The sequence below is a fragment of the Sminthopsis crassicaudata genome, chromosome 5 (genome assembly GCF_048593235.1).
Source record: "Sminthopsis crassicaudata isolate SCR6 chromosome 5, ASM4859323v1, whole genome shotgun sequence".
NCBI lineage: Eukaryota > Metazoa > Chordata > Mammalia > Dasyuromorphia > Dasyuridae > Sminthopsis > Sminthopsis crassicaudata.
The window spans coordinates 230,111,859-230,221,500 of NC_133621.1; the positions used below are offsets into that span (position 1 = coordinate 230,111,859).

General features: G+C 36.6%; 2 protein-coding genes across 2 annotated transcripts; both read left to right on the top strand.

Annotated features, from left to right (window-relative positions):
* Positions 1–923: 923 nt before the first annotated feature.
* Positions 924–29,662, top strand: POU6F1 (POU class 6 homeobox 1). The gene is made up of 13 exons (XM_074270364.1): positions 924–1,348; positions 3,592–3,750; positions 5,045–5,211; positions 6,937–7,035; positions 13,733–13,928; positions 16,813–16,930; positions 18,362–18,591; positions 19,199–19,443; positions 20,050–20,178; positions 20,482–20,682; positions 21,905–22,046; positions 22,607–22,775; positions 23,983–29,662. Exons 3-13 carry the CDS (start codon positions 5,113–5,115, stop codon positions 24,326–24,328), a joined length of 1,974 nt encoding a protein of 657 aa, XP_074126465.1. The 5' UTR covers positions 924–1,348; positions 3,592–3,750; positions 5,045–5,112; the 3' UTR covers positions 24,329–29,662.
* Positions 29,663–41,103: 11,441 nt separating this feature from the next.
* TFCP2 (transcription factor CP2) lies at positions 41,104–107,006 on the top strand. The gene is made up of 15 exons (XM_074270370.1): positions 41,104–41,462; positions 69,611–69,762; positions 70,197–70,273; positions 71,707–71,812; positions 82,254–82,360; positions 83,051–83,203; positions 84,645–84,755; positions 85,266–85,354; positions 87,643–87,691; positions 87,890–87,983; positions 99,779–99,869; positions 101,319–101,461; positions 102,092–102,234; positions 104,631–104,682; positions 105,109–107,006. Exons 1-15 carry the CDS (start codon positions 41,341–41,343, stop codon positions 105,144–105,146), a joined length of 1,527 nt encoding a protein of 508 aa, XP_074126471.1. The 5' UTR covers positions 41,104–41,340; the 3' UTR covers positions 105,147–107,006.
* The last annotated feature ends 2,636 nt before the right edge of the window (positions 107,007–109,642 follow it).

Here is a 109,642-nt window from a genome sequence, read left to right on the forward strand (position 1 = left end):
CAATCCAGAATCCATCCCTGTACACCTTAGGCAATGATCAAAAATGTCAGCGCTGTCAAAGCCCTCCCTCTCCTCCCAGCTGCATCAATGCACCGGATCCTTCACTTTAATTCTGGGGATTCGACAGCACAAAATAAATATCTGCGAGCTATAGAAAGCACAATTGGTGGGTTTCTTTTTGTCTTAAAATATGTGCACTTAGAAAGTGTAATGTTAAAAAGTGCAAGTCCTTTCATTTCTCTTTGTTGTCACCCATCTCTCTTCCATCCCGACGGCTGCCTGCTTTGCCCAGGGCGGCTCTGTCCCGGACCATCGGCGGCTTAATAATAGAGACTGCAAGGTTGAAGGTCCACAAAATATCCTGTTGAGTCAAGCATGCTTTGGGCATTTCCCCAGGGTCCCTGGCAAGACCCTTCACTGGAGAAAAGGTGACCTTGAGTCTCATTGGGCAGGGAAGTTGGCCAATATTTTCAGGGCACGGGGGGTGTGAAATGGAGCAAGGTCGCAATCTTTAATCTCTCTCTTCTCCCCCCCTCCCCACCGCCCGCCCCTTCCCAAAACCAACGATTCCTTCCTTAGAGTTGTATGATCGAGACTAAATAGAAAGCGGCATTAGTTCTGGGTCCAGAAGCTATCCAGATTCGCATCTTTAATGCAAATGAAGCAACTCTACCTAGAACTCCACAGCTTGGGGCGGGAGGGAAGGGGAGGAGGTTAATTTGGAAGAGAGATGTTTTCATTGCCTTGAGGTCAGAGCCCAGGCTTTTCCTCCCTCCCATAACCTACACTCCCCACTAAGCAGACCTTCTCCCCCTCCTAAGACCCAACCCATCCCACCGCCCCCTGGCGTCCAGCTGGAGCGGTACAGGATGCGGCAAAGCTCTTTGCATAAATTATGTTCATGACGCAGCAGCAAAAAAAATTCCCAAGTAGCAGGAGGGAAAAAAGACGAGGGGAAAAACGGGGGGAAGGGGGAGAGAGAAAGGTTTTTAAAAAAAAGAAAAGAAAAATTTCTATCCGACTGTCCCCTTCTTTTCCTTGCTGCTCCCCAGCCGCGCCCCTCTTGCCCCCCCCCCCGCCCTTGACAGCCCTCGGAGTTCCCCACTTTCACTTGCCCTCCCACTCCCACCCAGCGCTGGCCGGGGGTCTCGGGACTAGTGGGCTGGCGGCGGGTCCGGGCCGGCTCCGCGGCCGAGCCTAGCCCAGGAGAGCCGGACCGCGCTGGCTCCTTTGTCTGCAGGCGGCCCCGGCCCCCGGGCCCCCGGGCCCCGAGGCCCGGACTGTGAGATGAATCCCTAATAGGGGGGCGCCGAGCATCGGGGGCGAGGCAGCGGCGGCTCCGGCTCCGGTGAGTAGCGGGGTCCGAGGCGGGGAGGGGTTTGCAAAGGGGGGAGGGGGGCTGGGCAGGGGAGGTTTCGGGTTTGGTTAATATGCAATGCCCGTAATTAGCATAATTTATATATTTATGATAAAGAGAGAGAGGGAAAAAAAGGCGAGGGCCGGGGCGACGAGTAGCTCAGGGACCAGGCGACTGAGGGAGCTGGGGCAGCGCATCGCTCCTTGCCGACTTGGGGGGCCTTGAGCCCGGGGGGCCGCGTCCGCTCCAGCCCGCCCGCCGCCCCGGATGAGAGTGGCAAAGCGCCCAGAGGAGAGATCTGGGCTGTGTCCTCCACCTTCTGCCCCTCCCCCATCTCAGCTGGGGTAGAAACAGCAGTGGAAGTCTTGCGCCCCCACCTTGCGGGGACTGCGAGTGAGCCCATGGAAAACCTGGACGCCTGGGTTCTTGGAGCTTTAGGGACAATCTGATCCCCTTACAGTGGTTGAGCCTCAGTTTCCTTCCTTATCCCTCCTCCTCCTGACTGAGCGGGTAGAAATCTCGAGGCAGGGGGTAGTGGTGGTGGTGGTCGGGACCTCGGGAGTAACTGGAAGGGTAGGGAGTGGGAGGGCCACTGGAACTGAATAGGACATGGGTGTTTCATAAATATTTAATCACGATAATGATTATTAATAAATAATCATAATAATCGGGCTGATGTGCTCCATCTCTACCACAGAGAATGGAGCCCTGAGGGAGGCGTCTCCTTCGGCCCCCTCCCCACTTTGGATCGTCGGCAAACAGGATTTAACACAAAGTGGCAGCTCAGCTGCCGCGACAGCAGTCTGAGTCTGGACAGGTTCAAGGGTCTTACCTGGGCAGCAGAAAACAAAGGCACTTTAATAGAATTAGCCCTAGCCACTTTTCCTAACTCCGTTTTCCAAAAATATATTGCCACTCCCCTTCTTCCAATGTCACCAGTGTCGAAAGAGAAAGAAAGAGAGACAGAGACAGAGACAGAGATAGAGAGAGACAGAGAGAAGAGAGAGAGAAAGAGAGAGAGAGACAGAGACAGAGAGGGAGAGAGAGAGAAGCTCTTTGCCTTTCTTGAATTAGTGTGAGTTAGGGAAGCTTTGTTCATGTAAACTTAAGAGATCAGGGGATCAACAATGTCAGAAATTCTACTTTAAAGGAAATCCTGACCCAAAGCCTGATTTCTTTCAGACACAGGGGGCTATAGTCTTATTCCTGCCTTAAAATTAAATTAATTTCCTGCCCTACCCCAGCCTAAGTGACCGATACAATGAAATGACTGAGGAATATTTGTATTTATTATTATCTAGGACCTACTGCTAAAACTTTACTTGCCAAGCCCCTATAAAGTCTAGGATGCTGACCATATGCTGAAGGGTTGCAAATGGAAAGATGAAGGGGATAGTGAAACAGAAATGGTACCTAGGGTAGGCACATAATGAAGAGTTGTATGCAGCTTGGAAACATGCCAAGGAGAATTGAGAGGTAGCTATGAATGATTTTATGGGATTTGAGTTACCCTGTCTCTTAGGACAGTAGAATTAGTAAGGACACCATAGATGGTGTCCTACAACCATACAACCTACAACTATAGATGGAATATCTAAGGAACTAGGTAAATGAGTGGGGAGCTTGAGGTTTTATGAGCATGGGCAGATTTGGATTTTTTGTTGCTTGTTTTCTTTTTTTGCTTTTTAGCTTACCACTTATTTCCTTGAAAACATTTTCAAGTCACCCTAACCCTGAAGAGAAGAGCTGAATATCAAATGTAGAAAAGCTAAAGGTTGAAGGTAGTTTCCAGGAATATATATCTTGCATAGGCTCAAAGTATCTTGAAATCTAGTAAGGGGGCTGATGCTTTTGTCCTCTTCTTTCTTCTCATGACATGATTCAGGATGGAACAGGGCAGTAATGAGAAGAGACAACAAATGTATATAATCTTTTATTAGCTCAGTCGATATTGTTTGCCTGGCACTGTGTTGGATGGTGAATGTCAGGCTATGAAAATATCCCTCACTTCATTCACTTTCCCTAATTGGGACTGCAATTTCTTATATTGTGGCCAGTTCTTCCTAGTAAGCTGTGCAAAGTCTCTTCCAGTTTTTAATCTTCATTTTGCAATCTGGAGTCCAAGGTAAATTAAGACTCTTTGAAATAATTTAAACTTGAAGCCTTTTGATCTGTTTTGGTCCTTAGGTCCCAAAATCATTAGTTAGTTAGCCTCGTTCTTGATTTTTCCACAGATGGAAATCCTGAACCTGGGGTGAGACTAAGGATGTACCATATTGGTCTTTGCCATGAACCATTGAACTGGAGTATTTTTTAAACTGTAGAGCAGAAGCCTCTTTCACTCTAAAGAAAGACTTTTTTAAAAGTCTCAAGACAAGGAACTTAATATCAAGGTATAAGTATTTCTAATCCTAGTCCCAGAGATTTAATTGACAGTAGAGCTATTGATATTTACAACTCTGACCTCTTTCTCATGTCTAAACCTATATATTCTACTGCCTATAGGATATCTTTTCCTGAATATATTCCATCCCTACCTCAAGTTCTGTTCAAAACAGAACTTAATTTCTTTTCTTCCAAATCTGCTCTTCTGTCTATGATATTGCTTTTGACCTTTCTCTTGCCTTTATCCCCCAAATTTGGCCATTTAATACTGTTGCTCTTATCTCCAAAACATCTTTCATGTTTGTTTTCTTCTCTCTATTTCCACTTCCACCATGATAGTATGAGGTCATTACTCTCCACCATGCTATTAGAATAACCTAAATAGTGTCTTTGTCTCCATCTTCTCCTGACCTACAGTCCATCCTTCAATATAATTGTCAAATGCTGTAGAATAGTCATTAACCATCCTTGTACACAGGTTTGTTTATGTTGTTCCTCCATATGAAAGACTTCTTTGGCCACCTATTACCAGAATTATGAAGTTCTAAGTCCTTTTAGCCAAACATTAAAGGTAACCCTGCAATTTTCTAGCATCATATCATTTATTTTTTAGTTGCAAATGTACTTTCCGGGGCAGCTAGGTGGCGCAGTGGACAGAGCACCAGCCTTGAATTCAGGAGGACCCGAGTTCAAATTTGATCTCAGACACTTACACTTTCTAGTTGTGTGACCCTGGGCAAGTCACTTAACCCCAGCCTCAGGGGGAAAAATGTACTTTTTATGTTTTTTTGGGTCCAATATTAAAAATAGATTAATTTCCTTGAGCACATATATGCTGTTGATAATCCCCCCAAAAATAATGATGAGTGAAAGATATAATGCCAAACTAGGAATAAAAATTACTGGTAATGTCACAGCCAACAAAACTGACTATAAGTCTCTCATTTGGTAAAGTGAGTTATTCATGGAACTGAATTAAGTTATGTGAATGGCCAACAAAATATATTTATTTATTTATTTATTTTTATTTATTTAGAATTTTTTTTCACAGTATATATGCATGAGTAATTTTTTAATAATATTATCCCTTGTATTCATTTTTCCAAATTAGTCCCCCTCCCTCCATTCCCTCCCCCCGATGACAGGCAATCCCATACATTTTACATGTGTTACAGTATAACCTAGATACAATATATGTGTGTAAATACCATTTTCTTGTTGCACATTAAGTATTAGATTCCGAAGGTATAAGTAACCTGGGTAGATAGACAGTAGTGCTAACAATTTACATTTACTTCCCAGTGTTCCTTCTCTGGGTGTAGTTATTTCTGTCCATCATTGATCAACTGGAAGTGAGTTGGATCTTCTTTATGTTGAAGATATCCACTTCCATCAGAATACATCTTCATACAACATTGAAGTGTACAGCGATCTTCTGGTTCTGTTCATTTCACTCAGCATCAGTTGATGTAAGTCTCTCCAAGCCTCTCTGTATTCCTCCTGCTGGTCATTTCTTACAGAGCAATAATATTCCATAACCTTCATATACCACAATTTACCCAACCATTCTCCAATTGATGGACATCCATTCATCTTCCAGTTTCTAGCTACAACAAAAAGAGCTGCCACAAACATTTTGGCACATACAGGTCCCTTTCCCCTCCTCAGTATTTCTTTGGGATATAAGCCCAGTAGTAGCACTGCTGGATCAAAGGGTATGCACAATTTGATAACTTTTTGGGCATAGTTCCAAATTGCTCTCCAGAATGGCTGGATTCTTTCACAACTCCACCAACAATGTATTAGTGTCCCAGTTTTCCCACATCCCCTCCAACATTCATCATTATTTGTTCCTGTCATCTTAGCCAATCTGACAGGTATGTAGTGGTATCTCAGAGTTGTCTTAATTTGCATTTCTCTGATCAGTAGTGATTTGGAACACTCTTTCATATGAGTGGAAATAGTTTCAATTTCATCATCTGAGAATTGTCTGTTCATATCCTTTGACCATTTATCAATTGGAGAATGGTTTGATTTCTTATAAATTAGGGTCAGTTCTCTATATATTTTGGAAATGAGACCTGGCCAACAAAATTTAAAGAATGCCAGCCACATTGACATGAACTAAACGATGTCAGATCACAAAGTGAGAATGTGATCTTATCATTTACTCAGCTCTTCTTCTCCTGGTAGTAGTAACCTAGGCAAGCTATGCCCCAGCTTATCCCAGTTCCTAACATCTTCTGCCTAATCAGTAACCTCCTCAGCATCAGCCTGGAAGTATTGGAGGGTCTCTTTTCACAATGGGATCTTGTGTCTTTCCATAATCTCTCCCAATGAACTTGTCCCAAACAATTGATTTATGAGACATCTCATTCTGCTTATCCCAGTCCTTGAGGATAGCTTGCTTTTATGCTATCTGATATGAGATTTTGCTGCTTGAGGTCAATACTTTGCAAATAGTATTCCTTTATTCCTTCTTAAGTGTTTTTCCCAAAGGAACTGTCATGGCTACAGACCCAGTTTCCCAGGAGGGAGACCAAGTCACATTGTCTGAAAATAATAATTGAGCACTTTGGAGAAGATTCAGACAGTTTTGAAGACAGAGACTTTCCTGCTTGATTGTGTGTGTGTGTGTGTGTGTGTGTGTGTGTGTGTGTGTGTGTGTGTGTGTGTGTGAGAGAGAGAGAGAGAGAGAGAGAGAGAGAGAGAGAGAGAGAGAGAGAGAGAGAGACTTCTTTGTGCCTTATGTTTTAAATTTATAGTCAATTCATTCTCTGTCCCAATGAAGTGGAGTCATATCATAAATTTAAAAATGAAAAATACAGCAGATTACATAATATATATTTCTCTTTGCCTTTAGAAATATGTTTTATCCATATGTATGAATATGGATGTATTTTATGATCTGAAAATTCTCAAAATTTTTTTAGCTGAATAATAGAATCTACACTGAAAAGATTTGCTCCATGAGGACTGGAAAACTGTTCAGTTTCCCTCTTTCTAGTACTGGTGTCTCCAATTTTCTGTAGAAACCTTCACCTTCATGTATATTGAAGGAATCACAGATTTTCCCCTATCCTCCTCCAGTCCATTGGTCCAGTTTCCCATGCATTTGTCCTTTTCCATTTTATGGACTGTGTCTCAAAGGACTATATGGCTGCAATACATCATCCTTTGCTCTTTTATTGCAGGATGTTCTGCTTGGTGAGCTTGCCCCACCACCATACCCACTCCGAGTGACCATGGATCCTGGAGCAGGGACTGACACATCTCTGACTGTCAATGAACAGGTAATAAAAATAGCTCCCAGTTCTGTAGCATTCTAATTTTCCTGAAAAAGAAAAGGCTTCAAAAAATCCAAAAGGTAGCAAGTATTTTTCTTAATTTTCCCAATGAGGAAACTAAGGCTTGAAGTTTAAGGATTTCAGATTACCAGTCAATTCTTTCCACTACCCCAAGCTCCTTCTTTTTCAGATATTAAAAGGGAAGGAGGGAGGCATACAGAAACAAATATACAATAATAATTCACTCATTTCTATAATTTATAACACTTTTCTGTGCAACAGCCCTGTATAAGTATTATTATATGCATTTTAAAGAGGAAACAGACTGAAAAAGACTTAACCTTTGGCCAACAAATGGAAATACAGAATGTCTCAAAAATCTTAGTCCAGTTTTAAGTGTTAGTAGTTTTTGGTTTTGTTTTTGCTGAAGCAATTGGGGTTAAGTGACTTGCCCAGGGTCACACAGCTAGGAAGTGTAAAGTGTCTGAGGTCAGATTTGAACTCAGGTCCTCTGGACTTCAAAGCTAGTGCTCTACCCACTATGCCATCTAGATGCCCTAGTGTTAGTAGTTTTAATAGCTTAAAACTTCACTAAGAATTGTGGGACAACCTTGTGATTGCATTAGACTGCAGATATAAGGAGGATTTGAAAGAAAGTTTGATGTAAAATGTATGGGATTGCCTGTCATCTAGGGGAGGGAGTAGAAGGAGGGAGGGGAAAATCTGAAAAAATGAATACAAGGGATAATGCTATAAAATTATTCATGCATATATACTGTTTAAAATTTATAATTATAAAATTAATTTAAAAAAAAGAAAGAAAGAAAGTTTGGAGTTCTTATCCCCATCCAGAGTCCAATTCTGACACAGGTTTACCTCTAGCTCCTGAAACCTTAATGGATAGCATTGGTCTTTTTCCCTCACTCTTTGTTTCTATCCTAATTAGAGCACCTGACTATCCTAAGTAGTTTCCATTTATGGAAACTTCAACCCTTGGTACTGATATCCTACAGGAGAGGATAAAGGTGGTTTTTTTAAAATTAATTTTATAATTATAAAATTTTTTTTGATAGAACATATGCATGAGTAATTTTTTTATAACATTATCCCTTGTATTCATCTTTCCAAATTTTCCCCTCCCTCCTTCTACTCCCTCCCTTAGATGACAGGCAATCCCATACATATTACATGTGTTACAGTATAACCTAGATACAATATATGTGTGTAAATACCATTTTCTTGTTGCACATTAAGTATTAGATTCCGAAGGTATAAGTAACCTAGGTAGAAAGACAGTAGTGCTAACAGTTTACATTCAATTCCCAGTGTTCCTTCTCTGGGTTTAGTTGTTTCTGTCCATCATTGATCAACTGGAAGTGAGTGGATCTTCTTTATGTTGAAGATATCCACTACCATCAGAATATATCTTCATGCAGTATTGTTGATCTTCTGGTTCTGCTCATTTCACTCAGCATCAATTCATGTAAGTCTCTCCAAACCTCTCTGTATTCATCCTGGTGGTCATTTCTTACAGAGCAATAATATTCCATAACATTCATATATCATAATTTACCCAACCATTCTCCAACTGATGGACATCCATTCATCTTCCAGTTTCTAGCCACTATGAAAAGAGTTGCCACAAACATTTTGGCACATACAGGTCCCTTTCTGCTCTTTAGTATTTCTTTGGGATATAAGCCCAATAACAGCACTGCTGGGTCAAAGGGTATGCACAGTTTGATAACTTTTTGGGCATAGTTCCAAATTGCTCTCCAGAATGGTTGGATTCTTTCACAACTCCACCAACAATGCATCAGTGTCCCAGTTTTCCCACATCCCCTTCAACATAGGATGAAGTTTGATGATTTAAAACATGATTTTATAAATGTTAAAAGAAGGTTGAGTCTAGGTCTAGGATCAACTTTTTGAGCTGATAATCATTCCTCTTAAGTCCCTATTCTTCTGGGACCCTGTGTCTTCTGTCATCATAACATATAGCTAGAACTAGTTTTCAAGTCCAGACCAGAGAGACAAGATTGTGGCTAAATGTTTGCTTAGTGTGGTTCCAGACATGACTAATATGCAGAGCAAGAGTGGCTGACCAAAAGCTTTCAAAGTGTTCAAGTGTCTATTCTAGGTCTTCATCAACTCAGTTTGATTACTTTTTCAATTGTGCCTAGGTTTGGAGCAAAAGCTTTCCAAGTGCTAGGGTAGAAAAACTGAAGTCTACAACAGCTTCTAAGAAGTTTTTGACCATTCCAGGAGTGTGAGATCCCTTGAAACCTGAGAGTTCCCTTAGGCAATTACATTGCAAGGAGATATAGATTTGCAGGCCTCAACCAATCAATCAAGAGGCATTTAATAAGTGCCTACTATATGCCAGTCACTGTGTTAAACACTTGGGGTAAAAAAAAACCAACAACAAAAGACACTCCCTGCCCTCAACAAGCTCCTGATCTAATGGGGGATACCACTCAAAGACTGCTTTGTACAAACAATCTGTAAAACAGAATAAATAGGAAATAGTTAATGGAGGGATAGCACTAGAATTAAGAGAGGTTAGGGAAGATTTTTTTTTTTTTTAATAGAAGAGGGCATTTTAGTTGGGTTGTAAAAGAACTCAGAAAAATCAGGAAGTGTATTTGAGGAGGGAGAGAATTCAAAAAAATGGTCACTAGCCAGAGAAAATTCTTTGAACTAAGAGACAGAGTGGAGTATCTGCTCTTAGAACAACAAAAAAGCCCATGTCACTGAGTTGAAGAGTCTATGGCAGGGAATAAGGTATAAGAATACTGGAAAGGTAAGAAAGAGCTAAGTTATGAAGGGTTTTGAATGCCAAACAGAACATTTTGGATTTAATTCTCAAAATGGTAGGGAGCCACTGGAGTTTATTGAGTAGCTCAGACCTGTGTTTCAGGAAAATCTCTTTGGTGGATTAATGGAGGATGGGGCATGGGGAAAAACTTGAGGCAGGAAAACCTCACAGCAGACTATTGTGGTATTCTAGTCATGAGATATGATGACTTACACTAGAGTGGGGGTAATGTCAGAAAAGAGAAGTTATTCCAGTGATGTTTCAAAAGTAAAATCTACAGGTCTTGGCTACAGATTAGATGGGGATGATGTGGGGAGAAGGGTAAGAAATAGTGAGGCACCAAGCATGACTCCTAAATCGTGAGCTGGAGGGATTTGGAGCATGGTATTGCACTCTACAGTAATAGGGATGGGAGGAGAAAAGTAAGGGTGAGTTTAGGGGGAAATATAAAGGGTACTGTACTGACATGTTTTTTTTAAGATATCTATTGGACATCTAGTTCCAATTGTCTGAAAGCAATTCAAGATTGAGATTGCATGTCAGCAGAAAGCACTGGTTTTGACAACTAAAATCATTGGTAATTTTAGAGAGAGCAGTTTCAATGAAGTGATTAGGTCAGAAGCTGGATTATAGGAGTTAAGAAGAGAGTAGGAAGAGAGAAGGTGGAGGTACTTATTGCAGACAGCCTTTACAAGAAATTTAACTACCAAAAAACCCAGAAGATATATAGGATGATAGTGGAGAAGAAAGGATCAAGTAAGAATTTTTTTTCAGGATGGTTGAAGACACAAGAACATTTGTAGACAGTAGGAAATGAGCTAGTAGAGGGGGAGAGATTGAAAGTAAGTGACAGAGTGGAGATGACAGAAGGGACAATCTGTTGGAGGAGATGGAATGGAATGGGATCACTTGAGCAGGTAGAGGAGTTACCCTGAGTTACTTAAATAGTAAAGCCACTTTACCATGTGAAACAAGGGTGAAAGAAGAGAGAGTGGCAGAAAGCACCGAATGATAAGAGATGAGGAAGAGGAGAAAAGAAGGAGTTCACAAGGAATAGCCTCAATTTTTTTCTATAAAATATGAATCAGGTTCTCATATAAGAGATTAGGAGGTTTGAGAAGAAATGAAAAGATTTGGAAGAGCCACTGTGGAAAATGAGATGGTGAGTCGATAAGGAAGTCATAGAAGGATTGTTTAGCAGCAGTAGGGGAATGGTTGAGATTCACTGTAGTGAATCCAGTAAGAATGGTTGGGTGATTTGTGAACTGCCCACCAGTATGAGGCAGCTATGTAATATAACACCAAAAATTCTATCTTGGGCTCCATTTAAGAGACACCTTGTTTCCAGAAATAAGGAAATTAAAGTTCCATGAGTCTCTTGTCAGATCTTTCAGAGTATTCTGTTGAGTTTGGGGTGCCTAACTTAAGAACATTGATAAACTGGAGAAAAATCTAAAGTGGAGCAACCAGGAATTGTAGAAGGGCCCCAGTCCCATAGCATCTGAACATTGTTTAAAGAAACGGAAATTTAACCTAGAGAAGACTCAAGACTCATGATAGCAGCCTTCAAATATTTGAAAAGCTATATCTCCTTTGAAAGAATGATTAGATTTGTGCAGTTTGGCCCCAGAGAGCACTATCAGGAAAAAGTTATAAAAGGATGAAAATTTAGGCTTATTGTCAAGGAAAAAAAAAAGTCCTAATAGTTACAGCTGTTCCAAAGTCATGTGAGTTGCCTTGAAAGGTAGCAGATTTACATTCCATAAAGATAAACCTTATAGGGTTTATTGGGAATGAATTCCTTTAAGGTATAACTTGGACTAGATAGCTTTAAGGTCCTTTTCAGCTTTAAAATTTTGAGATTCTGTGAAATGATGGGGATACTATCTAAGTTACATTTACAGACTAGAGTATTTAATGAGCAGCTTTGTAACCATGTTTCAGGAATATAAATTGCAAGGAAACTCTAGTTGTTCTTTCATACCAGATTGTGTTAGGGAGGAAAAAGAGCTTTGTAGGTTCTTGAACTCCCAAATCCCAACTACAGGGTTGGACATGGCCATTCATACTGCATGAACTCTGAGGATCTCCATGTCTTTCCAACTCACAACCTCCAAGTATTGCTATCTGACCTACCTTCACTTTCTAAGGATCTCTGAGATTTATCATGGTTTCTATTGCTGCATTCTAAGGACTACCAGGCCTTTCCATCTGCCCTTCAGTTGAACCTTCTTATACATGTTTCTCTTATTTAAAATGTAGGCTCTTTGTAAGCAGGCAGGGGTCTTATTTTTTTCTAGATGTATCCCAAATGTTTACTGTGTATTTGGCACATAGATCATGAAGCTTACTTTAGAGGTCATGGAAACACCACAAAATCTGTCCCTTCTCCCCAAATATGCAATGGCACATAATAAGGATTTGAATGCTTTTTTCGTCATTCATACATTCCTTAGTGAAACAATTCTTTATCCCTTTTTTTAAAAAAATGCTTTGCTTGTTATTTTTATAACAATAATATTCCATCAGAATCATAATCTACAACTTATTCAGCCATTCCTCAGTCAATTGGCATGCATTCAATTTCCAATTCTTTTTTTCCAGTTTATTTTATTTTTTAAGGTACTTTTTTATTATAACATTTTTTGACAATACATATATATGGGTAATTTTTTACAACATTATCTCTTGTACTCACTTCTGAATTTTTCCTTCCCTCTCTCCCCCCTCCTCCCTAGATGGCAGGCAGTCTTATACATGTAAAATATGTTATAGTATATCCTAGATACAATATATGTGTGCAGAACCGAATTTCTTGTTGCACAGGAAGAATTGGATTCAGAAGGTAAAAATAATCTGAGAAGAAAAACAAAAATGCAAACAGTTTACACTCATTTCCCAGTGTTCCTTCTCTGGGTATAGCTGATTGTGTCCATCATTGATCAATTGGAACTGAATTGGATCTTCTCTTTGTCGAAGATGTCCACTTCCATCAGAATACATCCTCATACAGTATCATTGTTGAAGTGTATAATTATCTCCTGGTTCTGCTCATTTCACTTAGCATCAGTTCCTGCAAGTCTCTCCAAGCCTCTCTGTATTCATCCTGTTGGTCATTTCTTACAGAACTATAATATTCCATAACATTCATATACCACAATTTACCCAACCATTCTCCAATTGATGGGCATTGACAATTCTTTATCCTTAGGAAAATTTCTTATTGGGAACTAAGGGAATTCCCTGACCTAGCTTATGCAGTGAATTCTGTGCTTAGGGGCCTTCACAGGTCTTCCATATCTCTAGAGATATTCATACACTGTTAGAAATAGGACATTTCCCATTGTGCTTGAGTGGTACCCTGAACTTTTTGTACTTTATAAATCCAACAGAGGGAGCAAGTGAACATTGGAATTGTAGAAGTGCTCTCAGAGTTGAAAAAGACCTAAGGATCTCATAGATTAGTACAAAAATCTACCTGAGTACAAGTCATTCTTAACAAAATTCCAATATGTGATCATTCATCTTTCTCTTAAAGACATCCAGTGGCCTGGCAAGTTAATATTTTCCAAAGCAGCTCATTGTACTGTACCAGCAAATATTTAAACCTAACAGCAAGGCAATGCAGGAATTTACTTGATCTTCTTGCTAAAGGTTATCCTGCCATATAACAGGATATAGGGGCAACATCTTCTTTGGAATTATATCTTGGGGAAGTTGCAGCTGGGATTTCTGCCCACTGAAATCACTTGGGTGTAAGGCTTTCATTCGTAAATCCTGATTTCCCTTGCTCTTTCTTACCCCCACTGAGTATGGAGCTTTAGACCCCAAGGGCTACAGCTCCCTCTATCTCTCCTGTCAACTGTCCCCACCCTTTTCTTGCAGGTCATCGTGATGTCTGGTCATGAGACAATCCGAGTACTAGAAGTTGGAGTGGATGCCCCGCTCCCAGCTGAAGATGAAGGCAAAGTCCTGGAGAGTCTGGCGGCTGACACCTCCCAGAGTGGTGTCCCCACCGAGGCAGACAAATCCATCCAAGAAACAGGGCCAGAAAATCCAGCCCCTTCTGCAGAGGCAACTGGTACAAAGCCATTCTTCATATCCCATTGCTCCTTGACTTCTTCCCTATCTCCTATGCCACATTGCCCCAAGGATAAATATTAACTTCTGGGCCCCAGTTTACATCAGAATCTTGTTGACCACTTGTATATTACTATTTTCTGACCACAGTTCGATATTTATATTCGAGATATATATATATATATATATATATATATATATATATATATTCAAAATATGTGATCAGAGGAGCTAGTTGACAAAATAGGGAGGAGAAATCCCAGTTTTACTATCTTGAGTTAGTCTGGTGATATTTCTCAGTCTAGGTAACTTGTTGGGGTACATAATTGTTCTTCTCTTTTCTTCCTTACAATGAGACCTGAATTTGTGATGATATAGTCAGCTCCCTCAGCTAGATATTTTTGTGATTAATGGTATACATCGTGAGAATGTAAATGCTTAATGGTGCATAGTACAAGGTTAGGGAGATCACAGAACAGAAAAACAAAAAGCTAACTTATTTATGTGGGATTCAGATCTATGATCTTGACTGTCCAAATACAATATGTTTAACAGCTCCTTCCAGAAGAACCTAGGACCCTTTTTAGTTCCACAAGAAATTGCCTTCCAGTCCACACAAAATATCCCCAGAACAATGGTGCATATGTTCTCCCTTATGTCTGTTAAAAAACATTCATCAGATCAAAAACTTCACTACTACTACTACCATCACCATTACACTGTGTCCAGTACTGGACATCTGCAAATGGGCAAGGGAACATAAGAAAAGGCAAGAAAAGATACATCTCCTCCAAGAAGGAACAGCAACATTTTAACCAAGCATTTGCCTGGATACAAAACTGTATGCAAACATATATTTGAAACATTGAAAATGGAAACATATTTGTGGTTCTCCCTTCTTTGGCTTCTCCCCATGTCAACTGTCCCTCTCTTTTCCCTCTTACTGAATTTGGAAATTAAAATGCATGAATCATATCTTTTCCATTACTATCCAGTATTCCATGGATCAAAATGGAATCCCCCTCCCCCCCTACATTGGCCCTGCCTGAGGAAGATAAGACTATTGCACCCAATAATCCTTTTCTTCTTAATATAGCTGGTGGAGCCTAGCTTCTGAACTAAATTATCAGCAAAATTGTGAAATGTGTATTTAACACCTCCCACTTTCCCCATTCTATGCTCATGTGCTTTTTTGTGGCTCCCAGTCTTGAGGTATCCAGTGCCCTTTTACCTACCATCCAAACCTGCTCCAAAGAAGTGAGCAAAATACTTTTATTTAATCTGTTACCTTTCCCAGGGGCATTTTCCTTTTTATTCATCATTATAGGCTTTGTCCCCAGCTAAGGAATTCTGTCATAATTGAGATAATGAGGGAAAAATTTGTATAAATCAGCTCTCACAGGCAGCTTCTTCCTCATATATTTGTATCTGATCAATATTCTTGCGTATCTATTGTGCAAATAGATTTTTCAGCAGGTGACTCTCAAACTCCTGGATAGATTAGGGAGGTTGGTGAAAACTTTTGTCTAAAGCAAGTCCTTTAGAACATCCTTTAGAAAACCACCGAGGCTAATTGTTCAATGGCCTTGATAGCAAGGAGAGTTCATGATATGGCTGACAGTGACTCAGTGGAAGCATCCCAATAAAAACAAACAAACAAACAAACAAACAAACAAACCACAAAAAATATCAGTGGAAAGAGAAGAGTGGTATTGGCATCCTTTCCAACCCTAGTAGAAATTTAAAGATTTGTCAGCCCACAGTAGAGGAAAACCAATGTCACCTTTCAGATGGTGTCAAATGGTGGATCTTTTTTTTCCCCCTTCTCCCCAAATCTTGCCAATAGCCTTTGGTGCACCCTAGTGAACAAAGTTTCGGGTATAAAATGAGCAGATTTTATTCTCTAGATCCCTGTCTCAAAGCTAAACAGTGATCCTGTTATCTGGTTTCTAGGGTACCTTAAGAAAGCTTTCCCTTTCCCCTTGTTAAGTCCTTATCCCTCCTTCCATTCTCTCTCTTTAAAGCCATAGTTTTCAAAGTATGATCTGGGGATCCTTAAGAGTTTCCCCTCTTAAGGGGTCCTCAAATCTATTTTCAAAATAATATTAAATTTAACTTCTCATACAGTAAATATAGATAACCAATAGCCCATATAAACGAAATCTTTTTGAGGTCCTTGATAATTTTTAATAGTGTACAGGGGTACTGAGATCAAAAAGATTGAGAATTACTGCTTTAAAGGATCCAAGACCTTATTTTTTTTTTCTGCTGGCTATATTCTTCCATTTGTTCTCTTTCACTTTAAAAACATGAAGCCTGCGCATTGAAGGGACCATGCAAATCCTTATAAATATATTTGCAAAATTATAGGTAATAATAACAGCCACAACCAGGTTTTCTTATGGTTCATCAGAAGATGGAGTATAACACTTAAATTGTTGTACCCTGTAAATCCAGGAATAGTATCAATCTATGCTCCAATTATCTGGGATACTAGTGTCCTAAGCTATGGATGCCAATGTAGACAGAGAGAGAGAGAGAGAGAGAGAGAGAGAGGACCCTGTTCTGTCATTCCCCAAAATCTGTACTTTATTTAGCTTAAGAAATGGTGACTTTAACTTACTGTATTTACTATAAGCAAATGGGCTCTGGCAATTTCTCTTTTGTTTTCCAGGAATAGTTGGAGAACCTCTCTTTCCTACCAACCCACATTCCGTTTGTTTATCTAGGGAAACATGACAAAACAGTGGTCAACAATTAATTCCAAGATCCTATAGTCAGTCACTGGGGGGAGAAAGGAGTTGCACTTTTAGCTAATGAGTTTCTACTGACTACCTTTTTCTGACTCACTACCATTCCCTTTTCTCTCTTGTTCCCATGTAAAGTAAAATCACTGACCGGGATCACACCCAGCCCTGTGCCCACTGCTGCCACTTTTAACCAAGTACCTAATCAGCCTCCAGCACCACAGACCCTGACGCCATTAGCTGTACAAGCCACTTCCAGGTAAGAACCATCTAGGGATCTGAATATTGGGCAGAGAAGGGGAAGCTAATATAAAGGGGAAGAAATAGTTACTGGAATGAAGTTGTTTTGCTAGCCTGCATTGGAATGAGTTATGGGTTTGGGGAGGGAGTAGCCCCTGAGAAAAACAATTTTCCCCACCCCCACCCCCATCTTCCCTACTCCAACATACACATAATATATACACACTTTTTGCTGTCCTGGTCTATGACCTGCCCTTACAGGGCACCTAGAACCTTTGTCTCTCTGCCATAGACACAGGCAAGGGAGACTGGGCCTGAATTTGTCATTGAAAACTATACATTGGACTAAATATTCCCCCATTCCACTCTGCTCATGAGTCAATCCCTTGGAAAAAGCAAAGTTTTTTGAAAGTTGCATTATTATTATTATTATTATTAGGTTACTAGGGTATTTGTTAGTCCATTAACTGAGAATCTTTCTAAATTATTCACTGAGTAGGATCCTATTAGGACTTTACTGGAACCCCAAATAGTTAACAAAATAACCAAACCAATCTCATCTGGATCCTGGGAGTCACTTAGATTTATCCAGAACCTGACTCTTTGGGACCTTTGATCATTTACAAAAGCATAATAAATCTGGGGTCTTAAAATAGTAAGTCCTGCACCTCTTTAGTAGTTTGATGAAGCCCATGAACCCCTTCTCAAAAGAATGTTTTTAAATGCATAAAATAAAGATTTTACATTACAAAGAAAAACATATATATGGCAATAGTTAATTTTTAAAAATTTAAATTCATAGATCACAGGCTAAGAACATAACCTCAGAGCCCAGTTTACTGAATATAGGCATTCTCCTTAATCCTAGAGCTCCTCTGAGATTTTATGTGGCCTTGGCCGCATTTCACCTTTTAAACCCTGCTCTATTGGTATATTTTGAAGAGCCTCCAAACCAAGAAGCCCAGGTCAGATATGTTTAGGAAGTGTAGGAGATCTGTGATCATTGTAGGAAAGAGGAGCTTATAGTCCAGGCTTATAACCTTAAGCAAGCCTTATGGGAGCCATGCCTCTTTTGCTACATTTTAAAGCTATTGCCTTAAAGACCTAGCCAGGGAAGGAGATTGGGGCACTGTTCCTTTGTGACCCTTCTCTGTCTTTCTTTTCAGATGGGAGTGGGGAGGGGGAAGGCTCTGGTCTGTCAAAGCCCTACTCCCCTCAACTAAATCTAGGGTGCCATTGGCCTTGAAAGCCTTAGTTCTTCCCTTAACCCCTCTGACCCTTTCCTCTTGCCCCTGTCCCCCAAATGCATTGTTTATGCTTCCCCTTCCTCTTTCCCCCTATCCCCCCAAATGCATTGTTTATGCTTCCCCAGGTCTGGCAGGCCTGGTGCTTTTGGCTGTCAACGTTGATTTTTTTCTCTTTTCTTTTTGAAATCTCGTTTGCTTTTGCAGGTCTTGACTCAGGAAAACTTAGCAACAGTTCTGACAGGAGTAATGGTTCCAGCAGGAGCTGTTACTCAACCTCTTCTTATCCCCATCAGTATTGCAGGTCAAGTGGCAGGTCAGCAGGGGCTGGCCGTGTGGACAATTCCTACAGCAACCGTGGCTGCCCTCCCAGGACTGACCGCTGCTTCTCCCACGGGGGGGATTTTCAAACCACCTTTAGCTGGTTTGCAAGGTAATGGCACCACCCCCAGGACAGCACCAAGGCCACTCTTTCTCTGCCCCACTTCGTCTTCCCTTTCTGTGCATCCTCCATGCCAAGCTCAGAACCAGAAGCCAAACCTTGGGAAGACAATCCTAAAAACTGGAGCATACAGCCCAGAAACTCAGCCACGGAGGCCTCTGCACATCACAAGATTGGGGCTACAGCATCACATGGGGGCCAAAGAGGCCTCTGGGCCACAACCACAATTGTCTGTGACTGTTGCCTTATCATTTGTCAGACTTTAAGAGGTCACCAGGTGACCAGCATCCTCAGAAGGACTTGAAGAAGAGTCAAGATCTGGTTTTAAAACCTACAAGTGTCTCAACCTGATGGGAGGGGGTGGTTCTGGCAGATGGGTGAGAGATATTGGCATGTGACCCCTTGCCTCCAAGGAGAGAAAGGCAGGGCAGCCGCCCTTCATGCCTCCATCTCTCTACTGGGCTTTGTCTCCCATTCCCCTCTGGTCCCTTTCCTCCTGCCTGCCTGATGCCCTGTCTATACCAGTGCCTATGGGAATGGAACCAATCCGGAGTGCAGCAAGACATTTCAGCGCCCCTGTCTCTGCCTTGCTCCTTAGCGGCTGCTGTCCTGAACACCGCTCTACCAGCTCCTGTGCAGCCTGCACCACCCCTGCAGGTTTCCCCGCCTGTCCAGTCCCGGCCTTCCGCTGCCCAGTCCCAGGCGCTGTTCCAGCCCCAGACACTGCTGCAGACCCCACCTGCCATCCTGCCACAGCCTGCTGCCACCCCCACCCCCAAGCCAGCAGACACTCCTACGCAGATCACAGTCCAGCCTGCAGGCTTCGCATTTAACCCAGGAATCGTAAGCTACCTCCCATATCCTCAGCTAACTGGGTCTGCCAGTCTTGAGGCTTAGGCAAAAGATTGTCCCTAAAGGGGAAGGGAAATCCCTTCCTACCTCCCTCAGTTCAGGAACTTTGAGCCATGTCATCCCAAAGCACACCCAGCATCATCCAGAAACTGGCTCTCTTAAAAAGCACTACTAACTCATCCCAAAGACCACTGAATTCTGCCCTGAAAACAAGGTGAATTTTCCAGATGCCAAATGGTTTGGGTGGGACTTTTGAGGACTGAAGAGATTTAGTGAGATGTTTCTAGGATAGGATACAGATAGGATTCAGATTAAGATCAATGCCTAGAAGTCTTATGCCTGAATAATGAGATCAATTAGATCTAACAATCAGGCCAAGAGGATGTCAGTTGCTACCCCTCTTGTCCTTTTCATCCTGCTTCCTTGCCAACCAGCTGAGTCTAAACACTCAGCCCCAAGTCTATAGTCAGATTGATTAATAAAGGCTACATCTTCTACATAGCCCCTCTAACTTCTCTTTTCCCTCTTCCTTCAAGTTTTTGTTTTCCTAGCCCTATCATTTGGGTTCTTATTCTTAGCCATTTCCTTCCCCTACAGATCAGTGCTGCCTCCCTTGGGGGACAGACCCAGATCTTGGGCTCATTGACCACCACCCCAGTGATCGCCAATGCCATTCCCAGTGTGCCTGGGATCACGAGTCAGATCTTGACCAACGCACAAGGGCAGGCAAGTGGATGAGTCCAGAGACACAGGTTGAGTCATGGAAGGGGATTGGGAGGTGGCATTCTAGTTGAGGGTCAGAAGCAAAGAGGATTCAGAAAGATTCTCTGGATAGAATGGAGACGTAAGGGAATACCACTGAACATCAGAGTTGGAAGGGAATTTAGAAATTTTCCTCCTTCATTTTACAGTGGAAGCCCTCATAAGACATTATTGTCTGTCCCCATATAAATCTGGAATTGCAGAGAATAATAGTAAAATTCAATGTCTGTCTTTAATCACAGGTCCACTTTTCTTTTCCCCTTTCAGGTCATTGGAACTCTTCCATGGGTGGTAAACTCAGCCAGCATAGCAGCCCCAGCTCCAGCACAGAATCTGCAGGTCCAAGCTGTGACCCCCCAGCTACTACTGAATGCCCAGGGCCAAGTGATTGCTACACTGGCCAGTAGCCCTCTTCCCTCTGCAGCTGTCCGGAAACCCAGTACCCCAGAGTCACCTGCCAAGAGTGAGGTGAGTGTTCTCTGGGAATTAGCCTGGGCCTGCAGGGTAAGGAAGTTACCTTGGCAGTTAGTCAATAAGCATTTATTAAGTGCCTCCCACACATCAGGCTCTGTACTAAGCAACAAGGATACAAAAAAAAAAAAAAAAAAAAAAAAAAAAAAAAAAGACAATAGATTGCCCCTGCCCTCAAAGATCTCTCTGTTTAATGGGGAAAACTACATGAAAACAACTATGTGCAAACAAGATGAGATAAACTGAATATAGTTAATAGACTGAGCTATGGCTGAACTCGCACACAATTTCGATTAGGATAATCCTTTATAAACCATCGATTCATGATGCTGGAGCTCTCCTTGAAGTAAGCCTGAAACAGGCTTAATGAAAGTGCCTTTCAGACTGGATATTGGTACTTAGAGTCAAGCTGGAGAGACCCACAAATTGTGGTGGTTATTGTCATCGATGACAACGATGATGAGCAAGAGCTTACTTTGTATAACACTTTGATACAGAACACATTCCCTGGAAGAATCTTGAAAGGCAGATAGATTAATATGACAACAGAAGCAGTATGATTCTAGGTCATTCAGGGTTTAAAAGGAACTAAATTCTTGAGCTTTTAGCATCGTGTATGATTTATTTCAGAGTTAATCAGGGAGAACTAATCTGGAATTTAGGGCTCTTCTTGGGGAGACCTGAACTCTCTAGAAATCCCTTAAAATAGGTTTCAGTCAACTTGCATTTGTTAAGTGCCTACTGTGTACCACTATATATACAGTATATGGTGTACTATATACACTAAGATTTGGGCACTTTAATTGTGAATGTCAAAACAAAATGTCATTTCTTACTGTTATCATATTCATTCATGTTATAAGAAATTGAAACATTAACTCCTAGTCAAATCCATGTTGATTTATAGAATTTTTAAATAAAATATGCATTACTTATACAAGCAAAAGTATGAAAATCTCCACAACTCTGTATTTCTTTTACTCATTGACAAATTATAATAAAAATGGAGAATTCTAACTTATTAAAAGAAGAATAAGAAGCATGTTTGATCTGCCCCTCTGGTAGCCTCTTACTCCATGTGGGTGCTATACTGCCTCATAGTATGGCATTGTTTCACTGTTAATTCAAAGAAAGGGGCCTCCGGAAACATGAGATGAGGTAAGCATCCCCCTGAGGCTAGACCTTTTGGCAGCAGAAAGTGGGTTTGCTATCTCCTTAGGTGCAACCCATCCAGCCCACACCAGCCATGTCCCAGCCAGCTGTGGTCATCACCAGCTCAGCCCCAGTGGCCAAACCTTCTGCTTCTGCTCCTATCCCTATTACCTGTTCAGAGACTCCTACTGTCAGTCAGCTGGTGTCTAGTAAGTATACTTGGCTGCAGGTGGGGCTGGGGAAAAAAATTGGAGAGTAAAGGACTTCTGTCAGGAATTCCTTTTTCCTCCAATGGCTAGTCTCCTTAAATTTCTGAAGACAATATCGATGGAGTAGATGGTGGGAGAGAGTGGGTAGGGTAGAGGGCAAATTCCCAGGACTGGCTTCCCTTTCTCCCATTCCTGTTAGTCTAGATTTTGGGCATGATGGTGCAGACTAGTTGCCTTGTCCTTCCCCACTGAACTCTGGCCCAGTATTTGAGGAACGTAGCATTTGGGATGAACTGCTTAGAGAAGGGGAAATATAGAACTATCCATAAAGAGAATGGGGGAGGGCCCATGGTCAGAAGCAGAAGCATGTGAAACAGCCTTTTTAGTTTGCCTGACTATGAATACTCTTCCCCCTCCTCCCAGTCTGAGCTTAAAATTGGGATCATTGGTGTCTGAAGGATGCATGAGCCTTTTGCTAAACACCATGGTCTCTTACTACTACTATCTGTGATAGTCTCATTTTACACATCCCACCTGTGTGGTTCCTTCCTCTGGCCTAGAGCCCCAAGCCCCAAGTCTGGATGAAGATGGGATAAACTTAGAAGAGATCCGGGAGTTTGCTAAGAACTTTAAGATCCGGCGGCTCTCCCTGGGCCTCACCCAAACTCAGGTGGGCCAGGCTTTGACTGCCACAGAAGGACCTGCCTATAGCCAATCAGCAATATGCCGGTGAGTTATAGGTAGGGTCTTCAACAGAGTAGGGGGAACGGGTAGGACTTGCTGCCTGTATCAGAGTTCATAGGCACCTATATATCCTGTCTTTTCCCCTATACTCCTCACACCTGGCTTTTCCAAGATGAGGGAAGGTATTCTAAGGGTAGGATTTGAATTTCTAGAGAACTCTGTACTGTTAGGATTCCTTTTGATTCATTTCATGAAGTCTGAATTCTCTTAAGGATAGAGAGCTAGGCCTCTTGAACAACAACAAAAATTAAAAAAAAAAAAAAACCAAAAAACAAAGGCACTTTAGGTACTTCAATACTTAGCCGCAAAGCTGAGGGCCTTAGTCTAAGTTCCTCCCTTGATTATGGCCCTGCACAATGAACTTAATCCACTTTTGCTTCCATCTCTTCCTCAGTTCAACTCAACAATCAGTTATTATGTACCTGCTGTGTTTAAGGCACTAGATGCTGGGAATATAGAGACAAAAATGAAAGCAAGTTACTGTGCTTGTGGAGAGGAGGACTAGGAGTGGAGACAGGGCATAGAGCATCTCTGTGCAAAGTATGATGAACAAGCAGTGGGACTGATTTTTCTTATCTCTTCCATAAGTAGGCCCCCCCAGAGTTCTGTGAAAGGAGTTCTAAAAATGTTGTGAGTGAACCTCTTTGTAGTCTGCCAAAGTGACTATTTTTTGAAGGAGACTAAGTATAAGTACTGATACATTTATTTAAAATCATTTTAGTCATGTTTTGTGTGTGTGTTGAGGGAGGGGAATGTATTCATTGCTGTGATCTTAGAATCTAGGAGAGTCTGAAGATTCTGGAAGTTCATTTTCAGGAAAGAATGAGGGCGAGATATGAGGTAGTAAATCCTATCCTATCCCAGGTGAGGGGAACACCTGAATTGAAGGAAGTCAGCATGGTAAAATGGAAAGAATATTGGACTAGCTGTCAAAGGATTTGAACTCTATCATGTGCTAATTGTGTAACTTTAAGGAGGTAATTTTAACCTCTATGGGTCTCACTTTAGTTACCTTTAAAATGAGGGGGTGGGAGTTGATGGTTTCTAGAGTTCTTCCCGGCTCTTAAGTCCTAAGTGTTATGCCTTCCAAAATGAAGAGTTCTAATCAGCAAGGAGGGGGTGGGGGGATTTGGATGGGTCCAGACTACCTCAGCCTTCCATCTCTGCTTCCCTGGGGCTGGGTCACCTACAGGTTTGAGAAGTTAGACATCACTCCTAAGAGTGCCCAAAAGCTGAAACCTGTGCTGGAGAAGTGGCTGAACGAGGCAGAGCTTCGAAATCAGGAGGGCCAGCAGAACCTGATGGAGTTTGTAGGTGGAGAGCCCTCCAAGAAACGGAAACGACGCACGTCTTTCACCCCGCAAGCCATTGAGGCCCTTAATTCCTACTTCGAAAAGAATCCCCTACCCACCGGTCAGGAAATCACGGAGATTGCTAAGGAGCTCAACTATGACCGAGAAGTTGTGAGGGTCTGGTTCTGCAATCGTCGCCAGACACTTAAGAACACCAGCAAGCTGAATGTCTTTCAGATTCCCTAGGGGCTCCGTGGAAAGGACCAACCCCCTCCCCCAATGGCCTGCGTTTTAGCACTTTGTATTCCTCCCCTGTCACCCAGCTGGCAACTGCCACTCCTCTACTGCAATCAGCCCTTCACTTGGTGTAACTGCATTAATCTTGGGTCATGGTACCCAGCAGGGGGCTGCATGCATGTCTGATGCCCAGCTCCTCCCTCCACCTGTGTCCCATGGCAGGGAGAGGGAAGAGAGGCAGTTCTGAGAGCCTAAGGTTCTTGGTGGAGGAGCCAAGCCAGAGGAGCTAATGATCTCTGGAGAAAAGCACTTTGCAAAAGTGGTTTTAAGGGGGGGGAATCCTAATTGGGAACCCAAATGCCTACTCCTATAAGGAGTTAGCAAGTCCGAAGGGACACTAACCATTACATTCTTGTTTTCTATAACATGCTCTGTCCAACTCCCACTTCTTTGTGGTTGTGTACAGAGGAGGCACAGCCTCATTCATTTTCCTGACCTTGTCAGGTACCCTGTCCCTTTTCAAGGACCCACAAGGGCAGAAATAAATGAAGTTTGAGGTGCTGTTCAGAGCACATGTCCCTGAATGCTGAGCCCCTTTGTCACATGTCTGCTACCACTCCTTTATCCTTTCCATTCCTGTCCTTGTTCCTTTGGGAACAAATTGCACTAACGCAGATTCCTTCATTCCATGGTTCTAATGGGAGGAAAAAAATAATGATTGCTAGACCCCTAGCTATCAATGCCTTCAGTGGAACAGAGATCCTAGATCATTCTAGGGACCAACCAACCTCCCAGACTTGTATATAATGTCAACTTTCCTTCATTCCTTCCAGCCCCAACATCTAAGGAGAGAATTATGCTTAGGAGGGGTGTATTCCGGAAAACCCCACTGCCCAAGCAGTAAACCTTGGAGAAAAAGGAGAAAAAGAATGTTGTCTGTCTTCCCCCCTGTTAAGCACAGCACTGGGACCTCCCCAAAAGAGCAAATTAAATTAAAAAAACAAACCCAGACAACTAGGCCTGCCTTAGAAAAAGGAGCAAAACTCAGCAGGAGCTGATACTTCTCCCCCTGACATTATTCCTTCTTTCTATCCCTCCCACCAAAAGATTGAACTTTTAACTTTCTCAGTTAACTTCTTGGCTTAGACCCTAGAGATGAGATTCACTTTGTTCAGAGGCTCAGCCCAAGTCTGTACATGTAAGTTCACCCTGTTAATACTCCTGAATCATTTCATATATGCTTAAGAAACAAAACACTGGCCTGTTTCCTCCTCCAAAATATTACTCAGTTTTCTTTAACTTAACTATTATAGCATAGATTCAGCTGTGTGATTTCAAAAGGTCAGACTGGACTTGTTTCCTTAGATAAACTTGATTTTGTTTACACAATTTGCCACTCTCTCCATCTCCCGATCTCACTGAGTCAGATCCCTAATGAAATGAAAGAGTAACACTGTAGGGTTAGCCCATTCCCAAGTCACTACATGTTCTTCCCATGGTTAGAACAGACTCCTATCTCTCAAGAGGAGAATGTCCATTGCCCAGCTTACCCAAAACTTGGCATACACGTCATGCCCTGATCTTGTAGTACACGTTGCAGTTATAAGATCCTCTTCCTGCCCCAGATTCCACTGGCATGCTCTACTTTTTCTTCCTTATTTCTAACTCCTAGAACTGAGTTCTCCCAACTGAGACCTTCCAACCCCCTGCACTGTCAACATTTCTTAATAGCTCTGTATCCCTGCCAGTGATCAAAGAATAGGCATGTTCAGGGTTATTCTTCCTCATTCAGACCAAATCATTTGAAAAATCACATTGAAAAAGAAAAGTGTGATGGTGGTGAGGAGAGACCCGGATTCCCCTTCATATTACTTAAAGAAAAATATGAATATAAGGGAAGGAGAGAGGGGCCATAGAGGATTATGAGTTGACATCAAAGAGAACATAGGGAGGCATCTAGGGATTCGCATAGACGAGGTTTCAATTTATGTCTCATTTTAGTCTACATAAGCACTTTCAGAATTAGGTTAGATCCTAAACACTCACTGATGACCAGGACTCATATAAATGATGCTTAAGATCTGTGAATCGCCTTGAACCCCAGTGGCATAGGTGAGACATCACCTGACTAGCCTTCAGGAGTGGGAAATGTGATGTCACGAATAGTGGAATAAAAATAGACTTCTTATCTTCTATTACTCCCCTGGAAAAATAAATAGACCAATGAGAAAATAATTGCTAACATTCATATAGTGCTTTAAAAAGCAAAGCACTCATTATCTATTACTAGCTTATTACCTCATTTGATCATTACAAAATGCCTCACTGCTCTTTGAGGTAACTCTGTCAGTGGGAGTTACAGGTCTCCTTGAATTGTCTGATTGATTGATTGTCTCCTTGAGATCTTTTTCATTGTCAGACACTGAGAGCAATTGGACTGAATTTTGGAGCCACTTGGAGAGTGGCTGCTAACTGCATCATAGGGAAGGGAAGAGGAAGAGAAATGATTGGCTTTCTCTTTTTTTTTTTTTTTTCTCTTTAAGAAGAAAGCCTAACTAACTTTAAGGGGCTGATCTTTGGCAACCCTATGCTGGACACAAGAATATGATATTCCATTTCAGAAAAGAATAGAATATTGGTTCCCAAGACCTAACCATGATTTCTTGGTCATAAGCTTGAGTGACATGCCAAACAAATAGGATCTAGATAGACCAGACAACACAATCAGGACTAAGTGTAGAAGGCTGTATCATTTCTTTAGATCATCTTTGCCAAATTCATTTCTGTCTCTCCTTATCTGTCTGTCATGGGGCAAGGTCAGACCCTATGGAGTCACGTGGCCATCTTTTTTTTTTTTTCTTTTTGTGGGATGGGAAAAGGAACATTTGATGTAGTTGTGTGAAATAAACAGTATTTTTTTTCTTTTTGTATCAATCTAGTTGCTTTTTATTCACTCAGTGCAAAAATTCTAGGGAAATCAGTATCTGAGTCCAAACTTTTCTAGAACAGCAATAGTAAATAAGATCTTTACTTGACTTTGGGATTTTCCTTAGTGGAAAAAATGGAGAACTGACACTTAATGGATAAACAGAACCTCATTTCTTAATTGTATATCTGTTAGGAATTTGGAATCTTTATGTTACTTTTCTGTTAACATCTACTTAGCCTTGGATGGTATAAAGCGAGCTTCACCATTCCCTTTTCTCCTCCCATCCAATAGCATCCCCCAAATGATCAGATAACTGAGAAAAAGCCCTTAAAATCCTTTCAAGGTCTTGAGATCAAAAGAATCCTAGAAGCATTGCTCATTAAAAATTATTGATATATTATTTTTATGTCACCTATATTTCCCAATATTTTCAAGAGAGAAAAGCAATTTAACAAAACTAATCAACTTATCAAAACAGTGCTGTCCTCTCAAAGTCCCTAACCTCTGATATTCTGATATCACTTCTTTGGGAGCAAATTTGGATAATTCAGTTTTGATTGTTTTGTTATTATTTCCATTTATTGTAGTGATTGAGTCTATTGTTTTCCTAGTTCTACTAACTTTCCTTTGCATCAGTTCATGTAAGTCTTCCCATATGTCTCTGTATTCAGCCTATTCACATTTTATTCTATTCATGTACCACCGCTTGTCTTGCTATTCCCTAATCAGTGAGCATCTATTTCATTTCCAGTTTAAGATAGGAAGGTGATACAATGGATAGACTGCTGGATGTGGAATAAGGAAGACCTAAATTCAAGTCTGGCCTCAGACATTTACTGGAGTGTGTGACTCTAAGCAAGTCATTTAACCTTTAGCTACCTGAGTTATCTCATTTACAAAACAGGGATAATAAAAATACCTATTTCCCATATATTGTTATAAAAATAAAATGAGATAATATATGTAATGCACTTTGTAACTCTCAAAATGCTATATGAATGCTTGCTGTTATTATTCTTTGCTACTAAAAAAGAGTTGCTACAAATATTTGGTGTATATGGAGATAATAATTTAGTCTTAAAATTGGAAGCAACTTAAGAAGTTATCATTTCCAATTCTCTCTCCAGCATCCTGACAGGAGCTGTACATTGACCTGATATTGTGTAGGTAAATATCTAGTGAGATGATAGAGCATTTATATAATGCCACATAGTGTCCAAAGCAATTTCCTTACCCTTTTAGTTATCTCCATTTGGAAGGTGAAGAAACTGAGGCTTAGAGAGAGAGAATGACTTGTTCACATAACTATTTCATGATGGCATTTTGATTGATGTTCTGTTTACTATACCACAATGCCTTCAAACTAGATCATGCCATAGCATAGGTCAGTTCATCCCACTGAAATCAGAACTTCTTCCAGTTTGTATCATCCTTACTTCCACCAAACCCTCTTGACTCCCATCTCTCTATCAATTGAATAACAAAAGATGGGCTCTTAACTTCATGCTACTACGTATAGGAGACCCCCACTTAGTTGTGCACTGATAAAATGGAATAACAAAATATGCAGAAGAGTAATCTAAGTTCTAAATGACCCAGAGAAGAAAGACATAGATGAGCAGCTCCTATAAGTGAAGAGAGACAAAACTACTTTTTCTAGCCAATTAGCATAATGTAATTCTCAGCCAATATAAGAAATTGCCCTTAATAATATCTAGCTATAAAGGAAGGGGCAATATTACTTCCTAACATGGTAGAAATCCTTTCTAGTCATATATATAGGAAGGGAAAGTAGCTTTTAACACTTCAGAGGAATGCTTCTTGATTGAAACAGAAAATCAAAAAAGAGAACAGATTGGAAAAGGGAGAGAAGCTTAAGCCTTTTGAAGCTGTCAAGTCTTCCAGATCACTGAAACTTCTCTTGGTGTGCTCTTTTATCAGCTCTGAACTAAAAGAGTTCTGCAAAGTACCTCAGTAGATACAATGGTCATTTCTCTTGAACTTCTGAAATGGATGCTGGTTTAAACAATGATGGATAAATTTGAACATAGAAATGTTTATGAAACTGAGAAAAGGTAAGGAGAAAGCAAAGGCTGGCTAGGGATATTTAAGCCCTTAGACTCTAAAGAGTTCTATTCAAGACACTGTGACTCTTTCCCCCACCGCTATCTATCATCCTATTCATTTTCAAAAAGAAATTGTTTGTCTTTTTGTCTTTTTAAAAGTTTTTTTTTTTTTTTAAGATTGCAAACCTGAGTATCAATGCCACTTGATTGTTCCACATTTTGAAGATCCAGAGGAGGGGAGTGAAAATTAAATGTCTTATTGATACTTTTTGTCTTTATTTCATAGTTCTGCCTTCAAATTGAACTTAACCTTTGTAACAAATAAAAAAATATTCAAACAAAAAAAAATCTGCTACAGACAATGTATCCAATATTCTATCTTATTTGTCCCACATCCTTCTATTGTGAGAAAAGAGGTATGCTTTGTTATCTCTTTTCTGGGACCTTCACTGAATTTTCTATCACACAATTGAACTTCCTATAGTGACATTTTTATTTGCATTGTTGTAGTTATTGTGTATACTGTTCTCCTGATTTTTTTTTATCAGTTCATCAAGTCTTCTTATGTTTCTCCACATTGTCCATATACATCATTTTTTAATTATCAGTTTTGTTCAGTCATCTCCCAATGTGTAGGAATTTACTGTTTCTAGTTCTTTGCTACCATGAAAACTGGTATTTCATATTTAGGTATATGATAGATGTTTTTTTCTTATCCCTGCCTCACTTTGGCTCTCTGTCCAGTATTGGAATAGCTGGACCAAAGATTGGGAATAGCTTAGTCACTTTTCTTACATAATTCTAAACTGAAATCTAGACTGGTTGGATCTTTTGACAGCTTTACCAAATTGTTCATGAGTATGCTATTCTACCTGTAGTATCTCTAACATTGTTCCTAACTTGAAACCAAGTTATTTCATTTAATGTAAATTGGGGCTGAGAAATTTGATGAGTTACATAATCAACCTGAGGAGATTACAATGCTTTTGTTAATCAACTGGCATTCATTAAGTGCCCCTTAAGTGCTAGGTACCATTCAGTTTTTTAAATACAGATACAGATTTTTAAAAAGAAATAATTCCTGTTCTCAAGGAGCTTATATTACATCCACACTATAATGTTCTAGGATTGAAGAGGTAAAGAAATATATGCATATGTAAGTATATAGAGAATAATTATAAGGTAATCAGTTCAAAGTAGATAGGAAGGGTTCCTAAAGAATTTGAGAAACATGGGAAAATTTGTAATGAATTGATGTAGAATTAAATAAAGAGAATCATCAGTATTTGAAGAGATCAGCAAAGGCTTTTGTATAAAAGGTGGTGCTTGAGCTTGGTCTTGAAGAATAAAAGGATTCGATGAGAAAGAAGTGAGGAGAGAGTATGCTTGAGTCATCGGAGATGGCCAGTGGAAAGACACAGAAATGGGAGACAGTGTCATGTGTAGAACAGAGAGAATGCCAGTATAATGTAGGAAAGAGAGTAATATATGATGAGGTTGGAAAGATAGTTTGGAGTCAGGCTTAAAGGACCTCAAGAGCCAAAGAAAGGATTTTATATTTTATCCTAGATATATTAGAATTTACTAAATGGAGCAGGATGGGAAGACAGGAGGGTGGTGACATATCCATATGTAAGGAAAATAACTTTGGTAGTTACAGAGGCTGGATTGTGTTGGAGAGAGGTGAATCAGAGAGACCTAGGAAGAATGTAAGGAGGTCTTCAACTAAATTGGTGGTTTTGTAAGTAAAGGAAAGGATTCAACATGTGACATATTGAAGAGATAGAAATGACAAGACTTGACAATTATTTGGATATGTGGGGTGAGAGAAGATGAAGAATTGAGGATAACATTGAGATTATAAACCTGGGAAATTGGAAGGGTGATAGTGCCTTTGAAGGAAATAGGAAAATTTTATAGATTTCACCTTTTAGTTTAGACATGTTTTAAACTATCTCTGGATCATCAATTTGAAACATCTGATAATTAATTGATGAAAAGATTGTCTAGAGTCATCTGAAGAGTATAGCCCATGACATGAAATGAGCATTTCTGATGCTTACTTGCTAAGAAGACACATGAAACTATTCTGACTTACCTGAAAGTTGGGGAAGACAGACTCTTTTTAAAAAATATATTTTAATAGTTTTTTTTATTTTTCCAAATACATGCAAAGATAGTTTTTAGCATCAACCTTTGCAAAACCTGGTGTTTCAAATTTTTCTCCTTCTGTTCTCCTTTCCTCTCTCCCCAGACAAGAAGCAATCTGATATAGGTTAAACATGTGCAACTGTTCTAAACATATTTCCATATTCATCATGCTGTGCAAGAAAAATTAGATCAAAAAGTGGGGAAAATGAGAAATAAACAAAAAAAACAAGCAAACAACAACAACAAAAAAGATGAAAATACTGTACTTTGATCCATATTCAATCTCCATAGTTGTCCCTTGAATGTGGATGGCTCTTTTCATCACAAATATATTGATATTTCTTTGAATCACCTCTTTGTTGAAAAGAACCAAGGAGAGACAGACTCTTGTCAGAAGAAGTGCCCTTTTTCTGAGATCCATGAAATCAAGCTATGAAATAGCTTGGACATTTTCTTCTCCTGAATTTTCTCTCTTTTGAATTAACAAGGGAGAAGAATTAAAGGAAGAAATTTCTTCCTTTTTCCTTTCCCCTAAGAATGAAAAATGAAGATCTGACAGGACAAGCAACTTGTCTTTACATAGGAGAAAGTAAGAAGATAGTTCCTGGATATCTTCTGCTTTTCTGTTTTCTTTACTGAGTACAGGTCAGAGATCAGAAGCTGTACCCGTATGTACTGCTCCTTAAACCTGACTTAAAGGGATCTTTATATCTTTTTTGACTCTTTGCCCCCATTCTAGAGTTTTACTCTGGGGAAATGTAAATAAAGGTTAAGTATATAGCTTATGTCAAGTAGATAACAGTCTGGATTATATAGGGAATAGAGTATTGAATTTAGAGGAAGGAAGACCTGTGACCATTTGTAAAATGACAGGGCTGGACTAGATCATCTCTAAGGCCCTATGAGGTTTAAATTTGTTATCAATCCCCAATGAAAATCTAGTAGAGGACAACCTGTGCTTTACCCATCATAGAAAATACATAGAACACAAAATCTTATAGGAGCCCATGAAGAAAGACAGGAAAATAAAGCATTTGAATGGTTTGTTGACTTGATCTCAAATGGTAAAGATAGTTTGAGGAACACATAAAGGAATACTTTCCATTCATCTGAATACCTAAGCAACTTAGAGCAATAGCATAGTTAGCAAGAACATGATAAATTTATTCAACCATTCTACAGTTAATGGGAAACCACTTTTTTTTCTAAATGTGTACTGCAAAAAAAAGTGGAGCTATAAATATTTCTGTACATATGAATCCTTTCTTTCTATCTTTGATCTTTCTGAGCTATATTCCTAGTAATGGTATCAGGGTTGATGAGTATCCAAAAATCAATGTTGAAGAATATGAATAAGACCCTCAAAAAGTTATCAATGCTCTCAATTATCAAATCTAATGCTCTTTTATTTGATATGGTCAAATGCCTTCTTTTCTAGATTATCTCTCACCGCAGAGTTTTTCATTTGAACAATGATTTTTCTAAATCATGTCCCCTTGTTTTGAGTGTTCCCCAAGGCTCTCTCCTAAGCCCTCCTATCTTCTTTTTTTTTGGTTTTGTTTGCTTTTTTGTTTTTTTGTTTATTTATCTGCCTCTCTATTCGTATAGGTCTGGCTCTCTGTCTCTGTATCTTTTCTCTCTGACTTCCTCAATTTCCACTAGTTATTTCTTTGCTAATTACTAACAGATCTAAAATATCTAGCCCTAGTCTTTCCTTGAACTTCAGTTCTGCAATATTTACTAAACTACCTAATGGATATTTCAGGGCCTGGAAATCCCTCATGGTCAACATGTACAAAACAGAATTCATTATTAGTCCAAAGTAGTTTTGCTGCTGTAGGACTGTGATCTCCTGATTGGTGAGAGTTTGCCATATCTAACTGGTCCCAGATCCTACCACAGCCATGACTACCCCCATTTGACTTCCTTATATATACTATTAAGACAGATAGTAAATAGCCTTTCCCCTTTCCTCCCCCTCATACACTTTCACTTCTTGCTGGGGAACAGTAAGCAAATCAATGCTAGTATTCTTGAACAATGGCTTTCAATTGCTTGCCTTTTAACTCTGCTTCCCATCCCAGTAACTAACTTTCCAGAATGAAACATCCCTCTCCAGCCACTACTCTCCTATATGTGATCTTTGAAGACAGGGCTATCTTGCTTTTTGTATTTTTTTCCCTAGAATTTAGAACAGGGATTGGCACATGATAAACACTAAATAATAATTTTTCTATTCATCTATTCATTCATACTGCTTTATAATTTTGCCTGCAAGATTTGGTAAAGCTAAGATTATTTGTAAGAGCTTTGACTTTATTATCTTCTTCTGAGTATGTTTTAATCTTCTTATAATCATTTTTTTTTTCTTTTCTTTTCTTTCCTTTTTTTTTTTTTTTTTTTTTTTTTCCTTGCAGCGGCAATTGAGGTTAAGTGACCTGCCCAGGGTCACACAGCTAGGAAGTGTTAAGTGTCTGAGATCACATTTGAATTCAGGTCCTCTTGACTTCAGGGCTGGTGCTCTATCCACTGTGGCACCTAGCTGCCCCTCATAATAATTTTCTATGGTCAGAATTTTTTTCTCTTCTTTGCTCATTTTCCCAGCCCATTACTTGACTTTTAACTCCTTATTAAAGTAGGGTTTTGCTTCCTGAGATGAAGGTGCCCTGTCCCAAGTTTCATGGGGCTTGTTAGCTATTTTTAGAGATTTTCTAAGGACCTGTAAGTTTTCAGTTCTTCCAAGCTGGTATGATCTAAGGAGAGGTGTGTTTACTACTCTTCTAGTCTGTGCTCTGGTTTGTAAGTGATCACAAGTATTCTTTTCTGCCTTGGAATTGTGAGGAGTTTCATTCCATTCCACTCTATCCCATTTCACTGTGGCTACAAGCTCTGATGTGCCATGCTCCTCCTTATTCTGGGACTGCCATCCAGGACTGGGACCCAAATCTGAGTTTGAGCAAAGCAATAGAGTCTTGCTTCAGTGTTAGCAAAGAGACCCCTGTACTGTTCTTCTGACTAATTGTTCTACCCCCTTACCATCTCTGGGCTGAAATGCTCTTGAAGCAGCTGCTGCCATTGTTGATTCAGTGGTTACTAAGACTTGTACCTGGGGCCAGAGATATGCTAGATATATGAGATATATGAGTCCTTTGAACTTTATCATAATTAGGGGTCATAGAAGGAAGACCTGGGAGTGATTCTGTTAGGATTTGATAATCTTAAGGAAAGAATAGAAAAAGGAATCCTCTGGAGGAAGCAAAATAAACTCTAAAAATGTATAGCAATATTTATAACTCCTTTTAAGGTGACAAATGACAATATAGGAGAGTGCACAAATTGGAAAACAGATGAATAAGCTATGACATATGTGATAGAAAACTATTGTGCTACAGTGATGGTTTTAGAGAAAGCTGGAAAGACTTTCATGAATTGATACAAAGTGAATGGGCAATTAGGAGATGTAATGTATAGAGTGCTGGGTCTGGAATCATGAAGATCCAAGTTCAAATTTTACCTCAAACACTTACTAGCTGTGTGATCCTAGGCAAGTCACTTAATCCTGTTTGCCTCAATTTCCTCATCTGCAAAAAAAAAAAAAGTTGGAGAAGGAGATAACAAACCACTTCAATGTTTTTGCCAAGAAAACTCCAAATGGGGTCATGAAGAGTGCACTTCTGAAACATTTGAACAACAATAAAGTGAATGAAACAATTTATATGTTGAATGACTTAGGAAACATCATGATGTACTACTAGTCTAGAGGATCAATAGATGAAATCTATTACCCACTATCTGATAGAAAAGTGAAGAATGACATATATAGTTGGGGAGGAGAATTGAAGTGGGAACATAGCCAATGTGGAAATCTGTTTTAATTGACTCTACATGTTTGTGGGGTTTGTGGTACTCAGTTGGGAGGGTTTGGGAGTGGGAGGAAGAGAAAAAAGATTTTTGCTTATTGAAAAAAATACAGAGTATTTTTAAAAAGAAAGTAATGTTGATTTTATTATATATTTAGTCAAGTCAACAAGCATTTCTTAAATTTCTACAACATATCAGGTTGGAAATAATTTAGTTTAATTTCTACAATTAAGCCTTTTTAGTTTGTAGAGAGCTTAACTTAATAAGGCTTATCTGTCCTCAACCTATCACTTATCTTTCTTAGGGGCATTTCCTAACGGTCTAAAAAGAGAAAAATATCATTTCTTAATATTTTTAGCAAAACTAAAAAAGAGGCTCCTAATTTATTTCCATATCAGATTAAAGTTTTAACCTGAGAAGAGAAATGGAATATTACTCTGAAATATGAAAATATTAATATGGCTCTTTTGGTGCCCCAATCTTTATCCTCTATTTGGAAAATCTCTAATTCTTCATCAACTATCTTGATTTTTAGTGGCCACATGATTTTTAAAATGAAGTAAAGTGAATGATAATAATACACTTTTTTGCAGAGCAAAAGTATAAGAAAGCTATTCTATCCAATCATCTTTCCCACCTCCACCCCCATGTCTACTTCCCACAACCTCCTCCTAAAATGGTTGAAAGGCCAAAGAATAAATTTTGTATTTGGAATTCATTAAAATCAGTTCTGCAAACAAATGAAGAAAATGGTAATAACCACCAGGACTCATGACAGCTGTAAGTCTGATTTCAAAACACTGGTTTCCCACAGCAAGGCTGGTCTCTCACCAACACAATGATTAGTCTCATATAGCATTGATCTGTGACCACAACAATGCCTCGGTCTGTCTAGTCTCTGTTCTAATTTTTTATTTCTACTACTACAAATCTCCAAAATCTGACCTAGCTTATCTTTCACCATGTTCACCTTAAGTTATATCAGCAAAGACTGCAGTAGGAGCACCCCACCCAGAACTTTTTTTTTTTAATAGTATTTCATTTTTTCATATGTGTGCAAAGATAATTTTCAACATTCATGTTTGCAAAAACCTTGTTTTCCAAATTTTTCTCCCTCTCTTCCTTCCCCAAGACACCAAGCAATCTGATATGTTGAACATATGCATTTCTTCTAAACATATTTCCATATTCATCATGCTATGCAAGAAGAATCAGAAGTGAAAAAAACACAAGAAAGAAAAAACAAACAAACAACAAAATCATCTAGAACTCTTAATTTTGTTGGTCTTGGTAAGTTCTTGATCACATGAAAAGAAGGACATGGAATAGTAGACCATAGCAAAAAATCTAATATCATGCAATAGGGGAGAATCAAGTGACAAAACCACATGCAACATCTTGTCCCATTTCTCAACTTTTACTTTCATCCTTGTCACAAACTTATTTGAGGACAATACTACTTTTTAGATCCTTAGGATATCAAATATGAGAATTATGAAAATATCAATATGGCTCTTTTGGTGGCTCCATCTTTTTCCTCCATTTGGGCAACCTCTAACTCTGCATCAATTATCCTGACTTTTAGTGGCCCCCTGATTTTTTTTTTTTAGTTTGATGAGTAAAAGCATTTATTTGTTATTTTAAAAATATTGATAATGATAGATATTAATGAATCAATGAATTATTATTAAACTCTACCCAGGGTAAAAAGGAAGTAATTAACCAAGAGGAGGCATTTGAATTAGGAAGGATTGGGAAAGGCTTCATATAAAAAGATATTTTAATAATAGCTAATAATAATGGCTCACATTTCTATAGCACTTAATATGTGCCATACACTGAGATAAGAACTTCATAATTATTATCTTAGTTGATATTCATAACAATCCTGGGAGGTGGGTGCTATTATTGGCCCCATTTTTACAGATTAAGAAACTGAGACAAACAAGGACCTTTAGGACTTGCTCAGGGTCACACAACTAATAAGTGTCTGAGCAAGTCTCCACAACTTTCAAGCCCAATAATCTATCCTTTTTTACCATGTAGCTGATAAATATTAAGTTAAATAAATAACAATTCTCTGGGTTCATGCCTTAAAGAAATATGCTTTGTATATCTAATTCTTAAACCTAAACCAGAGAAGCACAACCATTATATATGGGAAGGACTGAAATACCATCCCCATCAACTGTCCCAGAAATAATCTAGCTTAATATAGGAAAGCTCCTCCTCAGCAATTTATCATTTCAGCTGGTTTATATACATATGCCCCTGATTTTTAAAATGAAATAAAGTGAATGACAATAATATACTTGAGGGAATACTTTTAGCAGTTGGTGACTCCTCAGACTTTCATAAGGTGAAAATTTGAAAGTCAAGTTATACAGGGAAAGTATTTCATCTGACATATTTTTCATAGACATGATTTTTTAGGATATAGCATCCTGATTAAAGGATAAAAAGTCCAGAAAATTAAGTTGAAATTGTCTTCCCAAAGCCCAGCATGTCACTTCTATATCAACTTCTTAGATCTAGGTAAAGCCTGAAAATAGGGAGTATCCTCTCTACTGTTTCAAGATTACAATCCTTGGAAATACTACTGAACAGAAATAGAATTTTGTCTTCAAAATCCTAATAGGATGGAAGGAATAGGAAGCTGATTATTTTGGTTATAGATTTCTAAAAAGAAGGAAAGAAACAAGCATTTATTAAGTGACTACTGTATGCCAGGCATTGCACTAATCACTTTACAAATATCTTATTAGGGATTTTTGCTTTCCTCCCTTCTTTCCTTCTCTCCTTTTCTCCCTCTTTTCTTCCTTCCTCTGTTTTTCCTTTCCTTTCCTTTCCTTTCCCTTCCTTCCTTCCTTCGTTTTTTTGTTTGTTTGTTTTGTGAGGCTATTGGGAGTAAGTCATTTGCTCAGGGTAACACAGGGAGTAAGTGTTAAGTGCTGGATTTAAACTCAGATCCTCCTATCTTTAGGGTCAGTGCTCTACCCACTGCCAGCTAGTTGCCCTTGATTTATTTCCTTCTTAACCATTCTGTGTAGTTCTAAACACCATAAATAGATAGTAGTAACTTCCCATTGTTCAAGTGAGGCTATACTACTGACCTAAACTATGTCATCTATACATTAAAAAAACTTTTTAAAAGATTTCTAGATAACAATCATTTTCACTTCTTTTTATGCATAAAGAAAAAAAATGCTCTTTTCACATCATACTAGTTTCTGAAAGGTTTTGAGATCTCAGTTCTTCTCACTGTAGGAAGCTTAATTCATTCTTTAAAGATCCCCTACTTTAAAGGCTCAATTATAAAATCTTAAAATTGGAAGGAACTTTCAGAGATCATCTAGCTCAGGCTTCTTTATTTTTTCTGTGATCTCTTTAGCACTCTGGTGAAGTCTATGGACTCAGAAGAATGCTTTTAAATGCATAAAAATAAAATACAGAATTATAAATGAAAGCAATTATATTTCAACTTATAAAAACATTAAAAATGGAAACAAGTTCATAGATCTCTACTTAAGAATCTGCAGATCTACTGCAACGTTCTTATTTTGTAGATGAAGAAACTGAGACACAGAGAGGCTTACGGGATATCCACACTGAAAATAGTAAAAAAGGAAGAAACCCACATCTTGTAATTTGGATAATAAGAGTCAAGGCACTTAAGTCCAAATTTTTCTTTTATGGTGTAACTAGGAAAGACATTCAACCTTTCTAGGTTTCCTTGATTTGTCATTCTGATCATGCTATCCCACCATATCTCCACTTTCTCTAATTGTAGAGCTACTTTCCTTTGGAAGTTTCAAAGTTGGGAGAATAAACAGTATATAAAGATACGTTCTTAGCTTTTTTGTATCATGTTGCTTTGGCAGTCTGGTGAAGCCTGTGGACTCTTTCACATAATATTTGAAAATACACAAAATATGTACTGATTCAGTCATTCTGGAGAACAATATGTTCTGGGCTTATGTCCCAAAGAGATAAAAAAAAAAAAAAAAAAAAAAAAAAAAAAAAAAGGACTCATGTGTGCAAAAATGTAGCAGTCCTTTTTATAGAGGCAAGGAACTGAGCATTAAGTGGATGTCTATCAGCTGGGGAATGGCTGAATAAGCTAGTATATGAATGTTATGGAATATTATTGTTCTATATGAAACAATCAGCAGGATGATTTCAGAGAGGCCTGGAGAGACTCACATGAACTGATGCTGAGTGAAGTGAGTGGAATCAAGAGAACTTTGTACACAGCCACAAGGTTATATGATCAATTCTAATGGACTCGGCTCTTTTCAACAATAAGGTGATTCAGGCCAATTCCAAAAAACTTGTGATGAAGAGAGCCACCTGCATCCAGAGAGAGGACTGTGGGGACAGAGTGTGGACCACAACAGAGTTTTCACCTTTTTTTGTTGTTTGTTTGCCTTTTTTTTTTCTTTCTCACATTTAAATTTTTTTTCATCTGTTTTTTCTTGTGCAGCATGACAAACATGGAAATATAGTTAGAATTGCCCAGTTTAACCTATATTGCATTACTTGCTGTCTAGGGGATTGGGGGAAGGGGAAGGGAAAGAGAAAAATGTGGAACAAGGTTTTGCAAGGGTGAATGTTGAAAACTATCTTTGCATGTATTTGGAAAAATAAAAAAATATTTAATAAAGAAATAAAAAAATAAAAATACACACAATAAAATACATAGGATCACAGAAGAAATCTAGGGTTGAGCAGGCTGTCTCACTTGGTCCTCACAGCAACCCAATAAGGTGAGTGCTACCCTAACACTTTTTTACAGAAGAGGAAATTGAGGCTGAAGGAAGTCAAGTGACTTTCCTGGGGTCACATAGCTAGTAAATGTGTGAGGCAGGTGAAACCCCGTAGACTCCAAGTCTAGCATTCAAGTCATTGAGTAACTTCGGTGCCTAATTATAAAAATATTTATTTTAAAAAGAAAAAGTGCATGAGTTCCTAGGTTAAGAATGCTGACGGTCAGGACGGGGAGGTCACGTGACCGGACACGTGACCCCGTATACAGCCCGTCTTCAGTCTAAGCCATAGGCAGAAAATAATAACATTAGCGGAACTGCCGTGCAGAAGAGCACGAGAGACGGAGCGGTACCCAAACTCAGCGCTGGCTGCTCCAGTTCCCCCTTAGTTCCGCCCCTCGAGGAGGAGAGTTGTGCAGAAACTGCCAATCTCCTCTGCAGAGAATGGGAGCCACGCCCATCATGGGGGGGAGAGGGAGAACCGTCTGGGGAGTTTAGGCGGTCTCGACCCTCTAGAGGACGCACTGGAATTGGTTGGCCTGGCCGCGGCGGGTGACTAGGCGGTGTTATGATTGGCGGGCGAGGGGCTACGAGCAGGCGGAGGGTGGAGCAGGGCTTCTGTAGGCTGGAGTTTTGAGGCAGGCATTGGGCGCCCTTCTCCGCGCTTTGTGGCTGCCTTGGGGGAGGGCTTTAGGGTTTGGGGGAGTGGGGGTGGGGATGTTGAGTGAGTTGGGACGACTCCCAGGAAAGTTGCTTTAGCTTTAGTTCTAAGGGGACGGGCGGGTTGGGGAGGAGTGACCGGAAACAAGACTAAGATTGACCGGAAGTGAGGCCTGTGCTGGGGAGGAGTAGAGCGCAGGCCCCGAGGGGTGGGATACTTGTGGGGAGGGTTGGGGGTGGGGTGGGGTGGGTGGGAAGCTAGGAGACCCGAAGCTTGCGCTACGAGGAGGGAGGCAGGGCCGGGGCGGAGTGGGGGGGGGGCGAGCGGAGAGATCCGGGATTTGTGTTTCTTCACTGGAAGAGCCCTCAGGAGCGTCGCCGCTTCTCCGGAGCCAGCAGCCAGACGGGGAGGGGCAGCCCGGGGTAGAAGGCCGAGGGTGGGGGTCGGGGTGGGCGTGGGCGGACTTTCCTCTAAGCTTGGTCCGACGGAGCGGAACTACATCCCGCCACCGCGGTCGGACCTCGCGGAGTCCCTGCCTAGCGCAAGAAAGGCCAGTGTCTGCAGGGCGCTCTGTGGAAGAAGGCGGGATGGCTTGGGCCCTGAAGCTGCCGCTGGCCGACGAGGTGATCGAGTCCGGGCTGGTGCAGGACTTCGACTCCAGTCTGTCTGGGATCGGCCAGGAGCTAGGCGCGGGGGCCTACAGCATGAGGTGAGCGATGTGGCCCGGGGGCCGGACTTCGGTGGGCACAAAAGGCCTCCTGGAGAAAGTGTCTGAGCGTGGAGGGGATGTTCCGGACGGAGATGTGAGGCTCCGACCGAAGCCGAGCGCGCGCTCTCCCTCCGCTCTCTCGCTTTTATTTTCTTTCTTTTTCTTCTCTGCTTCCCTCCCTCTCTCCCTTTCTTTTCCCTCCTTTTGTCCCTCTCCTTCCCTTTTCTTCTCTATTCCTGTTTTTTCTTCCTTATCTTTCCTCTTTCACTGCTTTCCTTTATCCCCGTTTCTCTCCTTTTCCTTTTCTCATCTTTTCCCCGTTTTCTTTCCTCTCCCCTCCTCTCTCGCCCTTTTCTCCACACTGAGGCTGTTTGGGAGCTTCACGAGAAAATCCAGCGTAGCGGGGTTGTGGCCAGTGCGTGTGTGCTTTGGTTAGAAGAGCTGGGATTGGGTTTGTGTGCAGGTGCTGCTGCTGGGAGTTAGACACATTGTAACCACTTAGTAAATACTTGTTGAAAGGAAATGAAAGTTCTACTACGCCTTAATAGAAAGCAGATCCACTCACTATTTACACGGCGTAGGCAAATTGTGTTAAATGTGTGATTTTAAAAACTCCTGGTTTTTTTTTTGGTTTTTATTTGTTTTTATTATCACTGAAACTTCCTACTGTGTATCTTCTCCAAACCTTCCCAGAGCAACATACCTTGTAACAAAAGTTCAACAAAACTAGCTAATGTGACCCCCCCCCCCCAAGTCTAGCATTATATGTCGTATTGCATACTCTTAATCCCTCCTACCTTTGTAAAAAATCAGAGGAAGGTATTTTTTTATCCCGTCTTTGGGATCAATTTTGGTCATTATAAATTTATATAATTGTGTCAATGACTTATAATTCAGTTTCGGTTGTTGTTTCCATTTTCATTGTTGTGGTTATAGATATGGTTTTCCGGGTTTAATTTCACTTTTCATCATTTCATATTTCTTTCCGATACTTCTTTGTATTTATCATCTTTGCCATTTCTTACAGCACAGTGATATTCCATCACATTGTATTTCATTTTGCATGAGCTCATGGAAGTTTTTTAGGTTTTCTGAGAGCATCCTGCTCATCATTTCTTATAGCTCAATAGTATTCCATCATAATTCGATACCACAGTTTATTCAGTCATTTCCCAATTGATAGGTATCTTCTCAATTAACAATTCTTTGCCCCCAGAAAAGAGTTGCTGTAAATATTTTTTGTATCTATAAATCTTTTTCCTCCTTGTTTTTTCTCTCTTTTGGGATATAGACCTAGCAGTGGCCTTGCTAGGTCAAAGGGTATGCATGATATTATAGCTCTTTAGGCATAGTTCCAAATTGCTCTACAAAATGGTTGAATCAGTTCACAGTTCCAACAGTGCATTAATATCTCATTTGTCCCACACCCTCTCCAACATTTGTCACTTGTAATGAAATTTTTTTTTACTTATTTGTTTCTCAACCAAGTAAGCATTATATTGTGATTACTCTATGCCAGGCACTGAGGATAAGAAAACAGAAACAAAGTATTTCCTTTACTCAGGAGGCTTATAAAGCAGGGGTAGGGAACATTTTGTCCTCATAAGGCCTGTGAAATAATTTACTAAGGCAATCACAGTCCTCAAAACTATGTACAACAATCTCCCACTGCTTGAGTTCTGTAAGTTGATAATTATGTGATCTATGAATGATGTTATAAATATCCAAATGGACTTTGGCAGCAAAAAAAAAAAAAAAAAGTTCCCCATCCCTGTTATAAAGGGAGAAATAACAGGGATACATTCAAATAATTTTGGGAAGAATGCATTAACAGCTGGGAGGATGAGGAAGATTCTTGAACTAGAGATCCTTAGAGACCAGGATTGTCTATGTCAAGCCTAAAAAGGCCAAGGTCTCCCACAGCATCCAGGAACATCTACAGTTGTGCTAATTTGTATTTTACAATTGGGCCCAAATGGTTCTGGAAAAGAGAAAGCTGGCGACATTGCACAGCCCTCCCTTAAGTATAACTTACTTGCATGTCATGGCATCCCCTCCCTGATGTCATGGGCCTCTTTGAGAACAAAGAACAAACAACAATTTGCAAAGAATCTTAAGGTAAGGAGAACATTTCAGGCATGTGAGCAGTCAGTGCAAAGGCATTGTGATGAGAAATGAAGTGTCACGTATGACAAATGTACAAAAATGTACAAACCAATTAAATTGTGGCAGCAAAAGCAAGAGATGATGAGAGTTTGAACTAGGTGATTGCTGTGTAGATGGGGGGGGGTGCCAGAGATATTGTGGAAGTAGACTAGGAGTCATCTGCATAAAGAGGTAATGCTTAAACCCATAGGATTTTGGAGATTACCAAATAAAAGTAGAGAAGATGGTATAGGACAGACTTGGCACAATTTAAGACAGTGAGGTAGATAATTATATCATTAGATATTGATATTGAATAAGACATTAAATAGCTACATTCAGGCAGATAAGAAAACCAAAAGAGAGGTTTGTTACATAAAAAATCCAGAGAAAAATTGAAGACAAAAGAATATTTAAGTATCAAATGTTGCAGAGATCAAGAGGGATGAAGATTAAGACTATCAATTTTGATTTAAAAGGTCATTGATAATTTAGAAGAGAACAATTTCAATTGATGAGTTCAAACCAAAGCTAGATTGTAGAGAGGAGCGGAGAAGCAGAAACAAGAAGAATAGATAGCTTTTTCTACTAAATTTGGCTTGAAAAAGGAAGATAATAGCAAGATAATTTGAGGAGTTAGTAGGATCTAGTGAGATTTATTTTTTCAGCATATTATTATTGTAACCATCTGTAAATTGTCCTCTTTGTTTTGCTTATTTTGTTCTATATTAGTTCATATAACTTTCCATATTTCTTTAAACCTGTCAATCTTTACTTATTATAATGTAATACACTTTCACTTTGATATACCACAATTTCTTCAACCATTCTTCAATTGATTTTTTTGCTACAACAAAAAATGTTTATAATAATAGTAACTAGCTTCTTTAACATATTGCTCTATTTGAGGTTTACAAAGCATTTTACATATATCCTCTTTTATCCTCACAAGCATGAGATAGGTCCTGTTTATCTCCCTTTTTTTCTAGTTAAGCATATTGAGGCAAAAAGAGGTAAAATGACTTGCCTAGGATTGTACTGCGGATAATTATAAGGCAGGATTTGAATTTAGATCCTTCAGATTCCAAGGCCATGGATTCTATTCACTGTGTCTCCCAGCCACTGTTTGTATTCTTGTTCATGTAGGTCCTTTTCTTCTCCACCTCTTTTAGGCTCATGCCTAATATTACCACAAGCTTAGTCAAATCAAGTCAACAAATATTTAACATTTCCTATATTCTGGACACGGTGCTAAGCACTGGGGATACAAAGAAAGGCAGGGAAAAAAATCCCTTTTGTCCAGGAGTTCACATTAGAGTTAACTGGATAAATTGTAGGTAAGCTTAAAGAGAAGGCACTATTAGAAGGCTTCTTACAGAAAGGAGATTATATTAATTTACCATAACTTAGTCAGCCATTTCCCAACTAAGACTTTTGGGAAACAAGAGATGAGGAGGGAGAGGAGACATGGAAAACAGCAAGTGAAAAAAAAAAGTTAAGAAATAGAGCTTCTTGTATGAGTAACAGTAAAGTCAGTGCCATTGAATTTCTTTTTTTTTTTTTTTTTAATTTTATTTTGTTTTTTATTAATTTTTATAATTATAACATTTTCTTTGACAGTACATATACATAAGTAAATTTTTTTTTTTTTTTACATTATCCCTTGTACTCCCTTCTGTTCTGAGTTTTTCTCCTCCTTCCCTCCACCCCCTCCCCTAGATGGCAGACATTCCCATACATATTAAATATCTTATAGTATATCCTAGGTACAATATATAAGTGCAGAACCGAATTTTGTTGTTGTTGTTGTTGCAAAGGAAGGATTGTATTCGCAAAGTAAAAATAATCTGGGAAGAGAAACAAAACAAAACAAAACAAAACCAATGCTCACAGTTTACACTCATTTCCCAGTGTTCCTTTTCTGGATGTAGCTGATTCTGTCCATCATTGATCAATTGAAATTGGATTAGCTCTTCTCTATGTTGAAGATATCCACTTCCATCAGAATACATCCTCATACAGTGTCATTGTTGAAGTGTATAATGATCCCCTAGTTCTGCTCGTTTCACTCAGCATCAGTTGATGTAAGTCTCTCCAAGCCTCTCTGTATTCCTCCTGTTGGTCATTTCTTACAGAACAATAATATTCCATAACATTCATATACCATAATTTACCCAACCATTCTTCAATTGATGGGCATCCATTCATTTTCCAGTTTCTAGCCACTATGAAAAGGGCTGCCACCAGTGCCATTGAATTTCAAGTGATGTAGTTGAGGTAAAAGATAGAAGAAGAAAGGTATGGGGCCAGATTACCAGGGTCAGTTGAAAAGAAGATTTTATATTTTATAATAGAGGTGTGAGGGAGCCACTAGTATTTCTTGAATAGGGCATGGCATGGTCAGGGCTATATTTGAAGATTTTTGATAGTGGAGGATTTATTGGGAATGGAAAACAATTTGAGAGTAGGAGACTAACCAGAAAGGCATTTTAACCTTAATAAAGGTAATTTTTTTTCTCTTCAAGTTATGAGGGCCTACACTAAGGTGTTGGTAGTGTCATTTGTAAAAGAGGGTTTAATAGATGTTATAATTGTAGAATAAACAGGCTTTGGCAATTGATTAGATAGGGAGAGTGAGAGAAAATGACGATCCAAGAATGACTTCTAGTTTGGAAAAGTCTGTGTAACTCAGACGATGGTAGTGCCCTTAATAGTAAGAGGATAAGTAAAAAGAGGGGAGGCTGAAAGACGTTTAAGAGAATGTGCACTTAAACTGCTTGTAGTGCCAAGTTGTTTTCTAGGATGATTGAAACAATTCAGAACTCCACCACTAACAGTTTCTTTCAACAGTTGCTATTTTTCTCTTAGCATCTTTGGCCTTTTGATGGATGAGCTATATAGACCCTCCAGTTTGTTTTAATTTGCATTCCTCTAATTGTTAGTGATTTGGAACATTTTTTCATATAATTGTTGATATTTTGTTTTTCTTCTTTTGAGACTTTCTATTCATATTTTTACCACTTGTTCTTATATGTTTGTATAAATTCTTTAAGGAAGCTAGATAGTGTAGTGGATAAAATTCTGGGCCTGAAGTCAGGAAAATTTATAAATCTGATCTCATACTTCTTAGCTATGTGTGACCCTCGGCAAGTCACTTAACCCTGTTTGCTTCAATTGTTATCAGTAAAATGAGTAGGAAAAGGAAATGACAATATCTTTGCCAGGAAAATCTTAATTGGGATCATGAAAAGTTGGATGTGATAGAAAAAACAACAAATAATTTTTTTTAGTAGTTGGAACATAAGAATTTTATCAGAGAGATTTTTATAATTAAAGCTTTTTATTTTCAAAACATACATGGATAATTTTTCAACATTATGCAAAATTGCAAAACCTTGTGTTCCAATTTTCCCTCCCCTGGATGGTAAGTAATCCAGTATATGTTAAATATGGTAGAAATATATGTTAAATCCAATATATACATACATATTGTATAATTATCTTGCTGCACAAGAAAAATCAAATCAAACAGGGAAAAAATGATAAAGAAAACAAAATGTAAGCAAACAACAACAAAAAGAGTAAAAATGCTATGTCCTGATCCATACTTAGTTCTCAGTCCTCTCTCTGGGTATAGCTGGCTTGCTTTGTCACAAGATCATTGGAACTGGCCTGAATCATCTCACTGTTGAGAAGTGACATGTCCATGAGAATTGATCATTGTATAATCTTGTTGTTGCCATGTACAATGATCTCCTGGTTCTGCAATGAGATTTTCCATGAAAATTTTTCCTCATTTTATATTGTTTTTCTTTTGATTCTAACTGTGATTATTTTGCATCTGCAGTTTTCTAGCTTTATGTTACAACTTGTCTATTTTGCTTCATGGTCATCTTATTTACCAGAATTTTCTGCATCCATTGTTGTGAAAGATATCGCCTAGTAAAAGTTTTTTGTAAGAATGGAGGAACTAGTAGATGGGAGAGATTGAAGATGAGATATAGGGTATGTCAGAGAGACAGATAAGAGAATAAGAATAAGGGGTTAACTAGTAGATGGGAGAGATTGAAGATGAGATATAGGGTATGTCAGAGAGACAGATAAGAGAATAAGAATAAGGGGTTATGTGGGATGGGACAGATACCAAGTAGAGGAGAAGGGGGGTGGTGTGATAGTGCCAATGGTTGTGAGATGGAGAAAAGAGCATTTACAGCCCTTGAGAGTTCTATGGGAAATGAGGCAAAAAGAGAAAGCCTGGAGCAGGCCCTGTCTGAGTAGGATAGAAACTCAATTACATTGTTTATAAACAGTGTTACACAGAGTTGTTAAGATTCCTCATCTATCCTGCAAAAATTTAGTCTATCCAGAAGGTACCTGGAATCTGTGGCTACAAACCCCTCCTAACCCTATATAGCAGGGCTCTTACCCTGGGGTTCATGGACAACCCCTTCACCCACATTTACATTCTGGCCAAGGAATTCATAATTTTGGATGGGAAAAAAGATTGCATTTTAATTTTCACTAACCTCTAACTGAAATTTAGCAGTCATTCAGTAAACTTTTATAAAGTTCTTACTATGGGCCAGATGCTGTGCTAAGGGTAGGAGATAGAAAAATAAAAGACAGTACCTACTCTTAGGGAGCCCCCAATTTAATGGAGGAGATAACATGCAAATAATTGTGAACAAACAAAATACACATGGGATAAATTTGGAGATAATCAGCAGAGGGAAGGCAGTAGATTTAAGGGGAATTGGGAAAGGCTTCCTTTTGAAGGTAAGATTTTAACCAGCACTTGAAGGAAGCCAACCATGTGAAGATAAGAAGGGAGACCCTCTATTCCAAGTATGGGGAACTGTAAGTGAAAAATGGATGGAATTGGAATTTGGATTGTCTTGTTAAAGGAATAGCAAAGATCATAGGAAATGTAGGGAGGTGATGGAGGGTTGTGAGGACTGACTGGGGAAGTGGAGGGCAGGTTGTGGAAGGGCTTTGAATGCCAACAGAATTTTATCTTTGAGGTGATAGTGAGCTACTGGAGTTTTCTGAGAAGGAGAATAACATGGTCAGATCTGTGCTTTAGAATGATTACTTTAAGAAGTCCATAATACCAAAAAAAGGTTAAGAAACCTTGTTTTATAGAATTTTTCTAGGGGAAAATATATTATAATTATTACTAATTATTACTGGGGAGCCTAGGAACACGTGTGTTGTTAAATAATAAGCCATATACATATGTAAAAATAAAGCCTGACCTATGCATCTATTTTCCTGGCTATTAAGAAACAGGGTTGAAATGTAATTGGCTTCAGATTTGAATTATCCCTTTGGACACTTAATTTTGTGACTTTGGGCTAGTCACCAAGTATCTCTTTGTCTTGCTGTACTCACTTGTAAAAAGAGAATATTAATGATTGTATGTGATATCTGTTTTGAGGGTATCAAATGAAAATATCTGCTTAATAACTTATCTTTTACAGGACAAGGGAATAATCTGTCTTAGAAAAAAGGTTACCTGCAGCTTTCTGCCTTTGTAATTAGGAAAGAAAGTCATGATGATAAGGGCTAAGGATTGGGGGAGGGAGTTGAGAGGGAAAATGGTGGAAACTTCCATATGAAATAAGATCAGAACTCCCAGGGGATTGGCTTCCATTTTCCTGAGGCAGTCCTTTGAGACAATCCTTTGAATATGGGTCCTTGCCCTGTCAAAAAGGGATAGGAGTAAATATGGTTGGATGGCAATACCCAGTTGTATATATGTGTGTTGGGTGTACGTTAGATACAGAATTGCTTTTTTAATGATAATTTCCAAATCCTCTGTATTTCTTTTCCATGATGTTTAATTTCCCAATTTAATATGAAATTAACTAGAAGTTAATTTTAATTAGAACAACAGTTAAACAGTATTTAATTATTGTTTAAATAAAAATATGCTAGGATATAAATTATATATGTACACATTGTATATAAATGTGTGTGTGTGTGTGTGTGTGTGTGTGTATATATATATATATATATATATATATATATATATATATATATATATATATATATATATATATATATATATACCTTTTAGTATCTTATTACATGACCAGGACTGACTAGGCTGATCTGGTAGCTAGGATTTGAATTTTGAAAAAGTGAAGCACTCCTACATAGACCATTCAGCAGTTAACATAGAGATTTAATTCAACATAGCCTAAAACAACAAGAAATCAGTATTTGCAGCCCTTAGTTTGGGCGATTTGGCAGACTCTTTGTCTAATTCATAGTACAAGTTGTGGTGGTTGATGGAACATCTGCCAAATATGAAAAGCCCTGATTTCACATGGATGGATCTCAAGTATGCCCTTGGAGATAGATGATCAGGGAGATGTTTGTGGTAGAGTGGCTAGGTAGTGAAATGGATAGAATGCTAGAATTAAAGAAAGGAAATCTGAATTCTGCTCCTGCCTCAGACACTGATCCTGGGGCAGGTCACTTAACTTCTTTCTAATTCAGATAATCCATCTTAAAAATAAGGATAATAAGAATACCTACTTTACAAGGTTGTAGTAAAGATTGAATTTCTTGCACATACACGGCATTTTACAAACCTTTAAGGATTGTAATTACTGTTATTATTGGGCCTTATGCCTTTAGGCCTTGGTTACAGCTTTCTTACCTGTTAGGGAAAAAACTAGCTTAAACTACATGGTATTGATATTCCCTAATGAATTCTCCACACAAAAGAAAGTTAAAACTGCTAGTTTCAGTCACTGTTCTACAGATTTACAAGTATAATTTTAGTATGACCATATGTTCAGAACTAATTTTTTAATGAAAAAACATTTCCGATAAAGTTTTCCCCTCCAAAAATTCTTACTTAACATCTAGTCCTCTTAGGTTATGTGAGCATTTGAAAATTTGACAAGCATCAATCACCATAAATAGTTTTATATACAAAGAACAGGAAAAGTAGATTATGAAATTATAAGTCTATTGTTTACTGCTTTAATATAGACATATATATGCATATAAAATTAAATAGTAAAATAAAACATGTTATGTAAAATTTATAAAACATATATACACACACCTGTGTATATATATATATATATATATATATATATATATACATACATACATGTGTATATGTATAAATTCAGCATTTTAAATCTGAATCTGCCCTTGATAGTTTGTGTCTTCCTCCAAACTTCCTTCTGTTCTAACCTCTAAGTGATATAAAGAGGACGCTGAACTTTGAGTCAAGAAAATTTGATTTAAAATCTTCAGACTTAAACTTACCTGGGATCCTGGATAAATTTTATAATCTATCTCTAGTCTCAATTACTTCCTCTGTAAAATGAGGTTGATGATAGCACTTACCTTAGAGGGTTGTTTTGAAGTTCAAAGGAGATAATGTAAATCTTAACATAATATATAAATATTAGTTATTCTTAATTTTATATGTTTCATTGCTTCATTTTTTTTTTTTTCATTTTTCCTAAAAAAAAAAATGGTATTATTATTTTTAGGGGCAGTTAGGTAGCATAGTCGTTTAAGCTCTAGACCTGGAGCCAGAAGACTTGAATTTAAATCCATCCTCAGACACTTACTAGCTGTGTAATCCTGGGGGAGTCAATCTTGTTTGCCTCAATTTCCCATCTGTACAATAAGTTGGAGGAGGAAATGGCAAACCATTCCACTGTCTTTGCCAGAATAGGATTATGAAGCATCAGATTTGACTGAACAGCAATAACAAAACATCACTATCACTAATCTCCATTATTTATTCCAAAAAAAATCCCTTCCTTGTAACAAGTAAGCATGGTCAGGTCAAAGAAATGCACATATTAGTCTTATTTGAAAAGGTTTATCATGTTTTGCAACTCTAGTGGGCCTTTGACCGGGGTTGGGAAGCATGCTTTGTATTAGTTTCCTGGTTCATTATTGGATTGATCAGACTTCTTAAGGCTTTCAAAGTTTGTTTGTTTGTTTTACATTGTTGTAGTCATTATATGAATTAGTCTTTTGGTTTTGCTCACTTTCGTGTTAGTTGATACAATAACATTCCATTACATCATACATCATGATATGTTCAACCATTCTCTGATTGATAGGCAACCCTTTCAGATTTTTAACTTTTTGTTCTAGGTGAATTTCATAACATTTCTTAAGCTTTGTAATCCTTTGGTAGTTTGGAATGTTTTTGAAGAAGTAAATTTAACTTAGGTAGTATTGTTGCCTTGCATAACTTCGTGTTCCGTAATTTCCCCTCCTTTCGCCCACCTCTCCCCTGGATGGCAAGCAATCCAATATATGTTATACATGTTAAAATATATGTTTAATCCAATATGTGCAAACCTATTTATATAAGTATCTTGCTGCACAAGAAAAATCAGATCAAAAAGGAAAGAAAATGAATAAGAAAACAAATTGCAAGCAAACAACAACAAAAAGAGTGAGAATTTATATTGTGATCCAAACTTAGTTCCCATAGATCTCTCTCTGGGTGTATATGACTCTCTCCATCACAAGATCATTGACATTGAAACTGGTCTCAATCATGTCATTGTTGGAAAGAGCCACGTCCATCAGAATTGATCTTGTATAATCTTGTGTGCAGTGTACAGTGATCTCCTGATTCTGCTCCTTTCATTTAGCATCAGTTTATGTAAGTCTCTCCAGGCCTATCTAAAATCATCCTATTGATTGTTTCTTATAGAACAATATATTGTCATTATTTTGAATGAAATTTTCATCTTTTTAAAAAAATAATATTTTTCAAAATGCATGTAAAGATAGTTTTCAGTATTCACCCTTGGAAAAGGTATTCCATATTTTTCTCCCTCCTTCCCCCTCTCTCTCTTCCCTTGAACAGCAAGTGACCCAATATAGGTTACACTAGGCAATTCTTCTAAACATATCTCCACATTTATCATGCTGAACAAGAAAAATCAGATCGAAAATGAGAGGGGGATAAAACCAACCAAACAACAACAAAAAGTGAAAATACTAGGTTGTGATCCACACTCAGTCCCCACAGTCCTCTCTTTGGATATAGATGGCTTTCTCCATCACAAGTCTGTTGGAATTGGTCTGAATCATCTCATTGTTGAAAAGAGCTCAGACCATCAGAATTGGTCATCTAATCTTGTTGCTATGTACAAATTTCTCTCAGTTCTACTCACTTTACTTAGTATCAGTCTCTCCAGGCCTCTCTGAAATCCTGCTGATCATTTCTTGTAGAACAGTAATATTTATAACATTCATATACCATATCTTATTGAGCCATTCTCCAATTGATGGGCATCCACTCATTTTTTATGATCTACTTGGGGTACAGGCCCAGTAGAAACACTGTTGGATCAAAAAGGTATGCACATTTTGATAGCCCTTTGGGCATAATTCCAGATCACTCTCTAGTATAGTTGGATCAGTTCACAACTCCACCAACAATATATTGGCGTCCTGGTTTTCCCACTTTCCCTCCATTTATCATTATCTTTTCCTGTCATCTTAGTAATTGAAGAAATGTGAAATGGTATCTCAGAGTTGCCTTAATTTGTAATTCTCCAATAATAGTCATTTAGAGCATTTTCTCATGACTAGGTTGCAAACTTGAGGGACAGGGAGGGAGGATGATGATGTCCTCTATAGTAATAGGGAAGGTAGACAGTGTGGAAAGTTTAGGGGAAAACATAATGAATTCTGTTTTGTACATAATAAGTTTAAGATGGCTACTGTATATCCATTTCTAGATGTCTGAATGGTAGCTGGAGATGAGAGATCAGAGAGGTCAGCCAAGATTGAGGCAGAAGAGGTTTATTTGAGAACCATCTGCAAAGAGGTAGCCATTAATCCATGGGAGCTGATGACATCACACATGGAAGTAGTATAAAGGAAGAAAAGATCAGGATCTTTTGTCATCTGGAGAAAGATCCAGAAAAGGAGACAAAAAAAGCTTTTATATAGGTAGGAGGAAACTCAGGAGAGAGTAGTGTCCTGAAAACCTAGAGATTAAAGAATGATGAGGAAGAAAGAGTGATCAACAATGTCAAAAGCTTTAGAGAGGCCAAAGAGAATGTAGATTGAGAAAGGGCTGTTGCATTTGACAACTAAGTTCTTAAGTAACTTTAGAGAGATTGGTTTTAGTGGAATGATAAAGATTGGGAATCATATTCTATGGAATTAAGAAGAGAATGAGATGAGAAGTGAAGATATCTATTGTAAATGGCCTTTTTGAAAAGTTTAGTTACAAAAGGGCAAAAGAAAAATAGGATGATAATAAAGATGGAATTAAGGTTTTTTCAGAATAGGGGAATGGTTGGGTAAATTGTGGTATATGAATGTTATGGAATATTATTGCTCTGTAAGAAATGACCAGCAGATGAATACAGAGAGACTTGGAGAGATTTACATGAACTGATGCTGAGTGAAATGAGCCAGAACCAGGAGATCACTATACACTTCAACAACGATACTGTATAAAGATGTATTCTGACTGAAGTGGATATCTCCAACATAGAGAAGATCTAATTCAGTTCCAGTTGATCAGTGATGGACAGAATCAGCTACACCCAGAGAAGGAACACTGGGAATTGAGTGTAAACTGTTTGCACTATTGTCTTTCTACCCAGGTTACTTTTACCTTTTGAATCCAATTCTTATTGTTCAACAAGAAATTCGGTTTTACACAGATATATTGTATCTAGGATATACTGTAACACATTTAACATATATGGGATTGCCTGCCATCTAGGGGAGGGAGTAGGAGAGGGGAAAATTCGGAAAAGAAGTGAGTACAAGGGATAATGTAAAAAAATTACCCATGCATATGTACTGTCAAAAAATTATAATTATAAATTTAATTTTAAAAAAAGAATAGGGGATATATGGGCATGTTTGTAGATAATAGGAAGTGAGCCAGTAGAAAAAGAGAGATTGATAATAAGGAAAAGAATGGGAATGACAAAGGGGACAATCTTTTGGAGAAGACAGAATGGAATGGATCACTTGAAAAGGTGGTTATCCTTGGTAAGATTTAGACTACTTCAGGGCATCTAAGTGGCACCAGCTCTGAAGTCAAGAGAATCTGACTTCAAATCTGGCCTCAGACACTTAACACTTTTTAATTGTTGTGACCCTCAGCAAGTCACTTGACCCCAATTGGCTCAGCAAAAAAAAAAAAAAAAAAAAAAAATCATCATCATGTGAAAGAGGAGGAGAGAAGAGTGGTAAAAAGTATCTGAGTGATAAGAGGCAAATGGCCTCAATTTTTTTTTTCCCCAGTAAAATATGAGACAGTAGTCTCACTTGATAGAGTAGGGGAAGAGCAGCCTTGGGGGGAGGTTAAGAAGTATTGAAGATTTGGAAGAGCTTCTGTAGAAAGTAGAATAGAGAGTTAAGAAAACCCTTAGTTTGTCTAGCAGCAGTAAAGGACTAGTTGAAGTTTGGTAACATTAGTTTGTAGTGAGTCCTGTCAGAATGGTCGAGAATTTTCTCCACTTCTATTCAGCATAGAAGAGAAGACAACTAATGGTTGTGATCCAAGACTGAGGCTTGGCTGAGCTTATTTGGTGATATATTGGGGAGCTAGGGATTCAAGAGAGGTGGAGTAAAAATGGGAAGAGAAATGGAAAGTAGGGGAGATTGTCTGGGAGAGAAGTGAAGCATCAAGATATTGGAGACTTTTGAGTCATTTTTGAGACTCATGTTCTCAATTGCAGGAAAGACACATGCAAGATGTTTTAGCTGTAAGTCAGATAGAAAGACCCTTTGGTCCTTAGGGTGCAGTGGCAAAGGAGATAATAATGCATTTTTTTAAAAATAGTGGTATTTCACACACACCTACACCCAATTACATGTCAAAACAATTTTAGCTCTTTACAAGAATTTGAGTTCCAGATTTTTCTTTCTTCTTCCTCCTCCTTCCAAAAATGGTAGGCAATTTATTATAGCTTATACATGTGTTGTCATATAAAACATTTTCATATTAGTTGTATTTGGGAAAGGAAACAGATCAAAAGAAAAAATTATCAAAAAAGAATAAAGTAGAAAAAAATTATGCTTCAATCTGCATTCAGAGTCTATTAGTTCTTTATCTGGATGTGGATAGCATTTTCTTTTGTGAGTCCCTTGTGCTTGTCTTGGATCCCTATATTGCTGAAAAGAGCTAAGTCATTCATCATTGGTCATCACACAATGTTGATACTGTGTAAATGTTTTCCTGGTTCTGCTCATTTCACTTTGCATCAGTTTGTACAAGTCTTTCCAGATTTTTCTGCAATCTTCCTGTTCATCATTTCTTACACAATAGTATTCCATTACATTCATATACTACAACTTGTTCAACCATTCCCCAATTGATAGCATCCCCTCAATTTCCAATATTTTACCACTTTGAAAAACACTGCTATAAATACTTTTTATCGGGGGCAGCTAGGTGGCGCAGTAGATAGCGCACCAACCTTGAATTCAGGAGGACCCGAGTTCAAATGTGACCTCAGACATTTAACACTTCGTAGCTGTGTGACCCTGGGCAAGTCACTTAGCCCCAGCCTCAGAAAACAAACAAATAAATAAATACTTTTTATCAAATGGATAGTTTTTATTACATTAAATTTAACAGTTTTTCCACAAACAAAACTGATATAGCCAAAAGTAGAATGGAAACAGAAAGCTGGGGATCAGTTTTTAAAGCCAGTGTTTCTAATAAAGGTTTCATTTCTAAATCATATATAGAGAACACTGAGTTAAATTTATAAAAACACAAATAATTTCCCAATTGAAAAATGGTCTAAAAATATAAACAGACAATTGTCAGGTGAAGAAAATAAAGCCATTTCTATTTGGATGAAAAAAATGGTCTAGATCACTATTCATTAGACAATTGCAAATTAAGACAGCTCTGAGGTACCACCTTACACCTCTCAAATTGACTAAGATGACAGGAATAGATAATAATAAATGTTGGAAGGGATGTGAGAAAACTGGGATATTAATGCATGGAGTTGTAAACTGATCCAGCTATTTTTTTTTTAATCTTTTTTTAAAAAAATAATTTAATTTTTATTTTATTTTATAATTATAACTTTTTTTTTTTTGACAGTACATGTACATGGGTAATTTTTTACAACATTATCCCTTGCACTTACTTCTATTCAGATTTTTTTTCCTTCCTCCCCCAACCCCCTTCCCCAGATGGCAAGCAGTCTTATATATGTTAAATATATTACAGTATATTCTAGATACAATATATGTGTGTAGAACCGAATTTTTTGTTGCACAGGAAGAATTGGATTCAGAAGGTAAAAATAACAGTTTACACTCATTTCCCAGTGTTCCTTTTCTGGATGTAGCTGATTCTGTCCATCATTAATCAATTGGAATTGGATTAGCTCTTCTCTGTGTTGAAGATATCCACTTCCATCAGCATACATCCTTGTACAGTATCATTGTTGAAGTGTATAATGATCTTCTGGTTCTGCTCGTTTCACTTAGCATCAGTTGATGTAAGTCTCTCCAAGCCTCTCTGTATTTCTCCTGTTGGTCATTTCTTACAGAACAATAATATTCCATAACATTCATATACCATAGTTTACCCAACCATTCTCCAATTGATGGACATCCATTCATCTTCCAGCTTCTAGCCACTATGAAAAGAGCTGCCACAAACATTTTGGCACATACAGGTCCCTTTCCCTTCTTTAGTATTTCCTTGGGATATAAGGCCAGTAGTAGTATGGCTGGGTCAAAGGGTATGCACATTTTGATAACTTTTTGGGCATAATTCCAGATTACTCTCCAGAATGGTTGGATTTTTTCACAACTCCACCAACAATGCATCAGTGTCCCAGTTTTCCCACAGCCCCTCCAACATTCATCGTTATTTGTTCCTGTCATCTTAGCCAATCTGACAGGTATGTAATGATACCTCAGAGTTGTCTTAATTTGCATTTCTCTGATCAATAGTGATTTGGAACACTCTTTCATATGAGTGGAAATAGTTTTAATTTCATCATCTGAAAATTGTCTGTTCATATCCTTTGACCATTTATCAATTGGAGAATGGTTTGATTTCTTATAAATTAGAGTCAATTCTCTGTATATTTTGGAGATGAGGCCTTTATCAGAACCTTTAACTGTAAAAATGTTTTCCCAATTTGTTACTTCCCTTCTAATCTTGTTTGCATTAGTTTTGTTTGTGCAGAAACTTTTTAATTTGGTGTAATCAAAATGTTCTATTTTGTGATCAATAATGGTCTCTAGTTCTCCCTTGGACACAAACTCCTTCCTCCTCCCCAAGTCTGAGAGGTAAACCATCCCATATTCCTCCAATTTATTTATGATTTCGTTCTTTATGCCTAAATCTTGGACCCATTTTGATCTAATCTTAGTATGTGGTGTTAAATGTGGGTCCATGCCTAGTTTCTGCCATACTAATTTCCAGTTTTCCCAGCAGTTTTTGTCAAATAATGAATTCTTATCCCAAAATTTGGGATCTTTGGGTTTGTCAAAGATTAGATTGCTATTTTTATTCACTATCTTGCCCTGTGAACCTAACCTATGCCACTGATCAACTAGTCTATTTCTTAGCCAATACCAAATGGTTTTGGTGACTGTTGCTTTATAATATAGCTTTAAATCAGGTACACTTAGACCACCTTCCTCTGACTTTTTTTTCATTAGTTCCCTTGCAATTCTCGACCTTTTATTCTTCCATATGAATTTTGTTGTTATTTTTTCTAGGTCATTAAAATAGTTTCTTGAGAGTCTGATTGGTATAGCACTAAATAAATAGATTAGTTTGGGGAGTATTGTCATCTTTATTATATTCGCTCGGCCTATCCAAGAACACTGAATATCTTTCCAATTATTTAAATCTGACTTTATTTTTGTGGCAAGTGTTTTGTAATTTTGCTCATATAATTCCTGACTCTCCTTTGGTAGATATATTCCCAAATATTTTATACTATCGACTGTTATTTTGAATGGAATTTCTCTTTGTATCTCTTGCTGTTGGATTGTGTTGGTAATGTATAAAAATGCTGAGGATTTATGTGGATTTATTTTGTATCCTTCAACTTTGCTAAAATTCTGAATTATTTCTAATGATCCAGCTATTTTGGAGAGCAATTTGGAACCCTGTCCAAAGGGCATATATCCTTTGATTCAGCAGTGCCACTGGATTTGTATCCCAAAGATAAAAGAAGAAAAAGAACTCACATGTGCAAAAATGTTTATAGCAACTCTTTTTGTGGTAGTAAAGAATTGGAAAATGAGTAGATGCTCATCAATTGGGGAATGACTGAATAAGTTGTGATATATGAAGATAACAGAATAGAATATTCTTATTTTATAAAAAATGATGAACAAGCTAATTTTAGAAAGGGCTGGAAAGATTTACATGAACTGATGCTGAATGAAATGAGTAGAACCAAGAGAACATTGTACACAGCAACCAGTAAGGTTATGTGATCAATTGTGATAGACTTAGCTCTTCTCAACAATTTGGTGATTCAACACATTTCCAGTAGACTTGTAATGGAAAATGTCATCCATATCCAGAGAGAGAACTATGGAGACTAAAAGTGGGTCAAAGGATAGTATTTTTACCTTTGTGTTTGTTTGCTTTTTCTTTCTCAAGGTTTTTTCCCCTTTTGATCTGATTTTTCTTGCACAACATTACAAATATGTAAATATGTTTTAAAGTATTGCACATGTATAACCTATATCAGAGGCTTGCTGTTACTATTATTAGTGTGTTCCTCTTCTATCTGGAATATGCACTGCCCTCAAATGATAATCACAAATATCTTTAGCAGGTATAAATTTGTCCTCATGCTTAGATAGAAGACCCTAGACAAGTCACTTAAACGCTTCCTTAGAATGTAATCTCCATTTCACAGATTTAGTAAATCTCAGGAGATTGTTGTGCGGATCAAATGAGATATTTGTATTGCACTTAGCTCTGGGCCTGGTGCGTAGTAAGTGCTTAATAAATGCTTATTTCCTTCTTCCCTTCTCTTCTAATTGTAATTCTCATTCTAATTGTCTTGAGATAGGAAGATTTGTATCTGCTCACACACACCCCCATCTCTAACTATTTTACTTAGCATTTTCTATTTCTTTGTGTTGATCATTTAACTTCTCATATGCATTTGTCTATAAGTTTATTTTCTTTAGCTTTAAGGCTTTCAGACCCAGATGCATATTTTCTCCAAACTTGCTTGTGTTGTTTACATTGTGAGCTGTAATAGCTACTGATAAATAATTTTTTGTTTCTTCTTTTTATATTCCATGTATACTTAATATCTTTGTTTTCCCCACTTCTCTCTATCTTTTCTTTTTCCTGAAAAAAGTGACTTGTCCAGGTCACACAAGTTACATATGTCTGAATCAGGATTTGAACCCACTTCTGACTTTGAAACCAACTTTATCCATTGTACCATGCTGCATTTCCACACATTTATATTCCATTGCATGCATATACCAAATTCAAATTTGTTTTTCCCCCATTTTTGTTACCCCAAATAATGTTGTATACAAATGCATACATATGTGTATGTGAAAGATATAAATATATATGTACACAGAGACACACTCAGATATAGCTTTCTTTTTTGTAATTGACTGTTAGAATCACAAGGTGAGAACTCAAGTTGTTTGGGCAATTCTCTAGCTCAGAATTCACACCTTTAGTTCCGGCCTTTAGGAGGAGTTTACATGTTTAAAGACATTTGCACCTTTAAGAGGAGCAAGTTCATTGTTTGAAGTATTTCCCCAGGCCCGTTGAGTTCTCACTACAAGAGGGCAACATTGGGTCTGGAGAGTAGTCTAGTCTGGGATTGAGTTTATACAGCACAGAGGAAAAAATTTTACAGAAAAGAGATCTCCTCCCAGAGAATGGGCATGAGGGAAAATTACTTCAACCAATGAACTTGCTCCTTTTAAAGGTTGTGTAAACTCCTTTTCAAAAGTTCAAAGGTGTAAACTCCCCCTAAAGGCCTGAACTAAAGGTGTGAATTCTGAGCAGAGAATTGCCCAGACAGCTTGAGTTCTCACCTTGTAATCTTAACAATTGATCTTGGTATTTTGTGCCTTTATCTTGCTAGATTTAGGGTTCACATTCAGTATTCCTCTATTCTTCCTGATTCCAAAAATTATTTAAATCAAACATGGCAGTTTCCTATCCTTTTCCCTGGTAGTTGAAATCGTGTGTGTGTGTGTGTGTGTGTGTGTGTGTGTGTGTGTGTGTGTGTGTGTGTGAGAGAGAGAGAGAGAGAGAGAGACAGAAAGAGAGAGAGAGAGAGAGAGAGAGAGAGAGAGAGAGAGAGAGAGAGAGAGAGAGAGAGAGAGAGAGAGAGAGAGAGAGAGAGAGAGAGAGAGAGATGAGACAGAGAGACAGACAGACAGAGTGTTCCTTTTCTGGGTGTAGCTGATTCTGTCCATCACTGATCAATTGGAATTGGATTAGCTCTTCTCTGTGTTGAAGATATCCACTTCCATCAGAATACATCCTCATACAGAATCATTGTTGAAGTGTATAATGATCTCCTGGTTCTGCTCATTTCACTCAGCATCAATTCATGTAAGTCTCTCCAAGCCTCTCTGTATTCATCCTGCTGGTCATTTCTTACAGAACAATAATATTCCATAATATTCATATACCACAATTTACTCAGCCATTCTCCAATTGATGGACATCCATTCAATTTCCAGATTTCAGCCACTACAAAAAGGGCTGCCACAAACATTTTGGCATATCCGGGTCCCTTTCCCCTCTTTAGTATCTCTTTGGAATATAAGCCCAGTAGTAGCACTGCTGGATCAAAGGGTATGCACAGTTTGATAACTTTTTGGGCATAGTTCCAAATTGCTCTCCAGAATGGTTGGATCCATTCACAACTCCACCAACAATGCCTCAATGTCACAGTTTTCCCCGCATCCCCTCCAACGTTTGCCATTATCTTTTCCTGTCATTTTAGCCATTCTGACAGAACAATAGTGATTTGGAACACTCTTTCACATGAGTAGAAATAGTTTCAATTTCATCATCTGAAAATTGTCTGTTCATATCTTTTGACCATTTATCAATTGGAGAAAGGCTTGATTTCTTATAAATTAGAGTCAATTCTCTATATATTTTGGAAATGAGGCCTTTATCAGAACCTTTAACTGTAAAATGTTTTCCCAATTTATTGCTTTCCTTCTAATCTTGTTTGCATTAGTTTTGTACAAACTATTTTTTAAAAAGGCTTTTATATAATTAATAATAAACATAGCAGGAACTTGTATTTGTTTTATAGTTAGCATGACTTTAAAGATGTTCTTTTGTATATTGCCCTTGGTAAGAGCTTGCCTCTTTTCACACTTCATCAAGGATGTCTCCTCAATGTCTATGTAAGTGATTTTTACAAAATTTTTATAAAAATGTATAGTAATATAGTATCAGCCACAGTCCTCATAATAGATGAAGCTTCCAAAGTAACTCTTGGACAACCTCATACTATCTGTAGCCCACATAATTTCCAGGACATCCCAGAGGTGAAACACATAAACAGAGATACCAAGGCCTCCTTGATTTCCCTGACCTTACCCTAAATTTAGACCTGCTCTACCCTTAATCCTGTTACACTACTCCCACTCTCACAAGACTCACCTCTTGATTATTCCTATGAAGAAGTCCTTGGTCATGCTTACCTTCCCAAGATGAGCTTTAAGCAATTCCCCTCTCCTCACCCCTGATTTTCCTGACAGCTCTAATTTTGTGCTTAAAAGAACCCACTACTCTGTTTACTGAGGTGCTCTTGGCCCCTCTCTTTGAGCCCAGAAGGCTGAATTCATTGCTTTAACAAGGGCCCTTATATGGGGAAAAGGATAAATACTTCAATCTCTAAACTGATTCTAAATGTTTTTCTACATCCTCCATGCTCATAGGGTTATTGGGAAAGAAAGTCTCCTCACCTCCAGTGGGTCCCTTGTTAAACACAGCCCTCAAATCTCTTCACTGTCCAGCTCCCCTCTTGAGTTTTCTTATCATGCATTGTAAAGGACATCAGACAGTGTACTCTGCTGTGAACTGTGGCAACCAGCTTGCTGAACAAGCTACCTGAAATGCTTCCTTAAGACTTTCTTTCTTCTATGCTCTCCCCTTCAAATCCCCTTCTCTCTTCCCTTCCAAAGTTAGCCTAAGTACACTTGCTGGAGGGATTTCATTCTTCTGATACTGACCAGCTTCTATACCACTGGCCAGCTGTTTATTCTCTCAGCATCTGCAATGGAAACTACTCTCTCTCCATGACACCACTCATTTTGGCCATGAAGCCCCCTCCAACTTTACTAAACTCCTCTTTGACAGACATCTTTTATCAAAAACCTTGAAAGTTGTTTGCTGGTCCTGTGCAACTTATGCTAAGGCTAACACTGAGGGCTATCTTTGTCCTGCTTCCCTTCTCCAACCTATTCAAAGATGTTGTTCTTTCCCTGGTGAGGATTAGCAATTAGATTCCACTCATATACCTCCAGTTGGCAGCTTCTGTCCCTCCTAGTTGTAGTGACACTTCTACAAATTGGATTGAGACCTTCCCATCCTGCTCAGAAAAAGCAAAGGACATGTCCTCCTCCAAGACATTATTCTCAGATTCTCAATCCCTGCAGAGTAATAATGGACTATCTTTTACTTTATTTATAGTATGTATGGCATACATTCTATACTATACTACCATATAGGTTAATAATTACTGATAATAGTTTTGTTTAATAACTAAGGCACCATTGTATTTGGGTAATAACAGACCCTGAGTATTTGACATTATCCCTTCTCCCAGTATTTTGAGATTTGATTCTTCATTACTCTCAAAGTATATTATCTTCAGTTTGGATCTCCTCTATATATTGAAATAAGACTATTCTACTCTTTTCTTTTTTTCCTTTTTTGTGCCATTTTTGCTTTCTCATGCAGCAGCACATCCGGCACTGTGATATAGAGTACAAATAGCACAGTCACAAAGATTAAGATTTGTTGTCTTTACATTTTTTCATTTTATTTGCTATTTTTCTTCTGTTTTTACGTCCTTAATTCTTTTGGAAAGATCTGGCTTAATTGTCATTTTCCAGGTTTTCTATAAATTTGTTTTTCTTTGTGCTAGTTGTTGGTGTTTTATTTTTATAAAGGCAATACTGCAATGTTCTCCACTGCAAAAATTTTGCAAATTAGTTTATATTCTAAAGGAGTATTCATTATGTAATACAGGTGTTTATTGGAATAAAATGATCTACCATAATGCACTTGCCCTAAACTATATATCTTTGAGGAAGGGAGCAAACCTGTTAGTCTCCAAATTTTTCCTTTTCTTCAAAAAGGAGTCTGAGGTTATCACTGCCTTTGGTTTTACCCTCTTGTTATTTTCAATGCAGGGAAAATGTGAACTAGCAAAAAGTTGAGCAACTCTTATTTGTTTCTAGTCCAGAATTGTCTGAGGAAGAGAGACTTCATTTGGTTTGCCAAACAGAATTTTAACCTTAAATTTTAGATTTAGGGAAATTTTATAGAATACATAGGAACAGCCCATTTACTTAGGCTTGGTGGGCTAAATATTTGTTGTCACATTTTCCTGAGTATGATTAGCAAGTGGCACTTTAAACAGCTCTTGTCTGTCAATGGTATTTGAGGGAAAAAGTTTACTTGTAAACAATGAGGTGTTGCCATGTTGCAAAAGAATTAGCTTCAGTAATATATTCTAGGTAATTTACACTAAGCTTTTGAGGAAAGATAGGAATTTTTTTCCCCTGGTTATCACGAAATGCTACGGTAGGAAAGTTGTTTATTTAAACTAAAAAGCTAATTATATAAATATAAAAATTTTTAAATTGAGCTTTGGTGTATTATGTTTTATTTATCTTAGTCCCTGCTCATTTTCTTACCTACCATTAATCACCAATTGAGTGTTGCCTCAGATAAACTATGACCTGGGAAAAACATTATCTGAAAAAAGGCCACTATATCTGGGGCCATCCAGTCATCTTGATTTATATCTTGCCACTGGACCCAGATAGCTCTGGAAGAAAAAGTGAGGCTGATAAATTCGCACAGCCCTCCCTCACTTAAGTTTAATTCACTTGCATGTCATGGTATCACCTTCCTGATAGTATTGGGCCTCTTTGAGAACTAAGGACAAACAACAACAGTCTATTTCTAGACTCTTCTATGGACAGTTTGGAAGAAATTTTAAGAAGCATAAAAGTCTTGTGAGATAGGAATTTTTTTTTTCTTTTTTGCTTTTTTAGTGCCCTTTGTTTTTTGTTGGCACTTGTGTCATCTTTGCTCTATCAACCCATAGGGTCTTTGATCTCACAAGTGGATTAATCCAGAAGAACAGGAAGTCCTTCTTTTCTAGTCTGGTGAAAAAGCAATCTTTGTGGGAGGGTAGATAATTCAACTAAGTAAACATTTATTAAATACCTTTTGTGTGCTAGGTACTTTACTAGGCACTAGTGATACAAATAAGAAAGAAAAATAGTTCTTGGAAAGAAAACATACAAAAGAAAGCTGAAAAGGAGCTCGGGGAAAGCTTTTGGAGACACTTTAGGGAGAATTGTGTTATTTGTTCCATGAAGTTGTAGCCAAGCAGAGCTTCATATGAAAAGTAGAGTGACATCAGCCCTGAAGTCAGAAGACTCTGAGTTTAAATCCTATCTCTGACACTTAACACTTCCTGGCTATGTGACCCTGGGCAAGTCACTTAATCCCAATTGCCTCAACAATAAAAAAGAGAGAGAGGGAGGGAGGGAGGGAGGGAGGAAGGAAGGAAGGAAGGAAGGAAGGAAGGAAGGAAGGAAGGAAGGAAGGAAGGAAGGAAGGAAGGAAGGAAGAGGAGAGAGAGAGAAGTAGAGTGAGCTGGAAAGTCCAAATAATACTTTCTATAAAGAAAAAATGAGAGAAGTGTGTCCTCCCTTTCCTATTAAGAAAGCTACCTTTAGGAGGGGGAAAGGAGTTGTTAGCACAGTGATGAGATTTAGAGAGATCAGTAATTCCTTAATAGTCTGTAGAAGCTGTGGAGTTCATAAACTCTAGTTTGCACATAGGGATAGATACATAAATTTAGCTATCTGAATAATGATGGCAATTCTGCTGCTCAGGCATCAGCAGAAGAGAACTTTGTTGCTGTGTGTGTGTGTGTGTGTTAATTCAAATTTTGCTCTAGTTTTATAGAATAGGCATATCAAATCATCAGTACTTATTTATTTAGTTTCATTGGAAAAAGTTCTATGTAGATTCGTATGAATTTAGTCATTTTTATCGATAGTATTTGTGTGCCTACAATAGCCTTAAAAATCGTGTAGTCATTTTGGAGTCAGAAATCCTTTATTCATGTCCTCACTTTGCTAACCTCTCTAGGTCTCAGTTTCCACAACTATAAAATGGTAGGGCTAGGGTTGTATTAGATGATCTCTCCTATCTTTAAGTTCTGTGATACTTTTAATGTGGAGAAGTGAATTGATATATACTTGATAGAGGTGCAGAAGATATGGCAGTTATAAGGAATTTTGACATATTTAGCCTTTTTGCTATCTTACCATTTAATCTGCCACTTAAATCAACATAGACCACGCACGTTTCAAGGGTAATATAGGTTTTTTGTGGATAAATTAATACAACTTATAATAATGTTAAAGAATTAACAACACAATCCTGTCTCTACCTCTTAGTAGTTTTGAGATACTCATTCTCAAGAGTTTCTTTAATCATATTTGTTTTCTAGTCAGACCAGTTTTGCAAACAGAGATCCATAGGACTCAGATAAAGTAGGGCATATTCTGAGTCTCATATTCTATCATTAGAGCTAGTTTTACCCAACATTAGTAGAGGATAATTGCCTGATCTCCTGAAAACTACTTGCTGGGCTCATCCTGAACTTTTTCACCTCTATCCAAAATTTTGGACTTGAAAGGATCTTAAGCAGGATAACAATTCCCAATCCTGTTTTGTCTATATTAAGTATTTTCCAGTGGCCAAGTAGTATCACAAAATTTTCAAATGAAATTCTCTTTAAAAATAAATATGCCATATAATGGTTGGAATGGGTAAAAAGGGAGCAGGTGCATAAATTCAAATAAACAAGGACTGAAACTCCCAAAAGGTTGGAAATAATTATCTACTGAGGCTAGTCCATCTCCCTGATTTAAGGCAGAGCTGTATTTTTTTAGATATTTCATGAGGATTCTCTTGTGGTCCCAGGATAGGTTCTTAATTATAACCAGCAATGTGCAATCTTGTCACAAAGTCAGTCATTAACCAAGTTTTATTTTGAATTTAAAAGCAATATTTTTCTTCACAAGCCAATGCCTTGTGATAAAGAATCAAAGAAAAAAGCAGTCCCACAAAACTAACCAACATGTCAATCAAGTTGATATGTACAACATATATATAGTATTCTATACAAAATCCCTTGACTCTGCAAATCAGGAAAGGAGATACATTTTCTCATCTCTTCTTTACAGACAAACTTTGCCATTATAATCACACTGAATTTGTGCATTTGGTTTTTTTTTTTGTTTTGTTTTGTTTTGTTTAATTATTTGCAATCACTGTATCTATTTTTTCCATGCTTCCTGTTTTTCTGAATTTTTTATAGTTTCTTCATGCCATATTAAAGCTCCATTACATTCATGTCTATATTAAGGAAATCACAAATCCAGTCTCTCTCATAGTCTTACAACTTTTTTTACCCATTCCTCAACTGATGGGCATTTTATTCTAATTCTTTGCTACTACAAAAAGTATTGCTATGATTTTGGGGGAGGAGATTCTTTCTTTGATCTTGTTGGAGTGTATGCATAGGCTTTCGATGGCCAAATCAAAGAGGATAGCTCTTTTAGTGGTGTCTTGAGTGTAATTCCAAATTGTTATCCAGAATGGTTAAACCCATTGACAACTCTACTGATAATATATGTCTGTCTTTAACATTAACTATTCCAAACTTTTGTGCTCATCTTTGCCAATTTAAGCACTATTTTTACAAGGTTCCCTCTGCCATCATCTCCTAACTTAAGAATGTTTGCTCAGATAGACTGTTGAAGTAGTACGTATTGTTTTTTTTAATTATTCTACCTTTGCTAAGATAAAATTAGCAATGGATACCAGATTATAGAATCAGAAGACCTAGTTTCAAATCTTAACTTTGGCTTGTGGTGGTTGTTGTTGCCTTATGAAGAAGTTGCCTACTTAACTTAGTTGAGTTTGTTTTCCTCATTTGCAAAACAGATTTTCATCAATATTTATTGATTCAACAAAAATTTATTATTCACTATTTTAAAGCACTGTGCTGGATGCTGAGGATCCAGAGATAAAATTTAATCAATATTGTAGAGAATTACCAACAGTGGGAAAACTCTGGGTGAGGTAGAAGACCCTTCAGCCTAGAGGGAACTTACTAACAATGTCTTGGTTTGGCTCCCCATCTCCCCTAAGGGCTCTCAGCTTTCCTGAGAACTCGGGAAGCAGTGACAACCTGTGTTGTGATTGAAACAGAGTGATACCAGGTGGCAAACTATATACAACATCAAGTTGTTTATGTGGTCCCATGTGCCCAGTGTTGTTTTTATTACATAAGGGTATGAAGGTATAAAAAGAAGAAAGTTCTTGGAATAAACGGACTCTATTTTTTCACTGTCCTCCGGAGGCCTGCCTCATCACTTCTCCACTAAGACAGTATATTTTAATCATCCCGGTGTAGGAGCTCTAGAAAGCACAGTATTTTTTGTTACCCCAACTTGGGGACTCTGGAAGCAGGACACAACACAATATAACTTGAGGTTCTTATTTCTAATAATTAGAGAATATATGGACACAATTTGTGCTGCTAAACTAGTGTGATCTTGGATAAGTTTTTGTTTTGTTTTGTTTTGTTTTGTTTTGTTTTTGTTTTAATGAGTTTTTAATTGACGTTTCTTTTTCTTTCTTCCATCATCATAATATCCCTTGTGTCTCTCCTCTCATGGAGATATGCCAAGAGCTATACCACATGACAAATTTCTTTTAGAAAGGAAAAAAAAGTCACCATAATTAATCAATACATTGAAAAAAACTGAAATCATTTTCAGTAACACTTGTTGACCTCCCAATTCTCTCTTTTTTCAAGTCTTACTCCATCTTTAAAATTTTTGTTACATTTACTTTTGATTTTTTTGGTGATGTTTTTCCATTTGCATTGTTGTCATTATGTATATTGTTTTCTTGGTTCTGTTCAGTTTACTTTGCATCAGTTCATATAGATTTTTGCATTCTTCTTTCTCTATTTTCATCACATACATCATTTCTTATAGCACAGTAATATTTTTATATTCATGTACCACAATTTTTGTAGTTATTCCCTAATCAATGGACATCAACTACTTTATTTCCAATTATTAATTATTACTAAAAGTGCAGCTATATTTATAGGTTTAGTATATATGGGAATTTTTTTCTTATCAATGACTTCAGAAGAATCTTTCAAACTCTCTGGGTTTTAACTTCCTCAGATACAGAATAAGGACACTGATAGATTTGGTTTCTAATATGCTTGGTAGTTCTAAATCCCATGACTTAAGTTGCCCCTAGATATATGCTTAAGACAGGAAAAATGAAAAGAAACAACCATACATGAGAAATTAGGGGAGGGGAAGGTACCATTTTTAATCAAGGATCAAGGATAACATTATAAAATGTGCTATCACCCTAGGGTTGTACAAAAAACACTGTAAACTTTTAGCCATCATATAAATGTGAGTCAATAGTATTTTTATTGATGTCACTTGAATTTATAATGTGATTAAATGCAAGTTTTGTAAACATTTTACTTCACTTTGTAGACTAAATCAAACCTAACTGGTTATATGATATTTATGGGATTTTCAAGGTTTTGTGTTTATTTTTTTTATTGGTGGTAGTTATTTAACTATGTAATTAAAGTACAGTGAGAATCCCTTTTTATAACATTGTTTTTGAAAGTAATTTGTTTCTTTTGTTTTAGTGATGTCCTTGCATTGCCCATTTTTAAACAAGAGGAATCAAGCTTGCCTACGGATAATGAAAATAAAATCCTACCTTTCCAATATGTGCTTTGTGCTGCTACTTCTCCTGCTGTAAAGCTCCATGATGAAACACTCACATATCTCAATCAAGGTGAAGTACTTCTTTTGTCATGAATATTACTGAACTTCTTAGCATTCATGTCATTATATAGCAACTGTAACTTTCTTTGAAGATGGTTGTTTTGTGATTAGCTCTACTAAAAGGTTACCTCCACCATCTTTTGAGTTGAGTTGTAATGCCAATCTCATTCTTGCCAATAATGCAGAGAAAGAATTAATGGATTTATATTTCTCCTCTCCATTTATCTTTCTAGTTTCTAATCCAATTCCACTTTTCTCTCATCTTACATTTACAATATTTACAAATTACATTGGTCACAAAACACTTTATTTTGTGATCATAATTTAAACCAGTTGAAATTTTACTTTTTATAAGTTTTAACAAGTTTGTTTTTGATGAACTTTTTATATTATAATGGGTTTTAATTATAATGATTATAAACATGTAATCTTTATTTCTTTTAGGACAGTCTTATGAAATCCGAATGCTAGATAACAGGAAACTGGGAGAACTTCCAGAAATCAATGGCAAATTAGTGAAGGTAAAGGAAAGAGAAGAAACTGCCTGCTCACACAATTGTGTGTCTGCTATTTTTGAGACAACAAATTTCATAGTGTCCTGTAGATCCTATCTACCACAATTTGCTGACTCAATATGTTAATCTCAGGAAGCCAAGAGGAAGTCCTTTGAGTCTCACTTATATTTCAGAGCAGCTTTACCCACTTAAACTCTGATTAATGTGATTAGTGAAGATCCAACTGCTATTTGAAAAGCCTCAGAATGGTGAAAGCTTACTCTTTCATCATCATTGTTGGTCTCCTTGGGCTTAATGTAAAATGAACTGCTGCTATGAAAATAGGCAGGTTCTTTGAGAGCTTTGAAAGCAACCCTTAGGCTTCCTTTCTCCAATGGTATTTTGCTAAAGTAACAGGATAAATAGAAGCTATTGCTGCTGTGATACCATCTGTAACTAGAGAGTTGTTGATGTTGAGTTGTTTCAGTCATGTCTGACTCTGTGACCCCCATTTAGAGTTTTCTTTGCAAAGATCTGGAGTAGTTTGCCATTTCCTTCTCCAGTTCATTTTATTGTTGAGGAAACTGAGGCAAACAGAGTTAAGTGACTTGCACATCTAATACATGTCTGAAGCCAGATTTGAACTCAGGAAGATGAGTCTTCTGAGAATAGGTCCAGCACTCCATCCATAACTAGAGGTATGGTTAGAATAATAGTTCTATGCATGTTGTAAAATGTGACAGAAAAGAAGGATCCATGCTTTTTTTCATGCTTTTTTAGTTTGTGTCAGTTTGTGTGGATTGGCAAATTTTTCATATACATTGGCAAAACTGGGCCAATTGTAGTGTGTAATTAGTAAAGAAAAAAAGTTTAAGATAATCATCTCTGATGCTTTTTTGGCATCAAAACTAACATTTGAATCAAGTCTCAAGTAGTGGGCACCACTGCTATAACAGAAAATCTCGGTTGCTGAACAGGGTTCTAATGATATTTAGAGCTGTCTGGGAAGCCCTGAGCCAGGAATATAATGCTCAAAAGAACATAACAAAGATGAGGTCCAGCAATTGATTTAGGCTAAGCACTGTTCATTTTGTTTTGTCATCACTGTCTGTCAGAATAAGCAGAAAGAAGAGCATTTTTAACAAATACAACCTTAGTATTTAAAGCTAGAAAGGATCTTAACATCTAATCTAAACTTTTCATTTTATAGATGAGGAAACTGAGACCCAGAGATATTATATGACTTACCCACATTTAGCAGACCTGAGATTTGAATTCAGGTCCTCTGATCTCTTTTTTAATTCTTGTGCCTGTTGCACCAAAGCTGCTTTTTATAGGGTCATAGAACTTTAGAGCTAGTGAGATCTTAGAAATCATGTAATCATACCTTCTTGGTAAAACTGATAACCTTGGATCATAAATAGATCCTATTATTAATCGTTTTTGCCTTTTCTTTCCAGAGTATATTTCGAGTGGTATTCCATGACAGACGATTGCAGTACACTGAGCATCAGCAGCTTGAGGGCTGGAGATGGAACAGGCCAGGGGACAGAATCCTTGATATAGGTGAATTGGGAAAATTTACTACTTGAAGGGAGGCATTTAGATACAATAGAGAAGTAGTTTTCTTTGACTGTTATTTCAAAATACTTTGCAAATTTAATGAAAAATCATTATTGTAAAAAAAAAAATGAAAAAACAAATTGGTATTGAAATAGAAGTTAAAATTTTAAATTCTTATTTCTATATCATAATTGTACTTGCTTTTTCAGAGAGATGGTAGGAGATTTCTAGAGTTTAAACTCTGTAAGAGCAGCATTTATCTTCTGTAATTAATCAATAACTGAATGAATATTGAGTCTCTACCAAGTGCCAGGCACTATGCTTAGGCTCCACTAGTGGATACAGTTTATTAAATATTCTTCCCCTCAAGGATCTTCTCTGTTTGGGGAAACAATATGTACCCAAAGAAATATGTACAAAAAAGATATAAAAGAAAACAAAGTATTTAGTGGGGAGGAAGAATTAGTTGCTTGGGACCCCAAAAGATTTCATGGAGGAGGCAGTCCTTGAGTTGAAATTTAGAGGAAGCTGATAAGTCATTTTGACTGGACTGAAGAATGTATGAAGTGCTTAATATGTAAAAAGTTGGAGAGGTTATTTATTGCCAGACTTTGAAGAGTTAAATGCAAAACAGGGTTTGCAACCTATAAAGATGAGACAAATTGGATTATTCTTCAGAAAAAGGCAGATGAGGAGAAACCATCAGGAATTCTTTTACTCTTTTTGAGGGATTATGTTGAATTCTCTTCATGTGGCTACACAGTGGCATAGGTAGAGAAGTCCAGCTATTCATTTTTGCCAGGTATAATACATTATTTTCTTATTTTAAAAACTTTTTTCTTTTAATTGACAAGCATACATTTTCTCTCCCTCATATTCCCCAGTACACACCACAAAAACAAAAAGAAAAATGAAGAGAAACAAAACCATTGTAACACATGTTCATAGGAATGGTTTTGTTATGTTTTGGTGACATTAAAAGAAAAAAAAAGAGTATATTAAGAAACATACAAAGAATCTGAAGGGAATAGAAGCATTCATTGCTTTATTGTATTATGTTATTTTCATAGTGAAATAAAATAAATTCCAAGGTAGCTGTGTCCAGAAATGTTTATCTCATTCTATGAGTCCATCATCTACTCTGTTAGGAGATAGATGAATATAATTATTCTAGATTCTCATGGTTGGTATTTATCAAAGTTCTTAAGTCTTTCAGAGTAGTTTATTTTTACAATGTTACTATTATACATTGATTGTTCTGGTTCTTCTCAGTTCACTTTGGATTAGTTCTTAGAAGTCTTCCTCTGCTTCTCTGAAACTTAACTCTTTTATCCTTTATTATGACACAGTATTTTCATCTTATTTTCATGTACCATAATTTATGCAGTTTTTCCCCAATTGACGGACAACCCTTTGGTTTCAGTTTTTTGCCACTACCAAAAGAGCATTTGTAAATATTTTTCTTCTTCCTTTAGGGTTATAGACCTAGTAGTGCTATATTACTATCAAGGTTATTCACAGTTGAGTAATTTGGGGGTTTAGTTCCAAAATGGTTTCCAAAGTGACTAGCCCAGTTTAGAATTTTGATAGTAGTACCTTTTTCCTTTCCAACTCCTCAAACATCTTATTTTTGTTTTTCATTAACTTTGCTGATCTTACAAGTATGATGTGGAAACTCTGAGTTACTTTGCCTTTTTCTTATTTAATCTGCATTTCTATTTCTATTATTTAACTTTCTTCTTTTGAAAACTGTTCATATCCTTTGAACATTCTTAATTAGGAAATGACTTACTATAATATTTGAATCAGTTTCTTAAATATTTTGGAAATGAGACTTTTGTTTTTAGAGAAACATTCTGCAAAATTTTTTTCTCCCTGTTACCTATTTCCCTTCTCATTTTAACTGCATCGATTTTATTAATGCAAAAATTTTTAAATTGTACCTATATTTGTTCTCCCTTTTCCCCTCCTTATATTAAAGAGAGAGAGAAAGTAGTTTGTGAGAAATATGCATAACTTTAGCATTGATTTTTGATTTTGATTCAGGCTACTTCTACTCCTTGTCCCTTCTCACTTCCCCTTTATTCAAACATCAATCAAAGTTTCTTTTGAACTTCCTTCATGGCATATTTTCCCTATTCTGTTTCTCCTCCCTTTCTATTTCCTATTGAGTCCAGTGTATTTTTATGCCACACTATGTATTCTACCCTTTTTTGACCAGATTAGCTGTATAATTTTTTACTTATGTTGTTGTTTAGTTATTTCAATGTTCAACTAACTTTTCATGACCTTTGAAATTTTGGGGTTATAGACCTAGTGGTGGTATCGCTGTCAAAGGACATTCACAATTGAATAATTTTGGGGTTTAGTTCCATATTGGTTTTTACAATGAGATTTTCTTAAGCATAAAGATAGTGTCATGGTTTGCCATTTCTTTCTCCAGTTCATTTTAGTGAGGAAATTGAAACAGATTTCAAGTGACTTGCTCAGGGTCATACAAGCAAATGTCTTAAGGCCAGATTTAAATTCACAAAGAGGAATCTTTCTGATTTCAGGCCTGACATATGAAATGCCCTTTATATTGTGTACCCAGATAATATGGTATTAAGTTTCTATTGTCTTCATCCCAATTTATTTTCCAAGATATCTTTTTTTCTGTAATGTCATCAAAATATAACAAAATATGATCCTGGAAATTAGCATTGCAAAGGAACACTTTTCTCCCTTAGAAATTACTATGTTCTTGTATTCCTTCCATTTGCTCAAGTATATTTATCTTTTTATGTTTCTCTCGATTCTTATTTTTTCAACAAGAATGTTTTATAATGTTCTCTGTTTCATTAAAGAATCATTTTTTCCCCTGTGAGATTATCAGTTTTCCTAGGTAAATTATTCTTGGTTATAAGCCTATATCTTTGGCTTGTTGAGATATCATATTCCAAGCTTTCCCTTCCTTATAGTTGTATCCTATCAACTCACTCTCTTTTTTTCTCCCCCAAGGCAATTGGGGTTAAGTGACTTGTCCAGGGTCACACGGCTACGAAATGTTAAGTGTCTGAGACCAGATTTGAATTGGGGTCCTTCTGGCTTCAGGGCTGGTGCTCTACCCACTGCTCTCAGCTCTCTCTGCTATTGGTATCATATTTTGTATAATCCTGAAAAAATGGCTTCTCAGTACCTGCATTCTTTTGTTCTGGCTGCTGGTAGTATTTTTTCTTTCATCTGGAAGTTTTGTATTCTGATTATGACATTCATGAGCATTTTTATTTTGGGGTTTCTTTTAGAAGTTGACTGGTGGATTCTTTCTATTTGGATGTTACCTCTTCCCCCAATGGGTCTGAGCAGTTTTCATTCATGATTTCTTGAAATATGGCATCCAGACCTTTCTTTGTTTGTGGTTTTTGTATGGACTGATTTTTTCTCCTTGATCTATTTCCAGGTCATTTATTTTTCATGTTTTCTGCTTCTTCTTCTTCTTTTTTTTTTTTTTCAATCTTTTGATTTTGTTTTAATACTTGTTTCATGAAATCATTAATTTCTCATTGGTCCATCTAATTTTATTTTTAATTTGGGTAAGATTTTGTTCCTTTTGTACTAAGTTGTTATTTCTCTCTCTTCACATCTTTCCTTAAGTGCTTTCTTTTATTTTCAAATTCTTTATTCAAGAGATCTCATTTCGTTTATGACAGAATTTTAAAACTCTTGCTTCATTTCTTCACTCTAGTTGATCTTATGATCAAATTGTTTTTATTTTCAGCTTTGCTTGCAAATGTTATAAAGTTATTCCTTTTTTCTCTATTTTTCTTTTAAGCATCTCTGACTTCACATAAAATTTTTATTTTGGCCCATCTTTTTTTTTGTTTTTCATTCTTTATAGTTTTATTACCCAAATTCGCACTTTGTGTTAGAGCCAGATTCTGCACAGTTCTGACTTTTGTGGTCCTGATCTTTATTCTCTGGGTTTCTCTGATATTTTTTTCTCGATATTAAGGGTTTTTTTTTTTTCCCCCAAAAGATTTTAGGGAATAGCTCAGCCTGGGAACTTGTAAACTTTTAGCATGTCCTCAGTGGTCTGAGGCTGTTTTCCAGTCTTAGTTTAACAAATTTCAGAACCTGGTTTTAGGCTGGGCAACACAGCTGCTGATTTGCCCATTATTAGAGTTCCAGGAGAGTACTGGCAGCCCTATTCCTTATCAGCTAGATAGAAGGTTTTGTAAATTCAGAGAGACGGAACTCCTGTGTTTAATTGCAGGCCTAGATTATGGTAGTGGATTGAGTATACTATCTCCATCCTAAGTCAGAGTTCCAGAACTTCTTTCTTTTCCTATTCCCTGTCCAGTACACAGTCTCAGTCAGATTTTATCTGTACTGAGTTTCCTACTGTTGGATCTTCAGCCCAGCTTTAGGATCAGAGCCATGCAGCTATAGGCTGGCTCCTATCCTATTCCTTGCAAGATATATAGTCTTAGGTCATGTCCATGTAGGTCTATGACCATACTTTTTGATTTAGTGTACAGCTGGAATTAATTCCCTGTGCTGGAAGGTTTTTGCATGGGTTTTCCTTGCTTTTCCCCAGTGCCAGCACATCTTTGGCTGTCCCCTTTTGCTAAAATAGAACAGAAAGATGATTATTTGATTTCTCTCTGGATTTTTTTATTACTACCCAGTTTGCTGCTTTTTCTTGGCCTTTGCTGGAATAGTTTGGTGGGAAAGTGCTAGGCTGTATTACATTTCCCAATTCTTACCATTTTTGCCAGTCTCTTTTATATTTTTCTAAACTTACTGTCTTTCTAGGAGCACTACTCTTAACAGTTGAGATGCTGCTGCTGCTGCCAGGTACCATATAGGAAGAATCTAGCCTGGATCCTATAACTGACCTTATTTAGATTCCCCAGAATTCTGAGTCCATCTTAGGTCTGATCCAAGGAAGCTTTTGCCTTTGATTCCATGCTATTCTCTCATTGCCATAAATTAGTGTAAGAACTTACTGTTCTTGTTGCTTCCCTTAGAAGAATGTAAACTCCTTTGAAGTTGTAACTGTTCCTTTTTTTTTTTTTCCTAGCATCTTTTACAGTGTCTGGTATATAATAGGTACTTAATAAATGCTAAATGAGTTGTTTAATATTTTGAAACTCTCTGATTACTGTGCTTCCTAAACTGTCCCAATTGCTCTGCTTGATTGGCCCTCAGGTTGAAATCCCCCTATATATCCAAAGTATCTTTTCAGAGCTCACCTGAAACATTTTTCTCAGAAATTTCTTTGTTGTTCTCTCTATATCCAGACAGAGAGGTGTGTGGGGATGTGTATGTGTTAAGTAAACTTGATTGGTTCTCAGTCACTTTTAGGATGTAATTTTAAAAACTTTCATTTGGCCTTCACATTATAACCTATCACCTCTTAAGCTTTCCAATCTTTTTATACCTTCTTCCCTCCCATATACTCTCTAATCCATTGGCACTGGCCTCTGTTTTGTTCTGTGAACAAGACAATAAACCAAGTATAATGCTCAGAAAGGAAATACATTGTTAGTGAAGTACATTAGCAAAATCATCTTTAATAATCATGTGGGAAAGGATAATGAATATAATAAGAAAAAATACACATCAGTCTTTCTGGTAAAGACAAAATAATCGTGTAAATAGGCAGAGATGGACTGATAAAGTAGTGCTCAATTAATGTTTACTAACATAGGAGTAGAAAAATTTTTCCTTAATATAATAAAAAGCATATCTTCACCATCTTATACTAATTTTTTATAGAGTGAAAGAACACAAAGAGCAGCCCCACTAAAATTTGAGGTAAAATTTTTAGTAGCAGCAATAAAACATAAGAAATAATGGAATAGAGAGCAATTAAATTTAATTACTTCTGTTTAGAGATTCTGTGGCTATCTACCTAGAAAACCTAAGATGGTAAGAAAAAAATGAGTGTAATAAGTGACTTTTAGAGCAGAGGAGATATATAATACATCTTACAAAAATCATCTTAATTTTTATAGAGATCCAGTAGATAAATCAGTAGAGAAATACCTTTCATGACAGCAGCTACGTGCACCAGTCGACTACATTAAAAGACTAGACCCATAATGGATAGAGATAACTTAATAATTATTTTTAATAGAAATCAAAGAACTAAGAAAATAAACTATCTGCTATTCATTATTGAATCAAATAAATATTGTTTTAAAAAAGATCAGTACTTTCCAAAGTAATCTACAGATTTAATGCAATATCAATAGATAAGTTTATAGTAATTGAGCATAACAAAACTCATAAAGAAAAGCCAACAAAAACATATTAGTAAGTATGAAAAAGGATATTGGCTTGCCCTGCCAGATTAAAAAATGTACTATCAGACAGGTTTTTTTTTTTCTTACTTACATACACACACACACACACACACACACACACACACACACACACCCCTCTACCTTTTACAGTCTCTTTTCTTTCATAGTAAAAATGGGAATAGAGAAGTTAGTATATTTAAGGGAATACTATTTGATATTTGGTTCAAACACTGGTGAATGGAATCAATGAGTCAGTTAAGAAGTGTTGGAAAAAATTATATGACTATATCGCTGTGGTAGTTGTTGTTTGTCCTTCATTCTCAAAGACTATTGTGACACCAGAGAATTGATTGATACATGACATGCAAGTGAATATGGTGAAAAAATGTTCTGGATAGATATTTAACACTCTATGAACACAATAGACTCTCAACTGGATTAGCAATAAAGATACGAAAAAAAATCACTTCCAAAACATGGAAAAAAATGTTTTTGGCTCAGCTTATAGAGAAAGAATATTTTTTTAAAAATCAATCTAACAAGTGGAATATAACCAAAAACTGAAAAGGAAAACTATATATATTTTTGTCAGCAATTTAATAAATAAAGTTTGCTGGAATTTTCTTTCTAAGAACATTTCTTTCTTTTTTTTCTTTTATTAATTTTATAATTATAACATTTTTTTGACAGTACATATGCATAGGTAATTTTTTTTTTTTAAATAGCCTTATCCCTTGTACTCCCTTCTGTTCTGAACTTTTTCCCTCCACCCCCTACCCTAGATGGCAGGCATTCCCATACATATTAAATATCTTATAGTATATCCTAGGTACAATATATATGTGCAGAACTGAATTTTGTTGTTGTTGTTGTTGTTGCAAAGGAAGAATTGTATTGGGAAAATAAAAATAATCTGGGAAGAAAAAAAAATGCTCACAATTTACACTCATTTCCCAGTGTTACTTTTTTGGATGTAGCTGATTTTGTCCATCATTGATCAATTGAAATTGGATTAGCTCTTCTCTATGTTGAAGATATCCACTTCCATCAGAATACATCCCATACAGTATCCTTGTTGAAGTGTATAATGATCCCCTAGTTCTGCTCGTTTCACTCAGCATCAGTTGATGTAAGTCTCTCCAAGCCTCTCTGTATTCCTCCTGTTGGTCATTTCTTACAGAACAATAATATTCCATAACATAATTTACCCAACCGTTCTCCAATTGATGGAAATCCATTCATTTTCCAGTTTCTAGCCACTACAAAAAGGGCTGCCACAAACATTTTGGCACATACAGGTCCCTTTCCCTTCTTTAGTATTTCCTTGGGATATAAGCCCAGTAGTAGCACTGCTGGGTATGCACATTTTGATAACTTTTTGGGCATAATTCCAGATTACTCTCCAGAATGGTTGGATTCTTTCACAACCCCACCAACAATGCATCAGTGTCTCAGTTTTCCCACAACCCCTCCAACATTCATCATTATTTGTTCCTGTCATCTTAGCCAATCTGACAGGTGTGTAGTGGTAGCTCAGAGTTGTCTTAATTTGCATTTCTCTGATCAATAGTGATTTGGAACACTCTTTCATATGAGTGGAAATAAGTTTTTATTTCATCATGTGAAAATTGTCTGTTCATATCCTTTGACCATTTATCAATTGGAGAATGGTTTGATTTCTTATAAAGTCAATTCTCTGTATATTTTGGAGATGAGGTCTTTAGCAGAATCTTTAACTGAAAAATGTTTTCCCAATTTGTTACTTCCCTTCTAATCTTGTTTGCATTAGTTTTGTTTGTGCAAAACCTTTTTAATTTGATGTAATCAAAATTTTCTATTTTGTGATCAATAATGTTCTCCCTTGGACACAAACTCCTTCCTCTTCCACAAGTCCGAGAGGTAAACTATCCTATGTTCCTCTAATTTATTTATGATCTCATTCTTTATGCCTAAATCTTGGACCCATTTTGATCTTATCTTAGTATGTGGTGTTAAATGTGGGTCCATGCCTAGTTTCTGCCATACTAATTTCCAGTTTTCCCAGCAGTTTTTGTCAAATAATGAATTCTTATCCCAAAATTTGGGATCTTTGGGTTTGTCAAACACTAGATTGCTATTTTTATTCACTGTCTTGCCCTGTGAACCTAATCTATTCTACTGATCACCTATCTAAGAACATTTCTTAAATTTCTCCCAAGTCTACTCCTCAAAACTGTTATTGGCTTTGTTATTATATAGTTACGGGATAGCCTTTCTATCTGTTTCAAAAAAGATTTGCGATAAATATAATGATATGAATATCTGACATGCAGACTCTATAGGAAATTGATAAAGTCATAAGATTTTAATAAATATACCTCACTAAAATAATTGTAAAAGCTCTGAACATTACAAGTTTTGAAAAAAGTGTTAGCTGTTAATAACTACATGGGAAAATGTTCAGATTTCCTGTTTGGAGAAATGTAGAACAAGGCAATTGTTAATTATCATGTTATATTCACTGGAAAGACAAAACATACATACATTCATATGTATATGTATACATATATGTATGTTATGTATAATAAAATTCTATTCTGGCACAGCTATGGAAAAACATTTTATTGCATTTTGGTAGGACTTATATGCAAACTTTCCAGAGAGCTTTTTCAATATTCAGTACAAATCACAAAACTGATGATAATTCTGACTTAGAGATTTCATTTCTAGAACTTAATTTCAAAACTTTTATGAAAAGAAAAAAAAGAAAGAAAGAAAACTATAGCTGCATTATTTGTAATAACAAAAAAATCATTTGTATATTCATAAAGAAATACTGAAAACAATGATGCTATACTAATGTAAAATAATGTAGTACTATAAAAATACAAAGTAATATAGACAAACCTTAGTCATCAGAACCTGAACAGGGTACATATTAACAGCTGTATTTGGGCAGAACTTGATTCAGAGGAATTTGGAAGTAGACACTTATTTCTATTGATTAATGTTAATTTTATTTTTTTATATTTTAATTTTATATTTAATTTTATATTTTTTATTTTAATTAATTTAATTAATTTATTTTAACTAAATTTAATTTAATTTTATATTTAAAATTTAATATACAATTAATATACAAATTAAGCACAAATGAAGCAGAAATGTGGAAAAGGAATTTTTCTCTAACACATCTACCAAGGATAGTGAGATCTTGAGACATTATGACAATTACATTTTCTCTAAGGAAGCTACTCTTAATTTATATAGTTGAGTCATATATATTCATAAGACTCTTAATACATTTCTATCTTTGATTAATAAAATGAATTTATACCTTTGTGAATGGGAGGGAAGTAAAGAGGGAGAGAAAGATGATAACTTCTGAACTGAAAGCTACTAGATTTAAATGAGAGCAGTAATTCTCACATAGATGATACAACATACTCAAGTAGCATTTCCCTCAGGGTCAATTTAATAGTCATTTACAGTGAAATACTTCTGAAACACATTCAGTTATGATCCCTGGCTTTATATTGAAGTGTTGCTCTACTAGGGATAATAAGGTGAGGCTATATTTTATATTGTTAAATAAGAAGATTGAATCCATATCTTCCTGATAATTAAATATTATGAGGAATAAAATCTAGAGTTTTATTTAAGCCTACAATGTAATACTTTGTTGCTTTCCTTTTTTCTGTAGCACTTGTCACCTAATCCTAGATGAAGAACTCTCTCCAATGGCATTGAAACTGTGTACTATATTTTATTCAATGAATGTTTTTCTACTTATAATGTTTTTTGACTCTTTTTTTTGACTCCTTTTCTTAATGAACCTCCGTTAGGCCTTTGAAATAACATGATTAATTCTGTACTTAGATACATTGTGGTATAGATCATTTTCATTTGGGTCAGAATTAAAATTAAGATGTAGCAAGTCATCTGAGTGGCATCTTAGTAAGTTAGAATGTAACTATTAAATTGATTCTGTGAATAAATTGTTTTTCTAGTACTGTAAATTTTACTAAAATAATCACTTTTTAGCAATAGAAAAAGTTTTAAGATTCAGACAGGTTCATTTTAACTCTGGACAGGAACATGAAAATCAGTGGGTTATTTTTCCATTTAAGCCTAGTATTATTAAGTTGCTTGATAATTAATATTTTATCTTTCAGATATTCCAATGTCTGTAGGTATAATTGATCCTAGGGCAAATCCAACACAACTGAATACTGTGGAATTCCTCTGGGACCCTGCAAAGAGGACATCGGTGTTTATTCAGGTAAGAAAATGTGGTGTCCAATGATAAAGAACAAAGTTGATTGTTTTGCTGAATAAGGAATATAATATGATAAAGATATAACTAATGCAAATTCCAACTTCTCAGAATTTGGTTTAGAGTTTCTTCGAATGAATGAATGAAAAAAGTATTTACTGAGCACCTAATACATGCTAAGTACTATTAATATAGTACTTGCTAGAAAAAGTGAGACAGTCTCTTCTCTCAAGGAGTTTATGCTGTGATTGAGAGAGACAAAACATGTAAGAGAACTCATTTGCATGACATGGAAAATCCTTAAGTGTTTGATGGTAGAACAAATGGCAAGGTCTAGGAGTCCTTAGGATGCATTAACAGCATGTGCCCAGGTATCTGGAGGATATAGAACATCATACTGGTAATAGTAAATTCTGATAGTCTTCTTTTTCCCCAGAATGATTGTAGTTGGGGACTCCAGATGATTTAAATATTGTATACAACCACATTGGTGTAGGTATGAAAGAAAAGCAAATGAAACAAGCACTGGTCTTGCCCTATCCTTCACAGAGTCTGTAAAAAATTATGTCTCTCTTAATTACCTTCATGAATAAATTGCTTCCTCAGATTTTTCTAGGTAATCAAAATGGCTAAAAAGGCAAAAGGAACATTATTTTTAATATTGTTGGGTTTGCTTTTTGTGGGTTTTTTTTTCAGGTACATTGTATCAGTACAGAGTTCACCATGAGAAAACATGGTGGAGAAAAGGGTGTGCCATTCCGAGTTCAAATCGACACTTTCAAGGAGAATGAGAATGGAGAGTACACTGAACACTTGCATTCAGCCAGCTGTCAGATCAAAGTTTTCAAGGTACTGCTGTTTTGCTGAGTCTCTGTCCTTTTCTCAGTTTCCTTCAACAGTTATCAACAAATCAGAAATCTAAATTTTCATTTCCAATACAGTGTTATAAAAATGTGGCCTAACCTGGAAGTATGCTCACTTAATTGTGACTTCTGTTTGGTTTGGGATTTCTTGTATGGATACAGAAACAAAATTCTTCTCAGCTATATGAATTCAAGTTACCTGTCTCCGATGAATAATAACCTCCAGTACTGAAAGAATTGATAGCTATATTGCTGAACCATTGTCAATAATAAACAAATTACATGCATGTGAAATTGTTGGAACAGCTAACAATGATGACAAGATCAAAAAAAGATTAGAACAAAGATGTCACACATGGTTTCCTGGCTATATAGAGCCTGCAAAATTCCCAAGTATGATCAGAATCAGATTTTAATGTAATTGAGAAATATCTAATAAAATAAATAAAAATACAACCAAATATAGGTAACATTACATTTTCAAATTTAGTCAACATGAGTTTGACATCACTAAGCTAGGGTAGGCTCAGTATAATAAGATTAAATTCAGTAACAAATGTAAAATCTTAAACTTAGTATGCAAAAAAAATCAGCTTCACACGATGGGCAAGGTAGGGTTGGTCAGCAGTTTATCTGAAAATGATTTAAGGCTTTTTAGTAGACTGAAAATTCCGCTAAATTTTAATCAGCAAGTGTGGTGGTAGCACCAAAAAATTTAATGTCATTTTTTTCCTACCTAAAGAAAGACATAGCTTTCCAGAATAAGGATATTTGCCTAGTGTTCTGCCCCCATCAGTCCACCTCTGAGTATTATATTCCGTTCTGGGCAGTATAGTTTAAAATGAGAGTATCTAGAGAAAAACATCAAGATAGTGAAAAGCCTTGAATTCATACCAGACAGGAGTCAATTGAAAGGATCTGGTGATGATTTAGCCTGGGAAAGAGTATTGAGGAGATATGATAACCAGTTTCACATATTTAAAGAGATGTGCTATGAAGAAGGAATTTGACTTGTTATAATTAGCCACACAAGAAAGAACCAGAAACAAGGGGTGGAAGTTGCAAGGAGGCATTTTAGGTTTGCTATTAGAGGAAAAACCCAAATAAATCCTTCCCTTAATTTAAAACACTTAAAAGTTACCAAAAGTAGAAAATACTGCCTCTAGAGGTAATGACCTGTATTTTCTTGAAGGTCTTCAAGCCAAGGGTGAATGACTTTTCAACTATTTATTAAAAGGAGTTCCTTTTAAATGTATAGATTGAACTAAATGGCTGCTTAGTTCTCTTCCAACTCTCAAATTCTGTGATTCTTTGAGCTCTTAGGGATTGAAGGAAGCTTGTATGGTTTTGCCAAACAATTGCCAACTATGTTAGTCCATTTATCTCTATCAGAATGCATACTTTAACCAAAATCTTTCTAATACTAGCCAAAAGGAGCAGACCGAAAGCAAAAAACAGACAGGGAGAAAATGGAGAAGCGAACCCCTCATGAAAAGGAAAAATACCAACCTTCCTATGAGACAACTATACTCACAGAGGTAAAATGATTTTTTCAGGGTTCATTTTAGGTTGGTTTTTTTTTGTTTTTTTGTTGTTTTTTGGTTTTTTTTTTTGAGTGATTTGCCTTCTCTTGGAATTAACTTTCCTATTGCCCAACTAAAACTAATAGACCTGCTGAGTAATTATTTATTTCTTTTGTTCTGTTTTTTGATCCTGAAGAGTAGATTGTTCTTTTTAAGGAAAGACCATTTTTAACGGTATAGAGAGAATTTGGGATAGAACATTTACTCATCAATGCATTTATTTCCCCCCAAACATTTATAAAGTGATATGAGATTCTTGTATTTGCCTTGTATGGTATGGATATTGGTCCTGGGAGAAGTATATAGACCTCTGAAAATAGAGGAAATTTGTGAGGTCAGGACTTTAGAAACCAAGATGTGATTCAGGAACATTATCTTGTAGTTCAGGTATCACTGTTTTTTTAAAGAACATTAAGAGTAAGTTTATTGGGTCTACTTCATGTTTAAGTTATGCTTTGTTTTTAGTGTTCTCCATGGCCTGAAATCACATATGTCAATAATTCCCCATCACCTGGATTTAACAGTTCCCATAGCAGTTTTTCTCTTGGAGAAGGGTAAGTCTGAGAAATAGAATTGGCTTGGTTTGAACTCCAGTATATCCTTTCGTGATCTTTCCAGAAGTGAGGTGTTCATTTATAGATCAGTAATTGCTATAGTGCTTTATTGTTTACAAGACACTTTCTTCATAACATCCTTAGGGAATTACCTTTGAAAGGTAATATAAGTATTTTTGTCCTTTCTTGAAGAAAAGGAAATTGTAGGATACAAGGTCTAATAAGTATTGGAGTTGGGCCTCAAACCCATGTCTTCTGACTTTATGTCCCACATTTTCTCCCTCTGTATTTATTATATCATCTCTGGTCCATGTTTTGGCAGCAATGATTTGGTAATCATTGTTGGATTAGCATCAATAGAAATTTGAGAGTTTCTATAGCTTTTGCAATCTTTTTAACTCATGAAAATAGCATTTGTGGTCAATTTAGGGGTACTGTGCAGATAGACTAATGCAAGTCTCCTACCATATTTTAATTGTTTAATATATGTATTATAGAAAAGTTCTTCATATATCCTTTGTGCTTTTTTGTTAATACTTTATAGATAATTGCCAACTAGTATTTGAATATTGATATCTTAGAAAGTTAAGGCTGATACAGCATCCTGGAAAAAAAAGAGCATTGATTTATTTGCTAACTCTGATGCTTATTCGATTTGTGTGTAAGGGACAAGTCTTAATCGCTTAGAGCCTATTTTCTCATTTGTAAAATGGGGGTAAAAATATTTACCTTATTCAACCACAAAAGGTTGTTATAGGGCTCTTATTAGATAATGGATGTGGAAGCACTTTGTCAAGTGCTTTTAATTTAAAATGTATACTGTTGTTATTATTTCTTTTAACTCCTTATTTCCAGAAGTAAATGAAAGTTGGCAAGAAGCCAAAAAAATAGTTATAGATCATAGGGTCATTGATTTAGAGCTTGAAGGGACTTTAAAAAATCATTTAGACCAACCTCTTCATTTTATAAGTGAGGAAACTGAGACCTAGAGAGGGACATGCATCCTGGCTAGTATGAATAGGACAAAGAAAAGACCAAGTCAGGACATAAGGGGGAAGCCCCAATGCGAGAAAACTGTCTGAAGAGAGCTCTTAGCATTTAAAACTCTTGATTCTACTAGGCTTTTCCTAAGAGTTTCATTCAGGTTTGAAATAGTGGGGATGGTTTATTTACATAAATGTTTGATTTCATTTATTTAGGACTTATTTCACCTTTGAGGAAGTTTATAAGATTAAGCATAGTACAAAATATTAAAGATTAAGCATAGTACAAAATATTAAAGATAAAAATAAAAGAGAGGCCAAATAAAAATAGAATGAGAAGACATTGCCGGCAATCTGAGGAAATTGCTAACATGGACATTAAATTTGATCTGGGTTTTATGTTAGTTAAGGTTGGAAAATTGCATTTAGGTTACATTATCTAATGAAAGTTCAACCAACAATCTGTGGATGCAAACATTTTCCTGACATTATGATATATTTATAATTAAGTGGATTATATAGTCTATATAATGATTCTAAAGATCTTAATTTTATTTTGCTTTCTTGTCAGTTTTTTTCTCTTATTCTTTCCGTTCTTCCTTCACTCTGTTATGAATCTTTCTAAAATAAAGTGCTGTCCTAGCTGTGTGACTCTGGGCAAGTCACTTAACCCCAATTGCCTCAGCAAAAAAAATAAATAAATAAACTGCTGTGGGACTCTGGAGATAAACCGGAACACAGGAGTATCAAGAGGGAGGTAGGAGAAAAGGCATCAAAAATTCTTGATAGTACCTAGATCACAGAATAGAGAATACTGATTGTAGAGATAGAAGAGAAAGGTTTGGGCTTTTTATTTCACTGGTCTAGGGAACTCCTGGGTAAGGACATTCCCTCTATCAGTGCTGGTCAGCACCTTCTCTACAACTTGACATCCTACAGAATTTCTTAGAGCACAGATGTTCTATGACTTTCTCAGAGACAACATGGCCATTTATATGACAGAGGCTAGACTCAAACCCATGTCTTGCTGGCTTTGAGGACTGTTCTTGTTACACTGCCCTTCTCATTTTAAATACAGCATTTTCCAAACATTTTGGAGAACTTTAAAGCTTTAATAAAGCTAAACTAAAATCTATAGTTGAAAACTGCACCAAGATCTTTAAAACACTCTGTATGTCTATCTATGTATTTGATAGTAAGATCTTTTGTTTAGAAAGAGGAAAAAGAGATGATAAGCATTTAGATGCTCATTTTCTTCCTCAGGCTGTCATGGGCTTATTATTCTTTTATTTTAAATGTCTCTAGGAATGGTTCACCAAACCACCAGCCAGAACCACCTCCTCCAGTTGCAGATGTAAGTTATACATTGAATGCTATCTATTTGCCATGTTTAGAAGTACTTTAAGAATTCTGATATTCATTAAATGATTTTTGGGGTACAGAAAATTTGTAAACAAGTTAGCATTGCTATTGAATCTGGTATGTTTGCTGTGTCTGCAGTAGATTACTTTCCTAGAGTTACAAAGTTACTCTTTTTTACTCCTGGTTTCAGAACCTTCTGCCAACAACTACCCCTCAGGAAGCTCAACAGTGGTTACATCGCAATCGATTCTCCACCTTCTCGAGGCTTTTCACAAATTTCTCAGGTTAGGATTATCTGTCTTTGTACTGGAAAACTATTTTGTGATGCTTTTTTTAGTTCTCATAAAAGGCTGTGTGCTCTGAACCACTTTTTGTTAGACTTTTTCTCTTTTTGAGCATTCTTTATCTTTTGTTTTTATATCTTCGTTTTCTGATTACTCAGAGAGTTATTGTTTATACCAAAGAATTAAAAAAAAGGGGGGGGGAAATCATTTCTAAAAACTGATAAAACATCAATCAAGTCTAACAGGATAGGTAGTATTCTGCTTCCATATTTTCCCTTCTCTGTAAAGAAGTAAAGAGGGGAGATGTAGTCTCATGTCTTTTCTTCAGTGTCAAGATTAGTCATTAAAGTGACATGCGGTTTCAATTTCTTATTATTTTTCTTTCAGTTTATATTATTGTATAGATTGTGTTCCTGTTTCTGTTTATTTCATTCTACATCATTTCGTGTGAAACTCTTCATGCTATCTTGTATTATTTTTTCCATGTAACACAGTAATATTTCATCACATTTGTATTTTACAATTTACTTAGAAATTCCCCGATTGATAGATATCATTTTGTTTCCAGTTCTTTGTCAATACAAAAAGTGCTACTATTAATTTATATATATATATATATATATATTGGACATTTCTTTCTCTTTTTTGACTTTTTAGAGTATATATCTTGCAGTGAAATTTCTGATTCAGTAGATATTGATGTATTAGTAATTTTCTGTGCATAATCCCAAATTACATCTTGGAATGATTGGATTCATTACAGAGCCAACAACAATGTGCTTATTTAAATAATAAAAATAAACAAATAGACAAACAAGAATGATATTGACACTAATTACAATTTTAAAATTTTATCCACAAGTTAAACTAATTTAAGTTAATTGCCACAACAAAACTTCCAAAAAAAATCTAGAAAGTACCTTTGATAATAAACTTTTATCTTATTTGCTAGGGAGAGATGGTTGTCTAAGGCAACTCTGGGTTGCCTATAAAACTTTGTAAAATCTCCTGAAAAAGGATGTTGGATGGTTATAAGGAGTATCATTTCATAAAACAGAGAGAAGTAATAGAGAATAAAATCAGTTTAAAGAATGCTTTAAGGATACCAAGATATACAATTTAACAAAGTCACACCCCAAAAACATTCAAGGATAAAAATGAAAAGCGGGGGCAGTTAGGTGGCGCAGTGGATGAGCACCAGCCCTGAAGTCAGGAGGTCTTGAGTTCAAATCTGGTCTCAGACACTTAATACGTCCTAGCTGTGTGACCCTGGGCAAGTCACTTAACCCCAATTGCCTCAGCAAAAATAATAATAATTATTATTATTATTTTAAAAATGAAAAAAGGATTACAAACCAAAGGGAAATAGAAAAGATTTGCAAAAACCATTCCCACAAACTTTTTTTCCATTAGGGAGAATGGAATTTTCTTATTTGGATCCTAAAATCAAAGTCCTTCAGGTTTTTCTTTTGGAGGTAGAAATGGCATTAAGAAGAACAAGGATGGAAAATTCAGCTAGACTGGACAAAGTAAATACAAAGGAGATCTGTGCTGTTAAAAGATTATAACTATGAGGGTACTGAGAGACTGGAAGGTATATGAAGGAAATGAAGATATCAAAGGATGTAAAAAAATTTGGGATCTTATTACCAAATAAGAATGACCAAGAGGAAACCAATAACTCCACTGATTTCTATGTGCTCTTCTATCTATATGAAGTCTATGACAATCATTTATATCAGTTGAGGACATCCTCAATGATAGTATAAAAAATAGGGAACAATAAGGTTTTTCCAAGCCATGTATAATAGTGAACTATAGATCTCAGGAGTTAGCTAAAAGATGTAACAAATATATAACCCCATTGTACTTATCATTTGTTTATTTTGAAAACACTTTTAAGTTTGGTAGAATAAAACCCTGTTCAGTGAGCCTCTCATTAAAAAATATCAAGCAAAGCATAAAATAGGAAGATGTATGTATACTCACTAACAGTATTTGTCATTTAAGAGATATAGCACAGAATCCAGGTCCAGAAAGGATTCGGGGATTCTCTGTGGATGGTGAAGTCTTTTAGATACTGCTGTTTGTTGATAATATTGTATTGATTACATCAAGCCCCAAGACATTGAAGAGCCTTCTGAAAGAGAAGTCCTATAGTGAAAAGTATTCAACCTGTACATAAACATAAAAAGCAAGTAGATGAAGAATATCTGTTGTCTAAATTTCGATTCTTCTTTTGGACATATGCTCTGTAGAGTTTGTCCACAGATATGTATATCTAGAACTGTAGAGGGACAGTAAGCTAAACTCAGAATTGACAATGATGAGGAAAGAAGAATAGATTGATTTAGGGAAGCTGAAAATCTTACTGACTTTTTCACTTTCTAGACTTTCATCTCACTCCCAAAAGTCCATCTTTTCAAAAGTTGCATTTTACAGCTATTGCTATATCTCAGCAACCATTAAAACGACAATGCTTCTATAGAACTAAAGATTATTAGAAAGGCACATAGTCAGCCTGAATAAAGCTGTAGCATATAACCAATGAAAAACTCACAACAGTAGTAAAGAATGTCATCACGAAATTTATGAAAACAAAAGAAGATAGACTAATATGATACATGGAGTATTGAGAAGATGATCTGAGTCCCCTGGGCTTCCTGTGGCAAGCTTTTTTTTTTTTTTTTTTTTTTTTTTGGTGGACTCTGATTGTTATGATTTTTTTCCCCTCAATATTTTATTTTTCTAAATACATGTAAAAATAGTTTTCTTTTTTATGTAATTGCATTTTTCTGGTTTATATATATATATATATATATATACATTAACTTTTTAAATACACATTTCTTTATGAATCATGTTGGGAGAGAAAAATCAGAACAAAAGGGAAAAACTATGTGAGAGAGAGAGAGAGAGAGAGAGAGAGAGAGAGAGAGAGAGAGAGAGAGAGAGAGAGAGAGAGAGAGAGAGAAAATAGAAAAAAGAAGTGAACATACCATGTATTGATTTACTTTCAGTCTCTATAGTTCTCTTTCTAGATGCAGATGACATTTTCTATCCAAAGTTTATTGGGATTGCTTTGGATCACTGAAGCATTGAGAAGAACCAGATCTTTTTTTTTTTTTTTTTTTTTAATTTTATAGTTATAAATTTTTTTTGACAGTACATATGCATGTGTAATTTTTTAAATAACATTATCCCTTGTATTCATTTTTCTAAATTTACCCCTCCCTTCCTCTACTCCCCTAGATGACAGGCAATCCTATACATATTAAATGTGTTACAGTATAACCTAGATACAATATATGTGTATAAATCCAGTTTTCTTGTTGCACGTTAAGAATTGGATTCCGAAGGTATAACCTGGGTAGATAGACAGTAGTGCTAATATTTTACATTCAATTCCCAGTGTTCTTTCTCTGGGTTTAGTTGTTTCTGTCCATCATTGATCAACTGGAAGTGAGTTGGATCTTCTTTATGTTGAAGATATCCACTTCCATCAGAATATATCTTCATACAGTATTGTTGTTGAAGTGTACAGTGATCTTCTGGTTCTGCTCATTTCACTCAGCATCAATTCATGTAAGTCTCTCCAAGTCTCTCTGTATTCATCCTGCTGGTCATTTCTTACAGAGCAATAATATTCCATAACATTCATATACTATAATTTACCTAACCATTCTCCAATTGATGGACATCCATTCATTTTCCAGTTTCTAGCCACTACTAAAAGAGCTGCCACAAACATTTTGGCACATACAGATCCCTTTCCCCTCCTCAGTATTTCTTTGGGATATAAGCCCTGTAGTAGCACTGCTGGATCAAAGGGTATGCACAGTTTGATAACTTTTGGGGCATAATTCTAAATTGCTCTCCAGAATGGCTGGATTCTTTTACAACTCCACCAACAATGTATCAGTGTCCCAGTTTTCCCTCCCAACATTCATCATTATTTAGAACCAGGTCTTTCATAGTTGATCATCATACAATCTTGCTGTTATTGTATACAATGTATTCCTGCTTCTGCTTGTTTCGCTTGGCATCAGTTCATGTAAATCTTTCCAGGCCTTTCTAAAATCATCTTTTTTAATAGAACAATAACATTCTATTATCTTCATATAGCACAGCTTATTTAGCCATTCTCCAATTGATGGGCATCTATTCGTTTTCCAAATCTTTGTTGCCACAAAAAGAGCTTCTAAAAACATTTTTACACATGTGGGTTCTTTCCCCTCCTTTATGATCTCTTTGGGATACAGACCCAGTAATGGCACTGCTAGGTCAAAGGGTGTGCACAGTTTTATAGCCCTTTGGAACTATACTGGGGTCCAAATTGCTCTCGAGAATGGTTGAATCATTTCTACCAACAATACATTATCTTTTATGTATTATCATTATCTTTTCCTGTCATCTTAGCCAATTTGAGAGTTTTGAGGTAGTACCTTAGAGTTGTTTTAATTTACATTTCTCTGATCAATAGTTATTTAGAGCATTTTTTCATATGATTATAGATGACTTTAATTTTGTCATTTGAAAATTGTTCATATCCTTTGACCAGTTATCAATTGGTGAATGACTTGTATTGTTTAAATTTGACACTGTTCTTTATATACTTAAGAAATGAGACCTTTATCAGAAACACTAACTGTAAAAATGTTTCCCCAGCTTTGTACTTCCCTTTTAATCTTGTTTGTGCAAAAACTTTTTAATGTAACATGTAAATATACATTTAAGATAGTTTTCATCATTTATTTTTGTAAGATTTTGTTTTCTAAATTTTTTATTCCCCCTTTGCTGAGACAGTAAGCAAGCTGATATAGGTTATATATGTACAATACAAGCATATTTCCATATTTATCATACATATGGGAAACAAAACAAACAAAAAAGGGAAAATATGTGGCAGACTTTTAGAAAAATACAGATGTTCTTGAATGGGAGAGTGATGATCATCATTATTAGAAGGAATTCCAAAATTATTGGCAACCTAGATCCATTTGAGTATTGACTCAACCTTTAAAATATTGATCATTTTCATATTTTGTCATCTTTCCCAGGTTGCTGTATGTGAAATGAAACCTGCATTTTTCTTATTAGTAATTTGGAGTTTTCATATACATTCTCTAAAACAATGATTATGTTAAGAAATTTGGGAAGAAAACAAAACAATTTAAGTCACTCTATTAACTATAGCTATTACACACAGCACATTTTTATGTTTTTCTTAAAAATAATTTCAATTGGGGTAGCTAACTGGTATAGTAGATAGAGTCACTTAATCCCAAGTGTTTCAGCAAAAGACAAAAACAAATAATAATAATAATTTTAATCAGCAAAAATTGCCGCCTTCTCTTCCAGCCCCAGTCGAGAATGAAAGAAAAACAAAACTTTTCTTATAAACATATATTGTTAAAATATGAAAACGTTTTACATAATTGTACATATATAACCTATATCAGATTGCTTACTGTTTTGAGAGCAGAGGGAAGGATAGAATTTGTAACTTAAAACTTTAAAAACAACAGCAAAAAAGCATGGGTAAAACTGAACTTTTTTTTTTTTTTTTTTTTTTTTTTTTTTTTTTGCTGAGCAATTGGTGTCAAGTGACTTGCCCAGGGTCACACAGCTAAGAAGTGTTAAGTGTCTGAGGCCGGATTTGAACTCAGGTCCTCCTGATTTCAGAGCCAGTGTTCTATCCACTATGCCACCTAGCTGCCCCAAGACTGCACATTTTTTTTTAATTTTATAATTATACATTTTTGACAGTATATATCCATGAGTAATTTTTTTTTATAACATTATCCCTTGTATTCATTTTTCCAGATTTTCCCCTCCACTTCCTCCCCTAGATGACAGGCAATCTCATACATTTTACATGTGTTACAGTATAACTTAGATATAGTATATGTGTGTAAATCCAATTTTCTTGTTGCACATTAAGTATTGGATTCTGAAGGTATAAGTAACCTGGGTAGATAGACAGTAGTGCTAATATTTTACATTCAATTCCCAGTGTTCCTTCTCTGGGTGTAGTTGTTTCTGTCCATCATTGATCAGCTGGAAGTGAGTTGGATCTTCTTTATGTTGAAGATATCCACTTCCATCAGAATATATCTTCATACAGTATTGTTGTTGAGGTGTACAGTGATCTTCTGGTTCTGCTCATTTCATCCAGCATCAGTTCATGCAAGTCTCTCCAAGCCTCTCTGTATTCATCCTGCTGGTCATTTCTTACAGAACAATAATATTCCATAACCTTCATATACCATAATTTACCTAACCATTCTCCAATTGATGGACATCCATTCATCTTCCAGTTTCTAGCCACTACGAAAAGAGTTGCTACAAACATTTTGGCACACACAGGCTCCTTTCCCCTCTTTTGTATTTCTTTGGGATATAAGCCCAGTAGTAGCACTGCTGGATCAAAGGGTAAGAACTGCACATTTTTAAACCTTTATCAAAATGATTGCCTTCTGAGTGAAGAGAAGAGAAAGGATGGTAGATGAGAACTTGGGACTTAATTGTTAAAAAGAAAGATCAGAAATTGTTTTTATGTGTAATTTGGAAAAAAATTTTTTTTAATTTAAAAAACATATATATTCAGGGAAAACAAATTTCCATGTTGGCTGTATTCCAACATAAGGAAACTAATCTATATCTCTTTTTATACACAAACACACACACACACACACACACACATACATACACACACACATATATACCTATATATACATACATAAATGTAGTTGTGTATACATATGTTTACTCATTTATCTATCAGGAGCTGGTTAGTCATTATAGTGGTTGGTCATTATATTGATGAAAATTTCTAATTTATTCAGTGTATAAAGTGTTCTAGTTCTGTTCAGTTCACTCTATCAGTTCATATAGGTCTTTCCAGATTTCTCTAAAACCATTCCTTTCTTCATTTCATCATACAATAGTATTTGATTACATTCATATTCAATAACTTGTTTAACCATTCCCCACTTGATAGGCACCCCATATTCTTTGACATCTAAAAAAGCACCATAAGTATTTTTGTACATCCTTAGTTTTCCTAATTCTTTCTTCCTTCTATTTCCCTTTTAAATAAAATGTAATTCCATAGCTAAATGTTTATATTTTTTCTCTTTAACCAATTAAGATAAAAGTAAACTTCAAGTGTCAGCTGCTCTCCCCAACCTTTCTCCTTGATTATATTGATGTTTACTGGTATTCCTGATGATGTGATTTAAATTTCCCTAGCCTTCCCCCACCCTTCCCAGTATATTCCTCATCTCCTCTCTTTTTTTCTTAAAATTAACAAGATATAACAGAATCATTCCAAAACCTTCTGCCTAATTAGACTTCTCTGTGACCTCTTGATGATAGAGTTCAGAGAGGATATGACTTTAATTTCTTCATAATGTAATCTTAGCAGTTTATCTTTCTTTAGCTCTTTATAAGTTTTCATTATTTGTTACCTTTAACACTTCGAGTTTGAACTTTAGAGTTTCTACTTTGCTGTGATCTTTTCACCAATAATTCTAGGATGTCCTCTATTAAAAGTTCATTCCTCCCTTTCTCCTCCATATGATGACGTTTTGCTGGGTAAATTATTCTTGCTTATAAGCCTATCTCTTTTGCCTTCTGGAATATTATATTCTACGCTCGCCACTCCTTCATTGTAGTAGTAGCTGCTAAATTATGTGCAATCTTTATTGTGACTCCTTTGTAATTGAATTCCTTCTTTCTGGCTGACTGCAGTATATTTTCTTTGATTTGGAAGCTCTGGATTTTGACTATGATAATCCTAGGAGTTTTCTTTTAGGGATTTCTTTCAGAAGGTGACAAATAGATTCATTTTGGTTCTGCTTTGTAATCTGATTCTGATCAGTTTCCTTTAAGGCTTCTTAAAATATGTACTTTCAAGTAGTCTAGTGATCCTTAAATTTTCTCTCCTCTATCTCTTTTATACATCATTTAGGGAAAGTTTTGTTCCAAGACTTATACCACACTATAATTCCCTTTCCAGTTTTTCTTCCATGGCTCTTTTATTTTCTCATAGTTTTTTCCCCCCCTTTAGTGCCATTATTTTATTTATAAAAAATATTTTGAACTCTTTTCCCCACCCCTTTTTTTAAATTATAGCTTTTTATTTTCAAAATATATACATGGATGATTTTTTATATTCACCTCTACAAAACCCTGTTTTCTAATTTTTTTCCCTCCTTTCTCCCCTCCCTCCGTTGGCAAATGATCCAATATATGTTAAATATGTACAATTCCTCCATACATATTTTCACAAATATGCTACACAAGAAAAATCAAATCAGACCGGAAAAAAATGAGAAAGAAAATAAAATGCAAGCAAACAACAACAAAAAGAGTGAAAATGCTATGTTGTAAACTACAATCAGTTCCCATAGTCTTCTCTCTGAGTGCAAATGGCTCTCGTGATTTCTTCATCACAAGATCACTGGAACTGGTCTGAATCATCTTATTGTTGAAGAGAGCCATATCCATGAGAATTGATCATATGGTATAATCTTGCTGTTGCCATATATAATGATCTCCTGGTTCTGCTCATTTCACCTAGCCTCAGTTCATGTAAGTCTCTCCAGGCCTCTGAAATCATCCTGCTGCTCATTTCTTATAAAACAATAATCTATAACATTCATATGTCATAACTTATTCAGCCATTCTCCAATTGATGGGCATCCATTCAGTTCCCAGTTTCTTGCCATAACAAAAAGGGCTACCACAAACATTTTTGCACATATAGGTATCTTTCCGTCTTTTATGATCTCTTTAGGATACAAACCCAGTAGAAACACTGCTGGATCAAAGGGTATGTACAATGTGATAGCCCTTTGGGCATAGTTTAACTTTTTTTTTTATTAATTTTATAATTATAATTTTTTTTACAGTAATGGGTAATTTTTTTTTACAACCTTATGCCTTGCATTCACTTTTCCAAATTTTCCCATTCCTCCCTCTACTCCCTCCTCTAGATGACAGGCAATCCCATACATGTTAAATGTGTTACAGTATATCCTAGATACAATATATTTTACACTCGATTCCCAGTGTTCTTTCTCTGGGTGTAGCTGTTCTGTCCATCATTGATCAACTGGAACTGAATTAGATCTTCTCTATGTTGAAATAACCACTTCAGAATATATCTTCTTACAGTATCGTTGTTGAAGTGTATAGTGATCTCCTGGTTCTGCTCATTTCATTCAGCATCAGTTCATGTAAGTCTCTCCAAGCCTCTCTGTATTCATCCTTCTAGTCATTTCTTACAGAGCAATAATATTCCATAACATTCATATACCATAATTTACCCAACCATTCTCCAGTTAATGGGCATCCATTCATTTTCCAGTTTCTAGCCACTACAAAAAGAGCTGCCACAAATAGTTTAACTCTTTTAAAACACTTGTTTTATCGCTTTCAGAAATTGTAGTTGTGGGGGAGCTAGGTAATGGAGACCAAATACTTCCCAACTGTGTGACTGTCCTGGGCAAGTCACTTAACCCCAATTACCTTAACAAAACAAAAAAGAAATCGTAGTTGAAAATGTGCCCAAACATTAATACATTGTTGGTGGAGCTGTAAATGGATCCAACCATTTTGGAGAGCAAGTTGGAACTATGCTCAAAGAGTTATCAAACTGTGCATACCCTTTGATCCAGCAGTGTTTCTACTGGGCTTATCTCCCAAAGAGATCTTAAAAGAGGAAAAGTGACCTATATGTGCAAAAATGTGGCGCCCTTTTTGTTGTGGCAAGAAACTGGAAACTGAGTGAATGCCCATCAGTTGGATAATGGCTGAATAAGTTATGGTATATGGAATATTATTGTTTTATAAGAAATGAGCAGCAGGATGATTTCAGAGGCCTGGAGAGACTTACATGAACTGAGGCTAAGTGAAATGAGCAGAATCAGGAGATCATTATATATGGCAACAGCAAGATTATGCTATGATCAATTCTCATGGATGTGGCTCTCTTCAACAATGAGATAGTTCAGACCAGTTCCAGTGATCTTGTGATGAAGAGAGCCATTTGCACTCAGAGAGAAGACTGTGGGAGCTAATTATAGTTTACAACATAGCATTTTCACTCTTTTTATTGTTGTTTGCTTGCATTTTATTTTCTTTCTCATTTTTTCCAGTCTGATTTGATTTTTCTTGTGTAGCAAAATAATTGTGTAAGCATGTATGCATATATGGGATTTAACATATATCTATATATGTTAAATATATGTTAATATACTATATTGTTATTACATTAAATATATGTTTAACATATATGGAACTACTAGTCATGGATGGGGGGGGAGAAGAGAATTGGAGCACAAGGTTTTGCAAGAGTTAAATGTCGCAGAATTATCCATGCATATGTTTTGAAAAATAAAAAGCTTTAATAAAAAAGAAAATGTTCTCAAGCTGTAATTTTCTGAGGCTTTTTTTATGAATTTTTTTTTATTCTTTTGATTTTTTTTTTTTATAACTTTATTTTTATTTTTAGTTCCAAATTTTTTCCCTCCCTCAGCCCCCTCTTAATTAATAAGATTTTTAAAATGTCATACTCACTATATATCTATATAAAGTCATACAACATATATTTTCTGCATTAACCATGTTCTGGGGAGGAAAAAAAAGCAAGCAGCAAAAAAAGAAGAAAATATGCTTGTCTTCATTCTAAGTTCATCAATCTCTAGAGCTGAATAGCACTTTTCATCCAATCCTTTAGAATTTTCATGGATCAGGGCAGCTAGGTGGCGCAATGGATAGAGCACCAGCCCTGAATTCAGGAGGACCCGAGTTCAAATGTGGCCTCAGACACTTAATACTTCCTGCCTGTGTGACCCTGGACAAGTCACTTAACCCCAGCCTCAAAAAAAAAATAATTTTTTTTTTTCATGGATCATTATATTTAATCAAAGAAGCTAATTCTTTCACAGTTGATCATTTACATTGTTCTCCTGGTCCTGCTCACTTCACTTTGTATCAAATTATGTCTTCCCAGATTTTTCTGAAACCATTTTATCTTGTCCTTATAGCACAGTCATTCCTTTACAATCATATGCTATATCTTGTTTGTTCATTCCCCCATTGATGTGGTTTTGTTTTGTTTTTTTGCTCATTCTTCCAGTTTGTTTCTTGCTTTTGTACTTGTTAGGAGTAGATTCTGGTGCTTCTGGAGATAAGGTCTAAAGTGGTTCTAGTTGCTGCTTTTTTGGGGTAATGAATGTTATTCTGTTATATCAAACAGTCTTTAGACCTACTAACCAATAGCACTACTGAAGCAGTCTGATCCAGTAGTAGTTTGACAACTGCCCTTAGTTTGGCCAGTGTCAGACATGTGAGCAGCTCTGCTGGGAAAGAGATGAAACTATACTCTCCCTTTTGGTCCAAAATTCTTGCCTTACTCATTCTTCTTCAGGCTTCAGCCCCAGGATGGATCTTGGACTGCTTCTCACCCTGGTGCACATTTACTCCTCTTACTCAATTCTGGCGTGCAGGTCTCTGTCTTCTTGTACTGATAGAGCAGGGAACGTGATTCACTGACTTGCATTTCCCCATCAGATTTGTGTCTGCCATGTTTCCTAGATCCATTTGGATTTTTGCGAGGAAGCTCACTATACTTTTCCTACTATTCTGCATTTTGTCCCATATAATACCTTAAAGGGAATGTGGATGTTTTCTATTAAATATTATAAAATTTTCTTTAAAATCCATGTTGTTTTGTATAACAGACTTTTGCTTTATTCTCCATGTTTTTGTTTTATGTTTATTAGGTGCAGATTTATTGAAGTTAACCAGAGATGATGTTATTCAAATTTGTGGCCCTGCTGATGGAATCCGACTCTTTAATTCTTTAAAGGGGCGGTATGTAATTAGTTTTAGGGTGAATTTAAGTTTCACACATTGGTTTGGGTGAGGTCCACAGTACTTTGTGGTGCACTTAGCTACCCTGTCAGTTTCTTCATTGTGGCCCAGAGGATGCCTTATCTTACCACACATTTTATTATATGGAGAAGAGAAATTATACTGTAATTTAGGGATGAATGAAATGGAGCAGAGGCCATTTTGAGTGTTAAAAGTACTCATTGTATATTAGATATCATGTATCCAGCCCCTGCCTACTTATTGCTCTGACAACACTGATAATAAACATTTGCTACATATGCCAGCACAATTTAAAATAGTGACTGCAGCATAGGAACAAAGTATTTGTATTAACTACATGACTAGCATAGGCGCATTTTGGAGTTTTTGAGTTTGGGAAGACTTTATGGAAAAAATAAAATTTTAAGACTTGGCTTGAAGAGAAACTGGGTGCTAATAGAAAACCAGACCTAGAGCCATAAGATCAGTTGTTCAAGTTCTCTGACACAGACTGGCTTTATTACCCCAGGCAAGACATTTTCAACAATGCCCCCAAGGGCTCTAGGCCAGAATTGGCAAACTGCAAGTACAGCTCCCAAGGGCAATGCAATTGGGAAATGTTTAATATAATAAATAAAGATATAGTAGGGGCAGCTAGATGGTGCAGTGGATAGAGCACTGGTCCTGGAGTCAGGAGGACCTGAGTTCAAATCCAGCCTTAGATACTTAACACTTCCTAGCTTTGTGACCCAGGCAAGTCACTAAATCCCAGTTGCCTCACAACCTCCCCCCCCCCCCAAAAATAAATAAATAAATAAATAAATAAATAAATAAATAAATAAATAAATAAATAAATAAATAAATAAAGTAAACATACAGAACGGCATAGATAATGATGATCTGTGCCTTTCTAACCCAATATGCAGCAGGCAAGGATTCATTTCTACTTGAGTTTGACTACACTGCTCCAGATAACGCCCTAAAACAGTAAGTTCTAAAGAAAGTGCCAACATGTATTGATAAGGAGTTTTCTCACCTTAGAGCAATCTATGCCATTGCAATTAATCAGTCAATAAATATCTATTAAGTTCACTCTTCACTGCTTAGTGCTAGATCATAGATCATTTCCTTTTAATAGAAACTGTGATATTTTAAGGAGAAAGGAGTAGGGCAAAAGACCTCATTTATAAGCAATTTAATGTCATACTGGTAGGTGATGGAATGTATTCGCAAGAAAATAGGTTGAATTATGGTATAGATGGTGACTCAATATGGTCTGCTGAGAATTTTTTGAAACAAATCTTGGGCCTGGTCCGTAGTATATTGACTTAGAATTTATATTTTTAGTTTCTTTTGAAAGTGGTCTTATTGGTCACAAAGTATTGATTTTTACCTTTAAAGTTGGTGTCTCACAAAATGGGCCTGCCTTATAAGATGTTTCCTCCCTAGGATGGTGAGACCCAGGCTGACCATTTACGTTTGTCAGGAATCCTTGCAGTTGAGAGAGCAGCAGCAACAGCACCAGCAGCAGCAGCCACCATCACAGCAGCAGCTAAAACAAGAGAATGGAGACTCAAATGGTGCTTTCTTTGGTAAGTCATTCAGAAGAAAACAAGATGGATTCGAAGAGAGGTGAGAGGAAGATCCAAGGGTTTACATGATTGGGGTCCACTAAGCAACATTTCTAGGGAAAAATACAAACTTCTTTGTTTACATTTTTAAACCTTTCACAAGCTAACCCCAAACTTCTTTTCTAATGTTACATTACTTCCTTTCAAACATTCATTGGTCCAGTTCTTCATACATAGCACTACTACATGTTCTTTCTCCCTACTTTTTCATTTTCTGTCCCTCATGCCTGGAAGAGATTCCTCCTTTTAGAATTTAATTTCCTTCAAGACTCAGTTAAGATGCTACTTTCTACATGAAGCATTTACCTAACATCCTCCCTCCTCCAAATCACGTTATATCTATTTTGTATCCGCCTTATATTTACCAACATATGTACATGTTGTTTTCCCCTCTAGAATATAAGCTCCTGAAGAGTAAGAGCTATGTCATTTTTGTCTTTATTATATTCCTAGTAGTTAGTTCACATCTGGCACATTGTAGGAAAGCAATAAATACTTTTTGATTGTTCTATTGGTTGATTAACTATGCAGGAATATCTTTACTTAGGAAACAATCTGCCCCTGACTTCTGATTCTGTCTTCACTTTGCAGTGTACCATGCCATCTTTCTGGAAGAATTGACAACTGTTGAGCTGACAGAGAAAATTGCTCAGCTTTTCAGTATTTCCCCTTGTCAGATCAATCAGATCTACAAACAGGGGCCAACAGGAATCCATGTGCTCATCAGTGATGAGGTAAATTCTGAGTAGAGTTCTATCAAGCAATTTAACATTCCAGAAAGTAGCATGTAATACAATTCCAATCAAATATACTAGGCACTGTTCTTTATCAGACTCCTTTTTCTGCTTACAACTAAAATGTCTTCTTCAAACACGTGAAATACCTGAGCAAGAGGGCAGATGACTGAAGATTTTTGAAGACTAGCCATATAAAGAACATGAGTTTAGAAGGATAGCCTTCCTATTCAAGACCCAATAGTGGGAGGGTTGTGTGCTCAAAGGCAGAGGAATTCAAGAAGCTAACTATTTTCAGTTTACTTGAAATGTTATAAAAGCTGACTAACTCTATGCAAATGGTTCCCAAATCCCTCTCTTCTTCAAGACAACTTAAAATTCCACATTGTATATAACTCCTTTTTCAGGACCCTCTGTTGATAGTGCCTTCTCTCTAAGATTATTTTCCATCTACTCTGTATGATGTGTCTTGTATGTACATAGTTATTTGCTTATCTCCACTATTGTACTTTCCCTGGCATAGAGTAAGACCTTAATAAATAATTATTGGGTCACTGTATATTTAGTTGTAGTCTTCTCAGCTGCAATCCCACAGCACCAAATAATCATTGGGCATCTCAAATATGTCCAACAAAGAATTCATTATTATTTCTCTCTCCCCTACCCCTCCAAAAAAACCAAACAAACCAGCAATCTTTTTTTCAGACTTACCTATCACTGTTGGGTGAAAACTTTACAACCTCGGTATCATCCTAAATTTTCATCCCACATATCCAGTCAGTTGCCAAATTTAGTCATTTCTCCACATCTCTACAAATATCTGCTCCTTTCCACTCAAGGCTCCACCCTAATTTGAGATCTTCATCATCTCTCACTTGGACTTCAACAACAGCCTCTTACTTTTGGTATATCGTCCATGCCTTTCCAATCTAATCTTTCCATAGCTCTCCATTTTCTCCTAATTCCTGTCTGATCGACTTGTCACCCACCCTAAATAAACTGCATTGCTTCCCATTGCTTCAAGGATAAACTCTCCTGTTTGACATTTAAAATTCTTCATAATCTAGCTTCCTTCCTGCCTTCTTATATTTTTACTCCTTCTTCTCTAACTCTTTTAACAATAGTGTTCTGCTCAGTGTTTGGCACATGACATGCTTCATCACACATCTGTTGATTCCTCTGCACTTGCTTTCCACTGCTGGGAGTGCTTTTCTCATCACCCCTCTGTCTTACTCTGTCTTCAAGACTTAGTTCAAATGCTACTTTTTAAATGAAGCCTGCGCTGGTCCCTTCCACAAATTATTTTCAGTCCACATCCCTTCCTCAAACTATCTTGTGTTCATTTTGTATATGTCCTGTATATACTCATATGTGTACATGTTTTCTCCCCAATGAGACTATAAGTTCCTTGAAGGCAGAGATTGTTTGACTTACTTATCTTTATACAGTGGTTAGCACAGTGCTTCGAACATAGTAAATTTATAAATGTTTGTTAATTAATGTCACTGAGCTAATGTGCTTATGATCCAGTAAACTTTTAGAAGCTTTGGTCTTTTAATTTTTAATTTTCACTTCCAAATTCTCTCCCTCTCCATCTACTGAAAAGGCATGAAATAAAATGCTCAGTGTACATGTGAAGTCATGCAGACATATTTCCGCAATAATCATGTTCCAGAGAGAGAGAGAGAGAGAGTCTGCACCATGAGTTCTTTTTAAGTTCTGTATCTAAAGGTAGACATCACTTTTCATCGCAATTCCTTTGGAATTTTGGTGAATTGTATTCATGAGAATTGCCAGGTCTTTCACAGTTCATCCATTGTTGATCCAATGTTACAACATTACTGTTACTGTATAGTGTTTTCCTGATTCTTCTTCCTTCTCTCTGCATCAGTTCACATAGATCTTCTCAGGATTCTCTGAAACCATCCCCTTCATCATTTTTTATAGCACAATAGTATTCTTTCATATTCATATACTATAACTTGTTCAACCTTTTCCCAATTGAGAGGAATTCTCCTCAGTTTTTTGCCATACACAACAAAGGCTGCTATAAATATTTTTTGTACATACGAGTCTTTTTCCCTTTTTTATAATCTCTTTGGAATACAGTTTAATAGTGAGATTGTTATAGCAAAAAGATATGCATAGTTTGTATAGCTCTTGGGATATAGTTCCAAATTGTTCATTAAAATGTTGGACCATTTCACAATTCCATCAGCAGTGCATAAGGGTCTCAATTTTTCCATGATCCTCTCCAGCATTTGTATTTTCCTTTTCTGTCATGTTAACCAATCTGATAAATGTAAGATGATACGCAGAGTTGTTTTAATTCACATTTCTCTTATATAAGTAATTTGGAGCATTTTTTTTTCACTAAGTTTTATTGCTTCTTTTAGATGATTCAGAACTTTCAGGAGGAAGCCTGTTTTGTTCTGGACACAATGAAAGGTAATAATAGAACAATAAAAATATACATATATCAGTATGCCTATATTTCCAATTTATCACTTGTTAAAATACTTTAAAATTTTCACACATTTTTCATCTCTTTGAGAGGAAGAAAAGGAAAATAATATTAGTTTTGTTATGTCAGTGAAAAAACAAGCTCTAAGAGTTTGTTTAATATAAATTATATTATGCCATTATTAATGTTTATTAGCCACCTCATAGCTATTTCAGTTAGTGGCAATTTTCCTGCTCCAGTAATAGTTCATGTTACTTGTTACTACTTTTATGCTACAGGTGCATTGTTTTGTTGTAAAAGCTAAGAAATACTGTTTTTTCTCTGATCTTTATCTTCTAAGAACCTATCCCACGTTTCCCCATTTTGGCTGTGTTTTGGATGTGACAAATGATCTTTCTGCTTTTTTTCAGCGGAAACCAATGATAGCTACCATATCATTTTGAAATAGAAGGGGAACATCCCATGCTGGGTAGCTGCTGTTTCCTTCTCCCCTTGGACACTCCCCCTCTTGCAGAGGGATATGGATAGAGAGTTGGAGGTCTGCTGGAGCCTGACTGATGGAGAGTGGGAGGTGGGGTGGTGCTACACTCCAGAGGTGTAAATCCCAGTCCTCCATTCCTTGCCCCAACCCTCTTGCCACACACAAACGCCTGCCTGGCATATGCAGTTCTGCAGCTATTTTGTTAGTTATAATTTCTGGACTGTGTTGTTGTTGAATATTAATAGAAACTTGTCACATCATTTAGACTTTATGTAGGGCATAATGATGATGGGAATTGTGTGATGTTTAATTGAACTATGCTAAATTTATGATAATCTGGAGCAATGTAATTTTTTCTAATATATAAATAAAAATGAATATCTCTATTCTTTAGACTACCCAGCAACCAACATGACATGTTTGCAGTCTCTGCTTTCACAGCAGTGTACTTATTCCTGGAAAGCAGAATGGTGGGGGGAAAAAAGTTTTCCCCATGTACTGTATGTGTTACCCTCTTGACATTACATGGTGATCCTGCATTGCTGTGGAGAAATGTGAGTTTACATGGAGAATCAAGGAAACAACTGTCAAAAGTGACCCACCAGTAGAGTCAAGAGATATGAAAAATGAAATATGTGGGCTCATTTTCATTTTGGTTTTTTGGGGGGGTTGTTTTTGTAGGGAAGGAGCGCTATTACACAGTAAAGTTGGCAGGATTTGAGCACTGATTGTTCTTCCCAAAGTTAATTTTTCCCAGTGAAGTTTTTAGACCTTTTAATATATAGGACCTTTTTCTTGTTCTGTCCTGTGCCCTCATTCCTTATGTAAGAGGCACTTTTGTTTATGTAGTATTCTTAACTGGGTACTTTTTAAGAGAGTCTTTCTCATGAGTAGAAGGAGCCCTAGACCAGGAATCAAGACCTGGCTTCTAATTCTTAACTCTGCATTAATTGACTCTGTGATCCTAGGCAACTTAATCCTTTTGGGCCTCTCTTTTCTTATCTATAAAATAAATAATGTGAATAAAGTGATCTCCAAGGTCCTTTTTAGCTCTCAAATCTAGACTTCTATGATCATATTTGTATTCACACCCTTCCCATATGTGTTCTACTTAAAAAAGTGATTGTGTCTGTGGGTATACCTTTCTTGTTTTACATGTAGAATACTAAAATTTCTTTTACTGATTGAGTTACAGCTGAAGAAGACAATGTTAAAAGATTCTTGTATGGATTTGGATTTTTTTTTTAAGCACTTGATAAAACTTAATTGGTTTTTATACAAAAGAAATTTTTGTCCATTAAAGTTATCCTGCAATGTAATCTAATTTCTTTTGGTTTAAAGCCAATTGAAAATCTTTAAGGTAGAAAAGATTAAAAATGGTTTCTTGGTTACTTCTACAAAAGTTTTACTTAACCAACCTGACATACCTTTTGGAGGATCTCTCTCAGATGTTCTCATTTTTGGGAATAATCACAGTTATGCCACATATTCAAGTTCATCATAGCCAAAGGTTCCTCAGCATTGACCTCGATTCTTGTGTCAGCTCATGATACATTTGTCATAGATTATGATAATTGTCATAGTGTTTTGAGAAAAGTATTCAAAGTCCCAATAATGGAAATGCATTTGTTTCTCCTTAAGTGAGACTCCCTCAGATTACTAGTAGGCTGTCTTTATTGCCAAGAAAATTTATTAGACCTCTTTTGTGTGTCAGTCTGAAAAGGATTGTATAATAATGAAACCTACAATAAGTACCTGAAATGAAATTTTTTTTAAAAGTAGTTTTTGTTTTACTTAAGTTGAAGAAATAAAGATATTTGATAGTTAGCTGTCCGGCTCCACTCGTTTCCTCCACACCTCACTTACCCCCCCCCCCACACACACACCTCCAAAAAAAAAAAAAGACATGGAATCACAACTTGCTTAACACGGCCTTCTAGCAGTTCTTTGAAAAATGATACTTCTGAACCATTCAGAATAAAGACTTGAATTCTTACTAGGAGTATAATTCAAAATTCTGAGGAAGAAAAAATGGTTGGTTAATGTACCAGGGCCAAATACAAAGCAATGAGAGTACTTTCACAATCCATTCAACCAAGCCAATCTCAAATATTTTCTAGGTTCACAGTGTGGATCATTTTGACATCTGAATTTTAGATGGAGTTGATAGTGGATAGGAGGAGCTGATAAGATAGGAAGATGTGGGTACTACCAAGAGAGATAATAGCCAACCAAATGAGAAATGACATCTCTGAGCAAAATGAAAGTAAAGTCTGAATTGATGGAACCAGTTGCTAACCCTTGTCACTTTAAGAATAGTGTGAACCACAAGGATGGGCAGAATCATGGTGCTTTCTGTAGCAGTCAGTGAGTGGACAAGGGACAAAGGAGAATTTGGCTCTTGGTATATTTTTAGTTTGATGAGACAAAGGAAGACCAGTGCTCCACAGACTCATTTCTTGGACCCATAATTTGTCTGATAACAGTTTTACTGTGAGGTCTTAGTGCCTCTGTTTCAGATAGCCTAAAATTATATCACTGTGAAGAGCTGGATTTTTAATTTTTATCTTTAAATGAAATTTAAGAGAGCTTCCTTCTTGTTTTAGTTTTCCCTATCTAGCAAGTGTTTTAACAGTTCTTAGGTGGTGGTGTTTAGTTTGTTAAGAGCTAAAAAGAATCCAGCCCCTGAAAAATTGATTTTATTGTTTTTCCTCTATATTTTCAGCTTCCTTGGCCATGAAGCTTCTCTAGGAATTTCATCATTGTTATTGTTTAGAGTGTTAGGAACTCTCTGTTGATGGCAACAGAACTTGGGCAAATGCCCCACCTACTTAGGCTCTAATTTATGTTCTAAGTCATGTAGAATAAGCACTGTCATTTTTTCCTGCTTCTTTTTTTGGTAGTTGATGTATTTCTTGAATTGTGCAGGAAGACCTTAGCAAAAAGGTTTCTTTATACTACAGTAGTCCAAACAGAACTTGGTTTTATTAGCCATACTTCAGAGATTAAATGAGAAAGGACCTAAGATACTTTTGTTTGAGGTTGGTGAAAAGAAACTTGAGGTAAGAATGTGTATTTTGCCAAAACAGGAAGTAACTCCAACACCTATTGATTCCACTATAAAATGTCATTTTATTTTCATGGTTTTATTATTTTTTTACTGTCCACTTTACAAGTTTCCTCCCATTCTACCTCCATCTTACCTTTAAGCTTCTGAATTTCCTGGTTACCTGTAAAAGACCTCTGTTGTATTAGTTTATCCTTTTATTTTGGTCTTATTTCATTTCCTGAGTAATTGCTTTTAGCCCAATACTCATTCATTTTTATCTCTGATAATAACAAATATAGGTTTATTTAGGAGATTAATTTGGTGAGGTGGGGAAAGGAAGATGGGGAAAATTGGTGAACCTGTGCAGACTGGGTACCTGCTCTGAAACTGACAATCTTAATTGCTGAGGGAGACTGAAAAGTTAAATGATTTGGCCACTCACATTGCCACTGTGTCAAGAGGCAGGATATGAACTCAGATCTTTCTGATTCAACAGCTCTTTATCCATTAGCCCACAGCTGGTTCTTCCCCAAAAATAATTAGATTCCTTAAAATATTTTTATTAATTTTATAACTATGATTTTTTGACAGTACATATGCATGAGTAATTTTTTTTACAACATTATCCCTTGTATTCATTTTTCCAAATTTTCCACTCCCTCCCCAGATGACAGGCAATCCCATACATGTTAAATGTGTTACAGTATAACCTAGATACAATATATGTGTGTGTAAATCCAATTTTCTTGTTGTATAGTAAGAATTGGTTTTCCCCATAATATTTTTAAATACCTAAAGGACATAGGATTATAATGATGTTGAAACAAAGCAATCAAAGTGTTTTTTAAAAGGAAGGTTATAAGCCCCAGGTTAATTCTTGGCTTAGAGCAAGGTGCATGTGCCTCATGTTAAACACTGTAGATTTCCCGTTTTTCCCCAAAACTGACTTGATTTTTTAATTTAAGATTCTAGTTAATGTTTTTCCTTAGGATTCTCCATATAATTGTCTTTGACCTTTTATTCAACCAGAATCCCTTTTCCTTGACTCCTTCTTCCTATTTTTCCCACTCCCAAAATCTTTTGATAACACCCTCTCCCTTATCCTTGATTGTTTTCATTGAACTGTTACTGAGTCTAAATGTAAGGATTTTGAGGTGTTGCCAGCTTGCTGTCTTCTTTACTTATATAACTGGACTTTGTATTGTCTTCAGCAGTTAAAGAGTGTGAGCTCCCACAGAGTAAGATTCTTATCACTTTCTTTTTGAACCCTGACCACAATGCTTATTAGCACACCATAAGAGCTTAATAAATATTTTCCATTCATATGCGAAGACTGTGGTTAAGTTCTATGAGAATACAGAAATGAAAAAAAAAAAAGCCATTCTCTAAAAGTTCAGTGTCTAGTAGAAATGTA

Bases quoted from the DNA above. Each gene is read 5' to 3' on its own strand.
- POU6F1 (XM_074270364.1), top strand. From the start codon at position 5,113: ATGTTGAAGATATCCACTTCCATCAGAATACATCTTCATACAACATTG. The intron at 7,036-13,732 runs GTAATAAAAATA...CTTTTCTTGCAG, and splicing joins CTCTGACTGTCAATGAACAG to GTCATCGTGATGTCTGGTCA. The intron at 20,179-20,481 runs GCAAGTGGATGA...TTCCCCTTTCAG, and splicing joins TGACCAACGCACAAGGGCAG to GTCATTGGAACTCTTCCATG.
- TFCP2 (XM_074270370.1), top strand. From the start codon at position 41,341: ATGGCTTGGGCCCTGAAGCTGCCGCTGGCCGACGAGGTGATCGAGTCC. The intron at 82,361-83,050 runs GTAAGAAAATGT...TTTTTTTTTCAG, and splicing joins GGACATCGGTGTTTATTCAG to GTACATTGTATCAGTACAGA. The intron at 85,355-87,642 runs GTAAGTCTGAGA...AAATGTCTCTAG, and splicing joins AGTTTTTCTCTTGGAGAAGG to GAATGGTTCACCAAACCACC.